Here is a 103,498-nt window from a genome sequence, read left to right on the forward strand (position 1 = left end):
CTTAATTATGCAGAACCTTAAGGCTTTATATAACGTAAACGAATGAGTTATAAAAAAATTCACCCCCCTCAGAGTTGTCATGAAGATCAAAATTAGCCTTATAAGCCAAAACCACAATTTGTACCAGGCTGTAAAAATGTTTTTTTCTGCTTTAAAGTTGAGAATTTTAACATGGGGCTCAATGAGATTCTGCTCCCTTCTGGAGCCTGTCCCTAGAGGCCAGTTGAGGAATTACAGTTTACATTACTTCCGTATTGGCTTCAAGAGAGATCGCGGGAGGTTGCCGCTTGATTATAAGTAGGCGAATTGGGACGCAGCATATGAGTCTAGCGGCACCTTCTGGTCATTCATGTTGAACTGAGCTTCAGCCAAGCCTGCATCAGCACGCACTCCTGTAAATAACAGAAGCCTCCGCGCCTCGATCGCCCCCAGGTGGTTGGTCCCATAGATATTTTTTTTACGGTCTATGATATGTATACTGTAAATAAATAAATTTCTCTTAAAGTCTGATACAAATTTAAATATTATGTATGTTACACCCCGCCCCCACCCCGAAAACTGCTCAAAATAAACGTCGCAAATAAATAGTGTTGATTGTTTTTGTTCAGGCATCAGGGTGTCCCGATGAACCATGACGCAGTAATGTCAGGTCCTTTTTCACAGCGCAGGAAATTGAAAGTAAAAATCACTTCAGATCCACTGCAATTCATCTAAATTTATCATCTGACTTAGACATAAATATTTCAAAATGTTCATTTCGGCGGGGGATGTTGTTCCATCTTTTAAAGGCTTTACGTTGATAATGGTAAGTAAAGAATTTGCCTTCATAGTATATATTAGCTTCATCATCATCACACAAACACATGCTGCAGTTATCAAACAATTAACTTAGCTGCGTTATAATTGTTTCTCTTGTGCATAGCCTGCAGTATCTGTTGGAAACGTGGGTCAGCTCGCCGTGGATCTCCTCATCTCAACATTAAATATGCCCAGAGTGGGATACTTCCACACAGACTGTCTGATTCCCATGGTTGGGAACAACCCGTATGCCACATCCACTGAGGATGCTGCCCAGCTCAGCACTAGCGCAGAGGGTAATGATAACTTTGAATTCCAGAGAATCAACTTTTCTTACACGGTAGCTGATGTTTTGAATGTGTTTACTTTGTGCAGTTTACTCACACAGTGACTTAAAGCTGGCTGTCCTACAGATAAGAACACCCATCGTCCAGGTTAGTGGTTTGATTTTTATAAAAGTTTACACTTTATTTGGAGGTGTACAATTTAGTCGACCGATATAGAGAATTTCAATTTTTTGAGATGCCACAGACCCAATCCTAAAATGTAAAGGAAGCTATATATTTTCACATATAAAGACCTCATTAATGCTGTGAAAAAAATTGTAAATGTATATATTTGTAAAATATTTAGTTTCTATTTTTACATTTGTTTTTTTGTTTTTGTTTTTTTGTCTATTTAAAGGGATAGTTCACCTAAAAATGAAAATTGTCAGTTTACTTACCTTCAAGTGGTTCCAAACCTGTAAGAGTTTCTTTTTTCTTTTTCTCACAAAAGAAGATATTTTAAAGAATATAGGTAACTACCAGATAGTTGACGGTTACGGTAGTCATTGACTTGCATAGTAGGGGAGAAAATAGTTTGAAAGTCAATGCCCACCATTAGCTGTCTGGTTACCAACATTATTTAAAATATCTTTAATGTTCAACAGAAGAAAGAAACTTGTAGTTTTGGAACAATATCAGGGTGAGTAAATGATGGCAATTTTTTGGGGGGGTAACTATCCTTTTTAAATCAAATTATTACATGAAAATTATATATTTATTTGTTTAAATCAAATAAATTTATTTAATATATTTTAATATTTAATTTGTATTTGTATTCATCAAATTTGTTTAATTGATCAACAATGACAGTAAACTTATGCAGATGGGTGCTGTCAAAAAAGTCCTGATATATCAGTCGCCCACAAATAATTGTTTTAAGTTTCAGTTGCACATGACTTTTTGCTGTTTACTGTTTATCTCAGACAAAGTTCAGATCATTCCGAAAGCTGATTGTTTCCTGGATCAAGAGTAGTGGATTCCTCAAAAGTGTGCTGCTGTCCAGCAGTCACGCTTATCAGAGAGACGACCAACAGCTTCATGGGTAATGAAATAGTGAGGAGAAATAGATAGATAAAATGTAAATAAAGGCTGAGTATTTGCAGCACACAAAATTGTATAAATGTCATTGTATTAGCAAGTTAATTTTCTTATCTTTAATATAATTGTATTAGATAATTATCAAACCTCATGGCATGTACTGCATTTTAAGGTAGCACACAAGACCACTAATGATAAAACAATATACTATACAAAACTGTGCCTCAAACTTTAGTAGGTGATTCTTTACACTTATGTGAACAATTTACTTAACTTCAGACATCCACAACATCAAGTCACCAAAACATCAGATGATTCAAATATTTTGTATCAGTAATATTGAAATGCTTGTGTTGCTGATGTTCACGTCTTCTTGCTGAGCAGCACTCCTCTACGGTACCTGCTGAGCCCGTCTCTGCAGAAGGAGGAGGGCCAAACGGTGGAGGAGCTGGGCTGGAGGGAGATGGAGAGAATCAGCATGTTCCCTGGGATCTCTGACTCAGAGCAGCGGCTCTATATTCCTGGAGGAGGAGTGACCAAAGCCCTTTACACAGACTGGTAAAAACGGTCATAAATAAAAAAAATGATAAAATCTACAAATGTGAATTCGGCCAATGGAGATTTGTTTTGTCTTGTCAGCTGCACAGAGGACATCCCTATGGCAGTAGTGCTGATCTTCTGCTCAGAAGGGGACAACATCCCTGATGCTTTTGCTCTCATTAACCATCTTAATGACTGGCTCCATTTGCTGGAAAAACCTGTAAGTGTGTAAGAAAATATAGTAAATCTGAATAATGGTAATGAAAAAAAACAGGGCATCTGCAGGTTGTTTAAAATACAAGTTAAGTCATTTTAAGACCCTTTTGAAGACCTACACAATTACATTTAATACCATATGAGTGGAGTAGGGAAAATTCTATGGAGAAGCATACAATTACTGTAGAAACCACAATATAAACAACTTTACAGTTTAAATATGATGTAGGGCGGTAGACGTAGCTTGAGTTTCGGTGACCAACTAAAGAGCAGAGTATAGAGCAAAACCGCTATGTTCTCACAGAAACTAGCATATTCTTACACAAATGCATAAAACTTTTACTAATCCGAATGTATTGGTCTGTAAGAATAATATCCTTTACATCTAGGATGATTTAAGGGTGAGTAAATAATGGGATAATTTTTTAATTTTCATTTTTGGGTGACCTATCCCTTTAAGCCCAGTTCAGGAATAGCACTTCTTAGAGTACGAAGGGAGGATGTTTCAGCCGCGACGTCAAAGTACTCTCAGAAGTGCTATTCCGCCTTACTTTATAGTTCTCCTTTTTAATCCTCTTAGAAAAGCGCGTTTTATTTTATGTCACCATAGTTGGTAGTTCAACTATTTGTGTAACTGTATTTGAACAGGGAAAGCGTGTTTGGTCGCTTCTAACTTGATCTCCGTTTAGTACCATAGTGAATGAACTGGGCTTAGTGGGCTAAGCTAAATGCTATCAGATCGTCACCGTGCGTCAGAGATAATAAGTGCACGCACTGAGACGAGAGAGGTATGTATGTATGTATCAACTTGTCTTAGTTAAGGGAATAACATAGTTTAATATAAAAAAGCAGTGTCACCGCCCGTCAGAGCGATTAAGTGCACGCACTGAGACGAGAGAGGTATGTATTGAGTTAAGGGAATAACAGTTTAATATGAAAAAGTATCCCTTTAAAAAAAATAAAAAACGCAGATCAGGAAGTTTGGCCGACTACGGCAAAATTGATATTTATGTTCTCGGCATGACCCAAGGAATCTATAGGCTTTATGCCAGACGTCACATGTACAAACATCAGTCCCTCCAGGATTTCGTGATGTTAACGCAACTTCAACAAATCCCCGTGAATTCATTGCGACTCGCAATTATGACCAATCACCACAACTTTTCTTCAACTTTGACCAATCAACGCGGTCTCCTGCTAAGCGGCGTCATACGTCAGCAAACTATATTTATATTTTGCTCCCAAGTCCGTGTTTCTCACACATTTCGTGTGAATCGCGGCACAGTTCACACAACAGGCGCACTCACACAACATACCGCCATTTCAAAAACTCTATTTATATTCTTAAAGGTGCCCTAGAATGAAAAATGTAATTAACCTTGCCATAGTGAAATAATAAGAGTTCAGTACATGGACATCACATACTGTGAGTCTCAAACACAATTGCCTGCTACTTCTTATGTAAATCTCGTAAATCAAAAACACCACTGAAAAAAGTGCTTCTCAACATAAACCCAACCGTGACACAAGCGTTGGGGATCATTTATATGCACACCCCCAGCATTTGCATCTGTCCAAACATGTGCATTGTTAGGCGGAAATGACGAAGCCGAATCATCAAACAACACTTGAGGATAGCAAAAATGGCTCTCATGATGTTTAGGCTGTGCAGGGGGCTGTTGTCATATGTCAACAGTCATGGTTGAGGTTTATTATAATCGGATACCACAACAAATCATTTGTTTGTTGGCCCATTTCAAGCAAGCTTCGCTCAGCATCTTAAACTGAAGAAAGGGGCAACATTCCTGCAAGCAGTAAGTAGTGCTTTATCCACTTATTGACTAGCTGTTTAAACAATCTCTGAATAAATTAAAAGTTTCTTAGAGAGGCCGCATTGTCTAGATGATGCAAAATGCTAGTACAGTAACAATTGGAAACTCCAAGTACCATACAAAACTAAATGGTGTCTAATGACAGGTTAATATTATTTTGTATTACAAAATACAACCATAGATACCGTTTACTCAATCCTTCTTGCAAACGTCACCTTTTCCACCATATAAGTTAAAACGATAGTCAATGGAGATTGCTGAAGTGCAGCTTACTTGTTTATTGGTGTTTTCATATCATTCGCGCATGAGAGGGAGCTCTCTTGCACATGGTTGCAAGATTGGACATGCTTACGTAAAAAAAACGGAAAAAGCTCTTTTTGGGGGATTTAATTACTGAAATCTGGCAACCGCATGAATGCTAGATCTTTCTCGTGTGCGGATGACCTGAAAACACCAATAAACAAGTAAGCCTCATTTCAGCAATCTCCATTTGAGATGTTTTGCTTAAAGTGTCATTCAGTCGGTCTGTGTTCTGTCAGGACGGTCAGGACTCACAAGCCGCTTTACTGAACTGCTGTGAGCTGCTGAAATAAGCCAATCAGAGCAGAGCTCAACAATTATTATTCATGACCCTTCCAAATAAGGCAAAAACAGAGCATTAGATCCTAGGGACAATTTATAGGGTTGCAAATGGACCGTTAAAACTGTATCTGGACAATCTTTGCCCTTAAATAATGGGTCCTGCACACTGTGCGATTTTTCAAAATCCTTTGCGAATGTCCCTTGTCAGACTGTACGAACATGATCGCCATGTCACACTGTAAGATCTCAGTTGACATTAATGTCAGACTGCACTATAGTGAAGGCGCGCTAAAAACGGACGCGCGCAAGAAAACTCACCCGGAGTTCATATCATTAATGAATGACGCGTTCGGTGATGGTGAGCTGCATTACACGCGGGACTGAAATGCTGGCTACAAACAAATCTCTAGCTCTCGTTTTGGTCATAGTTTGTCTTGAAAAACGGAGATATTTGACTGTCGTCGTAGGAGAAGTCACACTGCAGGATTCTGTGTCAAATCTTCTGACACTGCCAGAATTTCGTCTGAGGTAAAATTTGATCGCAGCGCTCATTAATCGGCTGCCGGTGAACATGTCAAACTAACGACCAAAGACGTCAGATTTTAGCCTAGGATCTGAGGAATCTTTTAGGATTTGCTAAATTTGTCTCAGACGGCCAAATCGTGGCCAAAATCGCACAGTGTGCACCCGGCTTAAGCCACATACCCTCTATGTAGACAACAATTTAACATATTGTTTCAACTCATTCTAGGGCACATTTAAAATGAGAGAAATCACTACTTATTCAGAATTTTTAAGCTTAGGCTTAAGAGACATGACCAAGTTCTTTGAAAAACATCTATGACCTTTAATACATGTCTAGTCTTCATGCTGTATTATTGATTATCATTGAATATGGTTTTACTAATAATAAAAATACATTTGCAAAACTATTCAATGAATATATATATATATATATAGCTCTGGAAAAAAATGAAGAGACCACTTCTTGACATTGAGAAATCCATCTTAATTTTCCATCTCAAATCTTATTTTTTTCCTGAGCTTTATATATCCATTACCTAGAGATATAATTATACAAAATTCAGAAAGTTGTCAAAACGCAGGACATCTAACAGAACATAAGTTGTTTGTTTTACAGCATTATGTGCCTTTTTTTATTATTATTAATGAAATATCAATTTTCATCTTTGTAACAGAAGACAAGATACAGAGTAAAACTCACATGTATAACGGATTGTCGCCTCATAAATAGTCCTGTGGTGGAACAAGCAATGCTATATAGAAATGTATTGTTAGCATCTTAGTTTTATTTTATTAGTTCAGTAGCTAATTGTTAACTCAACTAATTTAATGTAAAGAGCTATAATTACTAATTAAATATAGTAAATGTATAGATTAGAATTGCCATAGACTAAAGATTTTTCTAGCCAATTCATTCAAGCAATTAGTCGACTAATCTCACATTTATATTTCTGTTGAAATACTGGGTGCATGGAGGAATATAACTTTTTTCGGCAAAAGTAGGCTAATAATAGCCCTACTGTATATATGTCTTTAAAAAATAAAGAGGTAAACTTAATAAACAAGTGTTTTCTAAATCAGTGTCAGCTGCAGACATATCTCCATACATCTCTGCTTTCGATTCGCTTAATTTGTTGTATTTTACTGTCTTTAAATTTTGCCTTTTTATAAGGTTACTAAAGGTTAGTTTTGTTCTCCTTATCAATATCCTTTTTAATTTGTAATGATTTAATGATTCAAATAAATTATGAGGGTGTTTCATGCTAGCAGCTAGGCGAGCATTATATTGTGTGTGCAAAGTGAGCACATTTGTCTCTGAAGTAAAGGTTGGACTACAATAGAGCAGAAGGTGAACAGTGTTTTCTTTGGGACATGGTAAGTCCCTTTGGGGTGCACTTTAGGCTTTTTCACTTTGTAAACCTATAACAAACAAAAAAGATATTATAACACAATAAAGAACAGGGAAAAGGCAAAAAAAAAAAAAAGCCTAATATGAGCACTTTCAGTAAAAATGTATCTACCTTTGCCGTTTAAACCTATAAAACAATTGCCGAAAAACATTGCAACTTTCATTGCAACTTTTAAGAAAAGTGGCCGCAACATCAGGCATTTTAGGCCTCAACAATCACAAAAAAGGTCTGTGAAATCCTGGAGGGACTGAAACATGACTGATGTCGCAATTGAATCGTCTTAAGCCAAATTTGGACAGTTGGTGGCACTAGAGGGATGGAGTTAGACTCAAATTTCTTCACAATCTTAACGGTTGCAAACCTTCGCCGCTTGGCCCCTAATAAACCTCACATCGCAGCCTTCAAACTTATTTTAAAGAACAGGGATGATACACAGCTTATACTGATTTTGAATGTCAATTAGATTCTTGTCGACAAACCAATAAACATTTACAACAGTTTGCTGCGTAAAAATATGGGTCGATTTTTGCATTGGTCTGAACAAAAACAGCAGAATGCAAATGAGTTCTCTGCCAGTAAGGCAACAGTTTGCAGGTATCATATAAACACCATAAAAGTAAACAATTCATCAACAGTTGACCATAAATGTGGATTATTCATTGATCACAAACCACAAGGTTGGAGAAAGTGGTCATGACGTAGTTGCATAGTTCCTGTTTTTTCTGTAACCAAATTTTAGACTTCCTGAAATAATAATGACTTTCTTTATACCATTTAACAGATTTAAGACTTTTTATGGCCTTAACTTTGATTAAACTTAGTTTAAGACTTATGGGGAACTGGAAAAATGTACAGCACTATTGGATAGAATGTCTAAACTTATTGTTAAGTGTGGCATATTACCTTAGGATGTAGTTGCTGAATTTCAGAAGTGAAATTATATAGCTATTTTACTATTTGTTAATGGTGACGTTTTCCTCTTAGACGCAGGGCTCAGTGCAGTGGCGGGTTCCTCCCTCATGGAGACTGCTGTTCGGCAGTGGGATCCCACCTCTTCTCTTCTGAAGCATGGTTGAAACATCCCGCTTGCGCCTGGATATGCTTTTTACAACTCTGCTGAACTGCTGGTGTGACCGCTTAAAACGTGAATCTGAGAATCACTATTGAGCTGTCAAACTGCACAAAGTGATAAATACACATTTTGCTTGTATATAAGTGAAATAGTACAGAAATAATAACCTGTAACATTATTTTTTTCCAAATTGAGTGTCCTGTTGTTTTTTTCTTATAATGCTTGTCATGCTGATACTTTGTTTTCATCTCTCTCCCCCCACCAGTTGATGACAGAATAGATCTGGCTCTCTGCCACTTGAGTTTCCCAGCAGTGTAGCAGTTCTTGTAATGTGACGTAGCTTTAAACCTGCTGTGACCAGTTTTGTGAGACTCTTTTTCTTCTGGGAAGAAAGTGAAAACATTTAAAGCCCTTTTTTTCATAGTTTGACCATGTGTTCATTGTTGGTGTACCGAGAATCACTATGTTAAAAGAGTCAAGTCATGTCCCATCATCACCAATCTATTTGGTTAGGGCTTAATCTAACAAAAATGGCCAAGCAATATCCAGGTCATATACTACTGGTGTGGGGGCAGGAAATGTTTTGCTTTATACTATACTATACTATACTATACTGTGGGGACACAACAATTATGATCCAAGTTATTCAACTAAATATACAAATACAATTAATTAATTAGATCTTATATAATTCTATAAACTATAATTGTCAAAATTTTAAAATTCAAATTTTATTGCAATATTTTCCTGTTTAACACTGTTAAGTGTGCATTGAAACAATCGTCATTGTAAAAACGCTATATAAATAAAGTTGATTGATTGACTAATATATATATACAGTCTTGTTCAAAATAATAGCAGTACAATGTGACTAACCAGAATAATCAAGGTTTTTAGTATATTTTTTATTGCTACGTGGCAAACAAGTTACCAGTAGGTTCAGTAGATTCTCAGAAAACAAACAAGACCCAGCATTCATGATATGCACGCTCTTAAGGCTGTGCAATTGGGCAATTAGTTGAAAGGGGTGTGTTCAAAAAAATAGCAGTGTCTACCTTTGACTGTACAAACTCAAAACTATTTTGTACAAACATTTTTTTTTCCTGGGATTTAGCAATCCTGTGAATCACTAGATCATACTTCCGGTGCGCTGCTCAGCGGCGCACTGCGCTTCACTATCCTATGTTTATGACTTGTTTGTTTTGTTTAAATGTTCACTGTCCGGTGTCTGGTTAAGGACCTGTAAAAGTGGAAAGATGAAGGCACGGGAAAATGCACTCTTGATCTGTATTCTGGGGATAATTGGCCTCTGTGGACTATGTTTGGGGATGCAATTACCAACTGCATGTGGAACCTCATTATGCGGCGTCACACTGCCGTCTGCACGCACGTACAGCCGGGAGACGTTGCTGGAGTTAAACTTAAAGACTACTCAAGGGATGTTAACAGGCCAATTCAAAGATTTGCTAGAGAATATTCCACGCGAGCTGATAAGAACGAAACGAAAGAAAAGAGGAAAAAGAGGTGGAATTCGGAGTCGACTGCGAAGGAGATTTACTCGGCCACCGCTGCCATCTATTGTCTTCAGTAATCTGCGTTCTCTGAGTAACAAAGTGGATATGATAAGATCGCACACAAGGTACTGTAATGAATTTCGTGAAGCATCTCTGCTCTGCTTCACAGAAAGTTGGCTGCAGTCTACAATGCCTGACTCACTTTTTGAGGTTCCTGGATTCACATTAGTTCGCGCTGATAGAGACAAAATCTCGGGTAAAAGCAAAGGAGGTGGCATCTGTGTGTATATAAACGATAAATGGTGCCGAGCGTATTCAGTAAAATATAAAATATGTGACTCTAACGTTGAAATTCTTGGCATGACTTTAAGACCTTTTTATCTGCCAAGAGAATTTGGTTGTATTTTGCTGTTCGCGGTATACGTTCCGCCCAGCGGTAAACCATCTCAGGCAGCCAGCCTGATAGCGGATTATATTCACGAACTACAGCTACACTATTCAGATGCACCCGTGATTGTGCTAGGTGATTTAAACCAGTGCAAATTGGAGACTTTTTTGCCGGGATTTGAACAGTATGTAAAGACTCAAACAAGACATAATAATATCCTTGATAAGTGCTTTGTGAATGTTAAGGATGCTTATGTGTCAAAGAGTATGCCACCAATTTTAAACTCTGACCACAATGTGGTACATATGACTCCTGTGTACAAGACCAAACTTAAAAAAAGCAAACCAGAAAAGAAAGTGATTAGACTGTGGTCGAATGAAAGTGTGCAACAACTGAAAGCTTGTTTCGACTGGACAAATTGGGACATTTTTGAAGATGGCTCACTCGATGAAAGAACTACAGTGTTAAACGACTATATTAACTTCTGTGTGGAGCTGGTCATACCCACTAAAGAAATTAAAGTGTATCCAAATAATAAGTCATATGTGACCAAGGATATTAAAGAAGTTATTAATTTAAGGAAATTAGCTTTTAAGAATAAGGATATCAGCGCACTTAAACAAACAGAAAGAGAGTTAAAAACTAAATTAAAGGAAACAAAAGAAGTTCATAAGAGGCGTTTGGAGGAAGCCTTTAAGACTAGTAATACTAAAAAGGTTTGGGATATTATGAAATCAATGACTGGTTTGGTCTCCTCAAACAAATTAATTGTAACTGATAATGAACTTTGTTTTGGGAATGAACTGAACAGCTTTTTTACCAGATTTGAAGATAAATATGACAATACTGAGGACATAAGAGATACAATTCCAGCATTATTGGACAGAATTGTTATTGAAGTTGAGGAAGTTAGAAAAATGTTTTTGTCTATTAATACAAAAAAAGCAGTTGGTCCAGATGGATGTAGTGCAGGTCTGCTAAAGAATTTTGCACATGAGTTGGCTCCGGTGTGGCAACCAGTATTTCAAACTTCAGTAGACACACTTACTGTACCTGTGATATGGAAAACCGCTTGCATAAAACCATTACCTAAAATTTCCTGTCCAAGAGAACATAAAGATTATAGACCAATAGCCCTTACCTCAGTGATTGGAAAATGTCTAGAAAGAATATTGCTCCAGCATTTAGTTCTGATGGTTAAAGATAAATTAGATCCCTGGCAATTTGCCTATAAGAAAGGCTGTAGTACTGAAGATGCAGTGGCTGCTTTAGTGCATATCATCTCTAAACATTTAGATAAACCGAAAACAACCGTAAGAACTGTATTTATGGATTTTTCATCTGCCTTCAACACAATACAGGTTGACATACTGGTGTCAAAACTTGTACAGTTGAGTGTAAATCCATACCTAATTCACTGGTATATATCTTTTCTCACTAAGAGAGTTCAAAGAGTCAAAGTAAATAAAACAATGTCATCTGCTATCACAACTAATGTCGGAGTACCACAAGGCTGTGTAAGTTCAGCCGTACTTTTTACCTTGTATACAGATGACTGTCGTACGGACATGTTAAATCAGTATTTGTTAAAGTATTCTGATGATACTGTTTTAATATCTGTGTTGAATAACTGTGACAGTCCTGATTTTCATCAACAGGGTGTGACTAAACTGATAGAGTGGTGCGAGAATAATGCTCTTGTCATTAATACGAGTAAAACGGAGGAGATTATATTTTGTCCAACATCTGACACTCAATTAATGCCTGTTTTTATCCATAATGAAGAAATCAGACAGGTTAAAGGATATAAGTATTTAGGAGTTATGATTGATGAGATGTTATCCTGGAAAGATCATATTGACTCTCTCTGTAAAAGAACCAAGCAGAGAATTTATTTTCTTCGTCGTCTTAGGTCATTTGGAGTAAGAAAACAGATTCTTCTGCTGTTCTTTAGGTCCGTTATAATGAGTATACTGCAATACTGCAACTCTATCTGGTATAGGAGTCTGTCAGTTAAGTCAAAAACAAAGTTGTTTAATCAGATAAAAATCTGTTCAAAAATTGTAGGTCAGCCCCTTGAGAAGCTTTATGATTCAGCTTATTATAAAAACTTGTTAAGGCTGGCTAATAATATGGTTTCTGACCCTAAGCATGTCCTACATAATGAATTTGAATTGTTACCATCAAATCGGAGGTATAGAGTCCCAAGATTTAACAAAGTGAGGCTGAAACACTCTTTTGTGTATCAGGCTACCTTAGAGTTGAATAAATCACTTAGGTAAAAATTCACAGTATGGAGAAGGTGGATTAAGTGTATGTCGATGTTTAATGTATGTGTGTTGCTGTAAACATAGATACTGTTGTGCAAGAAAAATTTCAGACTTGTCTGACAATAAAGTATATATCATATCATATCATATCATATCATAAACTAATATTTAGTTGTATGACCACAGTTTTTTAAAACTGCTTGACATCTGTGTGGCATGGAGTCAACCAACTTGTGGCACCTCTCAGCTGTTATTCCACTCCATGATTCTTTAACAACATTCCACAATTCATTCACATTTCTTGGTTTTGCTTCAGAAACAGCATTTTTGATATCACCCCACAAGTTCTCAATTGGATTAAGGTCTGGAGATTGGGCTGGCCACTCCATAACATTAATTTTGTTGGTTTGGAACCAGGACTTTGCCCGTTTACTAGTGTGTTTTGGGTCATTGTCTTGTTGAAACAACCGTTTCAAGGGCATGTCCTCTTCAGCATAGGGCAACATGACCTCTTCAAGTATTTTAACATATGCAAACTGATCCATGATCCCTGGTATGCGATAAATAGGCCCAACACCATAGTAGGAGAAACATGCCCATATCATGATGCTTGCACCTCCATGCTTCACTGTCTTCACTGTGTACTGTGGCTTGAATTCAGAGTTTGGGGGTAGTCTCACAAACTGCCTGTGGCCCTTGGACCCAAAAAGAACAATTTTACTCTCATCAGTCCACAAAATGTTCCTCCATTTCTCTTTAGGCCAGTTGATGTGTTCTTTGGCAAATTGTAACCTCTTCTGCACATGCCTTTTTTTTAACAGAGGGACTTTGCGGGGGATTCTTGAAAATAGATTAGCTTCACACAGACGTCTTCTAACTGTCACAGTACTTACAGGTAACTCCAGACTGTCTTTGATCATCCTGGAGGTGATCATTTGCTGAGTCTTTGCCATTCTGGTTATTCTTCTATCCATTTTGATGGTTGTCTTCCGTTTTCTTCCACGTCTCTCTGGTTTTGCTCTCCATTTTAAGGCATTGGAGATCATTTTAGCTGAACAGCCTATCATTTTTTGCACCTCTTTATAGGTTTTCCCCTCTCTAATCAACTTTTTAATCAAAGTACGCTGTTCTTCTGAACAATGTCTTGAACGACCCATTTTCCTCAGCTTTCAAATGCATGTTCAACAAGTGTTGGCTTCATCCTTAAATAGGGGCCACCTGATTCACACCTGTTTCTTCACAAAATTGATGACCTCAGTGATTGAATGCCACACTGCTATTTTTTTGAACACACCCCTTTCAACTAATTCAACTAATTGCCCAATTGCACAGCCTTAAGAGCGTGCAGATCATGAATGCTGGGTCTCATTTGTTTTCTGAGAATCTACTGAACCTACTGGTAACTTGTTTGCCACGTAGCAATAAAAAAAATATACGAAAAACCTTGATTATTCTGGTTAGTCACATTGTACTGCTATTATTTTGAACAAGACTGTATACTCACCTAAAGGATTATTAGGAACACTATACTAATACTGTCTTTGACCCCCTTTTGCCTTCAGAACTGCCTTTATTCTACGTGGCATTGATTCAACAAGGTGCTGAAAGCATTCTTTAGAAATGTTGGCCCATATTGATAGGATAGCATCTTGCAGTTGATGGAGATTTGTGGGATGCACATCCAAGGCACGAAGCTCCTGTTCCACCACATCCCAAAGATGCTCTATTGGGTTGAGATCTGGTGACTGTGAGGGCCATTTTAGTACAGTGAACTCATTGTCATGTTCAAGAAAACAATGTGAAATGATTCAAGCTTTGTGACAAGGTGCATTATCCTGCTGGAAGCAGCCATTAGAGGATGGGTACATGGTGGTCATAAAGGGATGGACATGGTCAGAAACAATGCTCAGGTAGGTCGTGGCAAATGATGCCCAATTGGCACTAATGGGCCCCAAGTGTGCCAAGAAAACATCCCCCACACCATTACACCACCACCAGCAGCCTGCAGTGGTAACAAGGCACGATGGTTCCATGTTCTCATTCTGTTTACGCCAAATTCTGACTCTACCATCTGAATGTCTCAACAGAAATCGAGACTCATCAGACCAGGCAAAATTTTTCCAGTCTTCAACTGTCCAATTCTGGTGAGCTTGTCCAAATTATAGCCACTTTTTTATCTATTTGTAGTGGAGATGAGTACGCGGTGGGTTGTTCTGCTGTTGTAGCCCATCCGCCTCAAGGTTGTGCGTGTCGTGGCTCCACAAATGCTTTGCTGCATACCTCGGCTGTAACGAGTGGTTATTTCAGTCAAAGTTGCTCTTCTTTCAGCTTGAATCAGTTGGCCCATTCTCCTCTGACCTCTAGCATCAACAAGGCATTTTCGCCCACAGGACTGACGCATACTGGATGTTTTTCCCTCATTCTTCACCATTCTCTCACACCATTCTTTGTAAACCCTAGAAATGGTTGTGCGTGAAAATCCCAGTAACTGAGCAGAAATACTCATAATTAAGCATAGTATAGTCCCTAATTATTTCCTGTAATGCGAGTCATTTTCGATGACTCTTCACAAAATATTTTACTGAAATTCATTTTTATTTTTATTTTTGATTAAGTAATAACAATTACAATTTCCCACATTACAATATTAAGAATTGAAAGGGATAGCTCAACTAATTGTCACAATTCACTCACCCTCATGTTGTTCTAAACTTTACAAGTTTCTTTCTTCTGTTGAACACAAGATATTTTGAAGAATGTTGGTAATCAAACCAGAGAAAGTTAACTGTAGGCATTGACTTTAAAACTTTTTTCTACTATGGAAGTCAATGGCAACAGACAAAGGTTTATTTACCAACATTCTTCTTTCTTTTGTGTTCAGAAAAAATAAACTCGTACGGGTTTAGAACAACATGAGGGTTGAGTAAATGACAATTACATTTTTTAGGTGAACTATACCTTTAAGGGGGAAATATGCTTAATTTGTAATGAAAATGTAAGCATGTGAAAGCTCAATGGTCTTAAAAAGGCTACATTTTTATTTTAGGATTTATTACATTTCTTCATGAGATTTTCCCTCACACCAAACACAAAATGATCTACCAGTAAGGGAAAAGAAGGAATATCAGGGTAAAATATGTCCAGTATAAACAGGTATATTTAAATGAGCCACTTTAGCTGGGTGGTTGACGGCTTGAAAAAAGTGAATGAAGCAACGCATCGTTACAGAAACTAAATGATAGAAGTTTTATTCATGGATCCTACTCTTTAATAAAGAAAAGTAAGACTCTTCAACGTCAGACACTGCTGGTTTGTTCTGTTTGTTTTAACCAAATGCAATGTCTGGTCATTTTGTACATTGTTTTTTGTTTTTTTTACATCTCATAAGGTACACTATGTACACAATGTGAGCACTCTTAAGACGTCATCTAACAATCTCACAAACTGGATTTGAGCATTCAGCCCTGTAGATATGATAGGAAATTTCAAGTAATTTCATATAAAAAATAGAGCATTTCATTTTGCCTCTGAAAAAAAGTTGTCTAAAAATACAATGTGTGAACAGCATTAGAAATGTGTAGACCTATTTCAGACCCTGCTGCTTTTTCCAACAACAAAAAAGCAAAATAAAAAAGACAAAATAGGTCCAACAAAATTAAAATCCAAACCATGGCGATGCGCTGTCCTCTTGATATTATTATTGAGTTTCATCCACTTATATAGTGCTGGTGTGTGCTGTTGTTCAGGGTGGAGAAACCTTCTTGAAGAGTTCATGCTGTAAACGGCTTTTAAAAACATTGGGGAGAATTATGGGATGGAGATCTCTTGCTGAGGTTGCCATGGAGTTAGGAGTCACTGGTTGTTCTCGCTCTGTCAATACAAATCACAGGATGCAAAGTCAAATGTGTACCATTTCAAAATCACTATGTTAAAAAGGGTTTCTTCACCCAAAAATGAAAATGAAACATTTACTCAACCTTATTTTGTTCTAACCCTGCATGACTTTCTTCTATGGAACACAAAGGAGAACATAAGCAGAGATCTTCTTGTTCCCTAATGGGAAATTCCAAAAATGTAAGAACTGAAGAAATAACTGAAGCAATTTTTATGATCAACTAGAAAACAAATATAATTGCCTTTTTTTTGTGGAATTCGGGCTGGGATTTGCCATCCACCTAATGATTCAAATCTTTACAATGCAATTTAAAAATGATTCCCTTTAAAGTTGTACTAAAACATGCATCCTTTGACTTGCAAATAGAATAGTGCAAGCAGGTTTTATAACCCAGTATTAGGCTGCAATTACACTGTCACAAAAAATCATATCAGAATTTGTCGCACACGTATAAACACAAAAAATCCAAAAGAGATCCTAAATTTTCGAATCCATTCAGAGCATCCGATATCTGGACATCTGACCTACGTCTATACGCACATATCTGATTCCCCATAGAATTCCACCACAAGGCAAATGCGACATATTTTGTCCACAAAGATAGTTTTTCAATGTCATAATATGAAGCAGGTGTGCCTCTATGCACTTGCACTAAAACTCTGCTTTTTTATTGAAGTGGAAACTTTATGGGTACCGTATTTTCCGTATCTGCACACTCAAACATTCAGAAGCACAGGAACTGACCTGTGTATTTTATAAATTTAATGGCTTTGCTACTGAAAGCTACATTGTTTTAGCCTAGAAATCTAGACGCACCCTAGCGGCAGCAAATTTAATCTGCCCGCAAGTGTCGTCTAGGAGCTCTTAATACCCTTCTGAGCTGTATTCCCCTAACTCTTGCCAGGCCAATCACATAGTGTATAGAGTCGGCGGGCGGGGCCATAATGACGACAGCCGAGTTGCGTTTGCATGCTTCTAGTAAACACAGAAACTGGCGAACGGCGGCGGTCTTTCGAATCAGCTTTGACCGCGATTCTGGAAGACTTGGAGTTAAGCTTTTCTCTGAGAAAAGAACGGCACTGAAGTCATTCTTAAAAAGGGAAATGTGTTCGGGGTTTTGCTGACCGGATACGGCTAATGTTTAATCTATCAACAAGCTCTGTTTCACCTTCGTTGCTCTGGTTGGTGGTAGCGCTATCCTATCGCGTGCAGAGGGAGTTTGAAAGACAACCGTTTATCCCGCCCCTTGGATTGAGCCCTTTCAATGGTGAGTTTCCAGACCAAACATCTTGATGTGGGTCTGGCTTGTCAGGCTAACATTGTTTCTCACCAACGCGGTGATAACTTTAGCTGTTTATGTAATTAAATTCACAGCTTCACCATTACACAGGCCGTGTTTACACCTGATATTAAAATGCGTTTTGGTCGATTGCACCACAAGTAGATGAGGGATACATTCTCGTTTACACCTGGTGTTTTAATCCATCTCTTTTGTCCACTTTCAACCACTTCTGTCCTGATTTCTTTGAGGGGAGACTATGGGCAGGTAAATGTATGTATTTTTTCAGATCCTTCAATCTAATGGATGAAATAAGCTCACGTAATTTAAATAGGAACGCTAAAGGAGACAACGGGAAAGCATATGGGAGAGCAGCAGCTTTTGTTTCTGTTCTGCCAGTCGCAAGACCACGCTGTGAGTGCGTGTTAGAAATGAGTGGTGAGAGAACATTGTGCTTGTTATTTTCTTTGTCTATAATCCAAACTTGGTTCGTCAGCCGACATTTTAAATCTCGTCTGGCTAACGCATTTCCCATAATCTTTACGCGTTAGGTCAGTAGACGGAGATTAGGTTTTAATCTTTAGTCTTTTGTGGCTATTCGGACGCATTTGACCACATGAGTGTCTACACTATAAAAGCAATCTGGTCTAATGTGTTTTGGTCTAAGTGGTTGAAAGTGGACATGCTCATAACATTATAAAAGCCATTTATATTTAGAGTTGTCCACTTGTGATCCAATCGACCAAAACCTTAAACCAAGTGTAAACAGGGTCACGGAAACGGTCACATAATCACTCACATAATCTCTTTCTTTCTTTCTTTCTTTCTTTCTTTCTTTCTTTCTTTCTTTCTTTCTTTCTTTCTTTCTTTCTCTTTCTTTCTTTCTTTCATTAACTCATTCAAACCAATGTAATCTTTCTCTGTTACATTAGAATTCTAGAGCTAACAAACCGTAGATAAAATAACAAACGTAAATTATAAATAATTTTCATAGCATGGCTATACAAAAACCTGAGGGTCAATCATGTCACATAGTAAAATTATCAAAGATTAATTTTTTGGCAGTGTAAAAGCAGCCTTAGAGGTGTAAATGAAATGTAAATTAAATACGACATCAGACCGACATTAATATTTCGTATGCATTCTGCGGCTAACTTTCAAACGTGTTCCATGATAAAAAAATGATTGTGTAAATACATTTTCTGCAGCATCTGTGCTTGCATGAGTAAATGACCATTTTCATTTTTTGGGTGAACCCTTTTAAGTGGAAAATTCAATGTATGCAATATCTGCCACTGATTAACAGTCTATTAGGAAATAATAGGTAGTTAATATCCCACCATGCAGCAGGGGCATTAACAACCAATAAGGACCAAGCTCTTATTACTGAGACAAAATTACGTTCAATATTGATATATTGTTCTCTACTCCTTATTCACCCCTTTGCCTTCAGTGATTAAAAAGTTTCTACATGTTATGATGGGTGAGTTTAGACCAGGGGTTCAACCTTTTTGACTCCAAGGTTCCCTTTTGTCAGACAATTCGTCCGAAGGCCCTCCTATAGGAGCTGATATGTACAGTGCATCCGGAAAGTATTCACAGTGCTTCACTTCTTCCACATTTTATGTTAAAGCCTTATTCCAAAATAAATTAAATTCATTAAATTCACTCAATTCTACAAGCAATACCCTATAATGACAACGTGAATGAATAAATCTTTGCAAATGTATTAAAAAAAGTACAATATTTTCCCGACTATATATATCAAATTTAATTCATACTGACTGACTAGAATAAACATATAGCCGCGAGAGGGCGCTCTATGCTCCTCCTGTTGCCTACCCCAGAAAAAAATAACTGAAAACAGAAAAAAAACCTCTTAACTGAAATATTAACTTAAAGACAACAACTTAGAAAGACAGAACACAAACAAAATGCTCCATAAAGAAAATCTTATTCTGCAAAATACATGTAGTAAAATAGCATGTAGTAAAATATGCAGCGGAGAATGATTCACACAGCGTTCGTCTCGTGCGGCTGAGCCTCTCCTGGCAGAGAGTTCAAGCGTCTGTGGACTCGTTCCTTCAGCTCTGGCCATCTTGTTTTCAGTCCGCAAGTAGCTTTCTTCTTTTTCTTCATTACAGTTAAAGTTACCTCTGCTTTTTGCCAGTCCCTTACAAGTTTCTCACTCACTTCAAACTTTCTTTCTTCAGCACGGTTATTTACAGTGAGCGGGCACGAGCGAGTGCACGTGCGCGGCTCCCGCTCTGCCCTAATGCGACTTATAGTCCAGTGCGACTTATGTTTTTTTCCTCTTCACAAGCCATTTTTTGACTGATGCGACTTATACTCCGGAGCAACTTATAGTCTGGAAAATATGGTACATAAGTATTTACAGCTTTTGCTGAATACTTTGTTGAAGCAACTTCGGCACCAATTACAGCCCAAGTCTTTTTGAGTACGATGCTAAAAGCTTGGCACTTTTTTGGGGGGCAGTTTCTCCCATTCTTATTTGCAGGACCTCTCATGCTCCATCAGGTTGAATGGGGAGCATCGGTGCACAGACATTTTCAGATCTCTCCAGAGATGTTCAATCAGGTTCAAGTCTGGGGTCTGGCTGGGTCACTCAAGGACATTCACAGAGTTGTCCCGAAGCCACTCCTGTTATCTTGGCTGTGTGCTTAGGGTCGTTGTCCTGTTGGAAGTTGAACCTTCGCCCCAGTCTGAGGTACAGAGCACACTGGAGCAGGTTTTCATCAAGGATGTCTTTGTACATTGCTGAATTCATATTTTCCTTAATCCTGACTAGTCTCCCAGTTCCTGCCACTGAAAACACATCCCCCACAGCATGATGCTGCCACCACCATGGTTAACTGTAGAGATGGCCAGGTGATGAGCGGTGCCTGGTTTCCTCCAGACATGATGCTTGCCATTCAGGCCAAAGAGTTCAATCTTTGTTTCATCAGAACAAAGAATTGTATTTCTTGTGTTGAGTCCTTTCGGTGCCTATTGGCAAACTCCAGGAAGCCTTTTACTGAGGAGTGGCTTCCATATGGCTACTCTACCATACTGGCCTAGTTGGTGGAGTGTTGCAGAGATGGTTGATTTTCTGGAAGGTTCTCCTCTCTCCACAGAGAAACACTGGAGCTCTGTCAGAGTAACCATCAGGTTTTTGGTCACTAAGGCCCTTCTTCCCTGTTTTGCCAGGTGGCCAGCTCTAGGAAGAGTCCTGGTGGTTCCAAACTTCTTCCATTTACTGATGACGGCCACTGTGCTCACTGGGACCTTAAATCTCAGATCTGTGCCTCGAGTCCTGTATCAGAGGTCTACAGGCAATTCCTTGGACTTCATTCCCTGGTTTGTGCTCTATGCACTGTTAACTGTGGGACCTTATATAGACAGGTGTGTGAATTTACCACATGTGGACTTCAATCAAGTTGTAGAAACATCTCAAGGATGATCAGTGGAAACAGGAGCAAGTGAGCCCAATTTTGAGTGTCATGGCAAAGGTTGTGACACTTGTGATTTTTTTATTTTTTTTATTTGTGAAGATTTCAAACAAACTTCTTTCACACTGTCATTATAAGGTATAGAGTTGAGGGAAAATAATAATAAATTTAATCAATTTTGGAATGAGGCTGTGATATAAAATGTGTAAAGTGAAGCACTATGAATACTTTCCGGAGGCACTTTTGTTGTAATAAATAAGTCTAAATGATGTTAGTTTATTGTTGTACAACTTTATTTTTAGTGTTAAAGCATTTTAATTAAGATTGCATTAGTATAAAACTACATTTGTATAATGTAGACAAAAAAAAAAAAAAACATTTCAAGGAAAATTGTCCCCTGGTTGAGAACCACTGTTTTAGACTATTTTGTCAATCTTTATCCATCTGACTAATACAAATATTTATCCATCCAGTGACAAATATTTAATGGCTTGGGGGGTGAAGGAAATCATGTTATGCATGCATACGTTTTGGTCAGACTCAGAATGGCAGAATAAAACAAATAAATACACAGTACATAAAAAATAAAGAAATAAATCTACTTTAGTGACACACTTAACCAAGCAAAACACACACTTGGCTCAATCTGCAGAAACATACCAGTGTTCCACGCAAACCACACGCCCACAAATGTTTCACAATTGGATAATTATTGCTCTGAGGCTGTGCTGAAAACTAAAGAACTCTGCCACATTTCAATATAGCAGAACCATCAGCTTTAGGTTTTACAAATGTATGCCCCTCAAAAGATTTGAAAAAAGACTTAAAGGCACAATATGTAATGTTTCAGCATTAAAAATATAAAAGATCACTATATCTATGTTATATATTTTTTAAAGTTGTGTGTTTACATTATCCCGACAGTTCCAATTAACTTTTAAAGCCAGAGAAATTAATATTTTAATTCGAAGACACGGACCGTGTCTGTATTTCCGTTATGTCGCCCGTCTTTGACGTCATTATCCACGTTTGCGTCTTGCTTCCTGCGGAACTCGGCGGAACCATAGATATCTATGGGCGGAACCGCCAAACTCAAAGAGGAACACTGACAGACAGTATAAGGGGAACCCCCGTATAAAAAAGTCTGTATGATAATGGATCATGACTACTCTTTGCCTGTACGTTTTGCCAGCTCAAAAAAGCGCAAACGTAAGGGTAAAAAAAATGACCCGAGAAGATTTTGGGACAGTAGAAGAAGCAAGAGACGTGTAAACCTTGGAGAAGCCTTTGAAAGATGGCGAAATCTTCGTGACAAGCTCGGACTGCAGAGAGATGCTGATCTCGCTTGCGTTTTAATAAACAGGTCATTTAAGTAACCATTCAGCTAACATAATAATCATATAATCATAACATGCTGTATGTTTGCATATTGCATAGCGATCTTGACCACATTGAGACGTGTTTAGCTGAATACGTATACATTTTGTATTGTATCGGCTTTTCAAACAGGCGGATTCTGTGTTTTTGGAGACTGAAACAGCTATTTTTTTTAAAACTGATTCAAAAGTATATTTCTATCCGTATATTTGGTGACACGATGATGTCATGTGTAAAACGCAGATGGACTAGCTATTATTGGTTTTATATGTAGCTGGAGAAAGTAACGTTAGCTTCATAAGGTAATATGCCACTATCTTGGTCAATTAAGGTGACCGTCACTTTTATCATATGTTAATACTAGCTACATATAATATTGATTTAATAATGATCTACTTATTCATACATCTCTGAGTTCCAAAATAAATGTTTATTAGAATGATTGATGAACGTGGGGAGCGACACAGCGCGTTCCAATGAACAACGTATTGCTGGTGCTGGTTCTCTCATTTACTATGTTTTATGTTGGTAATGATAAACTAAATTGAAATTTATTTCCTTATTGAACAGTTGATATACAGAATGTTCGACAATCGCGGATGCCATGTCAATATATCTATAATTTGAGTAACTCAAATTATGATGCGCGGTTAATATGTCAACATAGCCAACCAACTTATAGGTATGTTGACATAGCGACCGCCCGCACAACATTCTGTCTCGCACATTAGCTAACGTTACTGATAAGTTTGTTAAGTAACGGTAGCTTGCTGCTATTTCATTAGATTGACATTACATAAAGTGAAAAGCCGTAACTAAACTTAACAATAATAGAGATGTAATATAACAATCAATTACCTTGTCAGTGAACATGTTTTCTGCTGGAGATGCCAGATTCGCTGGTTGACAGTGGCAATAATGACAACAACTCCCATGAGCCCACGCACTTTCCCGACGTCATTAAAGTACGTCTGTTGTTATTATTTTGAATGAGTGACCCCTAGTGGCCAAAAGTTGCATACTGCACGTTTAAATTAGCTGTTGCAAACACAATTTAAAGCTCATTCAATTAGAGAAAGCAAACATCTAAACCTGAGGGAAAAAAAGCCAAAACATCACACCATGCTGAAGCTCAGTCTTAAAATGCCAACAGCCACGGCCATAAGAACAGCAGCAAGCTCCAAACCAGCATGTCACAGCACACAAGGCTCATGTCTGGCTCTCACGTACAGCCTGAGGATTTTGAGGAGCCCGGTCAAGCTTGTATTTACAAAAATCCTGCAGATGCGCCATTTGCTGCCTCATTGGGGAGGTTTCCCAACAGGGCAGCACTCGCTGTGTCACGTACAGCAAATACACCCCAGACTGAAACCATAATATAAGACAAGCCTCAACACAACGCTGACCTGACCCAAAACCCATATCATATGTAACATATGACCTCCTAACACTTCAAAATCTAAAAATGTAAGTAAGAATTAAGTTAACTAAACAAAATTAAAAACTTGTTTTCAAAGTGTCTTGTATTTTTGCATTTCCCCCCAAATTATCACTAGTGTTTGTAAAACAAAGTCTCACTTTAACATGCAAGATATATTTTAAATGCATTAAAAAATTGTAAAGTACAGCTCATAGTAGTATTTGATATACTGAAATTAATTTTATCAGACATACAAAAACATTGTATAGCAGTGTATTACAGTAATGAGCATTTAGGGGGAAATCTGTTAATATCAATGCAATTTTTTTTTTTAAATAGGCGATCAGATTACCTCAGTCTATCCCACTAGCCCATAAAATTCTGAAATCCTGCCTTCTTCTATCAGAGATCTGTCATACTCACCAATTATGATAATTTATGATCTTGTACAGAATAAATAATCCAAAAATAATTTGCTATCATATTGGCCCCATCTATACAATTATATTATAATTATGATATATTATATTAAGATATTATTAATATAATACTATTAACAATGATCAGTAAGATCTGGCACATTAAAAAAGCACACAAAATCACCACTCATCTCTCTCCTGGGCAGATGCCACATATCAAACAGAGTAAAGAACAGCTGTACACTGATCCGCACTGGTGTGACTGTGCTGCTTCTGCAGGTGCTGTTAAATCACAATACAACATATTTTGCAGAAAGCAAGATACACACGCATATCCTAGTGGCATGAGTCTGCAAATGGCTTGGTCTCTGAATGCCCCAAAAGACTTAATATTAAATTAAAGTCTAGTAAGGCACCAGCATCTGAGATGCTAGATACCAAATGACATTATCAGAACTGAGTGGGTTGAAGGATCTGTGGGATTATTATATGACATTACATACAGAAGATCATCATACATGTTGAAATAATTCAGTGAGTCAGTGAAGAGTAGAGCAAAATAATAATGAAAAAAACAAAACAAAAAAACATTTCTTCCAGACAGACATTTTCACCTTTTTCTTTTCTTATCAGGGTCGATGATCCTGGGTTTTGTCTGTTTCTGAGTCTTCTGCGTGGGGTTGGACATTTTCTCATCTCTTGGTCTTTTGTGACCACTGAAGAGAGAAAAGAGGGAATATAACATGACAATGTGGTATTTTAACAAGGTACCAAGCAAGTTTCATTTAAAAGTTTTTTTAAAGTTTTAAAAGTAAAAAGTTTTTTTTTTTCTATTCTCACTAAAAGCAAAAAACAAAATCAGAACAAAATAGATGTTTAAAATAGAACTATATGGGATTTTAGTAATGGCTTTTCCCAGTGGGCAGAGATATCCAGAAAATAAAACAAGTGACAGTGTGTCTTTTTGAATGTTGCTTGTGGCTGGATGCTGGTTAGGATTTCAAGGTGTAGATGGTTTGGACATGATGTTAGCCTTGACAAGCTTCAATTTATTTAGGACACAAATTGGGTGAATCCCACCAAAACATAGTCCAGTTCACATCTGACCCCAAAAGTAATAAATAAAGTAAAAATATTTTGCACCTAGAAAATTAAAGGTAAAGTATGTAGTTTCTGTGAACTACATACTTTACTGTTTCTAATTACAAAACTACAGCTAATTTTGCAAACGCCGCTTTTGAGCCTCCCAAAATCAAACATCATAAATCAGCTCTTAACTGTTGGGAAGGCATCTCTCAACAGGTATAGACTACATTCAATAAAATGTACAACATATACTTTTAGCTGTGTTGCTATGCAGTGGTATGACCTCTGCTGGCCCTGTCAAAAAAATTACATAAATAATAATAATAATAATAATAATAATATAAATTATATATCATTAAATCAATTAATGTGTGTCTGAACGTGTCTAAATGCAATTACTGTCTATTTCAGTATGTTACAAATATACAGTGCCTTGCAAAAGTATTCGGCCCCCTTGAACTTTGCAGTCTCTCAATGTGCAAACTGATAGAGACATACCCCAAGTGACTTACAGCTGTAATCGCAGCAAAAGGTGGCTCTACAAAGTATTAACTTAAGGGGGCCGAATAATTTTGAATGCCCAATTTTTCAGTTTTTGATTTGTTAAAAAAGTTTGAAATATCCAATACATTTCGTTCCACTTCATGATTGTATCCCACTTGTTGATTCTTCACAAAAAATTACAGTTTTATATCATGTTTGAAACCTGAAATGTGGCAAAAGGTCGAAAGTTCAAGGGGGCCGAATACTTCCAGGGGCACTGTATTTCCAGAAAGAATTTGGTTATTTTTTGTGAGGCTGAGCTGTATTTTCTATAAGTCATCATCTAAACGTCATCAGCAACATCAAACATCACAGCTCCATGGACCAGCAATAGAAAAATAGCTAGCCTTCCATTGATGCTGCTATTTTCCATTGGATCATAACTTTGACTGACGTGGGTCATCAGCTAATCACATTTTGATGATGTGATGGTGCGCTACCCACTGTTGTCATCAGCCGTTTGAACTTTTCACAGGTTGTGAGCGATCTATGTGATGTAGGATATGGCCGCTGCTGATGACGGACTGCATTCTAATGAGCTTTGATTCTGATCGATCCTGATGTCAAGCTGGTTATGTTTAGCCTGACGTGGTCATACTCAATTCTAGTCAGAATACGAGTCTGAAACTGCTCCATTGGGCTGTGATTATGGGGCGTGTTTCAACCCGAACCAGGAAAGACATCAATTGGATAGACCTACAACCAATCAGAGCAACGAAGCAACACATTGTCAAATGTCAACAGAGTTCAACTGCAGTGTGTTGCAAAGTCCACGTTTTTTTCCGTGGGTTGTTTTCTATGTCCGCGGGTTGAAGCAACTATTATGTGATATATAGACCCATGAGTGTGAATTTTAGCAGGTGTGGGATTACAAATTTATAAATTGTTATATCAAGGTTCCAATGTAATAGTATACAGACAGTTTGTTATGTACATAATGCTTTACAGTTTGGAGGTTTCAGGTTGACTACATTCTAAGGAGATCAAGCTAATCAGTCTTTTGTCTTTATGCACTTCCTGATCTATAAGCAACATTGTCAGAGTGATCACATTTGCATCTATTCGTCTGATTGGTACTGTTATGCTGATAGGATTTGGATTGGTGGTTTGATTGGCACTGTTATGCTGATAGGATTAGGACTGGTGACCTGGAAATGTATGGGGTGTGTCCCTTTTACCTAAACAACATGTGCATTCCTTTGTTTAGATTGTCTCCTCCTCTACTGTGTAAATCCCTCCCCCTGAAATGTGGATAAATTACAATGTATAATGTTTAGAATTAGACTTGGACGACTGCAGCAACAGTGTGTTTCTCAATAAAGAGGAACGCCTGCCCGAAAGATATACCCAAGCTCTCCTGGTCTTCACTTCTGAGTTTCCAACAGTTTTTGGTGCCGTGACCCGGATAGAGATCCTCACCTGAATCCAGCTCAACAAAGATTCTGACTTCGTTCCACCTGAATCCAGCTCAACAAAGATTCTGACCACGTTCCAGACTGAATCCAGCTCAGCAAAGATTCTGACTTTGTTCCACCTGAATCCAGCTCAACAAAGATTCTGACCACATTCCAGACTGAATCCAGCTCAGCAAAGATTCTGACTTCGTTCCAGACTGAATCCAGCTGAATTGTTCTGTACAACCAAGGGTTGGTGAGTCACTCTATCCAAAAGAACCATTAAGACCAGTACAAATTTGTTATCCTCTGCACAGCCAGAGAAGAGTTATCAGACAGCTGTAGGGTTTGATTAACTAAGTTATCCTCTAAAAAATGTGTTTTAGAGATGAAAGTTATCCTCTGTTTTCCAGGCAGGGAAGGTTAGCATCACAAGCTAATAGTTTGTAAGCCTCTGTTTCGGCAGGGAAGAATTGTTTGTAAGCCTCTGTTTCGGCAGGGAAGAATTGTTTATAAGCCTCTGTTTCAGGCAGGGAAGAATTGTTTATAAGCCTCTGTTTCAAGCAGGGAAGAATTGTTTATAAGCCTCTGTTTCAGGCAGGGAAGAATTGTTTATAAGCCTCTGTTTCAAGCAGGGAAGAATTGTTTTGCCTCTGTTTCTCAGGCAGGGAAGAATTGGTTTGCCTCTGTTCCAGACAGGGAAGAATTCGCATCACCAGCTAATAGTTGTTCAGCCTCTGTTTTTCAGCAGGGAAGATTAGCATTGCAGGCTAATATTTGTGTTGTCCGCTGTTTTACCAAGGAAGGTTAACAGTAGTTGATCTATGTTAACAAGTATACCCTCTGTTAACTAGAGTTTTAGTGTTTTGATTGTGTGGTTACAAAGAAACATGTTTAGAAAGAATGCTAGACTGTTCTCCACAATTGAAAAAGGTGGTCTTGCGACGCCTTTGTGGTCAGATAGTGAATTTAAGTCATTGTTAGGAGAGCACATGGACTCAATTGTGACTGAGTCAGTCAGATTGTATTTGACAAAGAAATATGAGATCCATCCAGACAAGACTTGGTCAATTGATGAATGTAAAAAAGTTTTAGGAGCATGTATTCGCAAGAACAATGTGAAAGGCATTATTTGTTGTCACAGAGAATTTGGTTTAGCGCTAGCTAGACAACAGCCTCAGCGTATCTCAGAGCTAGAGAAACAGAACAAAGATTTCAGTGCTAGGGTAGCATCTTTGACAAAGAAATTGAACCGCAACAAAGCTGCAGAGAAAACTGATGTGAATGAAGTTAGTCAGACTAAAAACACTTATCCTGACTTACAAACTTTGTTTGAAACAGATGTAGCTATCCAAACAGCAACTGATGTGCCTGTCGATTCAGTGAAGGTATGTGGTGCAAGGAAAAGATCTGGGATTGAAAGTGTTCCTCATAACTCTGTTGAACAAGTACAAACTGTAGCTAAAGGACTAGCACCTAAAGACATAGAAAGATTATCCCAGAGCTTACCCTCAGCACGCACACATTTTTCTGAATTTAGAAGGACATTGTTATGCAAAATGCGTCTCTACGACATGTCGTTAACAGAAGTCACGCAGCTGATGTCACAAATTCTAACTGAATCTGAATTCAACAGTTTTGAGTCTGCTGTTACTTCTGAACTACAACATGTCAGTAAAGGCGATATGAGAGAAGGTGTTTTGAAAATTCTAAAGAATATCATGGGACCCAAAGTAGACTGGTCCAAAATCACTAACTGTGTGCAAAGGAAAGAAGAAACTGTCAGCGAATACACTGAAAGATTTTGTCAGTCAGCTGTAACTTACAGTGGAATAGTTGATGACTCTGAATGTGTTTTAGATGACCAGGGAGCTTTTGTTCGCGTCTGGTCAGATGGTCTTTTAGCCGAGTACAGAAAAGCATTGCCATTCCTAGATCTAACTTGGTCTAACAATACTCTCAGAAGTAACCAAGAAAGGTTAGCTACATGGGAAAAAGATGCTGATGTTAAGGCAAAAGTTAGAGTAGCAGCAGCTACATTTAGCGCAAGAAATCAAGACAACAGATGTCTTAAGAGAGAAGGCAAATGCAACTACTGTGAAAAATCAGGTCACTTGGAGAAAGAGTGTAGGAAGAAGTTGCAAGATAGTAAAAGAAATACTATACATAATTCTGTTCCTTCTCAGCCAGCCTACAATCCTGAATTAGTTCCGCCAGGGTACACTGAAACTTTAGGACAGCTTGCTCAGGCTCTTCTAAAAGCACAAAATGAACAGGCAAAAAACTAATTGTTGGGGCTGTGAGTAGCTACCTTTCCCCTGTAATCCGTCACAATGACAATAACATTTTTGTGAATGGTAGCAAACAAGAGAAAGATATTGACTTTTTGCTTGATACAGGTGCAGAAATTACAGTTATTCCTACAAAATTGGCTGAAGGTTTAAACATTGATCCAGCCCTTCAGGCTTCATCAGGAATGGTGTTAGGACAGACTGTAAACGTAAGATGCCCTCATGCAGTGTCCGTACTAATGAATCAAGCAAAAGTCACTTCTGTCACCTCTTCTCGTTGGGGAAATTGGTTACCAACCCTCACAGCCCCGAACATTGATTTACAGCGTGCACCTGTCACGAACCCATCCTCATGTATGATGTCTGCAATGACTGAAGTTTTGTTAGAGGATGAAGGAGAAATGACTCACGATTGTGTTACGCTCACATACGCAGCTTCAAGTGAAATAGCAGAAACTCCCATTGAGAATGCAGAATTGGAGTTGTTTGTTGATGGTTCAATCATTGATAACCCCATAAAGGCAGTACAGAGTGCCAGAGAGAGTGTCGAGTCGTGTTGGCAGATGCCACCAGAAGGTGGACACACGATCATCCAAGATCAGTGGGTGATGATAAAGTCATTCAAAAACAAGCCCTTAGAGCCTAAGTGGCAAGTACCACATCAAGTGATGTTGATAACAGCAGCTGCAGTGTTGTGTCAGGGAAGGAAAGCTTGGACGCATGTGTCACACTGTAAAGTTGTTCCTCCACCGACAGGGATAGGTTAGGACACACGGACCAGTGAGGAGCCCAGGAAAGAACCGAATGCAACAGGCATCGGGGGCCAATCCTGCGGTGAAGATTCCCTCATAGGCTTTCCCCTACCCACTAGTCCATCCTTACCTCACTGTTCTTTAGGTGTCGCAGGAATTAAGACATAGGGAAAGAAGGAACAACAATAGCAGACTCAGATTGAACAGAGGAAACAACCCCAATGTTTGCAGTCTTTTAGAACAAATACTGCTCTGCTGTCTTTTGTTTTCTTTCTTACTCTGTGCAGATACCACTTGATGGCTGTCCCCAGATCGATACGCACCGACTTCCTTACCTGCGTATGAAGCCACAACCTCTAGAGGACAACTAGACTCACTACCGAGCCAATTGTCATGAAAAAAAATACACAACGCAGAGAATCACCTACGGGAACTTCAGTCATCTATCAACATGATCAAGATTGCCTTGCTACTAATCATCATGGACATCGCACAAAGTGTAGACTCCAGAAACAACATATTCTTAGAGCTTATGAATATGTCAAGAAATGCCATGTTTGCTGGAAAGAATGTCTGCATGCCACACTCACCTGCAGGAGAAGCAAGAATCCCATGGGTGGCATATGATGGGAGGAACTTCTGTCTACAACATCCTACCAGCCAATTCAATGGCAGGTGCACCCTGGTTTCTACATAATTCAGCTCCAACCACAAACCAGAAGATGGCTGCATTCAAGGACTCACTTATGCACAAACATGGTGGTCAAGTACTCTTGAACAAAATCCAACAAGACATTCTTGATCTTTAAGCAAAATTACATCAGATGACTGAAGATAATTCTTCATGGTTCGGAAACCTGTAAGGTTAACAAATGACTCACAAGGACTGTTCCAACCACAAAAGAACATTACCCGTAAGAACTACACGGACCCTAGTGGCATGTTTGTTTCTGTGTCAGCATGTCACTCGTCACTACAGACAATCAACACAGAGCAAGTGATATGTGCCTGTAACTTTTTCAAGTTACATGAATTGAAGATGGGGCTTATGCTAACAAACATAAGCTATAGAATGGACTTATAAAGGTTTAAATTTGTATTATGTGAGAGTTATTAGAACTCTCAAAGGGGGGACTGTGGGATTACAAATTTATAAATTGTTATATCAAGGTTCCAATGTAATAGTATACAGACAGTTTGTTATGTACATAATGCTTTACAGTTTGGAGGTTTCAGGTTGACTACATTCTAAGGAGATCAAGCTAATCAGTCTTTTGTCTTTATGCACTTCCTGATCTATAAGCAACATTGTCAGAGTGATCACATTTGCATCTATTCGTCTGATTGGTACTGTTATGCTGATAGGATTTGGATTGGTGGTTTGATTGGCACTGTTATGCTGATAGGATTAGGACTGGTGACCTGGAAATGTATGGGGTGTGTCCCTTTTACCTAAACAACATGTGCATTCCTTTGTTTAGATTGTCTCCTCCTCTACTGTGTAAATCCCTCCCCCTGAAATGTGGATAAATTACAATGTATAATGTTTAGAATTAGACTTGGACGACTGCAGCAACAGTGTGTTTCTCAATAAAGAGGAACGCCTGCCCGAAAGATATACCCAAGCTCTCCTGGTCTTCACTTCTGAGTTTCCAACACAGGCAACCTTGCCAAAATAACACACATTATACCCCCCAAACGCCATTTTTTTCCCCGGAGAACCCCCCGAGAATCTATTGTTTAGGGCTAGTAGTTGGCGGGTTTTGTTGTAAAAACTTGGCAACCCTGTCATGCGCGCTGGAATCAGGCTGGAATACGCGATCTTTGCCGGTGTTGTAAAAAAATAATAATAATTTAATGATACACAGAGTACTTACCCAACATGATCATCATTTCTGAGAGAAATTATGATGGTGAATCCATATACAAACAAGCTCTCCGTTTAGCATTCGAACAAATATAATCCAAGCCCCTTTGATGACATGCATGATTACGTTACTGTTTATCATCTGTCCGTCATCATCTAAAGCCCGCCCTGATGATTTCATTGGTCCGAACAGTTTCTGTTCGGGGATAATTACTCCTCTATGGAGCGAGGCCAGACCGAACTGCCCGACCTAAACATTTTGTGGGCGGGGCTAAGTTCAGCTGGCATCCAGGCTAGGTAACGTTAGCTGACAAGTTTCTTTTGATGGTCCGTGTTTTTGTTTGTTTAAGAGTATTTGTGCCAGTGAGTTGATTTTATTCAATTTCACCATTTGCCTAAATGGATGATGTGATTGCAGTTAAAATGGCTTTTTGTCTCATGTATCCTTTTATATCGCTTGCCCTGTTCCCAACGAGCACTTTGAAAGCGGGGTTCGTAACTGTAGTGCATACAGTTCATGATTGTATTTTGTATGTATCGGTGTGTGTGCGTTGATATTGCGGCGGCGTGGCGCAACGGCGTTGATCGTTAATGAAGGACCTGACTGAAACCCCACAGTACGCTACTGTTGCTATGTCACGAGGAAGTAATTGAGTAGGCTAATGACACTGTCTAAAGTGAACATGGGCGTCCCGTTTGAAGCGGTCTACACTGGACACAAAGTAAAAAATATAAACTGGAACATTTGTCTTTTTGCTTGCACTCCTGTACATGAAGCTGAATATTTTTTCCCCATGTAATGCGTCAGCCAGTCCCCTCTGGCTCTGTCTGCTACAGTAGAGACGCCCCAAACTCATGCTATTGGCTGAACTGATGATGATGCCATAAGGGCTCAATGTTTACACTTGGAGGGGAAAAAAGAACAAGGAATGGCGTACTTATAGTAGTCAATGAACAATAATGTGGGTTAAGAGAATATATTTAAACATTAAAAAAATATTCACTTATTTATGGTAATTTTAGGACAAATTTAGAAGGTTTGGATTATTTTTTAGTCAATTAAGCACATTTTCCAAATGCCTCCAGATATTGTACTTAACGTTTTTATTATGAGTTTTAAACTTTTCACATTTATATAATCTATACATGGTTTTAATTTAAAAAAAATCAGAATCATAGCAAAACAAGTTTGGTGGGAAATGTGCTTAATTCTCTTTCAAAAAACAATGAAAAATACAAAAAAGTAAGTGGTTTTAGAATATGCCTCGTCTTCTTAAAGCTAAATGATATTTCTTGGTTGAAATATGACCTTGACATGTTCTTGACAGATTTTGTAAGATTCACCCAATTATAGAAGCAAATCAGTAATCCAACCATTCTCAAATTAAAATGGTACAATAATCCTGAGATTCATTTCAAATCCAGCAACTGAAATCATACTTGATAAATGCGGATTGCTTATGGGCCACATGCAGTTTTGGAAACAAACACTTTTGCTAAATCAAATATACAATGTTTTGTTACATACATTGTTCGAGCATCTCTGTCTGGCTCTTTATTGGGGGTCTCTAGGCCTGTTTTCTTTCCCGTCTTTGAGTCCATCCCATCCTCCAGACGTGATAACTTGCTGCCATTATAGCGTTCTGTGCATTTTGGAGGCTGCGGTGGCGGGGGAGACTCGGAGAGGGGCTCTTGGTCCTCTCTAGAGAGCTCTCGCCACTGTTTCTGCACAAAAACATAAAAAACACACACACCATGAACACAAACACATTAAGTCTAGACCAGAGTCATGTTACCGGTGATTCTGTTTAAAGTACTCTGGTGATGACATGCCTGCACAGAGGAGTCTCCCATAATGTACTTGGCACCTTCCAGCACAGCCATGTATGAGAAACGCAGTTGGTCGGGGGTCTGAATCAAACCCATCCGATACTTCCTCATGTCTAAAAGAATCTTTTTGATGTCCACCTCCAATGGGTCTTTTCTCTTGTCCATCTGAACACATCAGTGATAGAAGAAAAGCAGTGGTTAATTAACTCTTGTCTCCCACTCAGACTTAAGACTAAGTCTGAGTGGGAGACAAAAAAAACACAATATTTATTCTAATGCAGAGTTCAGACTGCATGATTTTCAAACTCGTCAGATCACAGTTCTTTTCACACTGCATGACTATCTGTGGTAGCATTCAGTTGCTGCTGTGTTCAGACTGCATGATGGAGGTGACAGGAGGTTTCACATTGCATGACTGTACAAGAGGAAGAATCGCAGATAACTCTGTCCCATCCACAAACTACATTTATTACAACCAAACACGCGCGAGAAGTGACAAGAAACGACAATATTACGTGCGAGTTCTTAAAGGGATAGTTCACCCAAAAATGTTTATCTGCTTACTCAAGAACATCCAAGATGTAAATGTGTTTGTTTCTTCAGTAGAACACTCCCAAGTTTTAACTCAAACTGTTGCTCATATAATGCATGTCAATGGGGTCCATTGACATGCATTATCCTAGCAACAGTTTGTGTTAAAAATCTTAATTTGTGTTCTACTGAAGAAGAAGAAAAACACACCTATATCTTGGATGCCCTGGGGGTAACAGATAAACATCTAATTTAAATTTTTGGGTGACCTATCCCTTTAATGCAAGACTGGAATTGTTATTAAAAATTATAGACTGCAGAAAGCTTGCTATCCAAATTGTCTGTGTCTATTAAAATAAATATCTATTATAATACTGATATTCTGGTCTATAACTCCTCCCTGAACCTCCTGCTGCCCTGTTTCTTGCTCTCTCATTGGCTGTAGGTCATCAGGTCTAGATATTTAATAAGCCAAATATGTCACAGGCAATTCTCTCAGATTGCATCTATGATAATTAACCGTGTGATTGTCCCTCGCATTACATACAAGCACAGATTTGCCTATGATTTCGGGCATTTGTTGGCAAATTTGCAAAACTTCTGGCTAAAATCAGGTAGTGTTGTCACGATACCAAAATTATGACTTTGATACGATACTAGATTAAAATACCTCTATACCGATACTAAATCGATACCACATAAATGTTATAGAATAATATGACAACAGAACAAAACTATTATTTATTTTTTAACTAAAAAAAATCATTTGACCAGCATGTTCCTGCCCTGGTTTTTGACCATTCCCTCCTCTTATTGCTATAATGACTACATGCCAGTGTGAACATCCTTACAGAGATCACATTATCAATCATGTTATTATTCACTAACCTTTCACTTCTCAACAGGTTGGGATGACCAAAATTTTTTTCATGATACGAGTAATTTTAGATTTTTTCAATGTAATTTTATAATTATAATATACATTTTTAATTGTATCTTTATTCTTAAAAATAATCCCCAAAAAAATGCAAATTACAAACATTATGACAAAAACAGTGCTTTTTTTTTAGCTATAGGTCTATTCAACAGTAGCAAGTCAAGAAAGAAATTAAATGATCAAATATATAACTGCTTAGTCTTCACTATATAATTTAACTATACACTGATTCTTAATAAATATATTTTTGTTATTTAGCCAAGCATGTGGTGGTTCTCTATTTTTCATTGTTGTCTGAATAACATTAATCACAGAATATTATCAGGTCTGGCTTAAGACCTGCACGGATCTAATAACCTCAGCTGTATTCATTCAGTAAAGACATATCTGTGTTTACCTGAACACAGCAAAACTGAAAATTGCTTTGATGGTAGAATTTGCCATTAAGAAATAAAAAAATGTGATATTGTTGAAATCCTTTAGGCTCCGGGTTTTAGAGACTCAACTTACCAAGACAAGACAAGTGTCGACCAGAGAGAACGTTCCAGATCGCCCAATTCCTGCACTGCAGTGGACCACTGCTGGACCATGGTCCATCCCCAGTGAACAAGACTCTCTCACCTTAAACAGGAAATTCAAAAAGCTGGCTGGGGATTCTGGGACACCAAAATCAGGCCATGTGGTATAATGAAAGTGATAGATCTCTCTTCTCTCCCCTGTCTAAGTGGATAAAATGAATGATTAAAAAAAATAAAAAAAAGAACAGACAAATGTATAGGACATTAGTATTGCTAAAATCATAGATTTGCAAATCAAATTTGTATAGGAAGACATCAGATAGAAAGCATAAATGTGATTTTCAGTGGTCAATGTGAGAAACTTACATTTGCGTTCTGGAGTTCTAGCACTCTGATGGTGTAATATGACTTGATGTCCTCTGACACTAGTGTTACCACAAAGCGGGTGTCACGGAAGGACATCTCTCGTTCTTCTTGTGTCGGCCAATATTGTGCACACTTTTCCTGCATTAAAGGAATGTGTAGAAATATTTTAAAAAAAATAATATTTAGAACAAGTGGTAAAAACTCCAAGAAAATTTGAGGATCAGCTACAAATGCCCAAAATATGACTGTTTGAAAATATTTGAAAATTAGTGTTAACTGTCCAAAATTTGATTTTGCCAATAAGAGTTTCAGTTAAGGCAATGAAAAATAAAAATGTAAGATAAAGATACAAATCTAGTTCAAATGTATGTGTAAATCTTTGCATTCAAAAAGTAAAACAATATATAATTGACAAACATAATTTTTAAATGGATAAATGTTCTTTTTAAATCAATCAGTCACTGAATCATGTTATGAAATTACATTATGTATTGTTTTAGTTAAATTCTAGCTCTAGAAAATAATCTTAAAGTTAGACTAGATAAAATATCATTTAAAATAACTGTCATATGTTATTGTGAAATATACATATTTCCTGTCATGTTTAAAACACCACCAACCCACTTAAAATGCACACAGACTAATAGATTTTCTAATAAAGTGTTATATAAAATGCATCAATGTCATACATAAATAAACTGGCAATACAGCTGTAGCATCATTTATTCAGTATTTATTCATATTTTGATTGGACTAAATGTGTGTTTTTAGTTTATGTAGTTTACATAAAGTTATGTGTTTTTGCCATTTTTAAATATTTCTATTTAGCTTTCATTTATTTTTAATTTTTGTACTTCAACTTAAACTTCATTTTATTTTAGTTGGTTCTCAAGGCAACATTTCTTAATTGTTTAAATTTTTCATCTAATATTTATATTTTATTTTATGTTACTTTTAGTTTTAATAGTCTTAACATCACTGCATCTTCTACACATCTATTAGGTCATAGAGATACTACTTACACAGAATTGCTAAGGCTCTGCTCAGCTCTCTAATATGAATTAAAGGGATAGTTATTTTGTGTTAAGCAGAACAAAGCAATTCATACAGGTTTGGAACTGGGTGAACTAAGAGAAAGTTTTTACATTTAATGGTAGTGTGAACGAGTGGTGCTTTCAAAGAGAAAAGGTTTTGATCAGCGATGCTTACCGAGCCTTTCTCTATTACTCTGTTGAGCATGATAACGGCTTTGGTCTTCTGCTCCCAGATCATCAGCCAAAAGTGACCACAGGTGTTTCTCAGAGGACCCTGACAACAGAGAAACACACACAGAACGTTTGACAATAAGAAGGGATGGGCCACAACAATTGTCACCAGAATGTATCTCATGTAATAGCTCCATTAGAAATATGAACCCAACTTCATATTTTTTTTCAGTGATTTCCTAAGATGACATGAGTTGACTAGTCCCATAAATTAATATGTAAATGTGCTTCACACTTTTCCCTTAATAACAACAAAAAGGACTGTGGTGAGAAAACAATTAAGAAAGCATCTGATCATAGTGATGTGGGGCAATTATTTGCCAGATTGTGTGTTGGTCAGACAGGACCGATCCAAAACCGATACTGTACATATAATATTCTGTGTTATTGTTAAGCTCCAGTGCCCCACAAAAGGCTAAAAAACATTTTAAATCACCATCAATGATTTGTGCAATAAAGTCCAATAGTTTAACTTTAGTCACTCTCTATTCAGCTTTCAAACTGTGTGTCGCGTTCGGTTACGACAGTCAACACGATGAAACCCTCTCCAATAATATTCATTGTTCCTGTTATTATGCTTGATCTGTTGATAACGGTCTATGAATTCGCATTAAAATGACTCTTGTTGCCGTTTATTGCTGTAAATCGTGTTTCTTTCTACCGGGTGTCTATTAGATCACAACACTGGACTATATATTGTATTTTTCTTCACAAACAGCAACTAAAATGTTAAACTGTTAAAAGAAATGGCTTAATAAAATATTGCATAGATACACTACACGTTAATATATATTCCCTTTGTTTTTTTTTACTTCACAATGTGGACGTTGCGCTGCATGCTGTGAGTCCATGTTGCTTCAAGCGCATCATCCTGCGCCCGGGGTGCGCATATGCATTTTCTGCCGCTCTGTATTATATAATATTTTTTATTTTTTATTGTTTATACTTTTTACAAATTTTTATTGTGTTTAACTCACAAACGAGTGATTATCAGTTCAACACACTGAGATATAGAAATTCTACATATAATTTTTAAACAAAACTGCATTGGTATTGGACTGGTCTCGGTATCAACCGATACTCCAAATTTTTAATATTGGATAGGTTGTGAAAAAATTGGTATTGTGCATCCCTACCACCAACTACCCTAAATCGCACGTAGCCACGCACACGCTTTTCACAGATCGCGACAGTAGTTGCACGGATTATTGGGTTTGAATCATAGGTTTGAAGGATCAAAAATATGTAAGAATGCACATCCTGGATAGTATTCAGGTAAACACAGTTGGGTATGTCTTTAGTGAACGTATACAGAGTTGAGTGAGAAATTGTGTGTTACAATGAATTTAATCCGTGCAGCTCTTAAAGGGCCGGGCATTATATTCTGTGTGATTAATGTTTATAAAAAAAAAAATTTAAATTAAAAAAATCCCCCATGCTTGAAAATAAAGCACTGTTTTTGTCATTTTGGATTATTTAAACATAAAATAGATCAAATTAAATTAAATATATATATTGCAATGACATTTCATTAAAAATATATTAAATTACTTGTATAATGAAATTAGATTTTGGTATCGTGACAACACTTCTATAAAAAAAAAAGTATTTGCTGATATTCAGTTTTTTTTTGTTATGTTGGTTTACAAATGAGTACCTTTTAGTTTTACATTTTGTCAAGGGCTTGTTTACATTTATTATTGTATAGTACACCACTGAATGCCAAAGTTTATAAGAAAATGTGTAAAAAATTGTAATATTGAAATTATTGCAATAAATATTTTTTTCCCGAAGCTGTATATGCACACATATAACTAAATTAACGATCTCTTAAATATTTCCTAATTTCACTAAACGTTTTATTTTCATAATTTATTTGTATTTTTATGTCATGCTTGGCTAGATTCACCTAGAACTCGTTCACCTTCGGATGTGGAGTCGCGCGCGCTGTTACAAAAAATACGCTGCACACCGCCAGGCGAAATCAACAATAATAAAATAATGCATTGGCATAAAAAAGGAAATTTACTTTTGATACTTAAGTAGTTTTGAAAACAAATACTTCTGTATTTTTACTTAAGTAAAACTCTGTTTTTACAACTTTCACTTGTAACGGAGTAATATTTGACCAGTATAGTACTTTTACTCAAGTAATAGAGTTGTGTACTTCGTCCACCTCTAAGACAGTAACAATAGTAACAATGACGTTAATTTTACAATATCCATCTGAGTGCAATGATGAAATATTGGAAGAACTAGTTATTCAACCCGAACTCCCCTCGCAAGGATGACTTAAGCAGGACATTTCTCAGTGAAAAAGCTACTTAGTTTGAGGTACGTTATGAGATGTTGCAACTGTAATTCCTCACCATCAGCATTAACAAGAGTATGTCCATCAAAAAACCGATGTGTACGTTTCATATATATTGCTTTGCACATGTGGGAACTGTATCAATAACAGCGCATATATTAGCTGAGCACTAATGTGAATGACTGATGTAACTAACGTTTGCAAAGCAAATTTTGCTCCATCTTTTATCTTTACTCCATGCAAGAATAACAGACAATCTGTTTTAATAGACAGTTTTAGGTAATAGTGGCCCACAGCTGACTAGCAAAGTGTTTCAGTAAGAGAGTAATAATGCAAGTTAGCAAGAATTGCTAACAATATATACACAATATAACACAATATATACACAATATAACAATTTCTACATATTTTAAACACCCGGTAGAAAAATATACATCAATAATTACTCATACTTACAGGTTGTAATTCTGAGGAGCAAGCTGGTCCAAATAAACTGAGTACTGACCCATCTTACAAGAGCAAGCATTTTGTAAATCCCGCGTTAACCCCTTGCAAATGTATTCTCTAATGACATGAGCCGTAACGCAGTAGGATTTGAAATACAAGTGATTCCCATAGTTGATTCAGAGTCCAATTTTTCTTTTGGGAGACAGTAACTTTATTTATCGTGCACTTTCAACTTTGCAGAATGTTTACATTCACTAACAACTACATTACACACTGCTTGAAAGAGAATACTCAAGCTACTACTACTGACATCTCAAACTAATGTCAAATGTGCCTTTCTAAGATAGAAAACATGTAGCCTAACATTATAAATATGGCAGCCTGAGATTGCACTACAAACTGTGCTGAAGATACGTCAAAATCAAGCAATTTCTTTATTTGAAAAAATATCGCTTGTTAGAACATGCAGAAACTCCTAAATACATTTCTTTATTAAGATATTTATTTTGATATTTATAAGGAAAGTGACTGGAATTTTTAAAAAAATGTTTTTAAAAAAAATGAAGTGTGTTATCATATTCTGAAAATAAAATAGTTTAAAACCACAATTAACAGCCTGGTTTCTATAACTTTCACTTAGAAGCAAAAATATGCCTATAAATTAAAATAAATAAATAAAGATGACATTTATCATGATCATTATTGAGAAAGACAGATGAAAATTTTATTAAGAAATTACAACAGAAACATTATTTCACTGTAGCATATACTTCAGGAAATAATAAGAATACAGTTTTTTAAAACACCCAGAAACTCAAAGGTCTTCATTACAATCTGCCAAAATAAAGTTCATTCTAACTTGAAGAAATTATGAAAGAAATTGCACAGTAAAATGTAATTCCTGAAGTAAATAATAATTTATAATAATAATAATAATAATAATAATAATAATAATAATAAGGAAATCTATCAAAACATTATTTCAAAGCAATATCACATAAGTTAATTTGTTTTAATTTAAACAGTAAAATTAACTAAATTGTTAGTTTTATAAACTGATTTAATTACCACCATTTTTTAAGGCTTAATTGTATTTGTCCTTACAATGTTTTTATATTTTCTGTACTCCTGACAGTAAAATAAGCCTCAAAAAAACCTGATATACCTTAAGACAGAATCTTTAAAATACTGATACAGATTTTTGGTCACACCGCCCAGCACTAATCTCTAGTAGATAGCTATGCAAAATCATGTAATGCAAAAAGTCTGGCTAACCTACACGTGTTAAAAAATATAAAAACAAAACCAAATTTCATATGGCTGACTAATGTATTTTTGAGCCTGTGACCTTCAAAATTCTACCCACACAACTTGGTTGGTAATAGGCAGCGTAACACCTACCACCTGCCTACATCATCCTGTAGTAACATCAATGTAAAGCAACTGCCAGTGGAGTGAAGGTAGCCAATGGTGTTGAATCTAGAGGAGTAACACAGGTTTTAACTAAGAACTGCTATTATGTGCCTGAGCAAAGCTATTTAAAATCACCACAGGTTTCTCCAGAGGTCTTCCCTGCAATAAGTCTACTGAAAATAACTTTAGACAAAACGCACCTGCTTCAACACCAAAACAAAAGCTTTCTTATATTGAAAACTAGGGCTGCACAATTAATTTTTAAAAGATTGCAATCTCAATCAGGGTATAAGCAGGAGTCCTGAAGTTAATTTCAATACCTTTTTAAGACTTTTTAAAGACCTTCTCAAAATATTTTAAGACCTCATCGCACTTTTAAGTTCTAATCGGCAACAAACCTTTAATAAACAGTTGTAGTCGAATGTAAACTTAAAATCTCTATCATAGGAAAATTTTGTATTGTTTATATTGCTTATCTGTTTTACAACGTATGGTGGGCGACACATTACCTAACTGCGCATTTCGCCAAATACATGACGTCACCCGTAGACTGCGCTCTGCAGGGATGGAAATTAACTTTTTTTAAAGTCTACCACTCCATTTTTTTACCAGCCACTTTTTTGTTTTTAACAAATTAATACTACAAGCTCTACAATACTTAAGCAGTTTATTTAATCTCAAGTCTCAATGAAATACTGACATTTTCACGATGATTTGTGGTCTTTTATGGCTTCCAGTTTTATGGTTTTTAGTCCCAAGAATGAAACTATTCGTTCTGGCATCTTTGAAGCGTGTTGACAACACACCGAGCAGAACATTGTCAGAATGGGATGCACCGAAATCAAAATTCTTGGCCGAAACAAAAAAAGAAGAAACAAAAGCCGAAAACCGAAAAAATAAAATTCAAACTAGAATGTTTATCTCGACCTCACTCATGTGTACATTAAATAATAATGTACAGGCCTACTGGCCTGCAGAAAGGTACAGAAATTGAATGAAGTAATCAAATGTAAAATAAATGCATATTTAACTGTTTAAATGAAAGATTAATCCTTATTAAACTTACAAAAGCTATTCAATCAAGAGCATTGTTTAATGTCAAACTAAATATAAGGACATCACTCAGGCAGCAGTAAAGGCTACTGCACCTTTAAGACCTGAGGCAGGGATATGCTCGTCTTTCTCGACTGTGCATACTATACAGTTCACTTAAGGCATATTCAGACTATGTCTGCTAGGATACTCATCAAGATGGACATGTTGACATACTTCTTGTGTGAGTTTGTCCTTTTAAGCGCAAGACTTGAAAGAAAACTAAATATTTGCGCGCTGTGAGACTCACGCGCGCTCTCGGATGATGCGCAGCGTCAGTTCCCTTTCGAGAGAGGTTCCTCGTATTACGTATGGGAAAAACTCCTTTTCTCGAGAATGTGAAGCAAAACCTCTCCGCCTTCTCTGCCGTTCCAGCTACGCCATCCGGCGTTATATATCCTTTAAACTGTGTCTATGTCGAGCGTCTAACGGCATTAGAACCACCACGTCTTGATAAGGTACATAAAATCGCTAGGGCAGCCGAGATCAGACTCTCTTCACTGCATGGCTAAGCATCTCCTTTTATGGGCAGAGCACAATCTGAGCTCCCTAAGGGCGGCTTACGTGCCAGGTATTCTGAATCAGGGTCCGGACATGTTATCCAGAGGACCCATGTCCCCAGGGGGATGGTCCCTTTACCCGCAAACGATTCAGCTCACACAGCACACGCTGCCCAATATTTTTTCTGCAAACGCAGGGATGCCCTGGCCCATGTTGGCCCAGACTCCCTCTATATGCTCCCTCCGATCGCGATCCAGCTGCAAGCCTGTGCTTTTTAATAGCCCCACTTTGGAAGAACCGCACATGGTTCTCCAAACTGTTTCAGCTGTCAGACACAGCCCCATGGCCTATTCCGCCAACGAAAGGGAAGATCTGGCATCCCAATCCCGAGCTGTGGGCCCTCCACGTATGGCCCATCAACGGTATCCGGGAACCTCTCTGACAAGTTATGAACACTATTTCGGAAGCTAGAGCCCCTGCTATCTGGCAGCTCTGCTTTGAAGTGGTCAGTGGTTTTCTAACCAGTGTGCTACGCGAAACATCGACGCACACTCATGCGAACTGGCGGAACTGCTCGCTTTCTCCAAGAGCTAATGGACGCGGGTCGTCCCCCCTCCATACTCGGGGTGTGTGTCTCCGCCATAGCAGCTAGCCACGCTCCGATCGCGGCACATTCACTAGGGAAAAGTGATCTTATTGTGTGTTTTCTTAAAGGGGCCAGGAGATTCAGCCCGCCTTGCCCCTACCTCGGTCCCTATTTGGGACCTCGCCATGGTTTTGGAGGCCGTGAAGGGTTCCCCCTCCTAACCACTTCAGACCACGAGCTTGAAGCACATATCACTCAAAACCGTTTTTCTGCTGGCTGTGGCCTCGGTTAAGCGAGTGGGTGGCTTACCTGCACTCTCCGTGAGCCCTTCCTGTCTTGAGTTTGGGTCCAGCAACTTCAAGGTTGTGCTCAAACCGAGGCATGGTTTTATGCTGAAAGTGCTATCAACCCCTTCAGTATGCAGGTCTTTTCACTGCTTAACCCGCGTCTCAGAGAGAATAAGACGCAAACCTATTCTGCCCAGTCAGAGCATTGAGATTGTATCTAGAGCGCTCCGCCCCCTTCAGGCAGTCGGATCAGCTCTTCATTGCTTCGGTGGCCGCACTAAAGTTTGTGCTGTCATGAAACAGACTCTCACACTGGATAGTGGATGCAGTCCCACTAGCATATAGGTCTAGGACCTAACCTGTCCTACAGGCATTCAAGCCCACTCCTCTAGAGGCATGGCCTCATCTTGGGCTTGGTCGTGTGGCATTTCTTTGGAAGATATCTGTGCGGCGGCAGGCTGGGCCTCTCCGTCCACTTTTATCAGATTCTACAAGTTGGAGGTTCCAGCTCTACAAGCAGGGCTTCTCTCCATCTAGGCTCTTTCTAGACCCTGACAAACAGATTGCCTTATGTTTTGGCCTGTACACATTAGCCCTCAAGCACTTATTCATTCATCATAAGATCCGACTATGTCCGATCAGCTGTTCAAACGAACCGACTCTTCCGGTTCTTCATTCCCCTTATAAGCCGCCTCTGTCGGTCTATCGGGGGTTTATTAACATGTGCTTTGGGTATACTGGGTCAGTCAGCACACACGGCGCTTTACATTGTGTTCCCATACGTAATACGAGGAACCTCTCTCGAAAGGGAACGTACTCGGTTACTTTCGTAACCTCGGTTCCCTGAGAGAGAGGAACGAGTATTACGTTCCGTGCCGTGTTTATGCTTCTCAGGTATCGCTTCAGTCGATCTTAAAACCTATGGCGAATTAGGGTCTTATATAGCCTCCTGTATGCAAATATAAGCACCTTTTTCGGCGGGCTTCTGGAACGCCCCCCATTGGTTCGTTCCTCTCAGCCGCCTCACCATAGGTTCCTGCAGTTGCCGCGGCCCGGCCAATCAGAGCGCTCCTTGCGCTGGGCTATGGCCGTGCAGCTCACTGCGCTTTACATAGATACCTTTATTAATAAAATTTTGCTTCACATTCTCGAGAAAAGGAGTTTTTCCCATACGTAATACTCGTTCCTCTCTCTCAGGGAACCGAGGTTACGAAAGAAACCGAGTACGATCTTCTCTCAACGCGCGCGAGTCTCACAGCGTGTCTTCACGCGAGTGATGACGGAGAAAACGACTGATTATATGCGCACATACGGCAGCACTGGCATGCATTGAACAAAGTTTACAAAGAGGTGAAACAGCTCGGTAGGTGAAGCGAGTTTACCCGCCACAACTCTAAATCAGCCGCATTTGGCTGGTGGCAGTGCTTATTTCCATCCGTGGCGCGCGCGCTCCGAGCCGATCTCAGACTGAGCGCCCCGTTGTTTTTTAATACTTATGGGGATGAAAATAAATATATTCATAAATACTTTTTGGAGTCAAACTCTTTTGACAAAGCTTGAACAAAATACTTTCAAAATTTAAGACTTTTTAATACTTTATAAGGGTCTAAATTTTCCCAAAATTGATTTATCACCTTTTAAGAATTTTCAAGACCCCGCGGATACCCTGTCAATACTAGGGCTGTCAAAGAATATTCTAAATTCGAATATATATATATAGAGAGATATATATATCTCTCTATATATATAGAGAGATATATAGATATATAGAGAAAGAGATTTTAACTCCATAATCTAAAAAGCCATGTCTGGAAGTACATTGGATTTTGGTCGGTAGGAGTTAAAATAGTTGAGTCGCGAGATAAAGTTTTATGCAAGCTATGTAAAATACAGTTAGCATACCATGCCTCATGTTATTTAACGTTAAATAGAAACATTACTAAAATGTAGGCTAACGTTACTGTACTGACTGAAGAGATATTGCATGAATAAAGGATAAATGCACTACTTCCACTGGTGTGATTATTTACCATGTCAAGGAAAAAGCTCCATGTTTAGCACAGCACAGCTCTCTCGGAGCGTTCAATATGCTGTAAAACTTAAATTAATATTAATAATATTTGTTTCAATCACTGAATGAAGCCTGCTATATTTGGGACAAGAGTCGCGAGTCTCGCGACCTTAAATTGCTTGCACAAAACTCTTGATCAGCACTCAAAGTTTGTTCATTTAAACCGTTATCCGCAGTGAGGGCGAGAGAGAGAGAGAGGGGTCTGCGCTCTGCGGTCTTGGCCATTAGTTAATTTATATATAATAATATATTTATATATAATAATAAATATATAATTTATAATAACAATCTACTGGTTTTTGTGTAAGTAATACGTTGTCAAATATGTACAAACTTAAATAGACAAACTATATGAGTAGTTAATGTCTCTTTGTATTAATTTGTCCTGTTATTGACGTAATGCGCGTCATTGACAAAATGCGCACCTAGATGTTCGAATAGTTTGAATATTCGTGTTTGTTTTAGAGGGAATATTCGAACGTCATTTTTGAGCAGTTTTCACAGCCCTACACAATACAGATCTCAACACAATCACCCACACAATCTTATTCCTAAATGACAATGATTCTCCTGTCTATTAAACCTGACAAAAACACACCTGAACATCCAGATGTGCGTTGACACTGTCGCCGACCCAGAGAAAGCAGTTGTCATTTATGGGTAATAAACATCTTTTCAACCACACAGTATCATTATTTTACAAGTGTTAAGGGACAAAAAACAAAAACAGAAAAAGAGCAAATCATATATATATATATATATATATATATATATATATATATATATATATATATATATATATATATATATATATATATATATATATATATATATATATATATATATATATATATATATATATATATATATATATATATATATATATATATATATATATAAATATATAAATTATATATAGGTTGTATAGGTACTGGTGCTATATTAGTCCATATTAGTTCTATACTAGTCCCCAACCCTAGTCCTTTTAATTAACATGTTTAGATTTTATAAAATTAGTCCAAATATATTTTTCAAGAATTATTACTTTTTGTAATTGTAATTTTTGTAACTATCCACTCACCTACACTCACCTAGTTTATATATATATATATATATATATATATATATATATATATATATATATATATATATATATATATATATATATATATATATATATATATATATATATATATATATATATATATAAATTTATTAGTGTGTACCTTGTAGATTCAGGATTGAGTTTAACCAATAGAGTGACCATGAGTTCCACAAACACAGCTGTATAGATATTCTATACTGATGCAGAAATATATGAATTATACATTTATAGCCCTTTTATTTTTCCAGTTTGATGTGATTGTTTCATTTATTTACTAAATTGAATAAATACTAGGGCTGTCAAAATAAAATATTTAATCGTGATTATCGCATGATTGTAAGGGAGTTTTTAGACTGGTAGTTTAGTTCAGAACAAGGCACAGTGCGTATGAAAAATTGGTAATGTGAATTGGTTATGCAGACCTGGGAGCGCACCAGTGCCACACCATACCTCTGCTGCGTTCCAGTTCGTTTTTATCATGCCCTTCTCGGAAACTTCCCTCCGTCTTGTTCACTCAGATGTGAGTCATTGCTTGCGTTGCATAAGTGCCCACTACTGGCAGAAACTATGCAATGAACAGAACTGGAATGCCCTAAGCCCTTGAACACTTGGAATCCACTATGGAGTTGATTTTTTCCTTTACGAAATAGTTTAATGCAGCATTCTATATGTATATGGATGTGTCTGGGTTGTTTTAAATGTTTTAAAAATATCATAGAGTTGTTTCTGGTGGGGTAAATTAAACGTGATATGTGGTGACGTCACAATCGTCTTGCATTGTGGTATTTGAAGCTACCTGAAGTGTACATATGAAGTAGACTCGCTCACTGGGTCAAAATCGAGGGAGCAAGGGTCTATAAACTTCCCTTGTCCACTTCACGAAGTGGAACGCACTTCAAAATGGCGGCGGGGATTCCCCCAAGGGGAAGTGTTTAGGGAAGTTCACAAGTGCGTGTATTAAAGTGGAGTGGAATGCAGCACTAGAGGAGGTCCATATTCCACGAGTGGAAATATAGTGCGGCCCCTTTAAGAGATGTGCGTTCCCTATTGAACTGCCGGTATTTTGTGTGTGTGTGTGCGCCAAACTGTGCTGCGATTCACGTGAACAGTGAGAAACACGGACTCGGGACTGCTCGTTCAGAAAAGTAACCTGCTTATTCGTTTTAGCCGATTTGAATGTATTTAGTTCAATAAAACATGTACTGTAAGTGGTGATGGTTTTAATGGTTTACCTAGGATATGAGTGAGTGAGCTTGCAGTCTATTCACGCATTGCTCTCGGACTTGGACTGCAGAGAATGTGATCGCCGTAAAAATACACTTTTCTTTCTACCTGGAGTCTAATTTAAGCTAAACAGAAAATATGGTAGCTTATGTAGGCTCTAACTGGACAAGTTTCAGAGTAATGTTAAACCTTTTCTTTCCCTATTAATGTTTGCTGCTGCATCTTTTACGTCTATGGCTTATCTCAATTTCTCCAACTACGGGTTAGGTCACAGATCAAACAGAAAATGTGAGCTGTGTTAATCGCGTGTAATAAAATTAGTGCTATTAAAAATTATTTGTGTTAACGTGTTAATTTTGACAGCCCAAAATAAATACTTAAATATTTAAAAAATATTTAAATACTTAAATATTTAAAATTTCCCTGTAATCTGACACCACAAAATTATAACTTATTATATTATAATATAACATAATTATTTAAAGGGGGGGTGAAATGCTGTTTCATGCATACTGATCTTTTTACACTGTTAAAGACTTGGAATCCCATACTAAACATAGACAAAGTTTCAAAAGTTAAGGTGGACGTTTGATGGGAGTATTTCTTTGTCAAAAATACTACTTCCGGTTAGTCATAAGTTTCGGCAAGTTTTTTGAGATCATGCGTCCACTTTGACGTTAATGGGGGCGGAATTTCCTTGTATGGGCCTTACGGACAATTCTACCGGAAGCGCGTGAGAGAGAGAGGGAGAGAGCGAAAGTAACAGCCTACGCCCATCAAAGCGCTAGCTTGTAGGATGCGCTGAACAGGTGATGTGCACATAACAATGTCACCAAAAAAGTGCGTTTTTGGTTGCCAGACCAAGACAGTCCTGCACAGATTCCCCAAAACCCTGCGTTAAGGCAACAGTGGATGGAATTTGCTTTTCCGGATCAGCAACTAAGTTGCGCGAATGTTTATATCTGTTCGCTGCATTTCGGTGCCGACTGTTTCATAAACAAGGCCCAGCTCGACACAGGATTTTCCGATCGCCTAATGCTGAAGGATGGAGCAGTCCCAACGTTAGTACCGCAGGCGGTGAGTAAGACTGATTCAAATGTCTGTGTTTTTGCCAATGCTCATCAAGTAGCCCAAACATGATCACGTATAGTTAATTGATCAATGGAGCATGCGATGTGTAGTGCGTGTACATTTGTTTAGCTGGCCACTATATGTGTAACTTTATGTTTGTGTATTGTAAAAGCACTTGTAAGGCTGGAAAAACCTAGTAGATGCCGAAATGTCTAATCGCTCTGAGAAAACAAAGAAAATTAGCATCTGAACTCATTCATACAGTTAGAGTCTCTGTCCGAGACGACATCACACTGAGTGAACCATCTATGAATGACTCTAATTTACATGCCTTTCCTTTCACATGAAACTTCCCCCAAACTACTGCTCCCCCAAACTTGAGATCACCTGAAAAGCACCAGAAATCTATTTGTTACTATGTCAATCCTCACGATACAATATTATATGTGTTTGATATCATTTGAAATGTCTCAGTGCGACTGGTACAAATATCTCAACTCCACAGAAGTTAACCAAAAGATAATCAATGTTTTAAGGGTTTAAAGATATCTTTCCTTGGTGTATGGTGGGTGTGGCCTCTCTTCTAATCAAGTCTATAGAACTTGATCAATGCAAATTCCTATTGTGATGGGTATGTATCTGGTTCTGGGTATTTAAGGAAATGTTGCAAAGAGCTCAGGGCTTGACACTTTAAACCGGTCAGCCCGTAATGCTGGATGTCTCAAGATAGCCAGCATTATGTAGTTTTCAGAAGTCAGGTATATATTTCATTCTTTACTTCAGACTATTTGATGTTATATATGGATTACCTTTTAATTGACTATGTAATTGGCTTTATACATTTACCTGACTGTTAAATAAATTGTTACACTTTGATGGATTCTGACTTGCTCTGGAATTATTCAGGTTGGGTATAATTTCAACAATGGGTTAAACGGAATAATTAAATGTGTACTTAAACTATTAAAAATGAATGACCAAATAACCAATTGGCATTCTAACCCAAATTCTAAATTATCATTAAATGGAGTCAGATAACGAGGAATTGGAATAAAATCCCCTTTTCCCTGCTGAAAAGACGAACGCGCAGCGACCTTCACCCGCCGATCGTTAGCCTCCATTGGGACGATTTGGGCGGCCTTACAAAATGGTGACCAGCCTCCGTGATGTTGCGACTCTCTTACGAGCAACGTCTTTTCAGCGAAATATTCGATTTTAAAATCAACAAGAGGTTTGCACTTCTCTTTCTTCAGCTGTTCTGGTAAGTAAAATTATTTTTGCCTTTTTAGAAATGTTTACGGAAAAACAGACGCATCCCATATAGACACATTAATAGAATGGGTCGGAATACCCAATGTTAGACCGGAACCGCAATCCGGTGGGGTTTAAGAATTTAGATACAATCACATACCAGGGACATGATAGCGACAGCGCAGTAGAGGAATTAAAACTCGTGTTATGGATTTTAAAATATTTCTTTGTCAGCGTAGACCTACAACAACGAAACCTAAATTGGAAAAACATCTTCCAAACTATTTCCTGAGACTCGATAAACATTTGTAAATTAGAGCGTTTTTAAAATCAGCTAAATGCTTTCTCCGTTGTTTTATTAGCTGCAACAAACTAGCAACGCACGGTGAGAACGAGCAAACAATAGAATGAGAACTCTGAGTATGTAAACAACTGGAATACATTTGTGATTTGATAAATAGCAAAGTTTATATTTGTTTATGAAAAGCAAAGTAGGAAAACAGGCTGATGTAACATTTAAAAGTTAAGAACTTTTTGTTTGATCAGAATTGGCTATAAATATTATTGCTACACAGCTAAATTACTCGTGGCTACAAATGATTAAGAGGTGGTACGATTCAAATCTAAGATTGATACGCAGAATGATAGTGATGTTGTTACTGTATTTTTGTTAAGAAACCTCATGATGTTTCTGAGTGGCTCAGCGAGCCCACGGGGCGTACCACGCCCACTCAGAGAACAAAGACTTTCTCTCTATGTTCAATGGGAGCGTTTAGCCAAATAAGTAACACCTAAATCTATCACATTTTGTAAATTCAGTTAAAATTGCCACTGTGCTGCCAAGCAGATTAGTCTGTAAATAGACTAAATCAAGCAAATAGGCATTTGAAATCTAAAAAGAGATACAACGAATGTGCTTGCATCAGTCTTGAACCAGTCTTTCATATTCAAATGTATTGGCATGAAAATAAAATCCGAAACCTCACTCAAAACAGAATTCGAGCAGGAATTTGACTGCACTCAGCATGTGCTGCTAGTTCATTGGATGTTAACAGCAACAGAGTCGCTCATTGAACTTAAGCCTGACTGTTGTCGTGCAATCAATGTACATGCCAGCCAGTTGTGACTGCAGGGCCAAATCAAAATCATTATCTTTAAGACACTTTGGTAAATATGTTGTTGCTTCGATTTAATTTTGATTTACTCTGAAATTATTGATTTTAGTGCATTAGGATGTATTGTTACCGCAAATCTGTCAGGTTAGTAACGGACTGGAGTTCAGTTTTTGGGTGGAGCTTTGAGGCACGCCGACTGAGATTTTAGAGTTCCGCCTAACGCTTGGTATTAGTTCGTATGCATTTTCAAATTTGTAATTGTACTAAACACGTGCGCATTGAACACACGATAGTTGTTTGTGTTAATAAAAACACCTAGGCTATTTAAGTTTATTCTTTAAAACACAAGATTGCTTTACTGTAAGTGTATGAAACACTTAGGATAAAGGTTGTAGATGCTATATGCATTCTAGACCATGTATCTTGAGAAAAACTGAATAAATGTGTTTCTTTGTTGAATTTGTTTGTCTCCCAGGTGGAGCATAGGATTGCCATGTGGCTACAGTGTTATTCAATTGCATTAACCATGAAAATGCTATAACGTATGTTGTGTTAATAACTCAGTGGATCATGTACATCCATGACACCACAAGACTACGCTCAGGTTAGTACACGGACTAGAACACAGTTTTTCGGTGGAGCATAGAAGCACACCAGGCTGATGTTTTAGAGCTCCGACTAGCACATTGGCGTTCAGATACGTAGACTTAGACTGCGGGTTGAAAGACTAAAGACGTCTTCCGTTTAGAACAATAACAAATTGTTAGACCAATCTAAATAGGGCAACCCTAATTCCTGATTGTTGTAATATTGCTCTAAATTACGTAGACGTGGAAAACCACGGCATGATTATAGAAAGTCACCATTAGAGATAGTAAGTTGGTCACTTGAATCTGTGGTGATGGTCATGGGCCTCTGATTGAAAGCAGTTTGCATTAATTACGAGAATTCAAACCCAAGGGGACTGAACAAAAATATCTTGGAATGATCAACGTGTAGCACGGGCGTCCAAGATATCAGTCGTATGGCCTCTACTGACGACCAAGACTGACGAGTTTGTGAATACTCATGTTATCGGAATCTTGATTTACTGACTATAACTCAATGTAAAATATTTAACCTCTGTCTACTTGACCAAGACTGATAAGTTTGTGATTATGGGCCCGCATACTGGAAAGTGCGAAGACCCTGTGACTCTAAGAACCTAATGAATTATTTCAATAAAGTAAAGAGTTAAGCAGAATAATCAGACGTTTATTCATATTTGTAAAGTATTAGAAATAATTAAAACATTTACATTATTGAGTCAGATAAAATATTGAGGTAATGCATAAAGAAATGTATTGGATTTTAATCTTGTGTTGCATTGGTTTAATTCCCAGTGCCAAAAGGGAGGGGTTGTGCTGTTATCTTTTGCCTTTACAAGAACACAGCTATATGTGTGGCACTGATAATCGCAAACCAATTCACCCTTCACCACAGAAGTACCTCAATTTTTTTGTACAGGTCACAGAGACCTAAAATAATCAAATGTGTGTGCGACACCGTAAAACAAAATTCAAAGCAGACAACACCAAAACAGGTGAATCAATTCTGCCCACAGATCTGACTGTAAAGAGAGCAACTGGAAAATAAAACCATGGGAACCAACCCATCGGAATTCATGACAGTATGAGCGATAAAAGCTCTGATTAATCCAGAAAAATTCTCCAGCAGAACTGGGGTCTCTAATGCTCACAGCAGACTGTGAAGGCTCGACTGTAAGAACAGTTTTAAGGTGTCACACACTGTACTAAAACAACAGCAACAATTCAGACCTGGCCGATGAAACTCTGTTTCATGTGACAGCCAAAAGTTGAAAATTGCATCAGGCATAATAGTGCCATTCAAATAAGTCCAAACCTGACTGTGAAGCTGTTGATAATGTCAGAATTAACTGTGATTCTCTGCATTATTTTTGTCTCAGGTTTACAACTGCAATTCCTTGGAGGATGGACACCAGGATGGGGCTAACACCCCCATCAGAGCCAAACAATGGAATTGTCAGAACAAGAGATGGGTGCGAAAACACTTGATGGGGTCATTCACACTTCACAAAACGTACCTCCCAGTGTAGCACTGGAACTAAATTTTGCAACACAGATTGTTATTGATAAGATTCCACCCATCTCCCAAAAACAAACACGGAACACACACTTCCTTCACTACACCCTCATATCACCTGAAACAGATCAAATCTATCCAGGCTGTACACTACACATCAAAGATGGCATAGAGTCCAAAAGTGTTACTTCACTAAACATCTATTGTCCATCTTTTCACACCAACAGATCCAAATAGCTTCAAACACACAGGACAGGATAGTTGGTCCCATGATGACAGTCTATTAAAGACACACATAGCAAACGCTATTCACTACATCCTACCAACTCATAGGACTGCTCACACACTCACACTCACACTCACACTCACACTCACACTCACACTCACACTCACACTCACACTCACACTCACACTCACACTCACACTCACACTCACACTCACACTCACACTCACACTCACACACACACACACACACACACACACACACACACACACACTCACACACACACACACACACACACACACACACACACACACACACACAGTGACAAGGAATACACAATCTCCATTATTGTATGACTAAACATATTTAGATCTGCCTTAATTACATTGGAAGATTCCTGAACACACACAGTGGTTATTATATATATATGTATATCTTCATAATTGTGATTGAATATTGAATATTATTGATGATGTTATTATTATATGCATATCATCTATTTAAATATATAAACTGCACTGACTTTTTGCTGCATTTCCTTAGGTAATTCAGACCAAGAATACTTAAATTCCGCTGTCACTTTATCACAGTGATAGTGAAGAATTAGGTGATTAAATACCACCCCACCAATTATGACCTTGAAAAACATTTGAGAGAAGGTGTACCAATCGCACTGCTGACGTGAACCCACATTGTTCTTTCTTTTATGTTTTCTTGCATTATATGTTCTTATGCATTTCTTTACGGCTTCAAGTTCATCAGTGTTCAGTCGTTAAGTGGCCATTAAGACTCTTTTCAGGTGTCAACTACGGAGAAGCCTTCCACCTATTGAAGGCAACCCAGTGAACCACACCATTGGAGGTGTGAGGATTGCACAAGGAGGGTCAGATTATCATCGGGAAGGTGCTACAGAAGCAGAAGTTTCTCGATCAAGAAGTGACACGTTAACTGAACATTCACCAAGGTCCGAGACTGACTCTATGAACATGCTGTGCTGAACTACAGGTAGAACACCTGAACACATTCACCCGCCAGCTGAAACTCAAGCTACACACACCTGGTGAGACGGTGTCCTGCAGGTGAACAAAGAGCCTTCCGAAGGTCTCTACAGCTGCTAATATTAGAAAGACAATTTCTACATCTCAAGGATTACAAACCAACATCTAACTATGATCCCATAGGAACACCAGAGTTTGACCCAACAGGATCAAGAGGTGGAATCTGTAAGGCTGGAAAAACCTAGTAGATGCCGAAATGTCTAATCGCGCTGAGAAAACAAAGAAAATTAGCATCTGAACTCATTCATACAGTTAGAGTCTCTGTCCGAGACGACATCACACTGAGTGAACCATCTATGAATGACTCTAATTTACATGCCTTTCCTTTCACATGAAACTTCCCCCAAACTACTGCTCCCCAAACTTGAGATCACCTGAAAAGCACCAGAAATCTATTTGTTACTATGTCAATCCTCACGATACAATATTATATGTGTTTGATATAATTTGAAATGTCTCAGTGCGACTGGTACAAATATCTCAACTCCACAGAAGTTAACCAAAAGATAATCAATGTTTTAAGGGTTTAAAGATATCTTTCCTTGGTGTATGGTGGGTGTGGCCTCTCTTCTAATCAAGTCTATAGAACTTGATCAATGCAAATTCCTATTGTGATGGGTATGTATCTGGTTCTGGGTATTTAAGGAAATGTTGCAAAGAGCTCAGGGCTTGACACTTTAAACCGGTCAGCCCGTAATGCTGGATGTCTCAAGATAGCCAGCATTATGTACAGGGTATCTGCAGGTTTCACCAAGCCAAATTTAAGACTTTTTAAGACCTTTTTAAGACCATTATGAATAAAATTTAAGACCTATATCGCGCAATAAAAAAAACATGCATAGGAAATGCAGATTCACTCAATTACTTAAACTTATATTATTTAATTTATTTAAATTGAACAAAGTATTAGTAAACGTATTATTCATAGCTCAATCCCACAAGGATTAGCGCATATATATATATATATATATATATATATATATATATATATATATATATATATATATATATATATATATATATATATATATATATAAATTTGACCAAAATTAGTTTTTATTTTGTGGTGGTCACTTCTATAAATTTGCAAACATTTTTTTTTTTTTTTTCATAATTAGGATGCAACATTAACCATATTTTTATGTTAGATGCACAATAGTCACACATGGCAATAAAACTGACAAAATGCATGAATCTTGTTTGGTAGGCCTATTACAAAAACAAAAAAGGCTGGTCCAGTGGTGTTCTACCTATCTTTAATAACACAATCGCTTGGGGTGAGAAATATGACCAACATCTTAAAAGTAAACCACAGCAATAATTGCTTAATATAAGTAAAAAGTTTTCAAGTAATTACGTAATCCGTCAGTAATAAATATACTTATAAACAAATGACAATAGGACAAATAAATACAACATAAAGATGCATATCTACAAAGAGGAGCACTCCGCCGTTTTTAGAAATAGGGCTTATTCAACTTCTTTAGACATTTAGATATGTGGGCAAATGCATTTGTCTCAGTGCATTGTTTTAGTTTGGCAGAGTCGCCGCTAGCTTAGCTTAAAATGCATTTCCCCACATATCTAAATGTAGCAAAGTAGAATAAGTCCTATTTCTAAAAAGGTTGGAGTGTTCCTTTAAGTGTAAGTGCTGTTTTCCCCGTTTGTGTTGTTGAGCTACATTAGTTTGCTTTCACTTTGAGAACTTACTAATGCCCAGTTCCAGTAGGCTACTTACTGACAGTTCCCAAACTTTTAAACTCAAAGGATATAGACATATGCATAATGTATATATTTGATCGTTCAAGAGTAACGTTAGGCTAATAATTAATTATTATTATTAGAAATAACACATTCAATACACTCGCGCGAGCGCTGACCGGCAGCAAACAAACGCCATCGGAGTTCGGAGTTTACATCACTGTTATTAACCATTTTAGTGCAATCGGGTATATTATAGCCTACTTTTATTTGGTCATTAAGCAAGATGGTGAGAAAGATTCGCCTTCGCGTTCACGATCGCGGAACTGCAAGAACCGTCAGACTCAGCTGAAGAATAAAATCCGTTTTATGCGTCTGTGGAGTACGATCAGAAAGAGGCTCGTGCCAATAACACGAAAGCTGATTGGCTGCAATATAAGTGGCATGCTTGCCTAATTTGTAGTTGTAATAGAGCGAACAATAGTTGGTCTAGTGAAAGAAAGAACTACAGACACCACGCAACAAACACACACACACACACACACGTGCGCGCGTGCTGCGGAAGCGAGAGCATTTCAATGAGGTAGCGTTACATTGACGTAGGAAAATTAAGACCTGTTTAACATTATTTAAGACCTAGAACGCAATGCTTCCGCGAATTTAAGACTTTTTAAGGCCTTATATTTTGATTTTGAAATTTAAGACTTTTTAAGACTTTTTAAGACTCCGCGGGGACCCTGTATGTAGTTTTCAGAAGTCAGGTATATATTTCATTCTTTACTTCAGACTATTTGATGTTATATATGGATTACCTTTTAATTGACTATGTAATTGGCTTTATACATTTACCTGACTGTTAAATAAATTGTTACACTTTGATGGATTCTGACTTGCTCTGGAATTATTCAGGTTGGGTATAATTTCAACAATGGGTTAAACGGAATAATTAAATGTGTACTTAAACTATTAAAAATGAATGACCAAATAACCAATTGGCATTCTAACCCAAATTCTAAATTATCATTAAATGGAGTCAGATAACGAGGAATTGGAATAAAATCCCCTTTTCCCCGCTGAAAAGACGAACGCGCAGCGACCTTCACCCGCCGATCGTTAGCCTCCATTGGGACGATTTGGGCGGCCTTACACACTCCAAACAACAATACACAAAGAGGGGGGAAATATGTTGAACTAAATAAGCGCGCTTCTTCATTTCAAATGTGCTACTATTCCGTGTCTTTCTATGTAAACACTAACTAGCCTGCCGTGCAAAACCAGTCCGCTTACTGTCTACACAAACCACGCGTAAACACACAAACACACGTGCACAACTGCACTTCCCACATGTACACCTTCAAAGACAAAAATACGACGATATAATTCAAGTATAAATATGTAAATAACAAGCCGCTAAGCATATTATATAGTTACTGTATAACTTGTACCACATAGAGACGTCCTGCTCTAGTCGTTTTTGCTGCTGCTCCTGTTCAACTGCAGCCTCTGGGTCTGATTCCGGATCATAGATGTATGGCTGTATCTGATTAAAAGCCATATTTTTATTTTGAATAAAGTTTTTTTCCCGCTGTTAGGGATGACACAGCTTTACGACGCACTCGACTCAACACAATAGCAGCAGCGCGCACACGTCATTATTTAGCTCCGCTCACACGACACGCCCCCACCCGCTCGGCTTTTTTCGGAAAGACTCGGAACAGCGCATCTTTCTTAGATAATTATAAAAAAAATAAAGACTTTTCGGAGATATGCAGGATGCAATGCTACTCTATAGGTACTCAAGATTGACATGACACTGACTGAAACTGAGTGTTTCACCCCCCCTTTAAGGATCAAAGCACACTAAATATTTATGACACAGCCCTAAAAGTGAAAAAAAAAAAAAAAAAAAAAAAACGCAGGCCAAGGGTTGGCCGGGCCAAGCAGGATTTTACTACCTCTGCCTTATTTTGAGCCAGGAAAAACCCTGGTGTTGATCACATTTTTTCTTCATTGAACAAAATATAATATGTTCTCCTTTGGATAAACATGTCTTTTCATATTGTTGTTGAAGCAAACATAGGCAATCCTTCACAAAATTGATCTCATTTTGATGTTATGTGCTTTAAGCTGCTTTGGTACAAAATATCTAAAATCAACCAGTTACCATTTATGACAAAAATTTGATGAATGAAAAATGCCTTCATCTCTAAATCTGCACTGAAAATACATTTTAACATTATTAGCAACTAAAGTGTCTTTTTCTGCTGAAATTAGATAAACAATAACAATTAATGAACACAATAAAAAAAAAACAGAAATCTCATAACACATTTTAAGTTCATTCACATGTATGTCTCTACTCAAGTTAAATATATCTAATCTTAAACACTGCTCTCTTATGTGCTTCAGATTGCACTGGTAAAATATCATTAACAATATAATTCAGAAACACAAACAGGCAAAAATAAAGTGCATAAATTTTGTGCAGGTTAAGAGACAGGACTTCACTTCTGCATCTGCTTCGACACACGCGGTGGTTTGCATGGCGTTTACTTTAGTAGAGTTCAACATTGCAATACTCATTTATCAGGGATGGAAATTAACTTTTTTGTCCACCGGCCACTGTGGATTTCAAAATCTACCAGCCACTCAATGTTTTTACCAGCCACTCTCTTGTTTTTAACCGACAACGTGTAACTGCACGTGAAAATTAATACTACAAGCTATACAATACTTAAACAGTTTATTTAATCTCAAGTCTCAATGAAATGCTGACATTTTCTCTTATACACACACAAACCATGAACTGATATACATTTCATTAAATGAGTCGGGATATGTGCTCTCTTTTTTTATACCTGGGTGTGGCATTTGGATGATTTGTGGTCTTTTATGGCTTCCAGTTTTAGGTTTTTAGTTCCAACAATGAAACTATTAGTTTTGGCATCTTCTGAAGCGTGTTGACGATATACAGAGCAGAAAATTGTCAGTAGGGATGCACCGAAATAAAAATTCTTGGCCAAAACCGAAACGCCAAAATAAATGATGCCAATTATTAGTACCTTTGCATTTATGGCTAATGCTATGACCGTTTAACTTGACTAAAAATCAAGGCATTGCAATTGCATAAATTAATATTAAAGTTTAAAATAATTTTTTATTTATTTAATATTTATTTAGCACATTGCAACAATGCACACTATAAAATAAAATTCAAAATAAAATGTTTAACTTGACCTCACTCATGTGTACATTTAATAATAGCTAATGTACAGACCTACTGGAGTGAAGAAAGGTACAGAAATTGAATAAAGTAATCAAATGTAAAATAACTGCATATTTAACTGTTTAAATTAAAGATGAATCCTTATTAAACATACAAAAGCTATTCAATCAAGAGCATTGAGTGATGTCCTTATGTTTTGTTTGACATTAAACAGAGCAGTAAAGGCCCCTTTAAGATGAAGGCTATGCATCGTCTTTCTCGACTGTATAAAGTTCACTTAAGGCATATTCAGACTATGTCTGCTTGGATACTCATCAAGATGGACATTTTGGCATACTTTTTGTGGGAGTTTGTCCGTTCAATCGCAAGAGTTAAAAGAGAACTCAATATTTGCGCGCTATGAGACGAGCACGCTTTCGGATGATGCACACAGATAGAATCTTCTCTCCTCCTCATTCGCGTCTTCTGGCTCACGTTACACACACCCAGGTGATGATGACGGCAAAAACGACTGCTCATATTCGAACATACGGCAGCAGCACTCGCATGCATTAAACAAAGTTTACAAAGAGGTGAAACAGTAGATATTTTTAGTAACCCGCCACGGTGGCAGGTAGGTAAAGCGAGTTTCCTCGCATCCTAGCATCCGCGGTGCTAATTTCCATCCCTCATATATTGTTAAAGGATAATATTAAATGATTAAACACCAACACGCAATGCTTCTTTGTTGTTGTTTTTTTTTTTACGTGAATCAATTTCAACATTGATGAATACAAAGTATGTAGGCTACATAAACACAAATGCAGTCTCACACTTTAAGAAAAAATCTGGAATTATGTGCTGATAATGTAAATATTTTATTGTATATGTACATGTGCCATGTATATGTGCATTCAAGTTCACTCAAATACATACTAAAAACGTATTGTAATCTAAGCACAGTTTTCATATGCTAGCGTATATATAAAGTTCTATCATGAGCTAACTGGTCTCTCACCTGCTCTGTTTTCCACTGTTTCTCCTCACTCAATTAATCTCCTCTAATCACTGTTCTGTCTAATCCTGGCCTTACAAGTATATTTTAAAGAAAATCTAAGCCCTACATAGTTTTTTTTTACACATACTCACTTGAGTCTCGAACCTGAAATATCCTCTTTAAGTCCAGAAAAATTTAAATAACCTCAAATAAAATTTCAAAAGGCTGAACTGAGTTTAACTTAATGAGGTAAGCATAGTTTTTTTAGTTCCAAAATTTTTTTTTTAATAGCATTACATTCATGGCAGGGCTTGACATTAAGCATGTTCATGTGCTTGTCCTTCGGATAAGTAAATTGTTCATTCACTTGTCAGAGTAAAAAAAATTGCTTGTCCGGAAAAAAGTTTGATATTTTTTTAATTGTGTGTGTGTGTGTGTGTTTGTACCTATAATTTATTCTGAAGCAATATTCTCACCAGTGTTCAATCAGCTTTGACATATTTAAATCTGCATATTTGTGAATTTTTATTTTTTTATTGAATAATTTCAAATTTGTGATATTTTTACCTTTAATAAAGGTTATTTCCCCCCTAATCTTATTAAATGTAGGCTATGCTTCAGGTTTAATTTTATATTGTTAAATTTGAAAAAAATCAATGAGTCTTAATGAGTGAGTCATTGAGTCGTTCATTCAAACGATTCATTCGAACACTGAATCGTTCAGTAACACTTGTTTCTGTGAGACGCGTTATGGTTCTGCTGTGTGTGAACGATTTTCGCTGCTGAAATCGAACAAAAGCACTCAATATTGCATCTAAAATGTAAGTGACTTTAAGTGAATGTAAATGTAAGTGAATGTTAATTAATTGTTTATGAAACTGTCATATGAAAGCAGTGTCACTTTCAGTCATGACTCGACGGGCGACCTTGTTATCGTCCGTTCATCATATATTATTATCAGTGGTGGAATGTAACGAAGTACAAATACTTACATTTTAAGTGTAAATGAAAAATAAGTACATTTTTCACGTATCAGTACTTTACTTAAGTAGAATAAATAGTGCATACTTTTTACTTTTACTTCGTTACATTTTGCAGCAATTATTATACTTTCTACTGCACTACATTTCTACGTTTCTTTACATTTTCTTTACATTTTCTGATCAGTTTCAGGGCTCAAGATTAAGGCTTGCCCGGATAATAATATATAATGTACGTTATAGGCAAATGAATTGACGGTTGTTTTGTAGAGGCTCTCGAGGAGAAATGGAAACAAATCAGCCCCGCTCACACAAAGAAACTCAGTAACATACTATATTAAAAAAACAAAATGTTTGGTTTTTATATTTTATAACAGTTAAAAAAACATTACATGACACGACCAACGAGTGGAGTTTTCCTGAATAGCATCACGACAGAACATATGACACTGATTTAATTTGACAGTTCCATAAACAATTAATTAACATCAAGTCACTTACATTTTATTGATTGTTTTATTGCTTTTGTTCTATTTCAGCAGCGAAAATATTTCCAAGATCAGATTTCCACATCTGAACCATAACGTATTGCACAGCAACAGTGCGTTACTGAATCAAAGATTCAATGCCCTATTCATAAACGACTGCCTCATTTATGAACGAATCAGCCGTTTGAACGAATCGACTCAATGACTCTCTCATAAGGATTCACCTGCCGACATCTACTGGTGGTTTAGTTAACTTTCTTTAGTTAAAACAATCTCATAGCATTATTTAGTGCAGTTGTAATTTTTCAGTAATTTTTTGATTGGTAACAACCCTATTGTGTATTATTCTAATTTAATTTATTAATCAAATTTAAGAATTTAAAGGGAAAGCTGAAGCAAAGCCTATATTTAATAAGATTAGGGGAAAATGTCCTTTATAAAAGGTAAAAATGTCATAAATATGAAGATTTAAATACATCAAAGCTGATGAGAATGTTGCTTCAGAAAAATGACATTTAACTTTGCAGATAACCAGAATTGTAATTCAGAATGTAAACTAGGCAACAGATGGTAAGAACAATTACATTAACCCAAAACTAACTAGATTAAAATGCCACCGCTCATACTGTTTTCTTCTTTTTAATTATTAGAATTAGACATTAAGAGAATACATTTTTATGCAAGTACTTTTACTTTTAATACTTAAAGTACATTTAAAATCAGGTACTTTTTACTTAAGTAGGGTTGTCGTTGTAGTACTTCTACTTTTACTTAAGTAAATATATATCTGGTTACTTGTACTTTTACTTAAGTACTGAGATTCAGTACTTCCTCCACCACTGATTATTATCCACCACTATCAATCGCCACTTACACTAAATGAATGCACAATCATTCTTGCATTTTGGTGATTTGCTAGTTTTTTTGTTGTTTTAATCAGGCTCTTGTCTGTCGGGCAAGTAAAATTCTTTTTCACTTGTCCCTTCAAAAAATCCACTTCACTGCATGCGTGACTGTGCGTCTGAACGTTGCAACAGTGAGCATAACAACGTAAATGTCGTCGCAACTGTTGCAACATAGGACCCAAATTGTTCTACTGAGCTGCCTGATATAAATGTGAATATATGAATATATTTTTTTAATGGCATTTATTTATTTTACATCAAAAAGCTTTGTTGTCCAGATGGACTTATCTCGCGGTCCAGATTCGGATCGGAGTCCGCTGTTTGGCGACCCTGGCTATAGAGCATCCAACAACTCTGTGTTTTGTCTTTGAACAAGGCTGTGCCATGATTCCTGTTTTTCTTTTCTGTCCCTAAATTTAAGACCTCTTAAAAAAGGACCTTTGTTACAACATTTAAGATATATAATACTTTTTACGGCCTTAAATTTAATACAACTAAACTTAAGACTATTTAAGGACCTGTGGGAACCTTGTCAGCTCTGAATGCTTGGAGCTCCAAGAGTAAATTTAGTGGACTCGCTTGTGTTCACTCACCTGGGTAAGTATGTATCTTCTCTGGGCTTCTTCCATTACCACCAGGCTGGCATTGATGTAGTCATTTTCTGTGTTTTCTAATTTCACCCGACTGTGGTCAACTGATATGTTTGGAAAAAAGAGAAACAATGTCAAATGCAATATTAAAGTCAAGTTGCATTACATGGTGAGAACCAGATCACCTAGCAAACCTGACGTCACTTACACGGGCTCACATCCCTGTATCTGTTTCTATTGCGATTCTCTGGATACTTGGCCACTTTGAAAGCACACTCGTGTGACTGGTTGCGTATTTCCTGGGAAAAACAACAATTGGGTCATTACTGAGTAATTAGAGCCATTTAGTTTAATTTCAGTTAATTTCCTAAGTCAACTGCATGGCAGGAAACACAGAACAGGAAAAGCAAATGCAGAAGAAATAAGCTGATCCTGTTGATTGTAACTGCTTCCAGAAATAGTAACAGAATATTACTGGAAAGGAAATCAAGGAAGCTATGTTTGTTTAAAAAAAAAAAAAATATATATATTATATATATATATATATATATATATATATATATATATATATATATATATATATATATATACACACAACAATATAAACATATGCATGCTTTTTTAACGCTACAAGAGTTAAATATTTGGAATAAAGTGTTTAATACTTCTTTGTTCAATAGTGTATAGAACACTACATTTAAAAACTACAGGACGGAACAGACTGTCCTTTTTAATGTTTACGGATAAGTCAATGATATTAGGGAAACGTAACAGTTGCCGTTTACAGTAAATAAACGTGTTTAAGACAGAAATAGCTAACAGCTGTTATTCGTACAAACGCTGGGAATGTGTTACATTGTTGTCATAAGATGTTTGTCCCAAAACGTAGTGTTGCCTACCAAGACAGCATTATTTAAAAAAAAAACAACCTTCAAATGTTGTATACAATAGACATTGTATAGTAAGTTATACATTAGACATAGTTCATTACAATCTCAGTATGATAATAAAAAGTGGAAGCTAAACAAACAGACTCCAAAACATGCTGTCTAGGTAGGCAGGTCACTGGATTCTGAGGTAACGTTACAGTTTCAGTTTTACTCACAACACTTTACAACACAGTTTACAACAGAACAGCCACCATAACATCTTGGTTTTACAACTTCAATTTCATTCTATCCCTATTCAAACAACAGTAAAAACAATGAACAGTAAGTTAAAGTTCAAAAAGAGTCAGAACAATAATATAAAGAGACATTTCTATCACGGCTAACTGTAGATTGCGTGGCTCATTAGCATGCTACGTTAGCTGACTTAGCTTCACTTACTAAATAAAGGTTCTGCCAACGACCCTCTGAATCTATGTCCTCAAACTCCTGCTCCATATCTCCGCCAATTCCTTCCGCTTTAAGTTAGTTTTTTTTTATTAAGAATGAACGTCACAACTGATGAAATCACTCATTTCTCGACCTCACACTGCACCGGGAGATAGTCTGTCAGTGTTTGTCCGTGTCGCTGACATTTGCGACGAGAAGCTCAGAACGCTGCGCATGCGCGGAGAGGAGAGCGGCGCAGGTCTGCTTGTGCGCGTTGGAATTCCAAGATTTCAGAGCAGACCGAATATGGAATGTCAAAGCTGCCAATATTAAAAACAAGCAAATACATAAATAAATATACAAATAAATGTAAAACAGCAACAATATATATATTTCCATATATATTTATTTATTCTTTTATTTATTTCTACATGTAATTATTTCTACATTTATTTATTTCTGCATTTATTTCTTCTTACATTTATTTATGCGTAGGGTAATGAGGAGGGCGGGGTTTACCTCAGACAGCAATCAAGCTCAGAGAGAGCAAAGCGTTGAGGCCACAGTGACACCTTGTGGTGTGGCCAAAATACAATAAGTATAGCCTACTGATGTTGATACTGTCTGTGATGAAGGACTTGGATATGTATATGGCCAAAATCTTATATCAGAGGTTAAGTCATATCACGCTAACTGTAGCCTACTGTGTTGTAAAATGTCCTGGGCTAACAAACATGAACATCATCTTCAACAGATTTGATTACAGGGACTCTGAAATGAAAGTGCTTGACATTTTCTCACGGAAAGACAGTGAAGTCCATGCATTTAAAACAAGATCATGTTTTTACATGTTGCGGTTGTAGTCTTTAGCCTACTTCCATAAACTCATGTCCGGGGGCGACCTTAGTAAAAGTATGAACGTCACGCTATTCCAAAAATATGGCATGATGGAATCAATACGTTTAATATGTTTAATATGAAACTAAAACAGACAGCAGGTGGCAGCAAGTCACTGTCGTAATGAGAGAGTTCAATCCATTCGTTTGATTCCTTTAAATATACAAATCAAAAACAACACAACATGTTAAAGCGGTTCTGCTGTATATTTGTTTCTGATAATTTCTATTTAAGCCTATGCGTTATTTAAAAAATTATAATAATAAAAATAAATAAATAAATACTGTCATGACCAAGTGTTCAAAAAGTTGGCAGAGAAGGGGTCATGTTCGGGGAACAACATAATTGATGATAGGCTATTTTTCGAGGCCGTGAGTTTGATGCACAAACTTGGGTGACCATGCAGCAACTATTCAGAAATGGAAATTACGAATGCATTATTATTTTGTATTGAATTTCAGAAAAGTCGATTGAATATTTACAGGTGTGTATCTCTCTCTTTTTTTCTTTTTGTTTTAATAGTAAAGTGACATTTTAACCAAGTACCATAGTCATCAAATATCGAAGCTATCTCTAATAGGCTACTTCAAAGATCAAATCAAATTATTTATTGTAAATGATAATAAATGATCAGAAACAAATATATAAATAGTAAACGTATTGATGATTAACTTATTGAACGTATTGATGATTCTATCATGCCATATTTTTGGATTAATGTGACGTTCATACTTTTAATAAGGTTGCCCCTGGACATGAGTTTATAGAAGCAGGCTAAAGACTACCACCAATTAAAGCTACACTGTGTGATATTTTCCCCCATCTAGCGGTGAAAATGTGACCATCCAGTGAATAATAGTTTCTGTTCCTCTCAATTATGATTTCGTTTGAACTCCTACGGTGACCGATTTAGTCAAAGATTAACATGGCAATCCCCCTCTTCACATTCAACATGGTGCCATCGAGTGTTAAAAGGCGAAAGGCGAAGCTTGAATTTATGGGTATGTCCCTTTTTGGCTAATGTACTTTCAGGATGGAGGGGCAACATGGCGACCGGCATTCGAACCCCTCACCCATATGAATTTTCAATGGCATATTATAAACTTACGAGAATACTTTATTATTTGAAAGAAGTAAATATATGTAGTGGGTTTGTTTGGGTGACGTCACGGGGAAATGCGGACCACATGATTTCCGGCCAGCTGATTTAAAGCGTGCAGGGCGCGACTCGGTGGAAGGCACACTTGTGTGTTTGGCGTGATTTTAGTGGGAGCGCGGAGAGTTTCAGCACTCCGCGTACAGCCTAAATTGGTTGTTGCTGTTTCCTTTTCATGCGGCTGATAATACCCGGGTAGGTCGTTGATTTACTAAGTGTAAAAGAGAGTGGAGTTGTGTGTCTTATGAGTGCATACGTTTCACTTTTGTAGCCACCTGCCAGCGCGGTCATTGATTGAGGGCTGTTCGTGTTGTTGCTTTTCCCTGTCTGTTGCTGATGAGACTCTGGTAGGTGTGCTGATTTTTATCGTGTGCTATCAGTAGTTCATTGTTTTAAGTGTTTTTTTTTTGTAGTAATACACTGCAGTATGGCTGCTGAACTTGATTATGATGTGTTCAGGTTAATGCAGGAAACATTGTGAAGGTAGCTTGAATATGTTAATATTTTATAAAGTGTATGTCACCAAAATTATGGTTGAAATGTAATTTGTATATTTTTATAGAATTGAGCTGTATTTCAATGTGTAATCATGTCTTGGCAGATTTACCGGGGAGCTGATTGTAACTAGACCACTGTTTTTCCCAGTATTGAATGTTTATTTATAATTTGTTTTGGTTGTTTATTTTCATTTCATTGCTTTGGTTATGTGAATGTGGTATGATTTAATGGATTTTGTTTCGTGTCTTTTTATTCAGTTTCTTTAGGGGGGCTTAAGCTTGGAGGAGACAGCATCACGGCTATAGGGTTTGGTGTGATGCAGTGATAACACTAACACTATCAGTTGATTGATTTTTATGGTTGCATATTGCCTAGAACGTGTGGACCGTACAGATCTTTATGGTGACATTAGAAATAGCTGAGACTGTTACTTTCAAATTTAGATATTAATCTAAATGAGTCCATCCAGCCCCCCTTGTTATTGTTAGTTTGTTTGTATGATATTAGCATTTATTCTTTGATTGTATTTTATGTTGATTTATTTCAGTTTGTTACTTGTTCTTTTTGAGAAATAAAAACCATGTACTGCACCAGAGGCCAAGTTTTCATTTAATTGAGAGACTTGAGCGGGTTTACTGCCCCCTATTGGTGACATCCAGGTTGGCCATTATTACACCACCCTATTACATTTGGCGTAGTCGAGCACGGTGCAAGTATTAAGGCTGTGGGTGCATGGTTTTTGATTTTCTCTTTTTTTTCTTTTTTTTTCTTCTCCTCTTTATTCTTTCCTTGTGTCACGGAGTGACCTTAAAGGGCGGAACTTAAAATGGCGGAAATTGTCCGCCCGGACCATTGCACATGGAACACACGATCAGTTCCGGTAACTCCGGGCAGCGAAAAGAGCGTGTTATTGGGAGCAGGTGTGTGCATGGACGTGGCGATCGATGGTTGGGCAAAGTAGAGCAAAGGAGGCATATAAAGAAGGTACTGGGGGAACAGGGGAGGAGAGAGGTGATCCCGGCAAACGAGAGAGTTGATCCCGGCAAACGAGGGCGGAAGGCGGAAGTTGATTCGGGCCAACGCTGCAGGGTGAGCGCAGTTGATTTGGGCGATCGCGGTGGGTGAGACGGAGCGACCGGTGGATCAGAGGGACGTCCCGAGGCGGATGATACAGACTGGGCGAAGTGAGAACGAAGTATTGGGCTGAAGAAAACATGAGCTAAGTGTTGGAAGCATTCATGGTTGAAACCACTGTGTTGATATGTATTGTTACTGCCTTGGAAAAATTGTTTACATTAAGAAGGCATTGGGAATGTATTGAAAAGAGGAAGGAGCGTGCTGAAAGATCGTGGTCTTGACGTTTTCATATGGTCATCTTTTGCACTGATCCTTTCTACTACCCAGGACTTGTCTCCCGGCCCAATGTGGTGATCCTGACCCTAATTCACCGTGAGTGTGTGTGGAGTGCAGTGGGTGAGTCTTTCCTTTGATGTGTGTCCACCGAAGAATTATAGTGTTGTGCTGTGCAAACGTTGTCAGCGATCCCTCCCTAGGTCGAAGAGAAAGCCCTGTATCGGAGGAAGCACTAAAACCGACTTCTGCCTGACTACGGATCTGTGAGTTGAAACTAATAACCGCCTGTATACTCATCTGTATGCCCAGAGCTAAGAGCCCAGTGTACCGCCTGTATGCTCACCTGTATGCCCAAAGCTAAGAGCCCAGTGTACCGCCTGTATACTCACCTGTATGCCCAAAGCTAAGAGCCCAGTGTACCGCCTGTATACTCACCTGTATGCCCAAAGCTAAGAGCCCAGTGTACCGCCTGTATACTCACCTGTATGCCCAAAGCTAAGAGCCCAGTGTACCGCCTGTATACTCACCTGTATGCCCAAAGCTAAGAGCCCAGTGTACCGCCTGTATACTCACCTGTATGCCCAAAGCTAAGAGCCCAGTGTACCGCCTGCATACTCACCTGTATGCCCAAAGCTAAGAGCCCAGTGTACCGCCTGTATACTCATCTGTATGCCCAGAGCTAAGAGCCCAGTGTACCGCCTGTATACTCACCTGGATGCCCAAAGCTAAGAGCCCAGTGTACCGCCTGTATACTCACCTGTATGCCCAAAGCTAAGAGCCCAGTGTACCGCCTGTATACTCATCTGTATGCCCAGAGCTAAGAGCCCAGTGTACCGCCTGTATACTCACCTGTATGCCCAAAGCTAAGCGCCCAGTGTACCGCCGTATACTCACCTGTATGCCCAAAGCTAAGAGCCCAGTGTACCGCCTGTATACTCACCTGTATGCCCAAAGCTAAGAGCCCAGTGTACCGCCTGTATACTCACCTGTATGCCCAAAGCTAAGAGCCCAGTGTACCGCCTGTATACTCACCTGTATACCCAAAGCTAAGAGCCCAGTGTACCGCCTGTATACTCACCTGTATGCCCAAAGCTAAGAGCCCAGTGTACCGCCTGTATACTCACCTGTATGCCCAAAGCTAAGAGCCCAGTGTACCGCCTGTATACTCACCTGTATGCCCAAAGCTAAGAGCCCAGTGTACCGCCTGTATACTCACCTGTATGCCCAAAGCTAAGAGCCCAGTGTACCGCCTGTATACTCACCTGTATGCCCAAAGCTAAGAGCCCAATGTACCGCCTGTATACTCACCTGTATGTCCAGAGCTAAGAGCCCAGTGTACTGCCTGTATACTCACCTGTATGCCCAGAGCTAAGAGCCCAGTGTACCGCCTGTACACTCACCTGCAAACCTAGGCGTGAACGACGACAAGAGAGAGCTGGGAAGATCTGTCGAAAACCAGGAGCGACTCAAGAAACCAAGGCCCCAGTCCTGGAGGACTGGTGTTCCCCTTTTTTTAGTATTCCCCCCCTTCCCCTCTTCATAAATCTCTTTTAAGTTAATAAATATTGGTTCTTAACTTACCCGTACTCGTCTGTCTGGTCATTGGGGTGTTTCTGGGACCTCCTCGGGGTGGAAACTAAGGGAGGAGCGGGACTCGCGCTAAGTGGCGGTCCGCTCCGGCCTGTGACACTTGTGTACTGGGAAAAACAGTGGTTGAAGACTTGGCTGATCGTCAGGAGTTCTGGACGTCGGTGGAGAGCAGCAGATCATTCATCTTTGAGTTGATTGACATATGCATGTTTTTGTTTTGTTTTTCTCTTTGATTATTTTCTACATTACAGTATGGCGGAGGAAATGGCAGTACAGTTGCAGGCATTAACTGAGTTGGTACAACAATTGCAGTCAGAAAGTGCCAGGCTTCGAGAAGAAACTACTCAAAGAGTGATAACAGCCCCAACTAATGATTTGTTGGAAGGTTCTTCCTCTGTGCCTGTTCCTTTGACTAATTCTCTATCGACTCCTGGGTCTATACCATCTCTTCCTGTGGTAACAGAGCAATATGTTTATGTTCCAAGGGAAAGGAAGTGCCCTCGTTTCTCAGGCAAGGTTTCCCAGGATTCCTTGGGAGTAGAGGACTGGATTGAGGAGGTTCGTAGTTCTTTGACCTTACGTCATATGTCAGAGACTGAACAAGTTTTTTTTGTCTTTGATTTATTAGAAGGTGAGGCGAAGGCTTAGATGAAGTTTAGGACTCCTGTAGAAAGAAACACTACAGAGAAGATTTTTTCCATTCTTCGTGAGACCTATGGTTGCTCTAAATCTTACATAGGGTTACAGACTCAGTTTTTTCAATGAAAACAGGTGGAGGGTGAATCGCTGCGAGAATATTCTCATGCCCTAATTTCTCTTATTGAAGCAGTTAAGCGAAGAGATCCACAATGTTTTGCCAATCCTGATTCTGTTCTTAGGGATCAGCTTATAGAACATGTTAGGGATAATATGTTGAGACGAGAGTTAAAGCGACGGGTACATATGGATCCTTCTGTCTCCTTTCTGGATATCCGTACGGAAGCTATCCAGTGGGTAGAAGAAGGTGAACGTATTGTTAACCAAAGACCCCGTGCTTATTCATATAGCGCTCAAGGCATGGTTGGGGAGATTCAAACAAATGCAGCTGAAGAACAGTCAGTGGATGAGTTAACAGAATTGAAAGAGTGACTTCGTAAACAACAAGCACAATTAGATACTATTATGAGACATCTTGAACCTCCATTATTTCCTAAGAAGTATGATGTTCGTCCACGTGGTACTAAGTTTCCCTACCAGCCAGATGGTAAACCCATATGTATTCGTTGCAATAAGCCAGGTCATATTGCTAGGTTTTGCAATGTAGATCTGAAGACATCTCAGGATGTAGCTGGAAGGGACAGTCCACAAGGGTTACGGCAGGCAACTGCTATGACTAGATCTACAGTTGATCAATCGGAAAACTAGAACCCTCCGGTGCTGGTGCCCAGGCATCGGAAGGGGAGTTTTTGGGTTTTAAAGGACATCATAGTTCAAAGCTTATAGGGAATTGTCCTACAGTGAAAATGATAATTGGAGGTGTATCTGTAGATTGTTTGCTAGATACTGGCTCCATGGTCACCACTATTACTGAGATTTTTTTTTGAACTCCAGCCGGCTTTGGGAACAGAGTTGCAGTCTTGTAACTGGTTGAAGTTAAAAGCGGCTAATAGTCTCGCCATCCCATATTTGGGTTATTTGGAAGTAGATGTCCAAGTATTGGGTAGAGTACTTACTGGGATGGGAATCTTAGTAGTGAAGAATCCAGGGGGAGTGCGGGGTCGGGGGCAGCATGGACAGACTCCTGGCTTGTTAGGAATGAATGTGATCAATCAGTGTTATCAAGAGTTATTCATACGGCATGGAGATTCTTTGTTTCAATCATCAGGAGTACAAGCTTCAGGAAAAGAATGGAAGAAGGCACTGGCAGAATGCAGACAGCTTGACCGTGTCCTTGAAACGGGGTTGGTTGGTCGGGTTCGGGTTCGTCCTGGACCTGCGGTCTTGATTCCAGCTGGTACACTAAAGTTTGTTCCTGCTATTTGTCACACTGGTTTAGGATCTACATTTTCTTCAGGGTTATTGGAACCTTTACCTTTGGAGAACTGTCACTTACCCTGTGATTTAATTATATCTTCTGCTTATCTGCCAGTTACTCAAGGGAGGGTGGAAGTACCTGTTGTAAACGTGGGGACTCAGGATCGGTGGATTCGGCCTAAGGTAGTCCTTGGAGAATTTCACCTAGTTTCACTACAGCCGACAACACAGGTAGAGTTCAATTCATTGGGATCCACTGGAGAGCAGGTGGCTATAGTTCAAGCTGTGGCGGTAGAAGAACTCCCTTCTGTGGGTTTTTCACAGTTAGTCTGGCCTAATTTATCTTCTCAGGAAGAGTGGGAGGCCCGTAATCTTCTGGAGAGGTATAGTGACATCTTTAGTCGTGGGGAAGGGGATTTGGGCTGTACTACCCTGGTTTCGCATACAATACCTTTGCTGGATGAGACTCCAGTGCGACAGCGGTATCGTAGGTTACCTCCTTCTCAGTATGATCAGGTAAAGCTGCATATTCAAGAGCTGGTGGATCAAGGAGTAGTGAAGCAAAGTTGCAGTCCATACGCCTCTCCAATTGTTGTTGTACAAAAGAAGGATGGATCGATTAGGCTGTGTGTGGATTATCGACAGTTGAATGCGAGAACTCGCAAGGATGCTTTTCCTCTCCCAAGGATTGAGGAGTCCTTGGATGCTTTGGCTGGGGCTAGGTTGTTTAGCACTTTAGATCTAGCTAGTGGATACAACCAGGTTCCTGTAGCCAGTCAAGATCAGGAGAAGACCGCATTTTGCACTCCCTTTGGGCTCTTTGAGTTCACCAGGATGCCCTTTGGGTTGTGCAATGCGCCAAGTACCTTCCAGCGCCTTATGGAGAGGATATTTGGCGATCAGCGATTTCATGCTTCGCTTTTATATCTTGATGATATAGTTGTTTTTTCAACTTCCTTTCAGCAGCACTTGGAGAGGTTAGAAATGGTGTTGGGACGTCTTAAGCAATACCACTTGAAATTGAAACTACAAAAGTGCCATCTGTTCCAGACTGAGGTGAAATATCTGGGACACATTATTTCGGCAGAAGGGGTAGCTACTGACCCTGAAAAGGTTAGGGTTGTTGCCCAGTGGCAAAGGCCAAGTAATGTGACGGAATTGCGTTCTTTTTTAGGTTTTGCTTCATATTATCGTTGATTTGTTGAAGGGTTTGCTTCAGTTGCCGCACCTTTGCATAAGTTGGTGGGAGCTTTGCAAGGTGGTAAAAAGCCTGTTCGTAGACTTCCAGGCTCCTTTGAACAAAATTGGACTGATAATTGTGAGAGGGCCTTTATGACCCTTAAAGAAAAGTTGGTGCACACCCCAGTTCTGGGGTATGCAGATTTTGCAAAACCTTTTATTTTGGAAATTGACGCAAGTCACCGTGGTCTTGGGGCAGTCCTGTCTCAGGACCAGGGGGGACAGCCAGGTTAGGCCTATTGCATTTGCAAGTAGAGGGTTGCGGCCCCCAGAAACCAATATGTTAAACTATAGTTCTATGAAATTGGAGCTTTTAGCTTTAAAATGGACAACACTTATGTCTTTGCAAAAATTTACTCAATGGGCTTTACCAAGCTGTGAATATTAGAATACTTTTTGAAAGTTTAGTTTTTCACTGAAACATTATCACAAAAGCTGTTGGGATTAAAATGAGCCATTTCTTGTAAAAAAATCTTGATTAGAAATATATTTCAGCGGCACTTTAGGTCAATTTGTACACAAGCGACAAGACTTTTGTCAGGGACTGTACAATCTACTGTATCCAGTTCAATTACATGTGAAGTAACTGTAATGAAATTACACAAAAAATAAGAGTAATCCCTTACTTTACTTTTTCAAGGGGAAAAGTAATTAAATTACAGTAACTAATTACTTAGTAACTAGTTACACCCAAGGTTACCAATGGACAAAATCTAGCCCCACACCAAAATCCTTTTCACTCAGATATATGTCACAATAATACACTTCATGCTGACTTTAAATTGCACAGTCCAATCCTGTTTTTTCTTTTAACTGTATTTAATCTTGTCATGAAGCAAGTCACTGCTGCTATGATGTTTCTTCAGGAAGGGGAGGTGGATCAATCACTCTAAGACTCGTCTTCTGATATCTGGAGAGAGTCTCGATCGACCACATATTGTGTGACATCAGGTAATCCAGATAATATACAGCAGCTCACAGCACTGCGGGAAATGCTCATGTCACATGCCTCATCCCTGTGCGGAAAAATAAATAGACAAAGCCACATAAAGACCTTTTCACCATCCAATCAGTTCTACAGATACAATGAAGTCCCATCCATACTTTTTCATCTGTTCGACTTAGAAATACTACGATGGGTTGCATGTGGCATTTCATGGTGACTTTACTTCCTTCCACATGATCATGATTTTACATTCCATAAATTGTGTTTCTATTACCAAACAAAGATTAACCAATTCTCTATGAAATGTATTAATCATTATTAGTTAAAAATAGTTATTGCATGAACTAATGTTCACTGATGGGACCTTACTGTAAATTGTTAGAATTTTTTCAGTTTTCTTTTTTGCACAATTAAGTCACAATTAATTTGTAGGCATTACTTCATGTATTGTGAAATGATCAGTGATTTGTATTGTTTGTGAATGTTACCATTCATTTGTCATCTGGTCATAATACTCCACAGTAGAGCTGGTGCCAAGTCCATTAAATCCACCAACAACAAACAGCTGATCATCCATAACCTGGAGTTCAGAGAATCAAATAACTGTTACTATAACTCATGTTATATAAAACATGTTCAGCATGTGACCACTGAGAATCTTTAAAAACTGTTGTTTTAGCAGAATCCTCATTAGATGTCCATATCTCACCTCAATGCCGAAGTTGCTGCGTGGATTGATCATAGATTCGATATCATGCCAGCTGTCGCTGAGAGGGTTGTAGGCCTCTGCACTTTCCAAACGACTGGCACCATCATAGCCACCAACCTTAAAAAAATAAATGTGCATTTATCGGTCAATATATGGCTCAGCAGCTCCAAAAAGTTTTCCACTCATACATGCACTTTTGAGTAGGCCTTTCTATTTTTGTACAGTTGATAATGTGTCACTTTTAAATTTCTTATTTTTAATTGTCATGTCTATACGTGTGTGTGTGTGTGTGTGTGTGTGTGTGTGTGTCTGTGTGTGTGTGTATGCGTGCCCTTGTTTATATTACATTGTGGGGACCAAATTTCCCATAAGGATAGTAAAAAGGCTTATAAATCATACAGGATGAGGTTTTTTGATAAAGTAAAAATGCAGAATGTTTCCTGTGATGGGTAGGTTTAGGGACAGGGGCTGTGTAGGGGGATAGAATGTACAGTTTATATGGTATAAAAACCATTACGTTAATGGAGAGTCCCCACAAAGATAGTGAGCAAGACATGTGTGTGTGTGTGTGTGTGTGTGTGTGTGTGTGTGTGTGTGTGTGTAATACTCACAGCATAAACTAGATTCCCATAAGTGATCACACCGACACCACTGCGACGGCTGTTCATGGGAGCGATAAGAGTCCACTGGCTTGTTTCTGGGTTAAAGCTCTCAGCTGTGAAGAGACACTCCATCCCAGTAAAACCACCACAGATATAAACCTGCAAAATACACACAAATATTAGAATTAACACACTGATAGTGTTTGACATTCTCCTAAACCATAAAATGACTTTGCAAGTGTTTGACTGTGGGTGAAGTTCTTACCCTTCCTTCCAGTGAGGTGGCGCTGGCGTCACTCCTCCGTTCATTCATAGGCACCAACATTGTCCACTGGTTGGTGTTTGGATCGTAGCATTCTGTTGTTCTTAGCCGTACGTGTCCATTAAAACCACCCATGGCATAAATGAGTCCGTCCAGAACAGCAACACTAACATAACATCGCCGTTCGTACATGGGGGCCACCTAATGCACAGACAACACAAAACAAAGCAAGTTGCCTTTTGCCAAATACTGCAGTGTTCCTTGAAGTACCTTACAGTGTCATTAATTACCATATAAATATTACAACCAAGCGGTACCATGTTACATATCAAAGTACGTTAACTGATACCATCACAATAATTTTTGGGCAATACCATGGCTGTTTCTCAAATACCAGTGAGCTACCTACCCTCAGTGTTGGAGGTATTTACAAGTAACTTGAGTTACGTAATCAGATTACTTTTTCAAGTAACTAAAGTAACGCATTACTTTTAAAATTTACAACAAAATATCTGAGTTACTTTTTCAAAAAAGTAACGGAAGTTACTTATTCACATTTATTTGACTGACAGCTCTCTTCTCCCAATATTGAGAACAATCAAGTAAGTCTAAATTATGGTGATTGTAGTTCTAGACTAAATGTGAGCATTTACTCGTCTCACTTGCACAATAAAGATTAAGTAGTCCTCAAAATGAATAAAATGAGTCAAATGCAAAATCAGATATACAAACCTCCAATAATTAAATATTTAATAAAACAAGTATTTTTATGCATTTAATCTTCCTTTATTGATTAATATTTTGCTGTTCAATGACATTCAATGATTCAGTTAAACCAAAACCAAAAATGTATTTAGTTTTTCTGTTTTTATTGATTAAGAGTATGAAACTTTTTTACTCCTGCCTCCTATTTTCCATTATCCAGAACGCAAGCACAGCTGAAAGGTTTGTTTGAGCTGCACCCTCTATTCCCTCAATCTCTGCGTGAATTAGCATTTTTACCTCGGCCTGAGGTTTATTATTTAAAATGTATAAATAACTTTATATTATAAAAAACAAAGGTGAGAAAACGTAACGTGATGCATTACTTTTCTTAAAAAGTACACTGTAAAAAATTATTCTTGTTTTTGTTGGTTTAACTTAAAAAAGTAAGTAACCTGGTTGCCTTAAAATTTTGAGTTTATTGAAATAAAAAAAATTGAGTTGATACAATGAAGGAAATTTGTTAAATAAATAGAAACTCAAAATATTTTTGTATCTGAACCACATAAAAAAATTGATAAATCATGAAAATAGCACTATTTGGCATGTTTCACTGCATCATCTGAAATAAAACACACACAATTCCCCAATATGCTTACAAAATCTTTTAATAATATTTTAATAAAGGTTGTCGAATCTAAAAAAAAAATAATTGTATTAACTCAAAATTTTAAGGCAACCAGGTAACTTTTTTTCTAAATAATTTTTTACAGTGTAACTAAATAACTCAATAAGTTACTTTTTAAGGGAGTAACACAATATTGTAATTACTTTTCAAAGTATTTTTCCCCAACACTGCCTACCCTAACTATTTTTTTTTGTGTGTGTTCAAATGCGCACATGATGCCCAGAAACTAGGTAACTTAGGTCCATACACAGACCACAGTCATAATATTTGTTAGTAGAAAAAGTTAACCATCTGATACTCTGATAAGCAATGCTCACCTCATGCCAAGTATACAAGATGGTATCGAACTTCCTCACACTGTTGAAATAACTCTCGCCATCAAAGCCGCCGATAATGTAGACAAACTCATTGAGGAACGCTGTACCACTGTAGGCTCTGGGGCGCTCATCCTCTTGAGTCACATCGACCCAACAATCTGCTCTTGTATCATATGCCTCAATTGCATTGGAGGGATTGCCTGTGCTCCACCCTCCAATGGCCAATAGGATCTCAGAAGGCAGACGTGGACGTGTCAGTTGGTCTAAAACGGTGGTTCCCTCCATGTGGAGGTCAAAAATGGCCTTCATTGCACTGACGAGAATGTCTGAACACGCCTCATTCTCCAACAACAGTGCATTGTTCCTTACATTACTCATGAAGTACTCTGGAGACATCAACCCCATTCGAACCTGAAGCCCAGTGAGGGAAGAGAACCAGATGTGGCCTTTATTATCAATCTCTGTCTATGGGTAAATACTTTATACATGAATAAAAAAGGCTATAAACTTATTTAAGGTGGAAATTAAACATTATATTGAGTCACTTCTTGGTTTGATAAACAATAAAGCAAAACTATTGACATTAACATGATGAATTGTCTCTGTCTTACCTTTGGCAGAAGCTCAGCAATGTGTTCTCTTCTGTTTTCAGGTGAGTGATTAATCCAGCGGAGGATGGCCTCAAAAACCACCTCCTCCTTTTTGACATTCAGCTCATCCTGACCGATCATCTCCCGTAGATGTTCCAGCGAGAGTTCCAGGAACTCCTCAGACACTTGCTGCACCTCCCCAAAGTGCTGTAGAGTGTAGAGCTTTGCATTGTGGTGGAGGTTTGAGCAGGAGTAAAAATGCTTTGTGAACATGCAGATGCCAATGCAGTTCTGCAGGCACAAGATTGACTCCAGGAACTTGCAGCAAGCATCTACGAGATCTGAAACTAAAAACTGATCAGCCGCTACCAAGAGCTCCAACACGTTCTCCTCAGAGATCTGGACAGCTCCTGCATATGCATATTGAATAATTAGAGACATGGTGTCTGAGGAGATTCCTTGAATATCATGTTTCTCCACCTTGGTCCATCGGGTGGAGAAGAGTGCCCTGTGGAGCAAATGGTATTAATTTCTAAAGATGTCCCTTAACGTTAGACACTGTACAATGGTAAAGCATGTTCCTTCATGTCCTTACCTAAAGTAAGGGCTACAGCCACAAAGGATGATCTTGTGAGCTTTAAACTCTTTGCCATTGACGTTGATGATGACGTCTGTGTGTTCGCCCTCTAAACGAACTTTGTCAAACACATTAAAAGATGTGGCAATGAACTTGTGCTCCATGTTTTCTAGCTCAAATTTAACTTCAACTCAAACTGACTAAACACTGATTAAAGTAATCTGATTTTTTTGTGAAGTCTCCAAATGCTCAAAAGAATTCTAGAAACTTTGTGACATCATAGTTAAAGTTCAACATTCTATCTGGTTCAAATCCTCACAGCCTTTTAACAGAAAGTTATCTTTTAAATTTAAGTGCAATTTACTTTTCTGTATCTTAAAAATTTGATGTGGTATAATTATCATATGTGTACATTCATGTGGCCCCCACTGCCTGTCACAAACGCCGATGAAGAGTCCACCGTCGGCCACCAGAGGTCGAACTCACCAGAGTACTAACCTCATATTAGACTCCATTTCCCATACACCCTCACTCTTGGACTGATTACTGCACACCTGTTCCTAATCATCATGCCCACATAAACTCTGCCCTGCCTACATGGCTGAGTGGTAGTCCCTGTGCTTATTCCTGCCTGTGTTTGACTCTAGCTGTGTCTCATTTCAGAAGGCTGTGTCCTCCGGAGGTCGCATTTGAAGGGTGCATACGTCATAAGGCCGTCTCATTTAAAAAAAGTGAGAAGGACTCTCCAAATGCGACCTTCCAATGCGTCCTTCTTTCACAGGAATTCGGAGTGTGCAAGAGGAGTATCCTTCACGGCTGGAGATAACCCACAATTCTTTGCGTCTCCGTTAACAACCGTCATATTTTTTTATATTATATGAAAAAATGGCACCACCGCCAGATATACATGCGAGCGTAGGTGTGGTGTTTAAATGAAGTAGTTCAAGCTTTTTTTGTTGTTTTTTTAAGCTCTGTTACCTCAAACAGATAGTTGTGGTAAACAGGATTACAACTGTTTAGTGCATTTTGAACGGTACATTGATGTCAAGACAAGAAACATTTCATAGTCATTTTCTAGTTATAAATAATTTTCATTCATATAACTGGCGTGAGAGCGCAATGAGTGTGAACTTGTTGGCATAGCAATGTGATTCTTCCTGCCTGTGTGTCCTACGAAGGACGTCTTGTTTAATTCTGATTGAGGACTCTCCGTATACTGCATCCTACACAGGACGTGTCCTTCGGAGGATGCAGCCTTCGAAATTTAACGAAATGAGACACAGCTACAGCTTTGGATTACCACTTACGATCCTGTTCTGCCTGCCCTTGACCTTTGTTTGCCTGGACTCTGATTATTGCCTGTTTGCTGCCAGCCCTGACCATTTGCCTGTTATGACCACGATTGATGCCCTGCCTCTGATATTCCTGTTTGCCCTGGTTTATCGACCCACGCCTGCTTTTACTGTGAGTTTGTATTATTTTAACTGCATGGATCCCAATCTGCCTGAGTCTGTGTCACACTGCCCCTCTCATATCATATACGTTATAAGATGCCACTGAAGTACCACTGTCCTAGCCTAGAAATCTAGGGCACCCTTGTGGCAGCAAATTTAATTTGCAGCTAAGGTAGTCTAGCAAATCTCCTGGAAGCTGGATTGTGAGCTGGAAAATCCAAACTCTGGTCAGGCCAATCACATTGGCCCACATTTATCAATCTTGCGTAGAAACGGGCGTATATGTTAGCGTAAGATTATGCTTACACTCTCACTGCCTGATTTATGAAGCTGTGCGCACCTCTGCAATCCAGGTGTACGCAATACTTGCCCTTGATAAATGTCGCGGCTGAAAACGATCGTCATTAGAATAACACGCCCCTATATATTCAAGTCTCCGCCTCCTCCACGCCCTCATTTTACGCCATGGACAAACAGAAGACGGCAAAGAAGCGGCACTTCTCCGACGTGGAGTTTGGGCACGCTCAATCATCTAACTAGTCCACTAGTCAGGGCACTGATTAGGACATAAGTCAACGGCTGACTCCCTGATCAGTGCCCTGACTACTGAACTAGTGAGATGATTGAGACACGCCCATCGAGACCATCACCAGGGAAGTGGAAAAAAGCTTGATTATTTTATTTGGGAGTTTAAAGAATGGGATTAAAAACAAACAAATATGGACCCAAATTACAAGTAGGCCTACTGTGTGGAGGTTGAAAAGCGCACTCCAGCAGTTTAAATAGCTTAATATAGCATATTTGTCAGTGCGTTTTGTGGTGTTAGGAATTGTTTTTCCGCGCACTTTCGCACTAACTCAAAACGTGCGTACACCACCTCCTGAGCTGGCGTAGGATTTGAGCGTGCCGTACGCCAACGACCATATTGATAAATCTCAAAGTCACCGTGAGTTTGGGTGTACGCAAAGTGTACGCTGGAAATTTGGTGTACACACTTTTGATAAATGAGGGCCATTGTGTATAGAGCCTGGGGGCGGGCTTAACGTAAAGATACATAATGTATACAAAGAAGATGGCGAAGAGCAGCCTTTTGAATCGGCTTTGGATTCAAAAAGGATTCATTCTTAAAAAAGGAAGATGTGTTCAGAGTTTTGCTGACCGGATATGGCGACAGTTTAATCTATCAACTAGCTCCACTTCACTTTCTCCATTGCTTTGGTTGGTTACAATGCTATCCTATCGCGTGCAGAGAGAATTTGAAAGAGAACCATTTATCCCGCTTCTCGGATTGAGCACTGTCAATGGTGAGTTCCTCTCTTGATGTGGGTCTGGCTTGTCAGGCTACCACTGTCCAAAAAGTACCAACAAACCGTACCACTGAAGGTACTCTACACATCCCACTGTGTAGCCTACAGTACCTGTTACTTTTTTTAGTACCAACTTGGTTGAGGTTCCAAGCAGCGGTACCGATACTAAAATTGGATGTGTAAAACTATAGATCACCGATCATCACTACCAGCGTTGTTAGATTTGCGACAAAAGGCAACCAACCTGCTTTAGATTTAAATAGTCAGCAACTGCCGCCACCGTATCACTTGTTCGCACAACTTTTTTTAAACAACTTCCTTTAAACGACCACCGCGCACAACTTGAAAATTAAATGGTCATATTGTGGTTATTAGATGAGGTGGAAGCGCAACTATAACAATCAGTCTATAATCCCTACACACTTTGAAGAGGTACTGAACTGCAATGGAAAAGAAAAGAAAACCGAGCCAAAGTAAGAGCAGAGTCGTGTTAATTTTCATATATCTGATGTAGCTGGATCCAGATGAGTGCTTTCCCTTTTATTTGCTGTGATGTCATCATGAGCCAACATAATTTCCTGTTGGGCTTCCTCTTCCCTTTTGCATTGTAACTGCATAGAAGAGGTAGGATTTATTTGGACTGATAATCTTATTCGATCTTTATTCTAATTATTGTTTTCATGTCTATATTTTCACTCCAATGCAGGTGTATAATATTATTTTAGGACTATTTAGAGCTGTGTAGGAAATAACTTGGGTGTTGCTGGACAAATACAGCCTCCTTTTAAAGAGCCCTTATTATGGATTTTTGAAAATAACCTTTATGTAGTGTGTAACATAGTTCTAAATAAATTAAAACATCCAGCAAAGTTTTAAATCTGAAAGTGAACCGTTTATAAAGTTATTGTCTCTCAAGAGTCAAATCTGAGTCAATTAAATTAAAATTTTTAAACAAATCAAAAGCCTTTTCGTTGTGATGTCAATATGAAACATTAGCATTGTCTGTCCACTTATTGCAGGCACAGACCAGGGGAAAGTTTAACCCCCTTAAACACTGCAGCAGATTCATGTGGATACTAGATCGCATCATGTCGAGAAGATGCTGTACTCTATAATGTGTTCATATTGTGTAGGTCTCTGGCTAACCGGCTAACTCAAGTTATTACTGTCTTACTGAAATACTACTGTAAATCAGCTGTGGGCTACAGTATTACCTAAAAATGTGTCTTTAAGGCAGATTGCTTGTTATCTTACTAGTATGAGTAAAGATAAAGGATGGAGTCAGTTCAGCGACATTGCCGCTGGTGCCACTTCTCGTGGGCACTGAGTTCAATCCTTGAGCCACATACTCTTCCGTAGCCTAGAAATCTAGACGCACCCTAGCAGCAGCAAATCTAATCTGCCCGCGAGTGACGTCTAGCAACTCTCAATACCCTTCTGAGCTGTAATCGCCTAACTCTTGCCGGGCCAATCACATCATGTATAGAGTCGGTGGGCGGGGCCATAATTACGACGGCCGAGTTGCATTTGCGTGCTTCTAGTAAACACAGAAACTGGCGAACGGCGGTCTTACGAATCAGCTTTGACCACGACTCTGGAAGACTTGGAGTTAAGCTTTTCTCTGAGAAAAGAACAAACAACACTGAAGTCATTCGGAGTTCGACCTGATACAGCGAATGTTTAATCTATCAACAAGCTCTGTTTCACCTTCGTTGCTCTGGTTGGTTGTAGCGCTATCCTATCGCGTGCAGAGGGAGTTTGAAAGACAACCATTTATCGCGCCCCTCGGATCGAGCCCTGTCAATGGTGAGTTTCCAGACCAAACAGCTTGATGTGGGTCTGGCTTGTCAGGCTAACTCTTCCGCAGATGGAGCAAGGGAAACCAGACACCAGAGGGGTACCAGCCACCCACTGGTGTCTTTTGATGCATCTCTCGGATCGTCTGTCTTGGTTTGTTTGGTGTATTTGAAAGACTGTAGTGGCACAGGAGACCTGCCAGACTGATCTGTCAAGTGCCAGAGATTAGAGAGATTCTCCATGCAGATTGAGCCAGTATTGCCGAGGATGGCTGTATGGGGATTCGGTCTTCCCAGGACAAGTTAAGGATCTTCTGTAGGCAGCGGATATGGAAGGCTTCTAGGTTGGTGATATGCTGGCGGTAAAGGGTCTATGACTCTGCCTCAGGAAACAGAGTGAAGAGACATACCGCATTATGCACCGCAACCTTGGTACTGACCTTTAGGTTGCGGTTTTCAAAAATCCTACTGCGTATGCGTCCAAAAGATGATTAAGCTTTATTTATCCGGGTTTGTATTTCTTTAACAACGGAGCAGCTTGAGGACAAAGTAGAGCCGAGTTAGATGAAGTTTGCAAAAACAGTTTCCACTGTTTTAAGTGGAACACCATTTATATGAAAGCTGGGGGGTGTGGGGACGGGGTGGTGAGATGCGACATGACCTTGGTTTTTTATTGTTAACCTGTAGGCCTAAAGACTGGATATTGTGTTAAGGGCATGCTGCATTGAGTCTGGACTGTGGGCTACAACAGCACAGTCATCTGCATACTAAAGCTCGCAGATTTGGCAGGACTTTCTTTGTGTGGGCCTGGATTCGACGGATGTTGAAGAGGCTTCCGTCGAGACGGCATTCCACATGGACACCGTCTTCATGCCCCATGACATGATGGAAGAGGCAGGTGATGGCAGAAAGAAGAGTATGTTAAAGAGCATCGGAGCCAAGACACACCCTTGTTTCACCCCAACGTTTACCTTGAAAGATTCTAACTGGAGTTCTCCCATGAGCACTCTAGCTTGCATCCCGTCATGCAGCTGCTGTAGGATGCTGAGAAACTTGGCTGGTACCCCAAGTTTAGAAAGATGTTTCCAGAGCAGCTCACGATTGATGGTGTCAAAAGCTTTACTGAGGTTAATGAAGGCTACATTAAGGCATTTGTGCTGTTCTCGGCTCTTCTCCAACAGCTGCCGCAAGACGAAGATCATGTCTATTGTGGATCTGGACTTGCAGAAGCCACACTGTGTTTCTGGAAGCACAGCTTCCGAGATGTGCTAGGCCAATCTGCTGAGCATGATCTTGGTCAGGACTTTCCCTGCGATGGAGAGGAGAGATATCCCACGGCTGTTGCTGCAGACTGCTCTGTCACCTTTCAGCTTGTAAATAACCACGATGTTAGCATCCTTCCAGTCCTGTGGGAGGGTCCCATGTTCCCAGATATTTTGGATCAGGAGGCGCATGAGGATGTATCCTCCTTGTTTGAAAACTTCTGCAGGGATTGCGTCAGGTCCAGCGCATTTATTGTTCTTCAGCCGTGCAATAGCTTGCCGGAGTTCTGAGTAGAGTGGTGGGGTATCCAGGTGTATGGTTGGTGGCAGGTCTGGCAATTGTCCAGGATATGTGGGTCAGAAGGGTTGGTATGGTTGAAGAGACTTGCCCAACGGGCAAGAATCTCTTGGCGGTCCTTAAGAAGCGTTATTAGGGTAGGAGATCCAGGGCAGGACAGGAGAGCTTTGTGGGCTTCTTGCTTGGTTTTTAGGAATGACTGTATCTCAGCTGAGTTACAGTCGAACCAGTCCTGATGAAGTTTCCTTGATTGGCCGAGCTCCTCTGAGGCTGCTTTATGATTAGCCTGGCGCAATGCTGGCCAGTCAGCTCATTCTTTCGGGATCTTGTTGAAGTTTTCAGCAAGGAGCCAGCGGAGGTTGTCTTTGGTGTGGCTGTTCAGCGCTGCATAGTTGAGTTTCTTGTGTGAGGCTGTCTTTGGGCTGCGAGGTTGAATGCTCATGGATAATTTGGATCTGACCATGAGGTGGTCAGTCCAGCACTCAGCTCCTCTCAAAACATGGGTGGTGAGGACATCTTTTCTCTCTTTTTGACAGACAATCACGTAGTCAAGGAGATGCCAATGTTTTGAGCGTGGGTGCTGCCAGGTGGTTTTTAACCTGCTCTTCATCTGGAAGATGGTGTTAGTAATGACCAGCTGGTGCTCTGAACACAGGGCGAGCAGTCTGAGCCCATTGTGGTTCATTTTCCCCAAACTTGCTGGCCAATGACTTTACTCCATACCAGGTGCCTTGGCCCACTCTAGCATTGAAGTCTCCCATGAGTATGAACCTGTCCGTAGCCGGGGTTTTCTGTAGGATGGCGTCAAGAAATTTGTAGGAATCCTCTTTGATGTTATGTTCGGCATCAAGAGTTGGAGCGTATGCACTGATGAGAGTGGCAAAGCATTTCTTTTTCCAGGGAAATTCGCCAGGTCATCAAGTCTTTCATTGATGCTGATTGGGGATTCCAAAATGCGCTGCATCAGTTTAGACTTCACAGCAAAACCATCTCCATGGTTGCGACGATGGCCTTTAGGGACCCCCTCCAGAAGAAGGTATACCCAGCACCAACCTCTGTCAAGGAGTCCTCGACCATGTAGTCTGGTCTCGCTAAGAGCTGCTATGTCAATGTTATATCTTGCGAGCTCTAGGGCCACCAGTGCTGTCCTGCGATGGGGCCTGTCAGGAGTTTCGGATGATATTTTTCATACTTGGTTTATAATTTGTCATCACTGAAAACTAGTATAAATATTCTAGACACAATTAAATTTTGTTTGACGGAAAAGTTACACAGTCCTTAAGGACGGCATTTCCCCCCACTGTCTGGCTTTTAATCTTGTGTACTTTTTTTTTCTTTTCTTCCAAAAGTAAAATTTACTAAAACCAGTAGTTTCACCAGCCTGCATTAGCTTTCCTTTCAGCCCAACACTCTTTCCTGGTGTCAAGTTATAGACTGATCTGTGAGCATCTCACTGTAGAAACCAACAGACAACAAACGACAAATGTATCAATGTAATAATGATTATTAAAGCACTGTGTTGTGTCATGGTATTAATTTATTTTGAAGAGTAAATGTGTACTGTACCTCTGTCCATTTTTCTTATTTAAAAAAGGCCTCAGCAATTAATCCAATAAATGTTTTAAATCACTGCATTTTTACATCATATTTCATGGTTCATTTATTTTCCACATTAAATTAGTCTCCATACCTTACAAAAGAATAAACATACCTTTCTTTAAAGGGGTGATGAATTGAGGAATCAACTTTCCCCTGAGCTTTTGATATATAAAAGGTTGTGGTAATATAAGAATATCCTCTAAGTTTCAGAGCTGAAAACTTCCTTGTTAGTCAAAGAAAAGCTTTTATAGACACCATGCCCAGCAAACGGTCCTGTGCTTCATACTGACGTCAGTGCAGGATGAAACACCCTCTACAGAATAATGAGCACATGTAGTTCAGTAGCCCCGCCCACAGACTCATGGAGTGCTAGCAGCTGGTCAACAACAATACATCGAGGAAGATTAAGATATTGCACTATTCCTGGTTGTGGAAGAACACAGTCGCTGCATAAGCTTCCTTCGGATCCTAATATTAGGAATGAGTGGTTAAACTTTATTTTTAATGAACTTCCAGCTCATGTGGGGAAGACATATTCACTTCAGTTCACTGTGGAATCGTTTGTAAACTTATAAAACTTATTATAAAAAAATATATATAAAAAAATAATAGTCCAATCAATCGCGAGTCGATGAGAAATAAAACATTGTGTTTGTTTGATAAAGAAGTTTACGTGCCCTGTGATCGAGAAAATCATTCTGGTTGCTTCTCCTTCATTCTCTCCTCTCCATCATGTGGACTGACAGGGGAGCTTAAGCTCATTAAATATGCAAATCTTTTCCCATCCTAGCCATGGGCGTTTACTTCCAAGTCTCCAGTGCGTCACGCCCATCAAAACCCAGCGTTCAGAAGACAGTCTCAAAATCCGTGTAGAAAATAGCCTATTACTTATTAGTTATGATGTTTTTGAATGTAAAAACCACACGAACATCTTAACTTGACCTCAGACAACAGTATAAAAAATAGGCAGTTCATAACACCTTTAAATAAATCCATTTTCGGTGTCCCGAATGAAATTTTGTCTGAGTCATCAGTTCTAAATAAACAATAATATGATAAAAAAAACATATATGCCATTAAACACCCCCACCGCCACACACAAGAGTAAAATCACAATGAGTACTATTCCATAATGAAATTACAAATGTCTGCAACACATTACATACATAAAGTCCTGGTCAGAATTATAGGCACCCTTGGTAAAAATGTGAAACTATGAACTTATAAATAAAAAATATTAAATATGTATTATTAATCCTTTTGACCTTTTATTTAAAAAAATAAATATCAAACCTCTAACTGAAGTAAATCTATTGAAAATGGGAGGAAAATATCAATGTGTGTTTGAGAAAAACATTTATTTCATAATGTGATTCCCCCTTCCATATATACATATGACTTATTGCAAAGGTGGCATCCATTACCATCAATAAGGGTCATCAGAACGACCTGTCCACCTTGATTTTTTTTTTACACACCTGTGGCAATGGGCCTGAATAAAATACCAGAATTCAATAATTAAAAGGTATGCCTCAATATTTTTGTCCATGCAGTGCATATTCCTGATTAATGTTGACATACTATTTAGGTAACTGCCAGACAACATTATATCTTCAAGGAACCATAATATGTCTTCTCTTTAAAGAAAAAAAAGGCTAAATTTGTACTCATTTACTGTGTACTATGTTTACAATTTAATACACTGAATTATTACATCAGTATTTGTGATTTGTTCATTTAGTTTAGGGATTAAATGAGTCTTCCATCACTTACCTCTTAAATCAAAAGCATGCTTTTACTGTTTTGGCACCTTCTGCTACAATTAAAAAATAAATACAGTAATCATTTTTAAGCACTGCATTTTTACATCGTATTTCAGTATATTTTAATACCTCTGCCAGATATTTTTTCAATCTCCTCTCTGCAGAAATTCTCCAGTTTCTGTCTCAGTTGAGAGACAGATTTTCCAACATTATAATAACTGACAGTGGTGCTATTAACTTCTGGAGATCTAGGAGGGACAGGGAGAGTTGGGATAGTCTACAAAGACACAAAGACAAACGACCGGAAATTAAATTTAGGATAGAAACAGAAAATGCTTATTTTAAATTTGACTAATCGATTTGACAGCACTTATACTGCAACCTGGAGAAAATGGATGTGATCAGGTGTTTGTGAAAGCTGCTCCAGCTCAGCGTCTGTCCTCCTCAGTTGACCAATCTGCTGTTCCAGTTGCTTCAAGAGTCCCCCTTGACGGCTTTGTATTTTCTCCCAGTGCAGATGTCACACTCCACATCTTCAGCTCCAGCAGGAACATTTGCTTGGAGTTCAGTCTTCTTCAGTTGCTCCACCACTTCATCCAGCAGGGTGTGTTTAGGGGCGTGGACTGAGGGTCTGTCTGCACTGAGGGCAGCTGAAGACTTCTCCCTGATCCTCTTGATTCCAGTAGTCTGTAATGCAGCTCATACACTAACTGTGTCCACAGGGAATGGCCACAGGATCCTTCAGTAGATCCGGACATACCGGACAGCTGAACTGGTCCTGAGAAAACTTCAGCCATTTCACTGCACACACACACAGACCGAGACAAAACGGAGTTGGACAGCACTAAAATTTCGTTTCCCTTGAACTATGATGTAATTATTTTTTGGTACCGTTTTTAAAAGATATGAGCAAACATTTATACAATTGGTCCTCTAGAATAGATGGCAGTCTTCTGAAGAAATAGAGAAAATGGTGCATATGAGCTTAAAGGGGGGGGGGGGGGGGGGGTGAAACACTCAGTTTCAGTCAATCTCATGTCAATCTTGAGTACCTATAGAGTAGTATTGCATCCTTCATATCTCCGAAAAGTCTTTAGTTTTATTATATTTATAAAAGAAATATAGGCTGTACCGAGTCTTTCCGAAAAAAAAACGAGCGCCTGGAGGCGTATTGTGTGGGCGGAGCTAAAGAATGACGATCGCGAACAAAGAGGTGACGTCCTCAAGCGTGGAGAAACCCATGGCTATCTCAGCTAATACAGATAATGATCCAGAATCAAATCTGAGGCAGAAATAAATTGAACAGGAGAAACGGCAACAGCAGGACGTCCATCTCTGTGGTATGTACTGTATTTAGTGGCCTGTCAACATTTGTGTGTCTTTACTCGCATTTTATGAGGACATGATTCGGTTTATGGACTATTGTGTGCGACTAAACCTTAGCAGTAGCAAGCAAAACGGTTTTGCATGTCAGACTAGTGTAACGTTATACATAGAACAACAATGAAGTAACCATTAGCGCATTTGAATGACGAAGCACGCGATCGTGTCGTTTACTGATGTTTACTCACGCGACAATAGCCAATAGCAGAGACATTTGAAGCAGTTTTACTCACCGGCTGCTTCCAAAGCAGGACCGAACCTTTATCGCTGGGACCGCTCCGTCAAAAACACACTTCTTTGGTATGATTTGGTGAAGTCCTGTGACAGCAGTGGCGTGTAGATCCACTTTGCGATGCGACTGAAGCAATGATGTGAAGCTTCCCGTCATTTCTGCGTTCAAATCGGTTCAAATGCAGCGCTGCCTTCCCGGAATGCTGTGCTGAAGAGTTGAAGTCGCTCGACGTCAACCATAGGAATAAGTGTTCACGGACGACTGGATCTGCACCTGAGAGAGTGTTTACGGGCGTGCATTTCCTCTCTCGCTCTAGTCACGCGCGCGCGCATCCTACCGGGAGAAGAGCCCGTACGGCCCATGAAAGGACCTTCCGTTCTATTAACGTCAAGTCGAGCCATACTTGAAAAAAAACTCTCCGAAACTTGTGAGAAACCGGAAGGAGTATTTTTGACAGAGAAATACTCCCATCAAACGTCCAACATTAGTTTTTGAAACTTTGTCTATGTTTAGGATGGGAATCCAAGTCTTTAACAGTGTAAAAAGCTCAGTATGCATGAAACAGCATTTCACCCCCCCTTTAAGATTAGTTAATGTAGCCTAGGCTATAAGTAACACAAACCAATCATGCAGTATGTTACTGTATTTGTTAATCTTTTTTAATGTTAATAAAAATGCAGTTTTTCATGGTTTGCTCAAGTATTACATGTTGAAATGCATATTAACTAAATTAAATATATGCTTTATATGTGCAGTTCATTATTAATTAATGTTAACTAATTTAGATAACTAATGAACCTATTGTACCAAAAAAAAATTATTTATGATCTAAACGTGGAAATTCCGTTGATGCTTCAAAATTAAAGCATGTTTTATGGGTCTCTAATGCATGTAGACCAATTTGGTAACAAAAGGTGTGAAATATGGTAAATAAATAAATAAATTTGATCTAATTCACTTTAATTATATTTCTAATCTAAAAAAAAGAACCCTCAGATAATTTTTGACTCATAGAGTTATTTTAGTCTACATCTTAAACGGGGGCGTTTGTGTTTCATTTTATGCTTACATTTGATAATTGTATGATTAACGTTATGTTCATTTTAAAAATAAAATGAAATCGTACATATCTTGAGCTGAACATGTGCCTATATTTAAGATTGAAGAATTGAATATAGTTAACGTGTATTATATATATTAAAACATTAGATGCTTGTTTTGTTAAATAAGACTGAATAAGACTGAATATTTTTTGGTCTCACTTGATCATTCGGCCACCTCAGTTTGTGATAATAATGGCAGCAGTAACTCCCCTAGTGCAGTAGGTGGCAGTAATCCGCTCTCAGGTGTTTTTTTTTATCTGCAGCACCAGCGAGTGACGATTTCGAGTAAAAAAAACAAAACAAAAAACATGGCACAGGTGAGTTAGGAATTTCTGCTGAAGTTTGACGAAACGGTCTATCTACTGTTTAATCTACAGAATTTTCTGAGATATTTTCTTGGTGGTGTCAAGAAGTAGTTTTAATAGAAGATGTTCGTGGCGAAGAGCATCGCAGCGGATCATAAAGATCTGATACACGATGTTTCTTATGACTTTCATGGTCGCAGGATGGCGACCTGCTCCAGTGATCAGAGCGTCAAGGCAAGAAAACATTTTTTTGTGTGATCAGTTTAAACCGCACAGGACTAGACTGCCTGTCTAGAAAGTAAATACTGCACGCGCTTGTGATACCAAAAAAAAAAACTGCGGGCACCAGGCATATTTACCTACATATCTATATATTTACACATCAGTTTTGGGAATACTAAACTCGTTAAAAATGGTCATGTATGCTATTAATAGTACGTTTTATATAGCGCCTTTCCATTGAGTTATGTGCTGTGAACTAACCACAGCACAGAATATGAAGAATACCAAAAACTTTACGAGTCAACAGAGGCCCTAAACATGCCAAGATGTAAGCTGCACAATAAACACACTCAGCAAAATATTGTCTGATTATCGTAATTGAGAAAATAACAACAACAAAAATATATAGGGTGCATTTTCTGTTATTTTTCTAATCTATATAATAATATATATGACCATTGAGATTTGAAGCTTGGGGATTCACTTGTTCTTTTGCTTATTTGCATGCTTGTACTCCATATTGTGTTGACAAACCTTTGGCTTGTGTTAACTGTTCTAGGTCTGGGACAAAGGGGATGATGGAGAATGGCATTGTACTGCTAGTTGGAAGGTGTGAGTTTTTTTTTCTTTTCTTTTTTTATGTGCTTTGTGTTTAAATCTCCATGTAAACCCTAAACTGCATTGCATTCCACCCTCATTAATACGTTGTTTAAAATGTGTTATAGCGCTTTTGTTTTATTTTACCAAAGAAAATATTAACGTTAAAGGCCATAGTTTCACAGACTTTGAAACACAGGCCTTAGTTCAAGAAGGATATGCAAGTATTATTATTTTTTAACCATGTGCCTTGGAAATGAAAATGTTACTGATGTGCGTTGTGAGACAAAACATATCACTGACATGTTTTAAGATATGTCAGTGCAAGCAAGTTCTTTTTAGTAAACAGCTCAAACATACATTTTAATCTGAGACTAGTTTAAGGCTTTTTCTGTAAATCCCTGGGTACAGTTTGGTGTAACTCTAATATAAAAAAGTAGCACACCTTATTTGAGGAATTCCCGGGATGCATTTAAACCAAATTCTTCTGTGTCTGTTGTAGACCCATAGTGGTTCTGTTTGGAGGGTAACATGGGCACATCCTGAGTTCGGTCAAGTGTTGGCATCTTGTTCGTTTGACCGCACTGCGGCTGTATGGGAGGAGATAGTCGGAGAATCCAATGACAAACAGCGCGGTCAGAGTCACTGGGTAGGTAAAATCAATCATTTTTTCTTTATTTACAGATTCTGTTTTTTTGCAAACAAAGTCCTGCATAATAGCTTTACTGTTTAAATGAAAACGGACAAATGTTTAATTGTCTATTTCTTAAATAATGTTTTAATAAATATTACTACTATTATTATTATCCGAGAAGTAGATTCTACTGTAGTAATAATTGTAATATATTTCTGTCATGTTTTCTGAAATGCTGGTGAAGTGACTTTCAGAGCAGCTGTGGAGATGAAGTTCATGTTCATGTCCTCAGCAGGTGTTGCGCATGCCTTGCTTGAGTATGTGTGGTAGACAGACTGTGCCACTCATTCACACAGAGAGAGACCGAAAATGCAGCCTTACTGGACTTTAATATTGACAGACACTTTATATCACTATTTGATTAAGTCTATAGCCCTACGTTCGATTTTTTTTTTTCTTCTTCTTTTAAAAATTTCCAAATTATGTGGCATTTCGTAATATACTTTGAAATAAAATGTTATTTTGGCTGGATTTTGCAATTTTATCATATTATAGGCCGTTGCTTTGCTTTTCCTGTTGCTCAAAGAGCATGGTGCTAGCAATGGATTTGATTCCCAGGGACTGCAAGAAGTGAAAAGTATAATATTATTAAAGGGTATGCATTGATTTCAGAGGTTGCTTTGAAAAAGTTTCTGCCAAATGTCCGAATATAAATTTGTGATTTTGAAGGTAACCTGTGAATTTTCTGAAAAGAAGCTGGCAACCAAAAAGTTTTTGTGCAAATCTGAACCAATGTCATAGTTCTTCTATTGACTATTCTGTGCTTCTCCAGATCAAGAGAACCACACTGGTGGACAGTCGGACATCAGTGACCGATGTGAAGTTTGCACCAAAGCACATGGGCCTGATGTTGACCACCTGCTCTGCAGATGGCGTCGTGCGCATCTATGAGGCTCCTGATGTGATGAACCTCAGCCAGTGGTCACTGCAGCACGAGATCTCCTGCAAGCTCTCATGCTCTTGCATCTCCTGGAACCCCTCCAGGTCTAAAAGCTGTCTAAACGCCCCCCCCCCCCCCCCCACACACACAATAACATCTGATTATAAAATAATTATTATTCTTTATTGTTAGAACTGTTTGTTTTGCTTTTAGTTCTCGAGCTCATCCTCCAATGATAGCTGTGGGCAGTGATGACAGCAATGTCACATACAGTGGCAAAGTGCAAATTTATGAGTATAATGAAAATACAAGGTATGCGTTTCACTTCATGCATCAGTTCTTTAATTTCTATTTTTTGGTTATAAGCATGTTTCTAAGGGGTTTTTGTTGACCTTCAGGAAGTATGCCAAAGCAGAGACGTTGATGACTGTGACTGACCCAGTACATGACATCGCCTTTGCTCCTAATCTGGGCAGATCCTTCCATGTGCTGGCGATAGCGACCAAAGACGTCCGCATTTTCAAACTCGTACCATTGAGGTAAATAGGATATCACACTCAGTAGTAAGAAAGCTAAGCAGTCAAACTGGTATTGATATTTTGAAGAATGTCTTGAACAACATTGAAAAAAATTAAAGGAGGGCCTACGCCATTTCTAGGGCGTTGAGGATGGTATCTTTTGAGTGCAAGTAAACACTTGGGCTGCATGATATATTGACACAAACAAATGGCGGTATGGCTTGGTGTAATTTTTAAAGTTTGCTCTTTAATGTAATAAATATATGTGCTGCCGGTTTCAGTATGATATGTAGCACTATGTTCATTGATATGCATACAGCTTATGATCCATTGTTTGGTTTGTTTAAATCAACACAGTGCAGCGTTTTACTCTGAAACACATTGCTCATATATACATTTACATTTAATCATTTAGCAGATGCTTTTATCCAAATCCAAGTCTCAGTTAATTAAGCACAGTACACCATTTTTTTTTTTTTTTTGGGCAAACAAACTAAATTTAATGGATCGTTAAGTGCTATTCTTTATTGGTCAGGTGCAATTGGAAACAAAATTCACCTGACCAATATATCATTATTATAATATATAATTATTTGCTGGCAGACGGCAAAAATAAAAGCTTAATGGTTTTGTGTTTAAAAAAATGTAAGAAATAAGACAAAACAAAGAAACATAAATATTAGTTTTGTAAACGTGTGCCGGTATACGGTAATACAATATATCACGATCATGAACATGCACAATATTGTTATTGTGTGGGCACTTTAAAATACTGTGAATAATTGTTTATTACAAATTATTCCGATTTTTAAAATTAATTTTAAGTAAATGTTTCCCATAAACTGGCTAAAATGCACAACACTGCTGCATGCTGCATCAAGGAGACATGCTAAATGAAAATGCACATTCACTCTTTGACAGTAGCTGATGGAACCCCGGTAACCCCATAGACAAATCAGCTGCTACTTTATTTCTGAACAATATTTAAATGTTTTAACCAGCCAATCAGATTTTTGTAGTGTCCTATGAAAACTCAATTGAAAAGAGATTTTTTAAAAAGTAAGCGTAAACCAAAGTGTTTCCAAATCGTTGACCCCTTAAAATATGCTTCACACTAAAAGACATTTTTATTCTTTTATTTGTTTTCTGTGCAAATACACTTCTCCAACAAAAATACCCCAATCATTCAATTATTTCTTTCCAAATAGAGCTGTTCAATACTTGGTGAAATATTCCTGTATTTTTTTTCTTATCGCAATGTGTGTGTGTGTGTGTGTGTGTGTGTGAAATTATGCCTTTTTTTAATACAAATTTTAACATAATGTTTTTTACAATAGCATGAAAGCCTTATTAAGCACCACTCACAGTAGCGATTTGCTAACATCTTAGAACTTCTAAGCCACCACTTGGCAACGCCCTAGCTTTGTGCAGTTTTACGTAAGTAAACACCACTCACTAGTGCAGTTTATTCATGTTTTGTCTCTGACAGGAGAGAGAGTGCCAACAGCTCTGGTCCCACTAAGTTTGAGGTGCAAGTGATGGCTCAGTTTGACAGTCATAACTCTCAGGTGTGGCGAGTGAGCTGGAACATCACCAGCACTCTCCTGGCTTCCTCTGGAGATGATGGCTGTGTGCGACTCTGGAAAGGTCAGTCATAAACTCAATCTACTTCCTGCTGAGTGAATCTTTTGAATAACTCTATCATTGCCTATTCAGATATTCTCTTTACAGTCCAACTCTTTTAAATGAATATTTCACAGGTAGAAAGATGAATGCGTATTTAAATTAGGTCATTTATGTAGTAGAAATGTGAAATTATTTTAGAAGTTGGCTCCTTCTACACTGAGAAAAGCCAGAAAATGTATTTTTGGCTCATGTGGATGAGACAACAACTCCCAGAATGCACTTGCTTCGCTGCCCTATGAGGCCACTTCCAAGCCACGCCGTCGGGTTTAAAACATTCGGAACTAACTCCTACTACTGTCTGTAGTCTTTAGCCTCTGGCCAAAAAAGCCTCAGATGACGCTAAATGATGATTTTTGCATCATCGGGTGTTATTTTCCAGGCACAAAATACAGAAATCTCAGAGGGACATGAGAGAAGGGAAGCAAAATCGTTTAAATACACTACCTGGTTCCTACTGATACAAAGAGTAATGCTAATTACGGTAAAGTATTTTTTTTTAATTATTATAAATGGCAGTGTTATTTTTCATTTATTATGAAAATTGTAATATCATTTTACAAATAAGTTTTATCTTTCATCAAAACGAATTATTCATTATTAACTTGAAAGTAGAACTGCACAATTCTGGATAAATTGAGAATCATGCCCCCCCCAATAGAAATCATGATTCTTTCACTATTCTGTACAGTCAACTAAACAAAATAATGTTATTTACTAGAGGTTCTGATAAAATATTTGTTGCTGCTGTCTAAATAAAACATGTTTAAAGGAACTGTATGTAAGAAATGTTTTTAAATAAATCATGTTAATTTCAAATACTTATATCACTGACAACTGTAGTCCGGCCAGGATATTGTCATTTAAAAGTTGTTGTTTCAGCCCTCAACTGATGTTGATATTGACATTTTGTTTTTTGGCCTGAAGCGCCACCCTCCACCTATCGGTGTCAGTAGTGTTTCAGCATCCAGGTTGCCAGCTCTGCTCTAGTTACCACTAGCCACCAAGGGGGTAATCTAGCACTCGGAAAGCGTTACACCCAAAGGGGCGGCCATTGCTAACCAAGCCATCACCTGCTGTTAGCATTCCATTGACTCCCATTCATTTTTGAGTCACTTTGACAGTGAATAACTTTACATCTGAGGCGTTTAAAGACGCCATTTGGCCATTTTTTATTTCTAAAGAAACACGACAATGCATAAAAGGCTCCGTTACCTTGTATCTTACACTATCGCCCCGCAGAAGCTGTTTTTGTAAAAATAGGCTAACGATTGCGTCATAACCAATGCGACTCTGTCGCACAGTTGAGAAATTACCGTATAGACCTGAGGAGACCCTTGCAGGCAATCTTTTACTGTCTATGAGACAGTCGGGGGGACGTGGAGACATAAAGTCTGATAAAGTCATGGGAGAAGAATGGGGAGAAGCCCATAGTGAGCCAAAAGCAACGGGAGAAAATATTTAAACAACGTGATTCAGATTTTACTTTCCACAACTACTAGAAGACCTACAGCTGTCAGACAGGTTGCTCACGTCACATCTACGTTGTCAAGCTCAGTCTGAGCCTGCGCAGTTCGCTCAGCCATCAGGAAGTGAGTGCTCCTTTACTGACTTCACTTTCCGCCGTTGAACTCAATGGGATAGCTCTGTCCATTTCTTTTACTGTCTATGCTAGCCACTAGCCTCTTGCCACTAGAGGGAGAAGGGGATACACAAGGGGGTAACCTAGCACTCGGAAAGCGTTCCCCCCATAGGGGCGGCCATTGCTAACCAAGCCATCACCTGCTGTTCGCATCCCATTGACTCCCATTCATGTTTGAGTCACTTTGACAGTGAATAACTTTACATCTGAGGCGTTTAAAGACTCCATTTCCACAACTACTAGAAGACCTACAACTGTCAGACAGGTTGCTTACGTCACATCTACGTTGTCAAGCTCAGTCTGAGCCTGCGTCGTTCGCTCAGCCATCAGGAAGTGAGTGCCTCTGATTGGCCTCATTTTTCCGCCATTGAAGTCAATGGGATAGCTCTGTCCATTTCTTTTACTGTCTATGGGGATACACTGCTCTAGTAATTTGAAAGTCATTGCAGTACCAGTTTTGGCCACAATCTTACATACACTTCCTATAATCAATTTCAACAAATAATATAAAAAATGGTTTGAATGAATGATTCAATGACTCGCTCAAAAAGACGTCACGTCACTTGTTTCATTAAAAGATGAATCAACAATCAGCATCAGAACAAATTATTCAATGAAAAATACCTTTTTTTAACAGTCAATTAATGATAATCACTACAATAATCACTACTGTAGACATCTGTGTTTCTATCAGAATTATAAACTTTTATCACAGTAAATTTGTGAGCATTTTAATATTTTTGTATTAATGATACTGTGTGGTTGAAAAGACGGTTTGTGAAGCTGTTTTATAACTATACATTACAATTGTTCATGGGTCAGAGACAGTGATCGGAATGTTTCAGTTTGATTTTTGTGTGGTTTAATAGACTAACAGACAGGCAAATCGTTGTCATTTTTACTGAGATCGCGTAGGTGTTTGAATTGAGATTGCATTTTTTTTTTTATGATTAATTATGGAGCTCTACTTTAAAGTCAGCATAAAATGAAAATTCACCTCTATTTTCTGATTAAAAGTTACGGACTGCTTAAACCCAGGCCCTTTATATGTAACTACTAAAACTACTACTTTTAAATTCTGCTGACAATAAGGCTGTTAAGGAAGGGGAAAATTATATGGACTAATTATTTCACTGCTTGATATGTTCCATTCATGATATAAATCACATAATGTGAATTATGCTGTGAATTCTGGTTCATCTTGTCTGCAGCTAATTATATGGACAACTGGAAGTGCACAGGGATCCTGAGAGGAGACGGGAGCCCAGTGAATGGCTCCTCTGGACACACTGCTGCTCTCAGCACTGTGGGCCTCCCTGGAGCTGCTCAGATGGTTGTTGGGGCGGCTTCTGCTGGCAGGTATGTGGCGGTGATGCGATGTAGAGTTGAGCAGTGTGACCCTCAATATAGTTATTTTTGGTCATTGACAAATAAAGCTTTTCAAAACTGATGTAAGTCATGAACATTTTTGAGTCATGAACAACGTGTTTAAACAAGTTTCAGTTGTTAAATAACATTTCATAGGGTTTAAAATCAATTGTTGACTTTTTTTGTGTCTGTGCAGTACAACTAAATAGTTGTATACACTGTAGTTGTACCACCTGACATGGAAAGTGTACCAACCTACCCATACTTGAAATGAGCAGTTTTTACCAGTATTTGAGAGATCTACAAACATTTTCACTCTGCCCAAAAGATTTTAGCACTGCGCAGCGCCAAGTCTTAAACGAACACGTTGCTTTCAATGAGTGTACACACACCGGCGGCGGCATTCAGCGCCCGTCCGCGGCGACTCAGGAAGTTGTTTAGGTTTTAGGTTATTAAATAGGTTTTATATACTAAAGTGATATATGTAATGGATTTATCAAATTATTTTAAAAGGAAATAATCCGCTTATGCACAAAAATATGCAAGTCATGACATTGCAAAAAAAAAATCAGACACCAATTTTTTTACTAGTGGGTGCAGGACACGATAGTTAATTTATGTAAGTTAGGATAGCAAAATAAACAGTGAGATGATATACTTAAAATTTCTTCGTGCGGTGTACTACAAGTAAAACTGATAAAAATGTGGGACCAAAATTATTCAGACACTTTGACCTGACCATGTTTTGCTTAAGTGTTTCTGCTTTAATTGCTAATGCAACCTTTTACACCACAGACTGAGCAAAAGGAAGCATTACTTGGTAATTGGTGGCCCTAAATTGGTATTTGCGTACTTAAATTTAACAGCTGACAGCTGATTGGTTAATTGTAATCCATTACTTGCCTTTCTATCACAGTTATCTGACTTTATCAAGATGAATTTATTCTTGTCATATTTTATTACAGTTTTCTAAACTATAGTAAATAAACTGATAATGTAAGAACATTTTGAAGGAGTCTGAATAAATTTGGTTTGACTGTACATATATTTTATATTTCCTAATATACATTTGACTGCATTTGCATTTTTTCAAGTTTGTGGTTTAAAGATGATTAAATGTCTTATGTTTAACAGAAAAAAAGCTCAGCTGATGCCAGGCTAACGGCATAACATGCTGATTGGCTGCTTGCTGCATGCACACGCACAGGATTGGACCCTCATTGACCCCTCCTCTGCACGGTGTGATACATGTACACTCGTCTAGCTACTAATCTGACAGAAGTGTGTGTTGAAGGAACGATCTGTTGTGTGGCTGTTAAAAGAACTGTGCTTGTGTGTTCTGTTCAGTGGCACTTGACCTGAGGATTTTTTTGTGTTATTGAACAAATTACACTAAACATGATTCCGTTTATATTGACATTCTTATTAATTGTTGTGATGTGATGCAGCCTTATTTATTTTAATACTTAAGTGTAGGTCATTTTCAAGTTTCAAAGCATAATTGTAGCTGCACCCATTTGTACTGACTATATCCGAAAACTGTTATAGTTGCTTTTAAAGGAACATAACTCAATTCAATCATTGTTTACTTACCCTCATGTTCCAGAACTTTTACAACTGAGTTTCTTCTGTTACGCACAAAAGGAAACATTCTAAAAACCCTCATTTAAAAGATGTGTATGAAATAATTTGCTCTTGGTTTCAAAAGTTTGTGCTGTTAGTTTAAAGCTGCTCACTATGTATTCTGTGGTGTGGACAGTAGAGGGAGACGCTGTATCATTCAGCCCAGTTCTGCTCAAATTTTGTTCCATCTCCAAATGTATAATTTGGATTATAAGAAACAGATTGTCTGTTTTAAAAACAAGCAGTTTTTTGCAGTGCCAAAGCCTAGTATTCAATGATGAAATATTTGACCTGCTAAAAATTTTCCGTTAATAAACTATTTCCAAAAGGTTGTGTCAGTTCAGTATTTTGGTGCATGAATAAATGAAAAGCTGCCATCCGATCATCATTTATTGTCAATATCCATCTTGAGATGTTAGTTCCCCATCATTACATTACATTAAAGTGCTGCCACTTGAATTGGGAATTCAAAAAGAAAATTGAAGCAGTTCTAGAGAATTCAGTTCTGATTTACGTAATAACATCTGAGGTTTCTCTGAAATGTGTGGTCCTCATTCAAAGATACCTTATAAGGGGAACAAGTTTGTCTGAAAACACATTTAAAATAAATTATCTTAAAATAAAAAAGATAATTTATAAAAAAGAACACACTAATTATTACAAAATCCACAGTGTTGACTGCAGTTTTTCTAATTTACAGTTACTGATTCCCCCCCCCCCCCCCCCCCCTATTTTATAGTTTAGCTGCAACTGAAAACCAACATTTATTTGCAAACTAAGTAGTAATATTTTCAGAGGCAACTTGATAAAAGCTACATTTGTTTAAAATCGTATTTAATTTAAATATTTAGTAGTGGAAAATTAGTTTGTAGACTAGTAATTACAAATGTTGGTTGGTGCAAATAATGTCCTAATTTTTGGTTAATGAATTTTAAAAATGTAAAACCTAATAAAATCATGTGGAATTAAACTTATCTGATAGTTAAAGGGGGATAATTCCCCCAAAAATGAAAATTAGCCCATGACTATCTCACCCTCAAGCCATCCTAGGTGTATATGACATACTTCTTTCAGATGAATACAATCAGCGTTAAACAATTTTTAAAAAAATGTCCTGGCTCTTACAAGCTTTATAATGGCAGTGAATTTCGGTTTCTGCTTTCAAGCGTATGACGTTGGATGCTCTGGTTAGAATGTGCTAGTTCTCGCGAGAACCAAGTTTTGTTTTGCTCTATCCTTCTGCGCTTATCACCGGAACTCAATCTACACCTGCGTCCTACGTCATACGCTGGAATGCCTGTCTCTTGTGACTGTGGATACAACAGTTAGCCGAAGTTAGAGATTACAGTTTGTAAAGTTTTAAATATGGAGATTTTTCTTACATAATCGCTTTGCTTTAAAAGGCCTTTATTAAACCCCTGGAGGCATATGGATTACTTTTATAATGGATGGATGCACTTTTTGGACTTCACTGCTATTATAAAGCTATGAAGAGCCAGGACATTTTTTATATAACTTCTCATCTGAAAGAAGAATTTCATATACATCTAGGATGGCTTGAGGGTGAGTAAATCTAATTTAAATTTTTGGGTGAACTATCCCTTTAAATACCTTCTTTAAAAGTTTCTGTTTCTATTTTTTCTTGCCCCATAGGCTTTTCTTTATCTTTTGTTGTAATTAACATGGTCCCAGATGCTGTTGATACACCTTCATATCATTGAAACATAACATTTCTTTAACTCTCCTCCTTAGAATGTCATCTTGTATGATGCGTACCTGTTCCCTCGCCATTCGTCGTCACTCAGTCACCTTTTGTTTCTTTGTTTTTCCTCAATGTCCATTTTTACATCTCTCTGTTGTG

The 103,498-nt window shown here is 38.3% G+C and overlaps 4 protein-coding genes across 7 annotated transcripts in view; 2 read left to right on the plus strand and 2 right to left on the minus strand.

Moving 5' to 3' along the window:
* The first annotated feature begins 626 nt into the window (after window positions 1-626).
* On the plus strand, window positions 627-8,528 carry psmg2 (proteasome (prosome, macropain) assembly chaperone 2). Its single transcript, XM_067425461.1, has 7 exons — window positions 627-805; window positions 923-1,094; window positions 1,174-1,232; window positions 2,048-2,166; window positions 2,547-2,720; window positions 2,802-2,922; window positions 8,251-8,528. Exons 1-7 carry the CDS (start codon window positions 749-751, stop codon window positions 8,329-8,331), a joined length of 783 nt encoding a protein of 260 aa, XP_067281562.1. The 5' UTR covers window positions 627-748; the 3' UTR covers window positions 8,332-8,528.
* Window positions 8,529-15,732: 7,204 nt separating this feature from the next.
* Window positions 15,733-66,036, minus strand: ptpn2b (protein tyrosine phosphatase non-receptor type 2b). 3 transcript variants are annotated; one of them, XM_067425001.1, is made up of 11 exons: window positions 65,782-66,036; window positions 64,662-64,752; window positions 64,457-64,557; window positions 37,674-37,772; window positions 36,465-36,602; window positions 36,091-36,300; window positions 34,116-34,277; window positions 33,811-34,007; window positions 24,964-25,065; window positions 16,488-16,519; window positions 15,733-16,380 (listed from the first exon to the last, which is right to left on the minus strand). In XM_067425001.1, exons 1-10 carry the CDS (start codon window positions 65,836-65,838, stop codon window positions 16,489-16,491), a joined length of 1,188 nt encoding a protein of 395 aa, XP_067281102.1. In that variant the 5' UTR covers window positions 65,839-66,036; the 3' UTR covers window positions 15,733-16,380; window position 16,488. The 3 variants fall into 3 exon arrangements, with proteins under 3 accessions (XP_067281102.1, XP_067281101.1, XP_067281105.1); XM_067425000.1 differs by having other exon boundaries at window positions 16,488-16,563; XM_067425004.1 differs by lacking the exon at window positions 16,488-16,519 and having other exon boundaries at window positions 65,782-66,035.
* A 9,357-nt stretch (window positions 66,037-75,393) lies between these two features.
* Window positions 75,394-80,072, minus strand: LOC137047883 (kelch-like protein 10). Its single transcript, XM_067425790.1, has 8 exons — window positions 79,927-80,072; window positions 79,317-79,839; window positions 78,742-79,152; window positions 77,038-77,235; window positions 76,782-76,931; window positions 76,171-76,287; window positions 75,950-76,041; window positions 75,394-75,531 (listed from the first exon to the last, which is right to left on the minus strand). The coding sequence occupies exons 1-8, from the start codon at window positions 80,070-80,072 to the stop codon at window positions 75,405-75,407; spliced, it is 1,764 nt and encodes a 587-aa protein (XP_067281891.1). The 3' UTR covers window positions 75,394-75,404.
* A 12,287-nt stretch (window positions 80,073-92,359) lies between these two features.
* The window catches only part of seh1l (SEH1-like (S. cerevisiae)), a 12,514-nt gene continuing 1,375 nt past the window's right edge, over window positions 92,360-103,498 (plus strand). Inside the window, exons 1-9 of one of the 2 annotated variants that reach the window (XM_067426060.1) lie at window positions 92,362-92,644; window positions 93,192-93,242; window positions 93,732-93,878; window positions 94,696-94,907; window positions 95,017-95,115; window positions 95,202-95,342; window positions 96,811-96,968; window positions 99,858-100,005; window positions 101,149-101,965. In XM_067426060.1, coding sequence (XP_067282161.1) covers window positions 92,534-92,644; window positions 93,192-93,242; window positions 93,732-93,878; window positions 94,696-94,907; window positions 95,017-95,115; window positions 95,202-95,342; window positions 96,811-96,968; window positions 99,858-100,005; window positions 101,149-101,176 — 1,095 coding nt within the window. In that variant the 5' untranslated portion in view covers window positions 92,362-92,533 and the 3' untranslated portion in view covers window positions 101,177-101,965. Of the gene's footprint in view, window positions 92,645-93,191; window positions 93,243-93,731; window positions 93,879-94,695; window positions 94,908-95,016; window positions 95,116-95,201; window positions 95,343-96,810; window positions 96,969-99,857; window positions 100,006-101,148; window positions 101,966-103,498 lie in introns of those variants that run through there. The other variant, XM_067426059.1, reaches the window with a different exon arrangement.

This window comes from Pseudorasbora parva, chromosome 19 (genome assembly GCF_024679245.1).
Source record: "Pseudorasbora parva isolate DD20220531a chromosome 19, ASM2467924v1, whole genome shotgun sequence".
NCBI lineage: Eukaryota > Metazoa > Chordata > Actinopteri > Cypriniformes > Gobionidae > Pseudorasbora > Pseudorasbora parva.

Coding starts and splice junctions, on each gene's coding strand:
- psmg2 (XM_067425461.1), top strand. CDS start 749: ATGTTCATTTCGGCGGGGGATGTTGTTCCATCTTTTAAAGGCTTTACG. Junction 1,095..1,173: donor GCTCAGCACTAGCGCAGAGG/GTAATGATAACT, acceptor TACTTTGTGCAG/TTTACTCACACAGTGACTTA. Junction 1,233..2,047: donor TAAGAACACCCATCGTCCAG/GTTAGTGGTTTG, acceptor TGTTTATCTCAG/ACAAAGTTCAGATCATTCCG.
- ptpn2b (XM_067425000.1), bottom strand. CDS start 65,838: ATGGAGCAGGAGTTTGAGGACATAGATTCAGAGGGTCGTTGGCAGAAC. Junction 64,753..65,781: donor GTTGGCAGAACCTTTATTTA/GTAAGTGAAGCT, acceptor TGTTTTTCCCAG/GAAATACGCAACCAGTCACA. Junction 34,278..36,090: donor TCGACACTTGTCTTGTCTTG/GTAAGTTGAGTC, acceptor TGATGTGTTCAG/ATGGACAAGAGAAAAGACCC.
- LOC137047883 (XM_067425790.1), bottom strand. CDS start 80,072: ATGGAGCACAAGTTCATTGCCACATCTTTTAATGTGTTTGACAAAGTT. Junction 79,840..79,926: donor GGCTGTAGCCCTTACTTTAG/GTAAGGACATGA, acceptor TTTGCTCCACAG/GGCACTCTTCTCCACCCGAT. Junction 76,042..76,170: donor GCAGCAACTTCGGCATTGAG/GTGAGATATGGA, acceptor TCTGAACTCCAG/GTTATGGATGATCAGCTGTT.